Genomic DNA, 144,179 nt, shown 5'->3' on the forward strand with positions numbered 1-144,179 from the left:
GAGAGAAGCATAATGCGGTATTGCGTTAAAGCGAGCGAAAGCTTCGCGTCCGAGTAGTGCTTGATAACCACTTTGGAATAGAGCGATGTGGAACGTTAAATTTTCGCTGCGGAAGTTATCGGGAAAGCCGAATATAACCTCTAGTAGTAGGGAGCACGTGCAATGGGCCTCTGGGCCTGGCGTTACTCCTTTAAAGGTAGTATTGCTGCGGCTAATTTTTGTTGGATCTATCCCCATTTTGCGGACTGTGTCCTGATATATCAGGTTTAAATTGCTGCCGCCGTCCACCAGGACTCGTGTGAAGTGGTATCCGTCAATTATTGGGTCTAATACCAAGGCAGCCCATCCTGCACGCCGGATACTTGCCGAGTAATCCCGATGGTCAAAGGTGATCGGTTGGGACGACCAGTGGTGGAACTCCGCGGTGATAGGCCCTGGGGCATGTGTCTCTAGGAGTGCCGCTTTGTTTCTCCCCTTTGTCACGTGCAACACGTTTACTGTTTTGACTTCTGGTGGGAATTTTTTCTGTTCCCCAGTGCTTTGCTTGCGAGGCTCGTCCTCGTCTTCGCTTGGTGTATCCTGCCCCTTATGTTCGGCGTTGAGCTTGCCGGACTGCTTGAAGACCCAACATTCTCTATGGGTATGATTTGCAGGTTTATCGAGGGTGCTGTGAATCTGACATATTTTATCCAGAATCTTGTTTAGGCTGGACAGTTCGTCTCGGTTGCCTTTGGAGGGCAGCTTTTGTTGACCTGGTCGAGAGCTTCTAAATCCGGTGTTTACCGCCATGCTCTTCGGGCTGTCTTCTTTATTCTGGCGCTTATTTTTGCTGCGTCGTGGTTTCCCGTTTCCGTCCCTGACTTTGGATGTACTTGGGTCGCTGGTGCTGCATCGGGCTAACCAGCTGTACTCGCCTGCGCAAAAGCGGGTCATGAGGCTTGTTAATGCTGCCATTGTTCTTGGCTTTTCTTGGCCGAGGTGTCTAGCAAGCCATTCATCTCGAACGTTGTGCTTAAAAGCTGCTAAGGCTTCGGCGTCCGGGCAGTCGACTATTTGGTTCTTTTTAGTGAGAAACATGTTCCAAAGCTTTCGGGCTGACTCTCCGGGCTGTTGAGTTATATGACTCAAATCGTCTGCGGTGGTCGGACATAGGTCCCTTGAAAATTTGCCCGAAAAGCGTCTTTGAGCTCTTCCCAGCTTCCAATAGAGTTTTTGGGGAGGCTTTTAAGCCAGTGCCGAGCTGACCCTTTGAGCTTGAGGGGTAAGTACTTGATGGCGTGGAGATCGTCTCCTCGAGCCATATGGATATGGAGGATGTAGTCCTCAATCCAGACCCCAGGGTATGTCGTTCCGTCGTACGCCTCTATGTTTACGGGTTTGAATCCCTCTGGAAATTCATGGTCCAGCACCTCATCGGTGAAACATAGGGGGTGTGCGGCACCCCTGTATTTGGGTGTACCGTGGTATTGGGATGTTTGTTGTGTTGCATTGAGTGCTGGAGCGCGCTTGCGTGGCCCATAGATAGATCTGGTTGCACCGTCCTTTTGATGCGAGCCCTCACGTGGATCGCGTACTGGCTTATGTGCGGCGTCGTTTGCCGCTCTATGTTGGCCTCGAGGTCGTCTATCCGACCGGATGGCCGTTTTGTTTTTTGATTGCGGGGGATCTAAGGCCTCCTCATTGAATTCAGGTAGCAACTTTCGCTTCGGGTAGCTCTTGGTGTGGCGATTACCGCCGTACTTCACTGCATTGTTGAGTACTTCACTCCATCTGATTCTGAGTGTGTCTTGTGCAGCCCTGAGCCTTTGCTTCTGCTTTTTCAGACTCCTCGTAGTGGCAACAAGCCTTTGATGGGTATTCTGTTGCTCCGGGTGCCTGTCCGGTGTGATGTCATCCGAACTGTTATCTTCGACGGAGTCGGGTTGTTCGGTTTGATTCTCCGTGTTGCCATGGTCGGATGATGGTTCAATGTCGTGTTTGTCGTCCGCTGGCCCACCTTGCTCTATCGCTGGGTCTATATGATCGCTATTTCTGCCGAGGCGGGATTTGGAGCAGCGCTTACGCCGCCGCTTTGACTGCTTCTCGAGGGAACAACCCTTCGCTGTGTCCTTCCGTTCTTCGTCGTCGTTTTCTTTGGGTGCGTCCACCATGTATACATCATATGAAGAAGTGGGCGTCCAGTGCCCTGTTGTTGGGGAACGTGGTAATTTCAAAAAATTTCCTACGCACACGCAAGATCATGGTGATGCATAGCAACGAGAGGGGAGAGTGTGATCTACGTACCCTTGTAGACCGACAGCGGAAGCGTTAGCACAACGCGGTTGATGTAGTCGTACGTCTTCATGGCCCGACCGATCAAGCACCGAAACTACGGCACCTCCGAGTTCTAGCACACGTTCAGCTCGATGATGATCCCCGGACTCCGATCCAGCAAAGTGTCGGGGAAGAGTTCCGTCAGCACGACGGCGTGGTGACGATCTTGATGTACTACCGTCGCAGGGCTTCGCCTAAGCACCGCTACAAATATTATCGAGTACTATGGTGGAAGGGGGCACCGCACATGGTTAAGAATATGATCACCCGGATCAACTTGTGTGTCTAGGGGTGCCCCTTGCCCCCGTATATAAAGGATCAAAGGGGGGTGCGGCCGGCCAGGAGGAGGGCGCGCCAGGAGGAGTCCTACTCCCACCGAATAGGATTCGGGAAGGGGGAAAGAGGAGAGAGAGAAGGAAGGGGGGGCGCCGCCCCCCTCTCCTTGTCCTATTCGGACTAGGGGGGAGGGGCGCGCGGCCCAGCCCTGGCCACCTCTCCTCTCTTCCACTAAAGCCCACTAAGGCCCATATACCTCCCGGGGGGTTCCGGTAACCTCCCGGTACTCCGGTAAAATCCCGATTTCACCCAGAACACTTCCGATATCCAAATATAGGCTTCCAATATATCAATATTTATGTCTCGACCATTTCAAGACTCCTCGTCATGTCCGTGATCACATCCGGGACTCCGAACAAACTTTGGTACATCAAAATGCATAAACTCATAATATAACTGTCATTGAAACCTTAAGCATGCGGACCCTACGGGTTCGAGAACAATGTAGACATGACCGAGACATGTCTCCGGTCAATAACCAATAGCGGAACCTGGATGCTCATATTGGCTCCTACATATTCTACGAAGATCTTTTATCGGTCAGACCGCATCACAACATACGTTGTTCCCTTTGTCATCGGTATGTTACTTGCCCGAGATTCGACCATCGATATCTCAATTCCTAGTTCAATCTCGTTACCGGCAAGTCTCTTTACTCGTTCCGTAATACATCATCTCACAACTAACTCATTAGTTGCAATGCTTGCAAGGCTTATGTGATGTGCATTACCGAGAGGGCCCAGAGATACCTCTCCGACAATCGGAGTGACAAATCCTAATCTCGAAATACGCCAACCCAACATGTACCTTTGGAGACACCTGTAGAGCACCTTTATAATCACCCAGTTACGTTGTGACATTTGGTAGCACACAAAGTGTTCCTCCGGCAAACGGGAGTTGCATAATCTCATAGTCATAGGAACATGTATAAGTCATGAAGAAAGCAATAGCAACATACTAAACGATCGGGTGCTAAGCTAATGGAATGGGTCATGTCAATCAGATCATTCATCTAATGATGTGATCCCGTTAATCAAATAACAACTCTTTGTCCATGGTTAGGAAACATAATCATCTTTGATTAACGAGCTAGTCAAGTAGAGGCATACTAGTGACACTCTGTTTGTCTATGTATTCACACATGTATTATGTTTCCTGTTAATACAATTCTAGCATGAATAATAAACATTTATCATGATATAAGGAAATAAATAATAACTTTATTATTGCCTCTAGGGCATATTTCCTTCAGTCTCCCACTTGCACTAGAGTCAATAATCTAGATTACACAGTAATGATTCTAACACCCATGGAGCCTTGGTGCTGATCATGTTTTGCTTGTGGAAGAGGCTTAGTCAACGGGTCTGCTACATTCAGATCCGTATGTATCTTGCAAATCTCTATGTCTCCCACCTGGACTAGATCCCGGATGGAATTGAAGCGTCTCTTGATGTACTTGGTTCTCTTGTGAAATATGGATTCCTTTGCCAAGGCAATTGCACCAGTATTGTCACAAAAGATTTTCATTGGACCCGATGCACTAGGTATGACACCTAGATCGGATATGAACTCCTTCATCCAGACTCCTTCATTTGCTGCTTCCGAAGTAGCTATGTATTCCGCTTCACACGTAGATCCCGCCACGACACTTTGTTTAGAATTGCACCAACTGACAGCTCCACCATTTAATGTAAACACATATCCGGTTTGCGATTTAGAATTGTCCGGATCAGTGTCAAAGCTCGCATCAACGTAACCATTTACGATGAGCTCTTTGTCACCTCCATAACTGAGAAACATATCCTTAGTCCTTTTCGGGTATTTCAGGATGTTCTTGACTGCTCTCCAATGATCCACCCCTGGATTACATTGGTACCTCCCTGCTAGACTTATAGCAAGGCACATATCAGGTCTGGTACACAGCATTGCATACATGATAGAGCCTATGGCTGAAGCATAGGGAACATCTTTCATTTTCTCTCTATCTTCTGCAGTGGCCGGGCATTGAGTCTTACTCAACTTCACACCTTGTAACATAGGCAAGAACCCTTTCTTTGCTTGATCCATTTTGAACTTCTTCAAAACTTTGTCAAGGTATGTGCTTTGTGAAAGTCCAATTAAGCGTCTTGTTCTATCTCTATAGATCTTAATGCCTAATATGTAAGCAGCTTCACCGAGGTCTTTCATTGAAAAACTCTTATTCAAGTATCCCTTTATGCTATCCAGAAATTCTATATCATTTCCAATTAGTAATATGTCATCCACATATAATATCAGAAATGCTACAGAGCTCCCACTCACTTTCTTGTAAATACAGGCTTCTCCAAAAGTCTGTATCAAACCAAATGCTTTGATCACACTATCAAAGTGTTTATTCCAACTCCGAGAGGCTTGCACCAGTCCATAAATGGATCGTGGAGCTTGCACACTTTGTTAGCTCCCTTTGGATCGACAAAACCTTCTGGTTGCATCATATATAACTCTTCTTCCAGAAATCCATTCAGGAATGCAGTTTTGACATCCATCTGCCAAATTTCATAATCATAAAATGCGGCAATTGCTAACATGATTCGGACAGACTTAAGCACCGCTACGGGTGAGAAGGTCTCATCGTAGTCAATCCCTTGAACTTGCCGAAAACCTTTTGCGACAAGTCGAGCTTTGTAGACAGTAATATTACCGTCAGCGTCAGTCTTCTTCTTGAAGATCCATTTATTCTCAATTGCTTGCCGATCATTGGGCAAGTCAACCAAAGTCCATACTTTGTTCTCATACATGGATCCCATCTCAGATTTCATGGCTTCAAGCCATTTTGCGGAATCTGGGCTCACCATCGCTTCTTCATAGTTCGTAGGTTCATCATGATCTAGTAGCATGATTTCCATAACAGGATTACCGTACCACTTTGGCGCGGATCTCATTCTGGTTGATCTACGAGGTTCAGTAGTATCTTGTTCTGAAGTTTCATGATCATTATCATTAGCTTCCTCACTAATTGGTGTAGGTGTCGCAGAAACAGGTTTCTGTGATGTACTACTTTCCAATAAGGGAGTAGGTACAGTTACCTCGTCAAGTTCTACTTTCCTCCCACTCACTTCTTTCGAGAGAAACTCCTTCTCCAGAAAGTTTCCGAATTTAGCAACAAAAGTCTTGCCTTTGGATCTGTGATAGAAGGTGTATCCAATAGTTTCCTTTGGATATCCTATGAAGACACATTTCTTCGATTTGGGTTCGAGCTTATCAGGTTGAAGCTTTTTCACATAAGCATCGCAACCCCAAACTTTCAGAAACGACAACTTTGGTTTCTTGCCAAACCACAGTTCATAAGACGTCGTCTCAACGGATTTTGATGGTGCCCTATTTAACGTGAATGCGGCCGTCTCTAGAGCGTATCCCCAAAACGAAAGCGGTAAATCAGTAAGAGACATCATAGATCGCACCATATCTAGTAAAGTACGATTACGACGTTCGGACACACCATTACGCTGTGGTGTTTCGTGTGGCGTGAGTTGCGAAACTATTCCACATTGTTTCAAATGTACACCAAACTTGTAACTCAAATATTCTCCTCCACGATCAGATCGTAGGAATTTTATTTTCTTGTTACGATGATTTTCAACTTCACTCTGAAATTCTTTGAACTTTTCAAACGTTTCAAACTTGTGTTTCATTAAGTAGATATACCCATATCTGCTTAAGTCATCTGTGAAGGTGAGAAAATAACGATATCCGCCACAAGCCTCAATATTCATCGGACCACATACATCTGTATGTATGATTTCCAACAAATCTGTTGCTCTCTCCATAGAACCGGAGAACGGTGTTTTTGTCATCTTACCCATAAGGCACGGTTCGCAAGTACCAAGTGATTCATAATCAAGTGGTTCCAAAAGCCCATCAGTATGGAGTTTCTTCATGCGCTTTATACCGATATGACCCAAACGGCAGTGCCACAAATAAGTTGCACTATCATTATCAACTCTGCATCTTTTGGCTTCAACACTATGAATATGTGTGTCACTACTATCGAGATTTAATAAGAATAGACCACTCCTTAAGGGTGAATGACCATAAAAGATATTACTCATGTAAATAGAACAACCATTATTCTCTGATTTAAATGAATAACCGTCTCGCATCAAACAAGATCCAGATATAATGTTCATGCTTAACGCTGGCACCAAATAACAATTATTTAGGTCTAATACTAATCCCGAAGGTAGATGTAGAGGTAGCGTGCTGACCGCGATCACATCGACTTTGGAACCGTTTCCCACACGCATCGTTACCTCGTCCTTAGCCAATCTTCGCTTAATCCGTAGTCCCTGTTTCGAGTTGCAAATATTAGCAACAGAACCAGTATCAAATACCCAGGTGCTACTGCGAGCATTAGTAAGGTACACATCAATAACATGTATATCACATATACCTTTGTTCACCTTGACACCCTTCTTATCCGCCAAATACTTGGGGCAGTTCCGCTTCCAGTGACCAGTCTGCTTGCAGTAGAAGCACTCAGTTTCAGGCTTAGGTCCAGGTTTGGGTTTCTTCTCTTGAGTAGCAACTTGCTTGCTGTTCCTTTTGAAGTTCCCCTTCTTCTTCCCTTTGCCCTTTTTCTTGAAACTAGTGGTCTTGTTGACCATCAACACTTGATGCTCCTTCTTGATTTCTACCTCCGCAGCTTTCAGCATTGCGAAGAGCTCGGGAATAGTCTTATTCATCCCTTGCATATTATAGTTCATCACGAAGCTCTTGTAGCTTGGTGGCAGTGATTGGAGAATTCTGTCGATGACGCAATCATCTGGAAGATTAACTCCCAATTGAAACAAGTGATTATTATACCCAGACATTTTGAGTATATGCTCACTGACAGAACTGTTCTCCTCCATCTTGCAGCTATAGAATTTATTGGAGACTTCATATCTCTCAATCCGGGCATTTGCTTGAAATATTAACTTCAACTCCTGGAACATCTCATATGCTCCATGACGTTCAAAACATCGTTGAAGTCCCGATTCTAAGCCGTAAAGCATGGCACACTGAACTATCGAGTAGTCATCAGCTTTGCTCTGCCAGACGTTCATAACATCTGGTGTTGCTCCAGCAGCAGGCCTGGCACCCAGCGGTGCTCCCAGGACGTAATTCTTCTATGCAGCAATGAGGATAATCCTCAAGTTACGGACCCAGTCCGTGTAATTGCTACCATCATCTTTCAACTTTGCTTTCTCAAGGAATGCATTAAAATTCAACGGAACAACAGCACGGGCCATCTATCTACAATCAAACATACATAAGCAAGATACTATCAGGTACTAAGTTCATGATAAATTTAGGTTCAATTAATCATATTACTTAAAGAACTCCCACTTAGATAGACATCCCTCTAATCCTCTAAGTGATTACGTGATCCAAATCAACTAAACCATGCCCGATCATCACGTGAGATGGAGTAGTTTCATTGGTGAACATCACTATGTTGATCATATCTACTATATGATTCACGCTCGACCTTTCGGTCTCCGTGTTCTGAGGCCATATCTGTATATGCTTGGCTTGTCAAGTATAACCTGAGTATTCTGCGTGTGCAACTGTTTTGCACCCGTTGTATTTGAACATAGAGCCTATCACACCCGATCATCACGTGGTGTCTCAGCACGAAGAACTTTCACAACGGTGCATACTCAGGGAGAACACTTCTTGATAATTAGTGAGAGATCATCTTATAATGCTACCGTTAATCAAAGCAAGATAAGATGCATAAAAGATAAACATCACATGCAATCAATATAAGTGATATGATATGGCCATCATCATCTTGTGCTTGTGATCTCCATCTTCGAAGCACCGTCGTGATTACCATCGTCACAGGCGCGACACCTTGATCTCCATCGTAGCATCGTTGTCGTCTCGCCAATCTTATGCTTCCACGACTATCTCTACCGCTTAGTGATAAAGTAAAGCATTACAGCGCGATTGCATTGCATACAATAAAGCGACAACCATATGGCTCCTGCCAGTTGCCGATAATTCGGTTACAAAACATGATCATCTCATACAATAAAATTTAGCATCATGTCTTGACCATATCACATCACAACATGCCCTGCAAAAACAAGTTAGACGTCCTCTACTTTGTTGTTGCAAGTTTTACGTGGCTGCTACGGGCTTAAGCAAGAACCAATCTTACCTACGCATCAAAACCACAACATAGTTTGTCAAGTTGGTGTTGTTTTAACCTTCGCAAGGATCGGGCGTAGCCACACTTGGTTCAACTAAAGTTGGAGAAACTGTCACCCGCTAGCCACTTTTGTGCAAAGCACGTCGGGAGAACCGGTCTCGCGTAAGCGTACGCGTAATGTCGGTCCGGGCCGCTTCGTCCAACAATACTGCCGAACCAAAGTATGACATGCTGGTAAGCAGTATGACTTATATCGCCCACAACTCACTTGTGTTCTACTCGTGCATATAACATCAACACATAAAACCTAGGCTCGGATGCCACTGTTGGGGAACGTGGTAATTTCAAAAAAATTCCTACGCACACACAAGATCATGGTGATGCATAGCAACGAGAGGGGAGAGTGTGATCTACATACCCTTGTAGACCGACAGCGGAAGCGTTAGCACAACGCAGTTGATGTAGTCGTACGTCTTCACGGCCCGACCGATCAAGCATCGAAACTACGGCACCTCCAAGTTCTAGCACACGTTCAGCTCGATAACGATCCCCGGACTCCGATCCAGCAAAGTGTCGGGGAAGAGTTCCGTCAGCACGACGGCGTGGTGACGATCTTGATGTACTACCGTCGCAGGGCTTCGCCTAAGCACCGCTACAATATTATCGAGTACTATGGTGGAGGGGGCACCGCACACGGTTAAGAATATGATCACCCGGATCAACTTGTGTGTCCAGGGGTGCCCCTTGCCACCGTATATAAAGGATCAAAGGGGGGGTGCGGCCGGCCAGGAGGAGGGCGCGCCAGGAGGAGTCCTACTCCCACCGGGAGTAGGATTCCCCCCCTTTCCTAGTTGGAATAGGATTCGGGAAAGGGGAAAGAGGAGAGAGAGAAGGAAGGGGGGCGCCGCCCCCCTCTCCTTGTCCTATTCGGACTAGGGGGGAGGGGCGCGCGGCCCAGCCCTGGCCACCTCTCCTCTCTTCCACTAAAGCCCACTAAGGCCCATATACCTCCCGGGGGGGTTCCGGTAACCTCCCGGTACTCCGGTAAAATCCCGATTTCACCTGGAACACTTCCGATATCCAAATATAGGCTTCCAATATATCAATCTTTATGTATCGACCATTTAGAGACTCCTCGTCATGTCCGTGATCACATCCGGGACTCTGAACAAACTTCGGTACATCAAAATGCATAAACTCATAATATAACTGTCATCGAAACCTTAAGCGTGCGGACCCTACGGGTTCGAGAACAATGTAGACATGACCGAGACATGTCTCCGGTCAATAACCAATAGCGGAACCTGGATGCTCATATTGGCTCCTACATATTCTACGAAGATCTTTTATCGGTCAGACCGCATAACAACATACGTTGTTCCCTTTGTCATCGGTATGTTACTTGCCCGAGATTCAATCGTCGGTATCTCAATACCTAGTTCAATCTTTTTACCGGCAAGTCTCTTTACTCGTTCCGTAATACATCATCTCACAACTAAATCATTAGTTGCAATGCTTGCAAGGCTTATGTGATGTGCATTATCGAGAGGGCCCAGAGATACCTCTCCGACAATCGGAGTGACAAATCCTAATCTCGAAATACGCCAACCCAACATGTACCTTTGGAGACACCTGTAGAGCACCTTTATAATCACCCAGTTACGTTGTGACGTTTGGTAGCACACAAAGTGTTCCTCCAGCAAACGGGAGTTGCATAATCTCATAGTCATAGGAACATGTATAAGTCATGAAGAAAGCAATAGCAACATACTAAACGATCGGGTGCTAAGCTAATGGAATGGGTCATGTCAATCAGATCATTCATCTAATGATGTGATCCCGTTAATCAAATAACAACTCTTTGTCCATGGTTAGGAAACATGACCATCTTTGATTAACGAGGTAGTCAAGTAGAGGCATACTAGTGACATTCTGCTCGATCAAATAACAACTCTTTGTCCATCAAATAACAACTCTTTGTCCATGTATTCACACATGTATTATGTTTCCGGTTAATACAATTCTAGCATGAATAATAAACATTTATCATGATATAAGGAAATAAATAATAACTTTATTATTGCCTCTAGGGCATATTTCCTTCACCTGTGTGCAGTGGTTCCTGTTCGTCTCCTGCATTGTCGTCCATGCCGTCGATGTCTTCAGAGTTGAAGTCGAGCCTGTCGGTCAAATCGTCGACAGTGGCTACTAAGTGGGTGGTGGGTGGCGGCGAATTTCTTCGTCATCCGCACCCCAATTCTGTCGAACATGGTTCGGCCAGGGCTCTCCTGACAGAGAGAGAGAGACCTTAATGAGTTCAGTAAGTCGCCGAAGGGAGAGTGCTGAAAGATATCCGCGGAGGTGAACTCCATGATCGGCGCCCAGTCGGATTCGATAGGAACGGGCGCAGGCGGTTCGGAGTCCGTGGCCGGGGAAGAATCCGGCAGTTTGGCATCACAGCTCTCGTGAAGGGTAGGGTAGATACTCGGCTCGATCGCCGCTGAGAGTGCGGCCTCCGCGGCGGGGTCTATCCACCCGTCACTGGTTGGCGCAATTGGCTCCGATTTGAGAGTCGGAGCGGTTGCCGGTGCGATCTCCCGAACACTGTCCGATGGTAGAGCTAAGTTATGCTCATCGTGACCGTGTGGCGCACTCGGCAAGGGCCCGAATCCGTCGAAGATCAAGTCTCCGTGGATGTCGGCTGTGTAGTTCAAGTTTCCAAATCTGACCTGATAGCCAGGGGCGTAGCTCTCGATCTGCTCCAGATGGCCAAGCGAGTTGGCCCGCAGTGCAGAGCCACCGAATACAAAGATCTGTCCGGGGAGAAAAGTCTCACCATGGACCGCATCGCTATCAATGATCAAAGGAACCATCAAGCCTAATGATGACGACACAGAGGAACTCTCAATGAAAGCACCAATGTCGGTGTCAAAACCGGTGGATCTCGGGTAGGGGGTCCCGAACTGTGCGTCTAAGGCGGATGGTAACAGGAGGCAGGGGACATGATGTTTTACCCAGGTTCGGGCCCTCTTGATGGAGGTAAAACCCTACGTCCTGCTTGATTATTCTTGATAATATGAGTAGTACAAGAGTTGATCTACCACGAGATCAGAGAGGCTAAACCCTAGAAGCTAGCCTATGGTATGATTGTCTGTTGTCCTACGGACTAAAACCCTCTGGTTTATATAGACACGGGAGGGGGCTAGGGTTACACAGAGTCGGTTACAAGGAAGGAGATCTACATATCCGTATTGCCAAGCTTGCCTTCCACGCCAAGGAGAGTCCCATCCGGACACGGGACGAAGTCTTTAATCTTGTATCTTCATAGTCCAACAGTACGGCGAAATGATATAATCCGGCTGTCCGGATACCCCCTAATCCAGGACTCCCTCAGTGGACACAGGATCTCAAATCAATATCTAACAGGATCCTTGGATCCCATCCAATGTCTCTTTTAAAGTTGTTACGCCTAGGGGATCTATCATGCTATCTCATGTTCAAAAGCTGTTAAACTCCTATACATGTGCATGGGATTATACTTGACGTATTATTTCGGCGGATGTTGAACGAATACAACAGATCCCTCGGAATGTCCAAGAGATCGATGAATTTGTGGCAGGGAAATACACTAGGCCAGGTACATTCTCTGCTCGATCGGCTTACCGAAAGGAATGGGAGCATGAATAAAGCCACCGACAGTCTTGTGCAGATCGATGGGGAGCGGATTTGTAGGATCGAAAGTATGTCTAGAGGGGGGGGGGTGATTAGACTACTTGACCAAATAAAAATCTAGCCTTTTCCTGATTTTAAGTCTTGGTAAATTTTAGCAACTTATTACAAGTCAAGCAATCAACCTACACATGCAAATCTAAGAGTATAGCAGTGGAATGTAAATCATTGCATATGAAGTAAAGGGGATGAGTTTGGAGGGAGCAAACGCAATTTAGACACAGAGATTTTTGGCGTGGTTCCGATAGGTGGTGCTATCGTACATCCACGTTGATGGAGACTTCAACCCACAAAGGGTAACGGTTGCGCGAGTCCACGGAGGGCTCCACTTGCGAAGGGTCCATGAAGAAGCAACCTTGTCTATCCCACCATGGCCATCGCCCACGAAGGACTTGCCTCACTTGGGTAGATCTTCACAAAGTAGGCGATCTCCTTCCCTTACAAACTCCTTGGTTGAACTCCACAATCTTGACGGAGACTCCCAAGTGACACCTAACCAATCTAGGAGACACCACTATCCAAAAGGTAATAGATGGTGTGTTGATGATGAACTCCTTGCTCTTGTGCTTCAAATGATAGTCTCCCCAACACTCAACTCTCTCTCTCACACACAGATTTGGATTTGGTGGAAAGATGATTTGAGTGGAAAGCAACTTGGGGAAGGCTAGAGATCAAGATTCTTGTGGTTGGATTGGAATATCTTTGTCTCAACACATGAGTAGGTGGTTCTCTCTCAGAAAATGAATGTTGGAAGTGTATGCACGTTCTGATGGCTCTCTCCACGAATGTTGGAAGGGGTATATATAGCCTGCACACAAAATCTAACCGTTACACATAATTTACCAAACTCGGTGGGACCGAATAGTTAAACTCGGTCAGACCGATTTAGTTCAAAATATGAACGTTAGGATTTTCGGTGGGACCGACATGTCAACTCGGTGTGACCGATTTCATTAGGGTTAGGGTATAACGTAATCTCGGTGAGACCGATCACATGAACTCGGTGAGACCGATTTCTGCAATAGACAAATAGAGAGTTGGTCAGGCAAACTCGGTGGGACCGATCGCTCATTTCGGTGAGACCGAAACGTTACGAAAAGGAAATAGAGAGTTTGCATTGGGAACTCGGTGGGACTGATCGCTCATCCCGGTTAGACCAAAATGTTACGAAGGGAAACAGAGAGTTTGCAATCCCATCTGGGTGAGACCGAACCGATTAGGGTTTCTAGCAGTGGCTATGTCAAATGAACTCGGTGGCGCCAGATAGATGAAACCGGTGGTGCCGAGTTTGACTTTTGGTTAGGGACATATGTGGATATGAGAAAGTGGTTGAGGGCTTTTGAAGCATATCACTAAGCATTTTGAGCAAGCAAGCCATTAAGCAACACCTCATCCCCTTTTAATAGTATTAGCTTTTCCTATGGACTGAATGTGATATTGGATCACTAAAATGAAAATGTAGAGTCTTGAGCTTGAGCCAATATGTGTCCTTAGCATTTTGAGGGATCCACATCTATAGTGCATGCCATGCTAATCATTGAACTTTCTGAAATGATTATCTTGAAAGAGTATTAGTTCAATGAGCTATATGTTGCTAAGAATTACCAAAAATCACCCAGGAATTAGTTGCACTTTCAGGATTCCTAGCCCTTTGGCATCTTCGAGTTCCAGGAAAACTTAAGCACTTTGTTTGGAAGGTACTCCATGGCACGCTTCATTGCCTTGGTGCACTTGCTGGTAGGCATGTCTCACCAACAAGTTAGTGCCAAGTCTGCCTAATAAGAGTCGAAGACATCCAACATTGCCTTTTTTCGTGCCCATGTGTAAAGAACATTTGCAAGGAAATTAGCTTACATGGAGATATACCTCAAGCCATCGGTCAATTCAAACCCAAGGCTATGCCCGAGCTTAGGGAGATGATGATCATATTTTTCTCTGGTGAAGATACATGGCTGCAGAGAAAGCAGGAAATCACGACGCAACTATAGGAAGAAGCATCGGAACAACAACAATAACGAAGATGGCGAGGTCAACGTCGGATTCAACAATCAGCGCCAAGGTAGCGGTGGCAAAAGGAAGAAGTTCCAAGGCAAGAAGGGCGGGGACCAGCTCGCCGCTTATAAGTTCCTAGACCGGCTTTGTGCCATCCACCCTGGCGATGGAGATCGTCCAGCTACCCACACTAACCAGAATTGTTGGGTCCACAAGAAAGTCTTGCAGATCGGAAGCAGCAATGCGGACAAGGCGAACCCTCATAACAATAACGACGAGGATGAGCCCGACAAAGGGAACGACGGGCAAACGCATTGCCCGCTACAAATAAAGGACGTGAATATGATATATGCATCTCACACCTTCAAGAAGGATTGGAAAGTGCGCCCTCCACGAGGTATATGATGTGAAGCCCGCAGAAGAAAAATACAATCCCTGGCCAGAAATCCTGATCACTTTTGATCAATGTGAGCATCCGATCAGCGTCTGCCATGGCAGAACAACTGCGCTCGTCCTGGACTCGATAGTTGACGGTTTCCACCTCATTGAGGTCATGATGGATGATGACAGCAGGTTAAACCTCATCTACGCTGAGATGCTAAAAAAGATGCACTTCGACGAGTCTCGCATCGAGCCAACTAAGGGCGTGTTCGGTAAACCCTCTACAGCCTCAAACTCCTCAGCCAACATCCAGCAGCCAGCTTCTCGTTGAAAATCTGGGAGCTAACCATCTGTTCGGCACATCAAATTCTAGTTTGGCAAGCACAGGTGTCATACACATTAGCACAAACCACCTCAATAAACAAAACAAGATTACAATCAGACCCCCTGGTCATCCTGCATCGCTCGTCAACATGACTGAAGGATGGAGGTGAGGACTAGCATGCCTGCACCACCCTATCACCGTGGACGGCCACACGGAAGCCAAAGTTGCCGCAGATGGACGATGAGCGACTGATGGGGAGAGGAGCTCAGGGATGGGAGCGCCGGCCGTCGCTCCCGCGTCCTCGGCAGCTCATGCGGATTGAAACGGCGGCAGTGGAGGACGATAGAGATGGCGGGTTGGGTGGCCAGCGGGGCAGACGACGAGCTAGGAGGGCGGCGGCCGGCTACGTGGGCCGATGGGCTCGACGACTGTGTGAGAGGAACGAGAAAAGGAGATCGTGGGGATAGAGCGGTCGTGTGGGATGGGATTGAATCGGTACGCACGACGTTCACTTGGCGGTGGCAGTTGCTAGTAATTTCACTCAAACTCCCGCTCCTTCGATTCCTGGGAGCTCGCCTTTTCCAACTCCACAACTCCTTCAATTTTACACTACACAAATAGCCAACTTCTTACTCTCATAACCAAGATTTAAACCGTTTGGCTGAACTTCTGGTTTGGAGTTGAGGAGTTAAGAAGCTGGAGGGTTACCGAACACGCCCTAAAATTAAAATCCAAGCATATTATCTCAGGCATGAAGGCCGAGTACCTTGAACAACTATCATCTGGAACCTTTAAGCTTTGACATAATGCCTTTCAGAAGGGGCTATCACGCCCTCCTCGTTTCGAACCGCATTTGCCCAAGCTCAAGATGTCGGGCAAGTCTGAACATTTTTTTTCGAGGGGTACAAGTCTGAATAGTTGCGTGCCCCCCTCCTGAACGATGGAGTCGACAGGCCGCATCAACGAATCCAATACGCGTCCAAGCTTTTAAAAAAGCTAGCCACTATAAATAAATTCCTCCGGCCCACCGCGTGGTCCGTGTCCATCCCGGCTCAACTCGAACAACGCGCAATTCCCCCTTCCCTCCCCGCACGCACCCAAACCCAGCAAGCCCACCGATCCGGCCCGGTCGCCGGCGATGGAATCGGCGGGGAACGACCGGAGGGACGCGGCGCTGGGGAGCCTGGCGGTCCTCCCCGACGAGCTGCTCTGCGCCATCGTCGACCTCCTCGAGCCCACCGACATCGGCCGCCTCGCATGCGTCAGCAGGTCGCCGCGTCTTTCTCTCTCTCTCTCTCGCCCTTCTGTTCTTTTCTCCTCTGCTTTGCAGTTACCTCCATGTGTTAGCTAAGAATGTGGATTCTGAGGTTTGCCCTTTGATTTTAATGGTGACCACTCCCAACCCAAGTGGACCAGCTAGCCATGCGTGATTCTGAATTTTGTTTGGTTATGGTCGCTTGGGCCAAATGGCACATATGGCGGCGGTATGATGGTATGAGCTACTGGGAAGAACGGAGGTTTGTTGTGTCATATATGGTCCTATGAGCTACCGCTACAGAAAAGATCATCCATGGGGAAGTAAATAGAGAGAATTCCTTATTTAACACCGTGTCTAAAATTTATGCTCTATTTGACATTGACAAATAATTTGTTCCCTATCTAACAAGGAGTCTAAATTTTATGCCTTTTATAACACTTATGTCCATTTTAAGCCTAAATGACACCTGAAATGACCATTTTGCCCTCATGTGGTATGTTTGTGTGCGCTTGCCTGTGATGTTGCGTCTGTTTGTGTGCGCGTATGTATGTGCTACTGCTGCATATGGGTGTGTGTGTGTGTGTGTGTGTGTGTGCACGCGCGCGTGTGCTGCTGTGTGTGAGTTTGCTACTGCGTGTGTACGTGCATGCTGTTGTGTGCATGTGTGGTGCGTGCAGTGGCGGAGGCAGGAATATTTTTCTGGTGTGGCGGAGTTTATGAAGGAGAAAATCATGTATGATATAATTTTGAAAGAACTTACTACAATACTGGATGTATATTACTTCGCTGTGTGTGTTGCTGCTTGTGTGTGTGTTGTTGATGCGTGCGTGTGTGCTGCTACCTGTGAGTGTGTTGCGTGTGTGTGTGTGTGTGCTGCGTGTGTGCGTGCTGCTGTGTGTGTGTTGTGTGTGCTACTGCCCTCGCGCTGATGTTGCGTGCGTGTGTTCTTGTCCCGCACACACACATACCACATGAGGGGCAAAAGGATCTTTTCAGTTGTCATTTAGGCTCAAAATAGACGAAAGTGTTATAAAAGGCATAAAATTTAGACTCGTTGTTACATAAGGAAGAAAAAGGTTTTCAGTGTCAAATAAGGAAACGAAATTTAAGATAGTGTTAAGTAAGGAATTGTTTCAAGTAAATATGGCGGCCAGATTTTTCTTTAAAGTGACAGAAGGTTTTATAATGCACATAAATGAGACCCAGCGATATGTTTCCTGAGGATTTAAATGAAACTTACATGTGGAACATTTGGATCAGCTCAATGGTCAAAACTCAAAACCGCCCGTGTTCATTTCTGTATGTCGGACTCTCTTTACTAATATGTTTCTTTTATAAACTCAAGAAAAATATTTCCTCAATCTATGAATTAAGATTTAGGACGAAGAGAGTTGCCTAGCTGCCAAGACCGAAGACATATTTGATCTGTTCTTCATGTTTATCCTCTAGAATTAGACTGCTCCATGGCATATTTGTAACTAAGCCAAGCCTGCATATTTAGGGCCGATCCTTTCGTGTGTTTGGTATTATAACTCTCTAAGTAAAATATAACAATCAATTTGTTCCAGAGAATTAAAAGACATGGAAACTGACGTTACTATCAGAGTATTGTCTCCGATCCGAAATAGATGTTAGCGAGTTGTTTTGCTTCTCAATGCTTTTTTTTCTTATGCAACAATCCACGAAATGCTTATTGGTATTAGTAGTCGTACTAGACTAGTACGTAGTAGAAGTAAAAACATAATAACTATACAGCTAAATAGAGAAAAATCATGAAGCACTAGTTTCTTTCATGTTCTGTGTGCACCGCAATAAAAAATCACCTATTTTGGGCTGGACAGGTATAAAAGCATACTCCCCCAGTCCTGTAAAAGCTGTCATTTTAGACAAAGGGAGAGCCAATTTTTTGAAATTTTGACTACCAGTATTATCTTTACGATCATTTATATTAGATACCTGAAAATCAGTGAATTTGTCTCGAGAAGTATTTCCATAATATACAATTCTTTTAGATTTTATGGATGATTTTAAAGAAACTAGTGGTCCACATTGTATTTTGAAGGCCATGTATGTGTCCTAAACGGCAGGTTTTAGAGTATCAGAGGAAGTGGTTCCTGATTTATGACATTGTCATTATCTAGAGATCATGAGCTAAGACCATCTGTCATGTTTGTGTTTCTACCTTAAAATGGTGGTAGGATGAAGCAGTACCTTAAATCTTTTTCACTTTGCAGTGTCATGTACATACTTTGCAACGAGGAACCTCTCTGGATGAGTAAATATCTTTCTGTTGGTGGTCATCTTGAGTACAAAGGTTCTTGGAAGAAAACAACATTGTCTAGGTATATGACCATTCTATATTGTCTTGTTACATTCTGTATTTGAAAATAATCCTAAACTGACTGAAAAGGTTAGACACTGATTCTTTCGTTTTCAGGCTTAGTCTTTGCTCCGGAAATAGTGAGCTTGAGCAGAAGGCTCGTCATTTTGATGGTATGGTACATCTACTTTATGTTTGTTCTATCTGCCTTGTTTATCTCCCTATTCATACTTATTTTCATGCAGGATTCAATTCCTTGTTCTTATACAGGAGATGGTATAGATGTTTTACTACTTTGACTAATTATTCCTTTGACAATGGACATGTGGAAAGAAAGGATGACCTTTCTTTGGATCATTTCCATTCTCAGTATGATGGAAAAGGCCCAGTAAGAATTGAATTATCTTTTGCTTTTAATTCAGATTTACAACATGTGGATTTTCTACATTATTGTTTTGCAATGATGTTTTTCTGAAATCATACTGATGGTATTGCACAACTAGGTTTTGCTTGGTAAGCTGGCTGAAACCTGGCCAGCAAGGACTAAATGGGCAATTCAGCAGCTGGTGCATGATTATGGTGAAGTTACATTTAGGATATCACAAAGAAGCCCTAAGAAGATAATAATGAAACTGAAAGACTATGTTTCTTACATGGAACTCCAGCATGATGAAGATCCTCTTTATATATTTGATGATAAGGTAATCATCACTTCATTCCATTTACTACTAAAGTTATGAAAAGAAAAAGAAACTTATTTCAGGAAATTGTTACAGTTTGGAGAAACAACACCAGCACTATTGGAAGATTACAGAGTACCTCATTTATTTCAAGAAGATCTTTTTGGTGTCTTGGATTATGAACAAAGACCTGCTTTCAGATGGCTTATTATTGGACCAGAAAGATCAGGTGCCTCTTGGCATGTTGACCCAGGGTTAACCAGTGCGTGGAATACTCTTCTTTGTGGCCGAAAAAGGTTGGATCATGTGTTATATATATGTGTGTGTGCGTATTTACTCGATAGTGTACTCAAGCTGTGGTATTCACCATGTGATTGTAAATTTGAAAGCTACTAGTAGCAGTTAAATAACCCAAATGATAAGTGCCACACGTCAGGTGCGTGGCACTCCGGCCCTGATGTTTTTCGATGGCAATTACAGTCACGCAAGGATGGCAAATTCCAGTGACACACGGCATGTTTCTGTCAAAAAATAAACTGAAGCACGAAAGTTGCCATCCCCGCGTCACTAAACTTCCCATCAAAAACGTTCGGAGTTGCCATGTGCTCGTACCTGACATGTGGCACTTATCAGGATCCTTAAATAAATGTTCACAGATCTTGTGCAAAATTTCTTGCCTATTGGTTCTTTAAGGTCATTGCAGTGCTTCTATTTTGATGCAGTTTGTGGTCGCTGTTCTGTGTGTTGCTTATTTTATAATCTGATGTGAAAAAACAGTTGTGTAGAAATAATCAGCCAATTGGGTGTGTTGAATTGACGATAGACAAATTTAGTCAGGATGTCCATAGTTAATGTCTTGGGAGTGAGAGAGAATCAAGCGAGAATCCTACGCATATTCATATATGTTGAACAGAGACAGAAGATAGCCGTGGGCAGTAGAAAGATGTGATTCAACTTGAGTGCATGCTTTTGTATTTTAATTGAAACTTAAAAATCGTAACCCTATACTGTGAACGGTGCGAGGATATGCTATACCTAAACTTGTACTCCTCTTGACCTGTTAAAGCTGATTGTCCCATGTTGTACAATGCTGAAAATTTGGAAGGGGCAAGAATTTGTGTTTCCATTAATGATATCCACCTTTTTTCATAGATGGGCACTGTACCCTCCAGGAAGAGTGCCTGGTGGTGTCACGGTACATGTAAGTGATGAGGATGGTGATGTTGACATTGAGACTCCAGCGTCTTTGCAGGTAATAACTTGTTACTGTTTTTGCTTTTCTCCAAACTTTGCCCCCATATCATTTCATATTATTTTGATCGTTTGCAGTGGTGGCTTGATATCTATCCTCATCTTGCTGAACACGAGAAACCACTGGAATGCACACAATTACCAGGAGAGACCATATTTGTTCCTAGTGGATGGTGGCATTGTGTTCTAAACCTTGAGACTACTGTCGCAGTTACACAAAACTTTGTCAATCAATTAAATTTTGAGCATGTATGTCTAGACATGGCACCTGGTCACTGTCACAAAGGAGTTTGTCGTGCTGGCTTACTTGCTGTTCCAGGAAAATCTATTAGAGATATTGAAAATCATCCGCCTGGAACAATGAGTGCATGGAACCACAATGACATGACTCGTGCAGAAAAAAGACTGAAAGGTTCAGGGTCCGGAAGAGCTTCAAACAGTGCAAATCAGTGTGCTTCATTTGAGTTCTCAGATGTCCATGAAAGTTTGGAGAACCAAGTTTTCTCGTATGATATAGGTTTCTTATCCCAATTTCTTGAGAAGGAAAAAGATCACTATACTTCTGTCTGGAGTCCTACTAATCCAATTGGCCAGAGAGAAGCAAGAGAATGGCTGCGAAGGCTATGGGTTCTTAAGCCTGAACTGAGAGGACTAATATGGAAGGTGATCTTTGTTCCATCATTTACATAAATTTTACTTTGTCAATTTTTATATGAAATACCATGTGGTTTATATATCTGTTTCTTGATAATGTTTTGTTCCTTGTGCCAACATATATGTCTGTTCCTGTAGGGTGCATGCCTAGCAATAAGTGTGGACAAATGGTATGCATGCTTAGAGGAAATAAGTGCATGCCATAGTTTACCACCACCGTCAGAGGATGAGAAGCTTCCTGTTGGCACAGGTAGCAACCCAGTAAGTATACAATTACTTTTACTTGCTGTCTCAGATTTACAACTGTCAATAAATAATTCTGTCGTGTTAGTATCATGTAATTCGTGTTGGTTTGAAATACTTACTCAACATGTTAGGGTTATTTCTCACAGAAATTGATTCGTGTAGAATATCCTGGTTTACTTGTTACTGCATCTGTGGTTTCTGCCTTGCAAGGTTGGTTCCGACTTTAGAAGATTTATAGATATACATACTTGCTCACTGCTATGCGCCAATGCCAAGACATTAAACATATCTGAGATTCTAAGATACTCCTATGATGCCAGTTAGTATCATATTGCGCTGCATATACACTCATTGTTGCATGGTATGTGAATATAACCTGTACCACAATTTTTCAGGTCTTCATTGTTTCTGACAATGTGATTAAAATCTATGCTGAAGGAGGCCTGGGTTATTCTGCCCATGGTTTAGGCACAGAGGTAATGTTGCATTGGTTCTGCAACTTAATAAAATTAAATGCAACACTCACGATATTGATCACTTTCCTGATGCAGCTTGAGTTCTATAATCTTCTGCGAAAAGTTGGCTCGCCTTTGATCAACCACGTCCCTGAGATCATTGCAAGTGGATTTCTTGTGTACGAAGATGGCGTCTACAGAACAGTCCCATGGGATGGAAAAGGAATGCCAGATGTTTTGGCTAAATACTATCCTCTGGAGCTTTCTTACACAAACAGCTGTTTTCCTCTTGGATTATGGAGCAAACAGCAGTTTGGAATGGATAGTTCCACTGAATGTTCAAACAAACCTATTTGGCCTTACATGGTTACGAGAAAATGCAAAGGGGATATCTTTGCTCGTGTGTAAGTTTTATTCATTTCTCAAGTGAAAATGGGAGTAATTACTTAATTAATTATGTAAATACGTGCTTACTGTTCTCTTCATTTTTCTTAGCCGTGATACATTGTCCAAGGCTGACCTTTTGAATCTGGCATCATCCTTGGGAGTTCAAATGCGAAATATCCATTTATTACCCCTTCCACATGGGGAACCATTACCCAAACCTGAAGACAATAATGTGAGAGACAGTGATCCACCTGAATGGAAACAAGTAATTTCTACTTTAAACGGAAGAAGGAATAATATAAAGAAGCACCTAGCTAACTGGTAAGTGAAAAACTTCTAAAGCAGGTTTATTTGGCTAGTTTTAATGAGTTTTACTAAAACAGGACATTTTGTTGCTCAGTTTTATTTTATCCAATAACTGTGGGTCTGCAAGTCAATTTTGTGTCCACAGACCACAGTCAGATGTAAAGTGATTAAGAAGATATTGTCAAATTATAGAATGGTTCACTTGCAACTTAAAATCCTCTACTAGGGTTACAAAAAAATTGTAGAGGCAGGCATCCAATAAATAACCATTACATTATTTATTGTTTTAATATTTCTTTTTTTACGGAATTTCTTTAAAATGATTCTTTGACGAAATTATTTTAACATTTCAACATTAGCAATATATAAGTAGCAATGACTATGCATTGATTTGGTATTGAGTTGTTTTAGCCAAAATGCTACAAGCCTACCATAAATCCATAATATTATATTTATATAGAATTCCATACGCTGCTTTATACCTCAACATTGTTTACATATCTGTGAAGGGGGGGTACTGTCCCAACAGTTTTAATTGAGAAGGCTGAAGAATATCTCCCTGCTGATATGAGCTCTCTAATCAAGTTTGTTAAGGTACTTTTTCAATTTCATCTTCTTCATATGCATCTGTGGTCAAACTTTGTGTTTAATGGTATGATTGGACAATCAGGATGACGATGGTGACTCAGTGTACACATTCCCTTGTTGGATACATTCAGATATTATGGACGATAACATTCTTACTCAGAGGTCCCTCACTGATGCCAAAAGCACTTGTGAGAGAGATCTGGAGAAACTGGATGCAATTAATATAATTGACTTCAGTGATCTGTCCATCGGTAAGCGGCCAGTTCACTTTGTTCCCTGGAAATCTGACATTGCTTTATTTGAACATTTAACAAAATAGTTTGCGTAATACTGGCATCTGAAACCGAAGATGGGATAACTATATATCTGTAAAAATGCTTAAATTGAGCTGCTCATATCTACCAGTCTGCACTGTGAAAACTTCTGTTAGATTGTAAATCAAAGTTTATATTTATTTGATCTTAATTTGATTGCGACCAAAAACTGTTTGTCGTAACAGGGGATCCTCTATGTGACTTGATTCCGCTGCACCTGGATGTTTTCCGTGGGGATATTGATCTTCTCAGGGAGTACCTAAGAAGCTACCAGCTTCCTTTCCTGAGAGGGAAATCAAACAATGATATCTACAAGTCGGTGCGGAATTCGAAGTTCAGCACTGCGTCATATCGCGCGATGTAAGTGCATACATGCATAAATAAATCAGAGCAGCCCACATTATCCGTGTTTTATCCTTCCCTGCGCTCTATCTCGGAATGATCAGTGATCCTTGTTGGTTTGTCAGTCGGTCGGTCTCCCAAGGGAGGGAGAAACATGTTTGGCTCTGATGCACGGTGCTCTTACATTGCAGGTGCTACTGCATGCTGCACGAGGACAACGTGCTGGCAGCTATATTTGGGCTGTGGAAAGAGCTGCGAGCTGCAACGTCGTGGGAGGAGGTCGAGCACTTGGTCTGGGATGACCTTAACCGATACCAGCAATCGTCGCCTACACTCTCTAGCTAGCAGACTCGTCACGACTAACGCTCAGAAGAAATAATGCGTACTGCTCCGCTACTCCCTTCGACATGTTGCCCAGCTTCCGTTCGTTTAAGAGCAAAGAAACAATAAGGGGCAAAAAAATTTGTTTACTCGTGTGTGTAGCAGCTTTTTTCTTCTTTCATTTTCCTTTCTTTTGGGAGAGAGCAGCTTTGCCGTTGAATGGATCATGAAGCGTGCAGTTGTACCGCATAGTAGTGTGACACGTTGGGTATTTGTAAGGAATGCCACATTTTTTGTACACACCCAACACACAGCATAACTTGTTTGCATGAACTTTTTTATCTCCCAAGAGTCACATGAAACATGCTTATTTGTTGAACCGAGAATGTATCTGGTGAAACGAGCGAACTGGTGCGCCGAGTGCACCAGCGACATATGGGCCATTGGATGCAAAAGACAGGGACCAGATCGGTTAGAAGATGGGCCTGCTGGTACGTTTTCAAAACAGTCCTTGCAGCATAGGTAAATCAAGTAAATTGACCTCCGCCTGCACTCAAGGTCGTCTCTCTCTCCTTCCATCTCCTGTACCAGCACAGCCACCGCCGCGAGCTAGGGTTACGGCCCAGCGAGCTCAAGAACCAATCTCCCTCCCTCAAGATCTTCACTGAATCCAATCGCCGCTCTCTCCCTCTTTTGTACCAATGCGCCAGCCGCCAGGCGATTTTGGGTTAGTAAATTTCACTCAATCTCTCTCGATCCTGTACCAATCGAGCGACGTCTCACTCAAATATCTGCGTTTTTGAAATTTCTAGCAGCAGCCTACCACCGGAACATCTAAAGAGTGCCCCGATTTCGCCTTTGGCAGTGGTCGGTCGTTGTGAGCGCATCGGCGACTCAACCTACCACCGCCACCGCCGTCAGCAGCACTGACCATCTGCAGCAGCTCAAGGATCTTGGTATGTTTGCTTCTTCCTTTATCCATTTGTTAAGGGTATTTTTGCTATTACAATTTCATCCACGCCTTTCCCCCATTCTGCTTAAACCAGTGGCAGAGAGATAAGCATGAGCAATGTTATTCTAGTTGACTGAAAAGGCATACTTTTGTTGATTCAGAATTGGAATAGTGTGTTGTGGGTACCAAATTAACATACGAGCAGTATATTTGTACAATCTTCATGTCAATTACAAGGGATGTACTCCCTATTTTCATGCAGGTTAGTAACCCATGGCTTGCAGAATGTCGGTGTTCCTTATAATATATCTGCAAAACCTCATAGATTAAACGTTCCTATAATTGGTCACTAGCTATAAGTAGTAGCTGCCATTTTGTTTCTTGTATTGTACGACTGACTGATGGTTGTTCTAAAAGGACTGATCAACATTGCACGTTCAGTACTTAACAAAAACTTCTTTAGCTGACTACCGCCGAGCCAAAACAAATATGTATCCCCAATGTTGCATCACTTTTTCTCTAGTAGTGAACTGTCCTTTATATTCTAAAAATCTGATACTTTGGAATCCGTGTTTTATATGTAGCAACCCCTTTATAGAGGATAATCCATCGTTATTTTCTATATCATGGTTTTATGGTTGTTCCAGAGCAGACTATTCGCTACTATTCAGATTCAGGGCCATCTTGCCCACTCCAACAATATTTTTGCCTTTGATAAGCATGGAAAAAATGCAAGCATCGCCTTCCTTCGCATCTTCACCTGGCTTCAAACCGATTAGCTGGAGGCATGAACTAGGAGGTCAAAGAATCAGCCCATGCTGATGAATTATGGTTGGGTAATCTTCATAGGAGTCATCTTCATGTCTCCCAAGATGACAGATGATGAAACTGATAATTTCACCTCTTGTGCTAGTCCCGATCTGGTTATCCAGGCTTTGTTTTCTTTGGCACCATGTAATCAGCGAGAATGTACATTTGTTAGAAAAAATATGGCAAGCTTTTTGTACTTTAGATGTGTGGTTGTCATACAATTTATGTGGATGCTTGTGATGCATGGAAGAATCTAAAGAAAATATGTTCAGAGATCTCTTGATAGCTATTGTTCTTGCATGAAAGACGTGATGAAAAGTAATTCCCAAGATGGTCAGCAAAATTATATAATTAGACTAGATGATGGTATACTTCCAGAAAATACACCTTGTAGCTTTTAGAGATGAACTAATCTGATCCTAGGCAGGCTTCTCCAGAATCACCACAGGAAGCTCAAAATCACTCGAATTCCGTAAAAAATGCTGCAAAATAAAATCTCTTTGGTTCACTTACGAAACAACTCAACAGAAACAATTATTTATAAAGTTGCTTCAACTTTCTTATTGTACAAAGAAAATATTACATGGAAATTTTAGATTGTTTTCCAAAGTCAGCAATGAGCAATCACGCAACAGTTACATAAGCTACTACAACCGCACATCTACCAATTTTATCAGGTGCTATGCACAATTTAAAACAAAAGCTCGGTCAAATAAATATATAAATGAAGATGAGACATGCCTTCATGTACAATCTACAACAGATTAACGCTGCTACTTGGAAAGCAGTACAGCTTTTTATACATCTAGAATGTTACATATTCTACTGAATTGCACATTTTGAGATTTCTCAAACTTTAGGCCTGGTGTCAGAGTTTTGATCAATTCATTGTTGTAGAACCGTCATCCAGAAATATTCCTGAAAATAAGACATGGTATTATCGACCATATCTTGTATAATTATGGCAAAAAGTAGGCGTTCCATGCCAAAACAGGTAATCTCAGTCAACTTTTGCAAATTGCATCTCCATTTTTGCATCGCATCACCAAACATAAATTGTACACTTATACACAGATCATGGTAACGGGTACCATAATAGGATTACATAACTTGTTGCATATATTTGGCATGGCAAATTCACTTCTTACATACGGCCATTTTGCACTGGAACAATCAAAGTGTGTAAATGACAGAGAAGCACAGACTTGAATGGATTGATTTCCACTATACCAAGTCTACACAAAATGACTAAAAATAATTATTCCAACATCGCATCAGTGAGACCACCACAACTACTTATTTTTGTGATGCTCTTTGGCCCTGTAAAGAGTAACAAAACCATCTTAGTACAACTTCAGAAAGGGCATGAACAAAATTTTCATGGTTTGTCACTTTACCTCTTTTTCTTTTGGGTCACGGTCTGCTCCGAGCCCCTTTTCAATCTCTTACCACTCCCTTTTGTTTTTGCTACATCTGGTGGGTGAATGTTGATCACAGTTGGGAATGATGTTCCAATGAAGGATTCAAATTCTTGAACTTTACTTTGCTCACTAACTGTTCCCTCCTGCCCCAATTGTGTGTAGGCATCACCAATAGCCTTGTGAAGATATCTCATCTTCTCCTCACTATGTTTTGCGACATGAAGTGCCAGGCTGAAATTTGAACATGTTTCCGCGTACAACTTCTTTATGACAGGTGGAAGACATGTAGATGACCCTTGTAGCTCATGGTCGTTGGCATCATAGGCAAGGTGTCGCGCAGCCATTTTAGTCCACCTATGTAGCACATATTGACTAGGAATTTCATTACAGCCCTCATTCTTTAGGACAACAATGATGTGACGGCAAATGATACCCAAGGATTCAAACATCCTACAAGAACAGTGTGTTTCCTTAGTGCTAGTGTTGAAACTAACTTGTCTAACCTTGCCACTGTTGCTGCTAATGCTGATGGTGCGGAGCTCACCAATCTGCGTGATTGTTTTGATATGACAATAATCCCTCGCTGCTAGCACCTGACTCTGAAATTCAGCAAAATCCTCATGAGTATACACTTCTCTACCATGACTCTCGATACTCCAACAAGTCTTGAGTATAGGCAGTGTATGAAGGCTGGCATTATCTTCTTGTAATTCTTTTTGCCGTTGTTCCTCCAAAGCTGTTTCAAATCTGACCCAAAATTCAATCAAGGCAAGGTTCCGGTTAGTAAAGTGTCTGAAGAATGTATTCTCACTCTCAGATCTTGATGTGGTACGCAAGATTCCGCCAAGGTGGAAATCAGTAAAATATGCCGGAATCCATGATCGTCGTAACTCATACTTCTCCTGCAACCATGTATTATCATCTAGCCCGAAATCATTAATTATTGAACACCATTTTGACTCGAACTCGTTTGGTGTCTCTGATCCCCAAACACATGACATAAACTGTTCATGGAAATCTGGACTATTTTTTAGGGTCGCACCAACTTTTTCCGTAAGCTTCATGAGGATGTGCCACATGCAAAGTCTATGTATAGTGTTCGGGAAAACATGTTCTATCCCTATTCTCATGCTTTGATCTTCATCGGTAATGATTAGCTTAGGTGCAACCCCACACATTGCTTTTAAGAAAGTCTTGAACAACCATATATAAGATTCTTGCTTCTCATTCCATAAAAAAGCAGCACCAAATGTAACACAAGATTTGTGGTTGTTAACTCCAGTGAAAGGGGCAAACACCAAGTCATACCTATTAAAGCGGTATGTGGAGTCGAAAGACACCACTTCACCAAACAATGAGTAGTTTTTCTGCATATACTATCGGCCCAGAAAATATTTGTAAGTTTATCATTCTCATCGAGTTGGTAATCAAAGTAGAAGGCTGGATTGGCAGCTTGCTTATTCTTCATGATATCTACTATTATCTGTCCATCTGCTCCCTTAATTGCTCTTTTAAAATCACGGTGGCAGTTTTGTAAATCACGCTTTGTGCAACCTACATTTGCTTGGCCCCCTTCTCTACACTAAGCAAGCGATATGCTGCAGATGTGCCAACCAATGCCTTATGACATGTAAGTAATTTTGTCCTCAACTCACTACTTACTTCTCTCTTTGACTTAATGAGATGTCTCTTACTTGGCGAAATAAGTTGGTGCGTGTGCGATTGGACAAATCGGGCGACCTCATATTTGCCGTCATCTTGCCTCTTGAATCCGATCATAGCCTCACAACCACACCTGCTTAACTTGAAGTTCCGTTTAGGCTTTATCCTTTCCTCATCTGTGGCCACCTTTCGCCAACCTTCCCTTGCACAAACAAACCTATTCCACACTGGTACACCCTGATCATCTTTGTGTGTTGTCCATGTGCGGACCGAGAACCCAACCTCATGAGCATACATTTTGTATAGTGCCATGCCCTCTTCCCAGGTGTCAAACTTCATGCCAATTACGGGCTTTAAGTTATCATCACACTCAGGCTCATATGTTGACCCCTTAAAATGCAATATAACAGCGGTTTAGTTCATGAACTAAAGCTCGTGCAATCGACGTGAAAAAAACACTTACACAAAACGGAAGACTGGTAGTTCTTTTTGGCGTGTTGTAGGTATTTTCATCATTTCCCACCAACCGGATCATGCCCTACCAATTTGAGGTAAAAAATCAATCAAGTCACAAAATAGTGTGCCATACATAACCAATGCAACACGTTAATTACCACGGCAGAGCTGCTGGCATCATCTTCAACTCCCATTGCCGTAGTTGACCCAATACTTAGAGCAGTACTTGCCATTGACTCCATGGTTACCTGTTTTCATGCAAAAAAATGACAAAACATCACATACATGTCCAAAAGTACAGAACTGGAGTAACCTACAAGAAAGCAGCACTTATCAATATTTTAAGTCAGAGAAAAGCAACAATGTGATTGCGGAAAGACAAATTGGGGAGCACTTTTAAGTAGTAATGCCAGAGAAGGTTCAATCAAACATTGTTAAGGCCTTTCCATTTAACATGAAAAAATTTAAATGGATACCAAGAACATCTTTAGTCGCTTCAGAACAGATCCCCTCGTTGATTTCGTGAAATACATGTCTAGAACATCACATGAGCAACTAGTAATTAATACAATCTTGCCATGTATGAAGGCTCCCAGGTAATAGTTTGATCACATATCAAGTCTCTTCATCCACAAATCTTTTTATAAAATTAGCAAGCGTACATGAAAATTATACACAAACCAGAACGGGTCCCTTCATCTATTTTTCCACTGTCGGGTTTAATTAGTGGCATTTTTTCCCCATTATAACTACACGTCAGACATCAATTTAGTGCTCATAATATTCAGTTTCCCAAATGCCACTAGATTCAAACAAATCGGTGAAGCTTGAGGATTGAAAAAATAGACAGCATGTGCATAACAGAAGAACAACATTTGGTGCTCATACCGTGGATCCTTTAGCAATAAAAAGACGATGGCTGGCTCCTGATCAACCGCGGCGTTGATATCCCCGAAGCTGCAGCGCCGTGTCGCTAGGTAGCCGCAATCGCGGCGAGCCGCCGACGGACCGTGTGATTTGGGGCGCTCGCGCTTGATGTCAGAGAGAGAGGGGGGAGGGAGAGAGGGAGGCAACTCGCACAAATTTGTCTCAAGGGAGGGAGATTGGTTCTTGAGCTCGCTGGGCCATAACCCTAGCTCGCGGCGGCGGCGGCTGTGCTGGTACAGGAGATGGAAGGGGAGGGAGACGACCTTGAGTGCGGGCGGAGGTCAATTTGCTTGATTTACCTATGCTGTAAGGACTGTTTTGAAAATGTACCAGCAGGCCCATCTTCTAACCGATCCTGTCCCTGTCTTTTGCATCCAATGGCCCATATGTCGCTGGTGCACTCGGCGCACCAGTTCGCTCGTTTCACCAGATACATTCTCTTGTTGAACCATCCTCACCGCCATTGGCTCTTTATCTTCTGGTGAAAACAAAATATGAGCTATTACTATATTGTATGTATATGTGCCATGGCAGAGAAACATACTCCCTCCGTCTCATATTATAAGATGTTATTACAAGGAAAATACAGAGGAGCTCTTGGTGCTCCACTCCCCTATATGAATATTAATTTCAAAAAAATATCACTAAATTTCAAAAAACTTGGAAATTGGGGATATCAAACATGGGTGTCTGATCTACTTCTGTGTGAAGTTTCGTGAAAAAATACCAGAAAATGTATCCATGATGAAGAAAATATAGTCTGACCTACGATACATCCAAACAGTTCTTTTTTCTACACATGATTTTTTTGTCTTTTTACTGAGAATGCGCTTCCTGGTATTTTTTACGAAACTTCACACATGAGTAATTGGGCATCCATGTTTGATATCCCCAAATTCCCTTTTTAAAAAAAATTCCCCGATTTGTTTTTCGGATTTAATACTCATATAGGGGTGGTGCACCTGAGAATCATCTCCCGTTATTACAACCAATATGTGAATATACCGGTTGTAATAACATCTTATATTATGAGAGTAATAAATTCTGCAATGCACGTATAGGTGATATAGGAATAATTTTGTTCTCAAAAAAACTAAGTACATTTCTTTTTGTAATTGTCGTGTGTGCTTTGAGAAGAAATTTTACAAACATTTCAAAATTTTATTGCATGGTAGTTTTTTGGTTGCTCTCATGGTAACTTTTTATGATGGCAAGTTCACATGTGTTCCCATATCAAATTTGCCATGATTTTTTATTAGGAAAACAACAAAATTTTGCTATATTGCCATGTGTCCAGTACAAATTATTCTACAATTTCTATTATCACAATAGCATTTTTTTCTTAATTTACAATGTGACCATGCTTCAATTTTTTTAAGTTGCCACATGACCTATTTTTGTACAAATATATATACTTGCCATGTTCAATGAGATATTCTTTTCTAGCTTTAATTTCTAAGCCATGACAAATTTGCATTGCAGAAGCAAGGCTAGTTTTACATCCATGGCAAATTACTTTCCTGGCCCATCGATAGTTTTACATCCATTGCAAATTTCAGCTCCATGGTAAAAAAAATTAGAGACATGTCAGTTTGTTTGCTGCTCACACAACAATTTTTTAAAAGCAATGGCAAATTTAAACAATACGACAAACTCTCTTGTTTTTTCTAACTATGCATGCATGTACATATGAAACCATGGATATGTGGCAATTTATTACTTAGAAGCATGGCAACTTTTGTTTGTTACATTTGTGTCCGTTTTTAATCCTATAGGCATGTTAACTGCCTATATATGTGAATTGTCCTGAATTTTTTTTTGAATCCATGGCTATGTTGTGGTAGTTTTTTTAAAGGATGGCGGCCTTTGTATGTTTTTAGCTAAATAACTCGGGTGTAAAATATTATTCCCTTCGGTCCATATTAGTTGTCGCTCAAAATGATGTATCTAGCACTAAAATATGTTTAAATACATCTATTTGAGCAACAAGTAATATGAATTGGGAGGAAGTAGTTTTTTTAAAAGCCCGGTATCTTATGGTGCTCAAATTAAACTTTTTGGACATTTTTAAACACTTCTTTGGGGCCATTTCGTTTTACTTGGCACATCCTATTATTTACTCTCTCTGTCCCTGTCTAGATACATTTGTATCTAGATAAATCTAAGACAAGTAATTTGAGACTAAGGCAATATTAGCCGGTAGATTTTGTCGTGAGATTATCCCATCTTGCTCCCATCTCCCCCGACCTAACCCTCCCGCACCGCCACCCACGAGGTGGCCGGGGAGGGCTCACCGATCTCCTTTGCTAGGCCCCCTTCTCCTCCCTACTCCTCCCTCGCCGCTGCCAGAAGGTGCACCCGGGGCGAAGCCCAGCCGTTACCAGCAGCAGTGGGGCCTCGGGGTTCTCTCGCCTGCTAGGGGTCGGCACGGCCGACGCTTCGAGCCAGGGCGTGGCGCGGGCTGGGCGCTATGGTGGAGGTGCAAGAGGATGCAACGTCGCTGCTCCTCTGCAGCTGGTGGCATGCACCTAGACGCCAGGGACGGCGACGGACGGCACGACCAGATCTGGCCGCAGGCGGCGAGGGCCAAGGGCGGCGTGAGCTGCGGGCGTCCCCCTGGTGTGGCTGTTGGTGATGGTGGCGCAGTAGCGGCTGTTGGAGTCCGGTTATCCAGTGGATGGTCGGTGGGTGTGCTTGGCTGGAAAAGAGGTGGTTGGCCTTGCTGTTCCTCAAGCTCCAAAACATCAATCTGGACACCGATGGGTTCCAGTCTTCCCCTCGGAGATCTCAGCTTTTGGCGCTTGGCGCCACTGGATATCTAGATTGGAATTGATCCGGTCAGGCGTGCCCTCATCTTCGGCCAGAGAGGCTACATGAGGGCGTGGCGCATAGCTTTGCTGCCTTGTCAGTGCCATGGGACATGTCTAAGTATAGATTTCCATGGTGTTGGTAGTGGTGAATAAAGTCATGGTGGCTGCGATCGGAATCTAGTAATGTCGGAGGGCAGTTTTGGTTGCGATGAAGAATGGCAACACATGTTTTTCATGTATGTCGGGTGTTGAGGGCTTGTAGCGGCAGCCTTGGCAGTAGGGGCGACAACACACGTGGACAACATTTTCTAGTGGTGCTTCTCGAGTGCCAGCCGCGATTTCCAGAGTGAAAACTCATGGTGGCCTTCATTGGTTGTGCCTGCTAATGGCCTTGCTGAAGGCATTGCTTTTGGGATCTTAGACTTTCTCCGGGGTGAAAACTCATATCCTTGATCGGAAGATGGAACGCTTGTACATTATTTCTTTTTTTGGAGGTGTCACTTTTGGAGAACCTCTTTTGCGGTCCGGGTATTGTCTTTGGTGGTGGTTAGAGTGCTGCTATTGTGAGTGTTTCGTCACTGCGACTGGTCTTTGTTTTTATACTTCTCTCTTTTTTATTTCGTTCTTAGTTGTGTGCATCCTTAATGCCTTTCGATATCTTATCAGTGTAGAGGTTGGGTGTAATTGGTATCTTCACGATATTAATATACTCCTTTTATAAAAAAAATGTCATGCAGGGACTATCGTGGTTCTAAGACTGACAGTAGAATGGGGGATAGGTATGAGGAGGCAAGATCCTAGCTATGGAGTAGTTGTACACACGAGTTTTACGAGTTCAGGCCTTTCTCGAAAGAAGTAACAACCCTACGTCTCGGTGCCCGGAGGCGGTCGACTGAATTATATGTGTGTGTGTGTTTACAAAAGATGCGAACCCTTGTGCCTGTGGAGGGGGTGGCTTATATAGAGTGCGCCAGGACCCCAGCCGGCCCACGTTACAAAGGGTTTAAGGTACATTAAAGGGGAGACGTTACTGGTAATGCTAGTAAATAAAGAGACATAATAACCATTAAAGCTATGAGGCGATGTCCGACCGTTGTGGTCTGGAGTGACCTTAGATCTTCTGGTGGTCGAGTGACAGTCCCTGCGGTCGAGTGACTTCAAGTCTTCCGAGTGGAAGTCCTCATGGTCGAGTGGATGATGACTCCTCTTCGAATGCTTCTGGTTTTAAGGTAACGTCCTAGGGGAGAGTGTCTAGATCAGGCCTACGACCCTATCCTAGGTATACAACCCATTAACAGTCGCCACAAGAGCGCCTCCTCGCGCGTGCCACGTGGAACGAACAGATTGGGCAGGGAAATAAAAAGGATAAAAGGAACAGCAAAATAGTGTAGAAGAGGTCGAACGAAACCCTCCGTCCACCTCGAGCGCCTCCTCCTCCCTCTCCATCGCCGCCACCCCTCCTCCCTCTGTCGCCGCCGCCGCCTCGCCCCTCCCCTGCGCTCGTGCCCTCTCCTTCTCCCACCCCGGGCTCCATCTTCTCCGGCCCCTTCCTGCGCTCCATCCCTTCCTCCTCGTTGTAGCAGGCATCGCCGCTGCTGCGGAGGGCTCCTCAACGCCGCCGCATCCGAGACAGCCCTAGATGTGGCAGGCGGCTCCATCACCGGTCGCGTGCGGCGGAGGCCAGCCCAGATCCGCCTCCTCCAGCCCATCCTCTTTGTCACGCACAACGGGAAAGGTTGGGTTTGAGCTCCGCCACCCCATCCCATGCCGTTGTTCGTCGGTAGCAGACCGAGCTCCGCCTCCACACCCACCGTCCTTCCTTGTCGGCCCTTTTGTGTGTCGGGAACGGACCTCGGCGGCGTTTGCCTGGACAGGACCTCAACGGCGACCTGCAGGTCCCCATTGAGATGCCTGGATACTTATCTAAATATAAGGTGCCTGACATTATTGATTCCTTTGGATAATTCATAAGCTGATTATTAGCAGGTGTACGTGCTGATGATAAAAGGAGCACTACTCGACCAAATGGTTTGATTTTTTGAGTCTAATGAAACACGGTTAGTTCACTTTCTTAAACTTGTTTAAAAATGGTTAGTACCTCGAGTTCCAGGAGTTCAAATTATCACACATATTAGAAGAGAAGTCGTCACCTTTCAGCTGTTTTCTTGAATCTAAATGTGTTTCTATACTAATCCCTAGGAAACAATTCATACCATATTAGTAATTTCAGAATCGCTGAGTCTTCTTCATTCTCTGATCTAGAAAGTTTATGTTGTAAATTTTGCATTAGGACTATACAGCTAATGATTTGTGGATGGTAAGGTGCCATTATAACAGTCATTTCACTTTTATTTGTACCGCTTCGACTTCTGTAAATTCGTAGACTACTAATTGTTATAATGAAAGAAAATGATTTAGTTCAAATATGAGAGCTATTTAGTGATGTGGTCTTTGGATTTTTCCATTCAGATGTTAGAGCTCCTGTGGTACTCAGATATCGATGCATCATGGGGCTGGAGAAGGTCCTTTTATGTGTGATGTCATTTTAATACCGGTTTCAAATTTGCTTTATCTTGTTTTCCCTCATTCATTAAATTATAGGATTGTATTTATTTGTATGACTAAATGCAGATATGAAATTGTTCTTGACAGATGATTGTAACTAAGGTCATGTTCTAGGTATAAAAAATGATCTGCTGGATCATGCTCTTGCAATAACTGATTTCGCTATCAAGTCTACAATCCAATGTTGATCTAGAAGGTAGACTCTTTAAACTTCATTGATGCTTTCTTGGCCGTTTTGATCTAATATCTCTCTGATGTGGTTAGTATAAACATATGGTGGTATAATTAGTTTTTGCTTTTTTTGTGGGATGATAATGTTGCAGATAGATGATGTCGGGTGGTAGGTGCGACATATGCCAACGGGTGGCTTATCATTGTGGGAGCCAGTAAGACATCGCCGGTGCCTGGAAACAGGATAAGGCGAAGACATGCATGCCGGCGGATCTTACCCAGCTTCGGGGCTCTCCGTGGAGATAACACCCCTACTGCTGCTCTGCGGGGTCTCCGCATGATCACTAGATGAACAAGTAGCTACACAATGCTCCTTGAGATGTTTGGTGGGAGGAGGAAGAAGGGCACGGCTAGCCTGCTTCTTCTCCTTGTGGGGTGTCTAGGACTAGCAGGGGGTCGAACCCTTTGCATGGGTGCCCCGGAGGGTTTATATAGGCCCATCCCCCGGGGGTACAATGGTAATCCGACTGGGCGCGGGGCCCAGCCGTCTGTGACTGCGCTCGCCGGCTCCTGCGCCGGCTGCTGGGGCCCACCGACTGGTGGGTCCCGCCGGCTGCCGGCCCCTTGGTCGACAGGCAGGCCCCACTGTCCAGGGCCTGGTCGGCGGCGGGTTACTGTGGCTCCATCTTGGTGACGTGGGCTTCGTCGTGGTAGGCGCGGCTACAGTGCCACCGCCCGTCGGGCGATCGCTGTAGCCTCACCGCGTCTTGTCTCCTTAATGGGGCGTCTCCTTCGAGGGAGGCGGCAAGCCGGCTGCGGGGAGCCGGCTCTGTCTTGGGCCGACTGGTTGGAGGCGTGACCGCCTCCGGGCGTCTCTCTGCCCGAAGGGGCCCACCGTCTGTGGGCCACGCTGGCGGCCCGTCGTGGGTGACGTCAGGGTCAACATGGCAATAGTGCCGCGCCGGACGGGTCATGGCTACTCCGTACGGCGCACTGTGCCATGCGTGCTCCGGGATACGGGGGTGGCAAGCTTCACTGTAGCCACGCCCCGTCGCACCGCCGTTAGGTGGGTGCAAACTTTGAGGGTACGGTCTCGACCGCTTTATGGGAGCCAGCTTCTTGGAGTCGGCCTTCTTGCGGCCGGCTTCTCGAAGTCGGCCCTCCCATGGCTTTCTTCATGAGGGCTAAAGTCGGACCGCCTTCTGAAAGCCGGCCTGGGTGGCAGCCAGCAAGGGGAAGGCGGCTCCATGTCTTGGATTCTTGAGAGCTGGACGGGTTCGTAATTTTTTCAGAAGGGCCAGGGGAAGCCGGCCAGGCTACCCATGGCTATTTACTCCGACAATAGTCCCCGAAGCTAATCGAGCTCCGAGGCGGACAAAGGGACGAGAAGCTTGGTCAGCTTCCCATCCTGAAGAGCCGACTTTGTGGGGTGTATGCCGACTTCAGAGAGCTCCGCGTCTTGTAGGCGGGAAAGGGGTCGACCTGCGTGCTGACCGCGGGCCATCCCGCGGCCACGTGGCAGTGAGATCCTGCCAGCGCACGCGCGCGACGGGACGCCGCCGCAGGCCCGGGCCCGCCACTCGCAGGCCTTGGTCCGAGCGCGGATCTTCTGTGGCCCACATGAGCCGCTCGCCTTCCCGCGACGGTTTTATTTCGTCGTTAAGGCACAATAAGCGCGGGATGTGGGGGAGTGGGCACGATCGATCCCCACGTTTCCCCACGCCGCGCCTCCTCGGCTCCGCCACGTGAGCCTATAAGTAGGGGGAGGAGGGGGAGCGACAGAGGTTCGCACGCTCTCTCTCTCGCTCCGCCCCTTCTCGTCCTCGTTTCTTCCTCTCGTTGCCGCCGCAGCCTCCCGTCTCAGCGCCGCCGTGCCTCCACATCGTCTCGCTCCCATGGCACTGTCAAGCTCGTGGGACGGCTCCAACGTCCATGAGGACCATGTTGAATTCCTCTGCCAGACTCGGCGCCTGCCCGATGCCAACCTCGTGCGGGTCCGCCTGGCGCCAGAGACGGAGGTCTCGCCGGCGCCGGAGGAGGGCGAGCGGGTCGTCTTCCGCTCGCACTTCCTGCGCGGCTTCGGCCTTCCGGCAAGCGGATTTCTGCGCTCCTTCCTCGAGTTCTACAACCTTCAGCCGCATCACCTCACGCCTAATGCGGTAATGCTACTGTCGGCCTTTGTCTCCCTCTGCGAAGGTTTCTTGGGGCTGCTCCCCACGCTGTAGCTCTGGGGGGAGTTCTTCCAGAGCAAACTCGGCACCGTCGTCGCAGGCGTGCCCGCCCCCTGCGGGGCCTTCATCGCCATGAGGAGGGCGGGCGAGAACAACCCGTTCCCGCCCATCCCCCTGATCCAGTCGGTGAAGATCTGGCAGAAGTCATACTTCTACGTGAAGAACGTCGCCGAGCAAGGGGACCACGTCAACCTGCCGGCTTACGTAGCTGGCCCGCCGGCTGGGAGGCAGCCCTCATGGAGTTTCCGGTCCCGGTCACTGTCTCAGGCCGGGAACGCCGCCGTCTCCCGGCTTCGGGTGATGATCCAGTCGGAAGGCCTAAGTGGGGCCGACTTGGTGGCCGCCTTCGTGGAGCGCCGGGTATCTCCTCTCCAAAGACGGCCCCACATGATGTGCCAGATGAGCGGCCGCTTCGACCCAAGCCAGCTGAGCACCAGGGAGATGCCTCACGCGGAGGTATCGTATATGGTAAACTATATCTCCAACTGCAAGCTCGCCGAGGACTGGCGATACGGCAAGGCGCCGTATTCTCGCTCCAACCCTCCGCCCATGGTAAGCTTTATTTTCTTTCTTCTTTTCGTTGGTAGCCGGCTTTATGATGGCCGGCTTATGATCAGTCGGTTCTTCTTAGCAGAACCCCCTTCTCCCGCCGACGACCGGAGCAGCGGGGATAGAACGCCAGTATGCCCCCAACCGCACGGCAGACGACGTCGACGACCCGGACTTGGGGGCGGCCGCCATGGAAGACGCCGTCGTGGGGGACGACGCCGAGCCCGGGGGCTCAAGGCTCACCGCGAGCTTCGAGGACTGGCCGGACGATGCTGAAGCCGAAGTCCCCCCGCGTCGCCAGCCGGCGGCCGACCATCAGGGCGCGGGCTCGTCCATCGCGCCGGCTGCCGGTGGTGGTGCACAGAAGCGCCGGGCCGCTTCAGGCCTCTTCGGCAGTCGGCCGAAGAAGTCCAAAGCCTCCACCGCAGCGACCAAGCGAGACGAGGCGGCCGCGAAAGCGGCCCGCTTCCGCAAGGCGGTGAAGCAGCCTCAGGCGTCTCAGCGTAAGTCGTCAATTGCCTTGTCGCATGCTCTTCATCATTCTCTTCTTGTTCGAGCATTCTTCTTAATTTCTTTCGTTTGCTGGACAGGGCGCCGCTTTCCCTTGAGTGTGGTCCGGGCGGCTCCGTAGTTGGGCCGGCTGGAGGTTCTTCAAGCTCCCGCCGCGTGGACCCCCGCGCCGACCTCAGGGAGGCCACAGAGCGGAACGCCCGTGAAGCGCGGGAGGAGCGCGAGGCGGCGGAGAAAGCGGCCGCCCAGGCGGCGAGGGAGCAGGCCGACGCGGCAGCCAAGGCCCAGACGGAGGCAGCGACCGCGGAGCCGGAGGCGGAGGGTTCGCGCAACCAGCCTCCGCTGCTCGCCATTCCCCTCCGAGCCGTGGCCCCCAACACCCTTTTGCCCTTGGCGGAGGAGATCGTCCAAGACCCGCCGCTGATGGAGAGGGGGAGGACCCCGTGGCATTTGCGCGGAGAGCGCCGCCAGCAGCGCCAACCGGAGCGGGCCAAGGCGGCCAATCGTCAGCGGCGCCGGGGGGGGCCGACCGAGGGTGAGCCGGAGGACAGAGCCGGCCTTGAGATGCAGCCGGTGACGGGCCGGCACGCAGGGGGAGGCGCCGCTCCGCCGGAGTTGCGCCGAGTCACGGGCGCAGGCCAGTCGGCGGAAGATCTGGAGGCGGCCAGCACTGCCACGTCCGAGTGGACTCCCAGCGGGGGGACTGGCGAGCTGAATGTGGCGGCTCAAGGGGTCCGGAGCCGGCTGCAAGCTCAGGCCGCCCTGCTGCAACAGTTCACCCAGGAGTTCCTGTCGACGCGAGCCGCCATCCGGGTGAGTCCTTCGTTCTTGGCCGCTTTTGATTTCTTGATTTCTTCCGTGGGGGCGCGTCAGCGCACCCACTGGGTGTAGTCCCCGAGATTTGGGCCGACTGCTGCGCAGTCGGGTCGGATCTTTCTCGACGGCTACCTTACTTTGCTTCTTGTCTGAACTTTCAGGAATATCACAACTCCCGTGCTGCCGCCTTCAACTCCCAGGCTCGGGAGTTGAGCCGGAGGACCGACGACCTGGCCGACAGCCGATGTAAGTACTCGATCTTGTCTGTCTCCTGTGGGAGCGCGTCAGCGCACCCACTGGGTGTAGTCCCCGAGATTCGGGCCGACTGCTGAGCAGTCGGGTCGGATCTTTCTTGACGACTCTTTCCTTATTGGTTTTTCTTTTTCTCTGTCTTCAGGGGCCAACGCCGACTTGAGGAAGGAGCTCGGCGAAGTGAAGGCCGCCCTTCATACCAAGGACGCCGAGTACGCTGCCTTGGTCCAGGAACGTGATCGCCTGGCCAAGAAGCTGGCCGACCAAGAGAAGAGCCACAAGGCGGCCCTGCAGGAGGCACAGGATAGCGAGGCCGCCCTGAAGGCAGAGTATGAGACCGAGGCGGCGAGCTGGGCTGAGACCCGGCGAGCACTGGATGAAGGCTTCGGCCGGATCAAGGACTTGATCGATGGTAAGCCACCTTCCTCGCCCCTCTCCTGCCCCTTGCCGCCTGGGTTTTGGCTTAACTTGTGCTGCTGCTTATTATTTGGTGCAGACTACTTCCCCGGCTACTCCGCCTTCGCCGCCCAAAGCATTGAGGCCCATCGCGAGGCGCGCCGTCAGGCGGGGGCCAACATCGCGCCGGATGCGAACCGGACGCTTGAGGAGCAGCTCTTGGCTGTCCAGGCGCGGTTGCAGCCGGCTCATCGGATGCTTCGCCGGCTCCAACGTGCCGGGGCGCAAGTGTTGGCCGCCCTCTGGCCCCGCGAGATGATCCCCCGCACCCCAAGCCAGACTGCCGACTGGCTGGAGGTCGCAGTCGGTCGCTTTGAGGCTTGGAAGGCGTCGGTGGCCCGCCTCGGAGCCGGGCGGGCGTTGGAGTTCGTTCGGGCTTGGTACCCAGGGCTGAGCCTGGACCAGCTGCGCACTTGGTGGATGGAGGCCGACGCGGAGCTGGAGGAGGTGAGGCCGGCCATCGCCCAGCGGGCTTCGACGATCGCCGAGTGCACTGACATCAGCGTTTTCGCACCCGAAATCAATGATGACGGTGTTGCTCAGCCGGAGGAGTGGTTCGGGCTGAACCCGGCGGTGGGCGAGGACTCGGCGGAGGAGATTGCCTCCAGCGACGAGGGCGAGGATGATGAAGAGGAGGACGACGAAGACGTCGAGCCGGCTGGTGGAACAACTGGCCGACCTCAGGCCGACCGTGCCTCCAGCAACGAGGCGCGTGGAAGCGCGCCCTCTGCGGGAGGCGGTGACCAAGCCGAAGTTCGCCAGCCGGCCGCTCCTTCAGCCGGCACGACCGTCTCCGCCAACCAGCCCGGCTCGTCGGTCGCTCCGCCAGCTTGACCTGCCGTCTTTATCTTTCCTGCTTGTTGTCTTTTGAACAATCTTCATTAAGTTTTCGCAGTTCCACCCACTGGGGGTGTATCCAAACTATGTTGAATGCTGGCCTCTCGGAGGTCTTTTATGTAAATATTGTTATGTGCATGTTCGGTTTCCATTCGCGTATGCTTTTTATCCTTAGGCCTTTTCCTTTGCCGCCTTCCCTCTTTGGGGAAGAGGCAAGTACTTGAGCTTTCTTGGATTGAAGTGAAGTGAATGGAAACCGGTCGGCCGGCTACTCTGGTAGCCAGTCGGTGGTGGGAGAAAAACCGGCTTTTGTTATATTAGTCCGTTAGTCCCTAGCTGTTTTTCGTGTGGGCGCCCGTTTCTGCCTTTAACTCTTGCCAGCCGGACAGTCGGTTCTTCGAACTGCGACTTTTGGCAAGAGAAGGCTTGGGAGCCGGCACACTACTTGTCTGACTGCGGGTAGGACTTCTAATATAACTCCAGTAGGCTAGTCCCCGAGCCGGCTAGTCGAACCCGGTGCCGGACGGAACAAGTAAATGAAATGACAAGGTCATAAGCATGATACTTTTCATTCAAAAATAAGGGATGGCAGTCCCCGAGCCCTCCTCGGGGGGCCTATTGTCTCGTACTTAATACAAAAGTTAGCGTGATACATACTGCATTTCAACTGTAAAATCTTCGAAGGAGGTTGGCGTTCCATGGTCGTTCCGACTCCTTGCCGGAGTCGTCTCTCTTGCGTGCCTTCGGCTTCTGTGCATCGATCAGGTAGTAGGAGTCGTTGCCTAGAGCTCTGCTGATGACGAAGGGGCCTTCCCAAGGGGCCGAGAGTTTGTGCTGGCCGGCTGTTCGCTGGATCAGCCGGAGCACAAGATCGCCCTCTTGGAAAGATCTTGGCCTGACCTTCCGGCTGTGGTAGCGGCGCAAACCCTGCTGGTAGATGGCCGAACGGCTAAGGGCTAACAGCCGGCTTTCTTCCAGCAGGTCGACGCCGTCTTCTCGTGCTTCCTTGGCCTCCGCTTCCGTGTACATGGTTACTCGAGGCGAGTCGAACTCGATGTCAGTTGGGATGACCGCCTCGGCACCATACACAAGGAAGAAAGGGGTGAAGCCGGTTGACTTGTTTGGTGTAGTGCGCAGACTCCAGAGGACAGCCGGCAGCTCATCGAGCCAACAGCCGGCTGAGCGCTCTAGAGGTACGATCAGTCGGGGCTTGATGCCGGAGAGGATGAGGCCGTTGGCTCGCTCGACCTGGCCGTTTGACTGCGGGTGGGCGACGGATGCTAAGTCCAGCCGGATACCTTGGGCTGCGCAGAAACGTGCCAAGGCTCCTTTGGCAAAATTCGTGCCATTGTCGGTGATGATGCTGTGTGGCACGCCGTACCGAGTTGTTATGTTTGTGCGGCTCGACGTTGGACTTGTCTTGCTTCTGTTTCGCCAGCCGGCAGATCTTGGTTTACTAGGAAGTTGAGGATAGACTGAGCCCATGACGGAGCCGCGACTTCTTCTACTGCCAATGTGGCTACTGCCACCAGGGTGGGCGGGCTGGGTGGTGAGATGCTGGAGTCGGCCGCCGGCTGTTGTGCTGGTGCAGTCCCCGGGCTGGCTACCGCAGTCCCCGAACCGGGTGTGGCAGTCCCCGAGCCGGTTGCCGAAGTCCCCGGGCCGGCTGCGGGAGTCTCGGGGTCGCCTGCTAGGTTCTTCGAGCCGGACCCGGCCGCATCGGGGTCAGGCGGCACGAAGATGGAGTCGGACTCTGGAGACGGCTTGATAGATGGCTTGAGGAGGCGTTGTAGAGCGACGCCGGTTGGTATTGCTTGCCGAGTAGAGCCTATTCAAGCCAGGGCATCGGCTGGCTCGTTGTCGGCTCGCGGTACGTGGACGAACTCGTATCCTTCAAAGTATCCGCTGAGTTGTTGGACCAGGAAGCGGTAGCTCGCCATATTTGCGTCCTTGGCGTCCCAGTCGCCGGATGATTGCTGGACCACCAGGTCCGAGTCGCCATAACATAGGATCCGGCGAATGCCAAGTTCTTTGGCAAGCCGGAGCCCGTGTATGAGCGCCTCGTAGTCGGCCACGTTGTTGGAGGCAGCAAAGTGAATCTGCAGCGTATATCTGAGCTTGTCGCCTTTAGGAGAGGTAAGGACGATGCCGGCTCCCAAGCCGGTGCGCATCTTGGACCCGTCAAAGTGCATGCGCCAATGGGTGGAGTCGGGAGCCGGCGGCAGGTACTGGGTCTCGGCCCAGTCGACGAGGAAGTCGGCCAGTGCTTGAGACTTGATGGCGATGCGGGGCTGGTAGAAGATTGTGTAAGGGGCCAGCTCGATGGCCCATTTCGCCACCCGGCCGGATGCGTCCCGGCTGCCTATGATCTCGGCCAGCGGGGCGGTGCATACGACCGTGACGGGATGCTCTTGAAAGTAGGGCTTCGGCTTCTTGGCGGTGAAGTACATGCCGTAACACATCTTCTGGTAGTGCGGGTAGTTCTGCTTTGAGGCGGATAGCACCTCGCTCAAATAATACACCGACCTTTGGACCGGCTGGGCTCGGCCTTCTTCTGGGCGTTGGACTACGATGACGGTGCTGACCACCCGGCTGGTTGCGGCGATGTAAAGGAGCATGGGCTCTTTCTCAGTCGGCGCCGCGAGGACAGGCGGCGTGGCCAGCATCTTCTTCAGCTCGTGAAAAGCTTGGTCGGCCTAGTCGTTCCACTCGAAGTGAGTGCTCTTCTTCATGAGGCGGTAGAGGGGGAGAGTTTTCTCTCCGAGCCGGCTAATGAAGCCAAGCACCCGGTGAACTTTTGAATGTCTCGAAGCTTGGTGGGGATCGCCATTCTCTCGATGGCCTTGATCTTCATCGGGTTGCATTCGATGCCATGTTCGGAGACCAGGAAGCCTAGGAGCTGGCCAGCTGGCACTCCGAACACGCATTTCTCGGGGTTGAGCTTGATTTGGAACCGGCGTAAGTTCTCAAACGTTTCCTTGAGGTCTCCCAGCAAGGTGCCGCGCTTCTCCGTCTTCACCACGATGTCGTCCACGTAAACGTGAGCGTTTCTGCCGAGTTGCTTGAGGAGGCACTTCTGCATGCAACGCTGAAAAGTGGCACCGGCATTTCTCAAGCCGAATGTCATAGTCAGGTAGCAGAAGGCTCCAAATGGCGTGATGAAGGCGGTCGTCCGGATCCAGCTTTATCTGGTGATATCCGGAGTAAGCATCCAAGAAACTCAACAGCTCGCATCCGGCTGTGGAGTCTATCACTTGGTCAATCCTTGGCAGGGCAAAGCGATCTTTGGGGCAGGCCTTGTTGAGGCTTGTGTAGTCTATGCACATGCGCCACTTGTTGTTCTTCTTCAGCACGAGGACCGGGTTGGCGAGCCACTCTGGAAAGAAAACTTCCATAATGAAGCCGGCTGCCAAAAGCCGGGCTATCTCCTCCCCTACAATCCTGCGTTTCTCCTCTGACAGTCGGCGAAGGGGTTGTTTGACTGGCTTTGCGTCTTCTCGAACGTGTAGTTTGTGCTCGGCGAATTTCCTCGGAACACCCGGCATGTCCTTGGGGGACCATGCGAAGATGTCCCGATTCTCACGGAGGAAATCGGTGAGCTCGCCTTCCTATTTGCTGTTCAGGTTTGCCCCGATGACGGCAAACCTCTCTGGATGCTCGGGGTCAAGAGGTATCTTCTTCGTCTCCTTGGCCGGCTGGAAAGATCCTTGAGCATCATGCTCCTTGGGGTCGGGGGACACGGCCGACGGCTTGCCGGCTATGGCCACGACTCGGTCCAGCATCTTCTTTTCTTCGGCAATCACAAGGGACTCGGCCAGCCGGCTGCTGGCTGCTGCGCACTCAGAGGACTTCTTGTAATCGCCGGCTATGGTGATGACGCCTTTGGTGCTTGGTATCTTCATCTTCAGGTATGCATAGTGGGGAACTGCCATGAATTTGGCCAAGGCAGGTCGGCCAAGCAATGCATGGTAAGGGCTCTCCAGGTCCACCACTTCAAACCAGATCGCTTCCTGACGGAAATGCTCCTTGTCCCCAAAAAGTACATCAATCTTGATCTTGCCAATGGGGGCGCAGGACAGGCCGGGTATGATGCCATGAAACACTGTCCGAGTAGGCATGAGCTGCTTCGTCTTGACGTTTAGCTTCTCCAGGGTGTCACGGTACAGGATGTTGATGCTGCTCCCGCCGTCTATCAACACACGGGAGAAGTGGGCAGCGCATCTGTCCGTCACGAGGGTGGCTTCCAGGACCAACGCATAAGAGCCGGGAGACGGCATCACCTCTGGATGGTCGGCCCGGCTCCAGCTGATGGGCTTTTCTGACCAATGCATGTGTCCGGCGGGGTTGGCAGCGACCACGCTGACTTCCTGGTGCTCTCGGCGTTTGTTGCGCCGGTCTTCGGGCTGGCTTGTAAAGACGATGTAGGTTGCTTGCTCGTCGGGGAACTCGTCATGCACAGCTCCGACTGCGGGCCGAGCGGCCGGAGGCGGCGGGCCGGCAGGCGGAGGCGGCACGAGCCCCTCGCCTTTAGAGATTCGGGTGAGCCAATGGCACTTCCGGGTTGTGTGGTTGGACGGCTTCGCGCCGCTGTGGAACTTGCACGGGGCGTCGAGAGTTTGCTCGTAGGAGAAGGGCGGCTACCAAGCCGGCCTGCCGCCCTTGGGCTTCTTGGGCGCGGGTCGCCCTTCAGGCGGCACGTCTTCAACTGTGGCCACCTGCCGACTGGCGGGAGGCGGTGCGGGGCCCTTGCGCTTGTGGTTGTTCGAGTGTGGGCGTCGGCCGGAATCCCCAGCCGGCGTCTTGGGCGCCGGGTTAAGTACTTTCCCGGACGCGTCTACCCGAAGCTCGGTCTTCATCGAGGAGTCGGCGGTGGCGTACTTGTCGGCTATGTCCAGAAGCTCGTCGAGGATAGTCGGCTCGTCGTAGAGGAGCTTGTGCTTGAGGAGGGTGCCTTCTCGGCATCCGGCTGTGAAGTATTCTATGACTTGCACCTCGTGCACCCCTTCGCAAGAGTTGCGGAGCTCGGCCCAACGCGTGAGGTAGTCGCGAGTGGACTCGGCGGGGCCTTGTACGCACAAGGAGAGCTGTCTGGGCTTGGGAGCCCGCTTGTAGGTGCTGGTGAAGTTGCGGATGAAGGCTTCTGTGAAGTCCAGCCAGCTGTTGATGCTGCGCGGCTTGAGGCTGTTGAGCCAGGTCCACGCCGTGCCTTGCAGCATGAGGGGCACGTACTTCACGGCAACGCGTCGGTTGCCGTTGGCTATGCTAACCGCCGTGGAGTAGTCGATCAACCAATCTTCCGGCTTCACGGAGCCGTTGTATTTGGGCGTGTCTCTTGGGAGCGAGAACCCTTTGGGGAAGGGCTCGTCGCGGATGCGGGGGCCGAAACAAGGCGGGCCGACATCGTCTTCTTCTTCCAACGCCAGGGATCGCGCCAGGCGGTCGATCCGATGGCGGGCGTCGTTCTCGTCGACTCCTTCGCGGCGGCCTAGCCGGCCGCTGAGAGTCGGGTGCGCCACTGGCGGCGGGGCGGGATATCTCTCTCCACGGGGTGGAGGCGGAGGCGGGTTGCCTCGCCATTCCATGGCTCAGGGATGGCCGTCCGCGTCTCGCTCGATGGAGATTCGGGTCCGGCTGCAGCTGGCAGCCGGCTCTTTCTCACGCCGCGCACGGGTGTTGCTCGTAGTCGGTGTCCGGGACGTCGCGCCGTGATCTCGGCGCGGGGGAGGGCTTTCCGCGCGGGCGTCGGCTTCATGTCGTTGCGCGGCTGCGTCAGTCAGTTCCTGGATGCGCCGGGTCATGTGGGGGAGGTCTTCGGCCTTCAAGCCGTCCAACTCGTCTACGGCCGCCTGGGCGGCACGCAAGTTCTCGAGCGGAGTGGCATAGACCGGGCGGTCAACTCCCAGCGTGTCGGCGATGACGGCGCCGCGTTGCTTGACAAGGCCGGCCCGGCTTGGCCCGCCCGGGGCCGGCGTGCCGAAGGCGGCGCGGTCAGCTTCGCGCTGGTAGGCCTCAGTGAGGCGTCTTACGGAAGCCAGCCTCCGGCCCTCTGCGAGGAGGGCGAGGCGGCGTGCCTCCAGTGCTTCGTCGTCGGCATTAGCCAGGAGGGGGGTGGACAAGTCGTGGGCCGCCGCGTGCGGGGCGTCGTGGTCGCTCTCGTCGGCCGGGCCGCCGTGGCCGACAACCATCACTTCAGTGGTGACAGCGCCGCAGCCACCGGCTCGGGGAAGCGGGTCGTTGTAGATCGCGACGTTGGTGGGGAAGGCGTCGTAGGAGGTCGTGTCGGAGTCGACAAGCATCGGGTCAGTGGAGCCAACCGACTCCAGATCCACAGCAGGCTCGCTGGAGACATGGAGCTGGCCGAGGAGGTTGGCGAGGTGGTCGGTGCCCGCGTCGGAGGCGAGCTCGTCGGAGATGAGGGTTTCGTCGAGGAGATCGGCGGGGCTGCTCACCGCACAGATGCTGGCGACGCCTTGCAGCGCGTCGTGGCAAGCGCCATCGGGCGTGCCGGGCTGGCTACGCTCGCGGGGGAGGAAGAAGGTTCCCGTCCAGAACAGGTCTCCGGACGACGGTGCACCTGGCCCCACGGTGGGCGCCAAATGTCGGGTGGTAGGTGCGACATATGCCAACGGGTGGCTTATCATTGTGGGAGCTAGTAAGACATCGCCGGTGCCTGGAAACGGGATAAGGCGAAGACATGCACGCCGGCGGATCTTACCCAGCTTCGGGGCTCTCCGTGGAGATAACACCCCTACTGCTGCTCTGCGGGGTCTCCGCATGATCACTAGATGAACAAGTAGCTACACAATGCTCCTTGAGCTGTTTGGTGGGAGGAGGAAGAAGGGCACAGCTAGCCTGCTTCTTCTCCTTGTGGGGTGTCTAGGACTAGCAGGGGGTCGAACCCTTTGCATGGGTGCCCCGGGGGGTTTATATAGGCCCACCCCCGGGGGTACAATGGTAATTCGACTGGGCGCGGGGCCCAGCCGTCTGTGACTGCGCTCGCCGGCTCCTGCGCCGGCTGCCGGCCCCTTGGTCGGCAGGCAGGCCCCACTGTCCAGGGCCTGGTCGGCGACGGGTTACTGTGGCTCCATCTTGGTGACGTGGGCTTCATCGTGGTAGGCGCGACTACAGTGCCGCCGCCCGTCGGGCGATCACTATAGCCTCACCGCGTCTTGTCTCCTTAATGGGGCGTCTCCTTCGAGGGAGGCGGCAAGCCGGCTGCGGGGAGCCGGCTCTGTCTTGGGCCGACTGGTTGGAGGCGTGGCCGCCTTCGGACGTCTCTCTGCCCGAAGGGGCCCATCGTCCGTGGGCCGCGCTGGCGGCCCGTCGTGGGTGACGTCAGGGTCAACATGGCAACAGTGCCGCGCCGGACGGGTCATGGCTACTCCGTACGGCACACTGTGCCAGGCGTGCTCCGGGATACGGAGGTGGCAGGCTTCACTGTAGCCACGCCCCGTCGCACCGCCGTTAGGAGGGTACGGTCTCGACCGCTTTATGGGAGCCGGCTTCTTGGAGTCGGCCTTCTCGCGGCCGGCTTCTCGAAGTCGGCCCTCCCATGGCTTTCTTCATGAGGGCTAAAGTCGGACCGCCTTCCAAAAACCGGCCTGGGTGGCAGCCAGCAAGGGGAAGGCGGTCCATGTCTTGGATTCTTGAGAGCTGGACGGGTTCGTAATTTTTTCAGAAGGGCCAGGGAAAGCCGGCCAGGCTACCCATGACTATTTACTCCGACAGATGAAGACTGAATTAGTTCACAGTTGATCTTGGTTCTATACGATCTTGTATATTTGGGTCTCGTAGGTCTGTCTCCCAAGAGCAACGAGAAGAAATCTGTTAACACATTACTGCATTATATGTAACATATGTCCATTTTCACGGAATGAAGGGTGAGTGCTAATTACCTGTGCTGAACCATTATGGGGCCCCAAACTTTCTGACCATTCGAGTTATACTCCAGAGTCTTGATGTTGACTGAATTGAAAATTTGGAGCTGTCGAGACTCGAGCTTCGTTTTTCGTGGATTAGTGGTTATTGAATTTTTATGCCTTTAGCCCATGCTTGCAGGAACACAATTATTGAGTGGAACAATGGGTGTAAAAGAGTATGTGCAGAGTAAATTTGATAATGTAGAAGCTCAGATTAGAAGCACAAATACGGTCCTTTTTTCCAATTTTTGGAAGCAACAGTTTTACTGTTGCTCCTCCGATGACCGAGGGTAGGCTGCAACTCTAGATACAGAGAAAGCGAGTACATATATATAATCTTTCGATTCTTCTTTTTGTTTGTGATGCTGCTGCATTTTTCTTAAGCAGGGCTTGCCACTTTGTTGCAGTTGTGAGTTCTTTTAGTTTCCTTTTTATGGGCAACCTGGAGCTCAATTCTTAAATTCCAAGGCCATCGAGCAGGACATGGATCATATACTAGGAGTTGTAGTTATGTATGCATCTAATGTGGGCAAACGCATGGGCACATTCTTTTATTTGGCTGGTGCAAAACCTATGAAGTTTTCCCTGTCAGCTAATTTAATGTGCTTACCTCTGCATTAGACAGCTAGCTATTATGATTATACACTACGTTTCCTATGTTATGTGCTTGGTTTTCCTCTTTTGCTCACTCCTTCCATTGTTGGTGAAGGACCGGTCAGTCCATAGTTCATCGTTTGGCTTGCTTCTCACTAAGCTCTTTCTTCCTTGTCTCCTGTTCGGTAAAATGTCTGAGAGCTGACACAGTTTTGTTTCTCGTTTCCTTGCCTGTCCAGGTTCTTTGTTGGTTCGTTGGCAGTTCCTAATTTTTTTCCTGTAGCCGGTTGAGGTTTGTCTCTGACCATTCCTCTAAGATTTAATTTTTGTTTGGCATTTTTTTGTGAAAAGAGAGAGGTGGGAAAGGTACTACCATACTTGTTCCAATGGTTGAGAGATTAGAGGACAGAAGTCAAGAGATTTAGGCGACGTTCAATGTGTATGCGGCTGAAAAGTCAAAGAGAGTAGAACCGGAAGTTTTGCTAGCTATGCTAGCCCAGTATGAGTGCTGCTGCTACTTCTACTAATTTTTTGTTTCTGTTGAGACATATTTTGCTCCCTATTAGAATTGGCCGCCCTATGGGATTCTTATCATATTTGCTTGATCTGGGATGATTTTGTGTCTTGTGACTGATGCATGCCTTGTGCTGGTTCTGCAGGGATTCCACCATTAGCATAAAGATCAAGGCGGCGAGCGGCCACAATTGGCTACATCGTCTCAAGGAGAAGAATTCTTACATGATCCCTGTAACTGCTCGTTTTGTTAATGTCTTCGCCCTATGGGTCCAGGTTCTCAACTTCAGTCCTTCACAATGCAATGTGTCCAGGATCTAAGAATAGACATATAACACTTCTTATAATTCAGACCATGCTTGCCAATAAAGTTGAATGTGCTGGAGCAATAGTTCTAAAACTTCATTAAGTCAAAGTAGGCAACATTTTTTCTTAGTGGCCTTCTTTCTCCGTCGTATCTCAAATGCAAGCAAGCATGCCTTTGCTAAGGGCTAGAAGAAGCCAATGAGTATGTCTAGGATCTCTTTTATATTACTAAGGAATACCTCTTTATTTTTTCTAAATGCACATGATAGACTGTCTGATACTGAAAAAGTATATTGCAACTTCAGAAATTTATGCAAATGATGGCTCTAAGGGTTAGAAGAAGCCAAGGAGTATGTGATAGGCTTTTTTGATAGTTTATCAGAAGAAAGTGTAGAAGAAAATGGAGAGGATGATGAAGTGACTCAAATAGAAGTACGAAATATCTGCATCAGCAAGCTAGGTATGTTCGAGGAAATAATACTATGCAACATATTTTGTAACCCTTGTTTATATGCTTGTGTAGACTGACCAGCTAAGTTTATCCATGAAGGCCTTCGTAGATAGACATCATACATGATAACAATGTGTGGGTAACATCTCAACAAGGGTGTATTTATCTGAACTATCAGCTGCAATTCTTTTGGTTCCCAATTCTTCCAGTTGTCCAGATTAGCTGATTGTCCAAAAGCTTATTAGTGAATCTGATGGGTCATCTCATGCTTGCAAGCTTAATCTTTTCACATTGGATTTTCTTGTGCTTAGTTTTGTTCTGACCAGACTTATTTCTTAGTGCTCCTCCGTGTTCCTCTGCATAACTGGATGTGGGGAAGCACCTTACGTGATTATGTGATGATTCTTACAATCCTGCCAATTGTGTCACATATGGATAAGAGGATATATATTCTAGAATATCACAAAAACACACATTTTTACTCAGGTTGTCATTGGTTGGTTGATTCAACAACATTTTGGTGCCTTGCAATATGATTTTCACAATCGTATCAATGCAAGCTCATAGGTACCATCTGTATAAATTTCAGATTAACTATCTCAGTCTCGAAGTTTATAGATTTGGTGGTTCGTTTGCAAGTACGTGAACAACAAGTTAAGCAATAAGTACAAGGCGGCGAGGAGAGTTGCAAATCGATGACCGGCACTTCACATTGCAAAATTTTCATTCTTTTTTTTTCCTGGCTCATGTTCGTATTTTGTTTCGGAGACAAAGAATAATCGAGTTTTGATTGGGACCCTGTTGTGGGAGAAACGGCTATATTTGAAGGGTACAAAAACTATTTTGAGCAGCTAACTACACTTTTTTTATAACAGCAGCTAACTACACTTGGAATGAGTAGTTGCTTCTGCTTGAGGACGCCATGGACAAGTTACTCTGGCCCTGGCGCCGCAGCCATGGATATACATGTCTAATTGTTGCTCTTATGTAATTTGGTTGCTTTTGAGTAGTTGGTCTCAAAGAATTTCATAGTTGCCTGGATGTTGTATTAGTTAAGCTATTTCTAGATCTGCCACAGGCTGAGTATTATAACTGTGATTTGGTCGTATTGGTAGCCTCCCGAGCTAATCTTTTGTAGATTTTCTTAGCTTGTTTTTATGAATAGGATTTGGTTTAGTTCTCAATTGTAGTTTGTTGTTAATGGTTGTTCGGATGGGTGTGGCCTCTTTGAAGTCGTGGTTATGTTTTCATTTGCACTAGGCTGGTCGTGTTGGTAGCCTCGCGTGTAGTCTTGATTTGATACGTCCAATTATGATTTAGACTTTATTTTGCACATCTTATTGCTTGTACTTCATAAGTTGACAAAGCTGCTCACATAAGGTCATTTTCTTTTTATGGTTTCTCAGTTTGTATAGTTTACTTGAATGTTGATATGCTTCTCTGCAGAATGCTTTTGCAGTTTCCTGTTCATGGGGTACTCTTAATTAGTGAGTAATTTTTTCTTTGAATGGTTAAGCAATCCACGATTCACTATGAATGAAGTGGGAGGTCTAAGGTAGTGCTTCACTCTTATGTTATTCTGTGTTCACTGTGTGTTCTGTGTGATATTTAACAGTACTTATGTTCTGCAGGGAACAACTAAGGTTACATTGCAAGGTGTGATGATGCCCGCCTTTTGTTCAACTTTTATAGACCTATTAGCTTGCTATGCTTGACGACTAAACGCTTGCTGCTGCACTTCTGTTATTTATATTCTTTTTTGAACAACTAGCGCTCGTCTGTGTTGTGTATGAGTGAACACTGCAATGATCTATTTCAGTTAAGTGCACTTGTTTTTAACATATGGTGCTCATCTGGGCTGCAAAAGCACATGCATACGTACATCCACATGATTTCTGGGCACAGGACGGCAGAGGAGGCGCGCCAAGGGCACGCCCCAGCCACTAGTCTATCTTCATCAGGGACCGCGTTGGGGGTATTCCTTCCGGCCAACGAAATCATTCGCCTGATTACGCAATGATCGTTCGTTGGACCATCCCTTATCAAATGTTTCCCTCCCCCGTTTACACAAATACAATGTTTTAAATATTTTAATATACACCCCTAACAAAATATTTTTAATATAGATTGTATAGAGACAAGAATAAATATACAAACCTACTAAAATGTGCCTATATACATTTAGTTCAAGAAAAAGTTAAATGTCTTATATTTGTGAACATAGAGAGTATATGAATGAACCATTCAACTCAGAAAAAGAAGAACTAATAGATTGGCTATAAATGGCGTAGCAATTAAGCCAACTTTTTTACCTTTCTCTCGCAAGTGCTTGTGGTCTTTGGGTCATAAGGACATCTTCAACGCGGACCCTGAAACCTCCAAGCGTCTGGACCCAGTTGTTCAGACACTGTTTGTCATCCAACGTCGTCCTGCATCAGTCCGTGGACCAGTCTGGATGTTCGTTTTCCCGTAAACCAAGGGGATTTGCGGGAGTCCGGACCTCCTTCACGTAGGAATTCAACACCCCACGGCCCACCCAAAATTCCACCCGGACCCCACGTCTCCATCCTTCTATCTTTCTTTGCATTGGCTTCCTCACTCGTCGCCGCTGCCGCTCTACAACCCCTGCCGCCCTCCAAGCCCTTCTCGGACCTCCACGACCTCCACCGCTACACCCGGTCGCGCCACTGCTTGTCCTCCACCACCGGTCCACACCTCTCGTTCGTCCACCGCCAGGTACTATCCGCCCTTATGTGGTCACCATCCTTATTAAAAATTTTGTCCCTTCTTTGTAGCAAAGGATCTGGACATGGAGTACATACTTGAGAGAACCAACTGTCGCAAACACCAAGAGGCTCTTGAGAAGTGTTTTGGACCTCAGTACTTGAGGGAACCAGCTATCGTAGACACCCATAGGCTCTTGGCAATGTTTGTAGTAAGAGGGTGGCCAAGTTTGCTCAGATCTCTTTGCACTAGAGATGGAAAAACTGTCCAAATGCTCTACAAGGGCAATATCAGGGCCATGCTAAGAAACTCACCATCATTCTTGAAGCAGTTGCATCACAGGACCACTGAATTTGGCATATTTTCTTTGATATGTGCGTGTCTCGTAATGGCATCAATGTCTTGCATCGGTCTCCATTGTTTGCTAGGCTGACTGAAGGGCAAGCCCCTCCTTGCAACTATACTGTTAATGGGCTACTATCTGGTTGATGGTATCTATCCTCCATGGAGTACATTCATTAAGAATGAGCTAGAAAGGAGGAGCTTGCCCTTTAGGGCGTGGTTAGAAAAGTCCCACTTTACCCAAAGACAAGAAGGAACTAGAAAGGATGTTGAGAGATCATTTCGAGCGCTCCAGGCCCGTCTTGCAGTTATTTGTGGACCTACTAAATAATGGGACTGAAAGACCTTGTGGAAGGTGATGACATGTTGTGTGATTATGCACACCATGATTGTTGAGGATGAGAGTGAAGATGATGTGTAGGTCTGGAATTTGAGAACATGGGTAATCATATTCAACTTTTGTATCAGAATCCGGCCATATTTGATGAGTTTGTTCCAATGCATAAACAAATTTGGCATCGAGCAACTCAAATAAGATTTGATTGAGCATCTATTGGCGGTTAAAGGGGATAACTAGAATATATATGTGCTTGATTTTTTTGCGAGGAAACATATGTGCTAGTTGAATTCAAGCTTGAACTAATTTAATTTGTAAACTTAGTTGTATTGTAATATTACCTCCGTCCCAAATTCTAGATGGAGGGAATATTTAAATTAGAACTATTGTTGCATTTCAATATTTTCAATCATCTAAATTTGATATGCTATTATTTTGAGCTTGCAGACATAAAAAAAATAGGCGGGAATTTTAGAGAACAGGGTTGGATGGCCGACTCTTACACCATTATCCGCAGACTGGGCCAAACCAGCCCGCGAATGGATATCATGTCCATTTTGAGATTTAGCATTGGAGATGCCCTGAGACTGTCTACGGTGGGAGTAATTTCAACAGTAACATAGGACCCAACTCAATAAATTTGCTTACGCGGCAATGACTTCACGAGGAAAGAGACGAATTAAGTAACATAGCTAGTTACTCATACCATGGTTAACATCACTCATACCAAGATAAGATGAATCTGTAATCTACTTCCTCTATCCCATAATATAAGAGCGTTTTTGACATTATTGTCAAAAACGCTCTTATATTACAGGACGAAGGGAGTAATAAATAAAGTGTTGTATCATGACACCATATACGTTACTTTCCGCATGTGGTAACATGGACCGGTAACATTTCATCACGAGTAGTCTAAATTTAGACTATTTATTATTCCCACGTTTTTCATACTACATCGAGACACGTCAACTAAACTTACCCCAAATGCGCCCGTTTACTTGGCCCCTTTTGTCCTACACGCAACAAGCAATCAGTGAATGCGATGCGATGCACACATGCCGACATGCTGTCTAGGTACATCGCCGCGCCCCGCTATCCCGTCCGGCTACATCAACGGGCGGTCGACCGCAGAGAATAACCATCGCTTGAGTAGGACCGTCCGATCGCCCCTCCCGAATCCGGTCGTCGATACCGCGGAGAAGCGTACAGCCACTCCCCGCTTGCTCCCCACATCCTCGTCGGCTCGTCGCGCGTCCCCACCGGCCTCCGCCTCCGCTTCGGCTCCTCCTGCTCCTCTCCCGCCGGACTCCGGCAGCGGCGCCTTCCCCGATCCAGCTCCCAGCCTCAGCTGCCCAGCCATTTCCACCGCGTGCCGCGCAACCGTGGTCTCCCACCTGCCACCTGCCTTCGCAGCTGTGGCCACTGGCCGATGTTCGCCTGATTTGCCCCGCGCAGCGGTGAGCTACTCAGCTCAAAATCGCTACCATTGATTCCCTTGTGTCCATGTCTCTATGATTGTTCTGAAGGATCAACTGATCAATTGTAAGGTATCCTCGAATCCAATGGAGAAGTCGTCGTTCGCGTCGGCGAGCTCGGGCGAGCTCACCGCCGCCGTTTACGGAGCAGGGAGGCCGGTGAGGGTGATACCGCTGCGCCACCCACTGGATGCGGCTGTGCGGGAGGCGGCCGCCTCCTCCTCCCCGTCACCGTTGTCGGCGGCGATGGAGAGGGCGCGGGCGATGGGGCCGTGGGAGTGGGCGGAGGCGGCTCTCCCGTGCTTGGCGTGGATGCGGAGCTACAGATGGAAGGAGGACTTCCAGGCCGACCTCGCCGCCGGCATCACTGTCGGCGTCATGCTTGTGCCTCAGGTACCCTGTTACTCTGACCATTTGTGGTAGTAGATCTGTATTTCTTTGACAGTATCGACTAGTATTATTCAGAAAATGCTTCAGTGACCAAGTCAGTTGAGATTATATTACTTAAAAAATTCCTTTGGCCCCCGATCGAGCTTATTGACGCATTGGTTGTTTGAGTTCAGGAAAAAAAACCTATTGGTTGCTCTCTTGCTTGCCTTGAAATATGCTTGGTGACAGTTCATGCAAAAACTATTACTACATTTTTTCTCCTTCTAAAATGCTACTGTATTCTGTTGAAGCTTGGTTACTGTTCATTCAGAGATCTGAAGTTGTAAATACGGCTTAATTGAGCACAAGGGAGTGTTACTATAAGCAATTTGTAGATTTCATATATGAGTTGTTTTCAAACAACACTGTTACTCAATGGAGTTGTAATCTGTAATGCATTCAGTGAGATGGGGAGGTTAACCACTATGGAGCTTACTTAAATTGCTAGTTGCTCACACCCATTGTGCTAGAACATTACAGAGTTTTCATTTGTGTAACTTGGTTGGACTGGCTAGTCACCTACACCCACTGTTAGCACGTTGCAGAATTGTATTTGGAGCAATTAGGTTGATTTGCCTGCTAGAGAACACAGTATTTTCACGTCCTCTTTCGCGCGCGATCCTTCATGAAAGTTTGGCTTGTTAAGTTGGGACGAATGAGATCATAGCAGCCTGTGCATGGGGAAAATATTAGGCAGTCACTCCCGTGTTCATGATTTTCCAGTGTACCAGGGAAAAAGTGCTATAATTTTATTTGATGTGTTCTCTGCAAATTTTGATTTGTATTTGGTAAGTATCTGTATATTTTATTTGAACTGATCTATTAAAAAAATGGTGGTATGTTGCAGAGATTTCTAGATTAGCTGAACCTACTGGTTCTCCATACTAATTTTCATAGAACAAGTGAGCACGTCATCTCAACTTATTCACATAGCTTGTTGTTTTCCCTAGTTTCTTACAAATTAGCAACAAAAATCCTGTAGACATGTGAACTGTTTTCGAGTTCGTACCCTCCGCCTGCTTTGCTTATTTGTCTTAAATTAGAGCATAATCAACTTTGTACTGTGTTGTAGGCAATGTCATATGCAAAGCTCGCTGGGCTTCACCCAATTTATGGGCTCTGTAAGTGTTTACGTCTAACAGTGCCCCTCTGTTTTCCCTTTTTTTCTTTTCAAATGAGCGGCTAGTTAATCCAAATCATCTCTTTTTATTTGCATTGTGATGAACAGACACAGGCTTTGTCCCACTATTTGTCTACGCGATTTTTGGGTCCTCACGACAATTAGCAGTAGGCCCAGTGGCACTTGTTTCTCTGCTAGTGTCCAATGTTCTTGGGGGTATAGTTAATTCATCTAGTGAGCTCTACACGGAGTTAGCCATATTATTGGCATTCATGGTTGGAATATTGGAATGCTTGATGGGATTGCTAAGGTAATTCTGTTTACTGAGAAAAGTTGGTGTTCCTGTTTATCAATTTAGGAGAAATTGAAATATTGAAGCATTAAACATCCTCCTGTAGAGAAGAAAATATGCAAACATGTATACAGATTTTCTGTTATACTCTTCCTTATTGTATTAGTAACATAACAATGTGCATAGCTCAAACGTTAACCTGCTAGCTGCATTATCTTTGTCTTCTGAACTATATCTTTTGGCAGTGTTTTTACCTAAGCGCTAAGTCTATGTTTGGATGGTGGTGAAAGTTTAGCCTACCAATTTTTGGTCATGGCCAAAATTTTGGTGTTTGTTTGGATAGTTACCAATGTCCCTTTGCCGACTCTAGTTTATTTTTCTTGCCAATGTTGACCCAACTCATGGGCAAGCAAAAGCTTGGCCAAAATTTTGCATGGAAATCTTGGGCTAAAAGCAAACACACCCTAGGTTTATATCCCTTATATTGTCTTTTTGGCACAAGTCCACATGAAGTCATGTCATTTTGCAAAAAGGGACATATCAATCCCTGTACCGAAAAAGGCTTTCGCCCCGCTTTATATTATAAAGCAACTGCCCAAGCCAAACATCCAACAAGGTTCAAACATACAAACACACGAAGGTCTAGCACAGACAGGTAGTCAAAGGGTTAATGCTGAGGGCACAGCTCAACAAGCCCTGAAAAAACAAAAAAGCTATCAATCCCCGTACAAAAGCAAGCAAAGCAACATGTTCTTATACTAACGTCAGTACACGGTATAAAAACAGACAAGTGCTGCATCATGGACTATTCACATGTAGTGCTCACTTTTACTAGTTTTATGGAAAAACACTAAAACAGACAATCAGACCTTCAGAGATTGAACTTGTTTTGTATCTTTTTGGGATAGTGCATGGGTTGTATCAGATTCCCACTTATTTTGTTAAGACTTACGAAAGTACCCAACCAGTGATCTAAGTGTGTATTCTTCTAGTAGTTCTGTACAGAGACATAATCCTTTTAATAGAAAGGGAACACATCCTGGTTTTGGTAGAAGAAGCCTAAATTGCTCATTCTGCACAATGGTCACTTAAGTCCTACTTTTATCAGACTAAAATGCTCCTTTTCTCAAAGTAGATGGACTAACTGCATGTTTGCCTGTCTCTTCAGGCTTAACTATCTTCCTGATTCTGGGGAGATCTCAGCGGCATAAGCCTGATTCTCATTGATGTTGTGTAACCTGTTCATTATTTTCTTCTTTACAGACTCGGCTGGCTTATTCGTTTCATTAGCCATTCTGTAATATCTGGATTCACTACAGCTTCGGCCATCGTAATTGGTTTGTCCCAAATCAAGTATTTCTTGGGTTATAGCGTTACAAGAAGCAGCAAAATTATACCACTTGTTGAGAGTATAATTGCTGGAATAGATCAGGTGGAATTTCTTTGTCCGTGTAAACTTATTTGTTACCTCCTTGTCAACCTTCTTTTTCCTGCCTTCCTTTAGATGCACACTGCTTAGACAAAGCATGTTAAATTGGCAGGTGTTATAATACGCAGATGGCTAGATAATCGTTTGATAGCCTGGGTGTTCATGTGTGAGCATCAGTTAGTTAGATAATGTTGATGGTGAAGCGAAGATAGACATACAATTTTATTTGCTTGTGATTTGTACAACTTTGGCATAATATTCGCGTCTTGTTCTGTAAAGTATCTAGCTTTTCTCCTACCTGACCACATCAAAACTTGGATCTGTTTCTGTATGTAACACTATCTATCTGCTGCTATGTTGACTGTAAACTGGGTCACTGAGATGAAATCATGGATAGTTAGAAGTTTATAACTTCCTACAAGCACCTTCATACAGTTATCACGTCTCATTTTTTTATGTTTCACTATTCTTGCTTGACCTATCTTCCTATTAAACCTCTAATTACCGACTTAATAACGGAAACCAGATTCTTTGAACATTTAAAATAAGATCGCTTTCTTTTTTACTAGTGAACATTAAGTTTCAAGGTCTGCCATTCATACAGATTAGGCTCCATAAATCAACCTCTATTAGGCACACTACATAGTGCATACATTAAAGCTGTTTGTATTTCTCTTTCAGATAACGAATTTCTGGTATTTTATGCTTACATGGTCATTATATTAATAAAGCAGTGCTGCTTTGCAGTTCTCCTGGCCTCCATTTGTAATGGGATCAGCGTTTCTTGTTATTCTTCTAATAATGAAAAAACTAGTAAGTTTATATTTCTATATTGATTACATTTATTCATTTGCAAAATGTTTCTTAGGTTTATTGTTTTTAATGGCATCTTAAATTCTTGCAGGGAAAAACGAATAAAAAATTACGTTTCCTGAGAGCTTCTGGTCCACTAACAGCTGTTGTTCTTGGAACATTGTTTGTGAAAATATTCCGTCCACCTGCCATATCAGTGGTGAGTAAGCTCCTTCTATTGTGTTGTCCTGAATTATATGATGTTATGCATAAACAGTAAAATAGCTGTGAAACCTGTACCTTGGTATGCAATTTTTTTCATTTGACATTTGTTCTGATGACTCGTATGTGTCCTTTGAGGCTTTGGAGAGTTTTTGTGTGCATGTGTGTATCATTAAATGTTATGATTATGGATGACTCTTCAGATATTTTTGCAATACAAGGTTTTCTGTGTAAGTCCATGAAAATAGTATATGAGGTGCGTTATTTCTGTTTTTTTTTTTCATTTTGTAATTCAAATGTGCGCCTACGATAAATGTTTTTTTTTTCATTCATTATAAGTTCTCATCGAGTCACTGGTGACAGACTGCCACAATCAACCCTTATGTTGATTACCTGATTGTCACTTTGGCAAAGCACACATCTGGTAGATACACCCTCCGTCCGAAAATACCTGTCATCAAAATGAACAAAAAGGGATGTATCTAGAACTAAAATACATCTAGATACATCCTCTTTTATTCATTTTGATGACAAGTATTTCCGGACGGAGGGAGTATTTTTATTTTATCAAGTTAAATTTACTTTTATAACACATTATGATGGAAAACTACATCACAAGTTATCCTCTGTTTCTTGAGTGCCTAGGTAGGTGAAATACCGCAAGGCCTTCCCAGTTTCTCCATTCCTCGAGGATTTGAACATCTGATGTCCCTAATGCCAACAGCAATACTTATCACTGGTGTTGCCATTTTGGTAAAGCATGTTCTATAATTTTTTTTTTACTTTTGTTAGTGACCACTAAATATGCAGTATATAATTTTAGGAGTCTGTTGGGATCGCTAAAGCGTTAGCTGCGAAGAATGGTTATGAGTTGGACTCCAATAAAGAGGTATATATGCTGCCATAAACCACTGACTAATAATTAGTTTTTGTTGGTACAAGCTGTTCACATTTGTTCGTCAAATGCAGTCCTATTTTTTTTGTCATCTTGTGTAATTAAATAATGGGTTCCATGCACAACATCTCTGTACATGTAATATATTTGCTCATAGAAACTAGTTGGTGATGATATTTTATTCTGTAAGATTGTGAATATTGCGTAATGGAGGGTGTATTGAGCCTCAAGGGCAAGTATAAACAGAGGTGTGAGACTTGAGGGCCTAGAGATCGGCAAGACGAGATAACAAATCATATCCTACCAATTATAGAGATATTGTAATAATATAAGATGTTCACCTTGGGGTCACACCAACCATCTGATCTGCTGCCACCTCTAAACTGTGATGGGATTATGCACCACCAGATCACCTACCAAACTCTGTCTTGCCAAAAAAAAATCTTAACATGAATTTTGCAGATACAAGGAGCAGCACCTCAATTCAATGAAGCAAATAATCTTGTCCTTGCTAGTAGTAGACTGTAATTCTTTTGCATGCATAGCTAAAGCCTATAAGTATTTTTTTTGGAAGCTCCTACTTATCATAAAATTTTAGTGATGATGTCATTTGCGAAGAATCAAACAAGATGATTTAGGTCCCTTTCTTCCTAGTTTCTATTCCAGTTACCTCACACTTTCAAATTGGGATTTTTTCTCTCTCAAAAACGCAGGAGAGGTGCGCTTCATTTCATTTAGAGAGAAAAAAAGGAAGGGGCAAAAAACACCCCCCTACCACTAAACACACACCACCACACACGCCCCCGCTAAATGATAATGTTCCGTGGTGATCAAGATGCCTGTTCTAGATGGTAACACTGGGAGTTTTAACTAGTGATTATTGTTTCCAGAGGATGGATGTCTCGGTCAGTTATTAAACAACTCTGAAGTGATGTGGGAATGATACACCACGGTTTGATTTTTCATCACAAGCCTAATGGTACAATTTCTACCTAACAAAATTAGTTGTCAAATATGGAAAAGTTGACTGCATATTTTTCTAGGACCTCATGTATCTTGGAATGTACTCCCTCTGTAAACAAATATAAGACCGTTTGGATCACTAGTGTAGCATCGTTGCAGAACATTTTTTGTTTACAGGAATATACAAAATAATTTATGCATTGCATGTAGCAGTTTTCATTATTTCTAACTAATACTCTCATTGTTAAAAATCAACTCTTCTGATGAAGTTTTCCTTTGTTACAGTTATTTGGCCTTGGCCTATCAAATATATGCGGTTCATTCTTCTCTGCATATCCTGCTACAGGTAGAATATTAATCATATTTAATGGAAAATATCTGTGCTACTTCATTTATCTTCATTTCTACTCTATTCTTTACGTGAAAATCACGATGCTTAGTTACTCGCTAGGCTTTAGAAAGCTGATGATTATCAATGGATGTCCATGCAGGCTCCTTTTCTAGGTCTGCTGTGAATCATGAAAGTGGGGCAAAGACTGGATTGTCAGGAATCATAATGGGCATAATAATTTGCAGTGCTCTCTTGTTTATGACACCATTATTTACTGATATACCTCAGGCAAGATTACCAGTGTGTTGTTTGTTTGGTAGCACTCCTTCAGTTTATTTTGGCATGATAATACTCACTAAGTAACTATTGTTGGATTGCTCAATGGAGTTCTCCATCTGGGCACCTTCTTTGCATGTTGCTGTTCTGTACGCCTTTCTTCCATTGATGATATACATCAGTATAGATTAAATGTGATGCATAATTTCACTATATCTTAAGGCCCTTGCTAACTGTATCTTGTAGAACCTATTTAATGGTAAATTTTTCTAAAATTTCCTGCTGGAATCAAACTGTTATTGTAAATTTAGGCAAAATTAAGCTTTCGCAATACAAGCCTTATATCGGTGGTGTATATTTATTTCACAATTTGAGTTCCAAGTGTGAATTTCCTCGCAAAAACAAGAGTCATGTTTGAGTTTAACATTTGCATTTTTTTGTTTTTAAACTATTAATGATATGAACAATATAGATTAGATATGATCCATCATATCACTAATCACTATACCTAAAGGCCCTTGATTAGTATACCTTTAGAACCTATTTGGAATGCTCATATTTTCCAAAATTTCCTGCTGGAAATGAACTGTTCTTGTAAAATTCTGGTAGAATTAAGCATGCATCATAAGCCTTGTATCTGTGGTGTATATTATTTCACAGTTTTACTTTTCTTGCAAAAAAGAAGAGATCAAGTTTAAGGCATTTGCAGATTTACTAGATCAAATTTATATACATCAGGTGTATAAAAAGGTTACAAACAAATATTTGCAATTTATCATGTTTAAGTTGAAACTCTTAAGAGACAAATTAATTGCACAATCTTGTTTGTTAGAATGTACCACTATGCAGAAATAGAATTTGTTAAGGTCCACTTTTTTAAAATGGACTAACAAAGTTTATTGGCAAACATGTCTTCGATTTCTTTCCAAATAAAATGTATATCTGCGTCATAGTATACCTGTGCTTAACGAGATCTAAGTGCTATATGCTTACTTACGTTTTCATCTCATTTTTCCCAGTGTGCATTGGCTGCCATTGTGATTTCTGCTGTCACTGGCCTGGTAAGGACATCTAAATACTCATATTTGTACATACTGTGAACCACTGTTTTTAATTATTTGTACTACATTGTCAGCAGGCAATCATTAACTTCTGGTTGCCTGCTGCGCTGGCAATGTAGTACCTTTTCCCAATAAATAAAGCTATGTTTATTTCTTTCCAAATTACAGCGTACGGTTTCTGCTCTAATTTGCCATCTCAGTTCTTTATTGAGCTCTCTTTCTTCTAACGGTTCATTTTTGTATTGATTTAAATCATTTCGCACCTAATTTCTCATGGATATTGGGACTGTATTTAGGTAGATTATGAAGAGGCCATCTTCCTGTGGGGTATTGATAAGAAGGATTTCTTTCTGTGGGCGATGACGTTTGTTACAACCTTAACTTTTGGCATTGAGATTGGTGTCCTTGTTGGGGTAAGTACATGGAAAATTTTCAGATTTAGTATGGAGAAGAATCATTTATTTGATGGTAGCACTTTCCTTTGTAGGTCGGGTTCTCGCTGGCATTTGTAATCCATGAATCGGCAAATCCGCATATAGGTAAGTAATTGTACTAAACTAGACATGATGAGCACTTACAATCTGCTTGATAACAACACATCATTATTTCTCAAAGTCAGCAACCACCCTTGTGTCTCACCATGCTCTTCTATTGGACCTTTGATCTACTAGTATTTCTTCACTGGAGAGTTTGAATGATCTTTGCCATTGTTTTCAATTGTTTTTTTGTCAAGGGTTTTTATTGCTTGGTTTGACTTTGAGTCTGGTCTGCAGTATATATTTAATAGGTTTTATGGCCCATCTACAGCTGTTTTGGGCCGTTTGCCTGGCACCACTGTGTACAGGAATACATTGCAATACCCTGAGGCTTATACATACAACGGGATTGTTGTTGTCCGTGTTGATGCGCCAATCTACTTTGCTAATATAAGTTACATAAAAGACAGGTCAATCTCTTCATCTGTTTAAGCAGTTTGTCTCATTAAGATTCTTTGTTAGCCTGTTGCCAGTTTAACCTTTCCAAAAAAAAAAGATGCAAGTTTAACCAAAATCCTTTATCAGGTTGCGTGAGTATGAGCTCAAACTCCCAAATTCAAACCGGGGACCTGATGTTGGAAGGGTGTATTTTGTGATCCTCGAAATGTCTCGTAAGCCCTTTATTTTCTGTTGCAATGTTTACATGGCGCAGACAACACTGCTGCCTGCAACTAATTATCTCATAAAAAGAATCTCAATTGTACTTGTCAAACTACCTAGATGAATGGACTAAAATGATGGAATTTTATTGGCATGCAGCTGTTACGTACATCGACTCGAGCGCTGTTCAAGCTCTCAAGGACCTGCACCAAGAATACAAAGCACGCGACATCCAGGTTCTTACTCTCAGCAGTTCTTCTATTCGCTAGTTCAGTACTCCATGAAAAGAAATAGTAAAGATGCCTGTGTGGAGCTAGCATTTCAAACCCTTGGAGGCTTTTTGATTGATTGCAGATTGCTATAGCGAACCCTAACCGGCAGGTGCATCTACTGCTGTCAAGAGCGGGCATCATCGACATGATTGGCGCAGGGTGGTGTTTCGTCCGAGTGCACGACGCGGTGCAAGTATGCCTCCAGCATGTGCAGAGCTCATCGTCGAATGCCATCAAGTTATCCCCACAGGCGTCTGGGAACTTGACTGAGTCTCCCAAGGCGCAGCAGCGGTATGGCTTCCTGAGGAACCTCTGGCAAGCACAAGACGGGAATGGGAGCGCCGGTGACGAGGCCCAGTCGTTGCTGCGCCAAAACCTTGTGTAGCCAATTGTATTTGTGTTGTTGTATATGCATATAGACTGTTCAGGAAAAAAAATTAAGGATGTAATTAGTCAGTTCTCCCTTGTTTTGTTGTTAATAGAGTGGGAATTTAGGACTGTGTTGTAAAAATACAGTGTAGATACGTCAGTAGCATCTCTTGTCGAGTCACCAGTTATCTGTATAATAACAATGTAATCTGTATCACAACTCCACGGGGTAGCGATCTGGCTACCGTGAAAATTTGAGATTCTTGCAAGAGAAAAAAATGATGAATGTATATGCTGCTGCTGTTTCAGTTCTGTGGTCGATTCCTGTCCATATCCCCTCCATATCCCTCGCAGGTTTGGGATTCCTAAGGCCGCGCTTGGCATGAGAGTATTTTTATACATCTGTATTTATTTTACAGGTGTATAATACCGGTCACACTTGATTTTGAGTTCGAAAGAAAAATGACCGACGAAGGTCTGTATAATTTACAGGGGTATTGCGCCGTGAAACGCCAATCCAATCAGGGTCTAAGGGTGTGTTTGGTAGCAGTTCCTACAATAGCATTGTTGTTCACCTTTGAGACATACTAACTGTAGACATGTTGAGTATATGCATTTGTTGTTATTTGGTAGTGATGTATGTGCTGAGATATTCAGGTGAGACTTTATTTGGTAGCTTGCATGTATTTAGACCCCGATTTTTCAAAAATTCAAACAAATTTTAAAATTCTGAACATTTTTCTGAAATTTAAACAAAATTTTAAAATATGAACATTTTTAAAAAAATCTAAAACATTTTGGAATTCCTTTTTTGAAAATTTATACAAAATTTGATACTTTGAACATTTTTTAAGAATTTAAAATTTATTTTAATTTTTTAGCCTTTTTTGAAAATTTAAACAATATTTGAAATTCTAAACATTTTTTTACAAATTTAAACAAAATTTGAAAATCCAAACTTTTTTAAGAATTATTTTTTGAAAATGTAAACTGATTTTAAAATTCTGGACATTTTTTGAGAATTGAAACAAAATTTGAAATTCCGAACATTTTTTGAGGGTTGGGGCGAGCATGGCTACCTCCATGCACCCTATCTGGGCGTGCTCGACTCAGCATGGTCGAGAGGCATTTTTGCATGAGATGGCATAGTCAAGGTGAGCCATACACCCTGCCAAACAGTCAAAAGTGGGTTCTATAGGGAACGTTTGAGCTCATGCACCCTACCAAACACACTCTAACTGAACAATCAGAGTACGCTGGAGCTCGTGAAATAAAGTTAACCTTTGTTTTATGTTGAGAAGAGATAGATAACTTGGGCAGCTGATGTCGGAGCATGTTTTACAATTAAGAAAAATTCACCCATGGTCCCCAAACTTGAGCTAGAGCTCACTTTTAGTACCCGTACTTCAAAATACCCGAAATACGGTGCCTCAATTCATCAAAGAGGTTCACCTACAGTCCCAAATATGGTTTTGTGTACATATCTACTAATTTGGCATTGGTCCACTAGATCCACTTGGGCGCTGACTGGCCACGTCGTCGCAACAGCTGGAATACGCGGGGAGCCGAGGTTTTTTTTTGCAAAATCGTGAGAACTAAAACCCCACCCACCCCTGGTTGGACCAGACCACATCCCCTCGCTCCCCCCCACTCTCCTCTCCACCAACCCTAGTTCCCAAATCCGTCGCCGTAGCTAGGCACTGCCGCCACAACGATTGTCGCCGCATGCAGCCACTCCCGCCGCCGGCGACATCATCCTCATGTCATCTTCGAGCTCCATCCGCTCTAGACTGTTTGGCCGCTTAGTTTCCGTGCCTTTGACCGATTTCCCCGATTGTGGCGACGCCGTGAAATTCTACCGCTCTAGCACCGATGAGCACGATGGTTGGGTTTTCTACAAGTGCAGCAAGCACTCTGTAAGTGTGGCATGGTCATTTTGTTTGCCATTCTATTTGGTTTGTAGGTGTGTCCTGGTTGACGATGATGTGTGCTTGATTTGTTCGCTCCGATGATGACCATGCCTAGTATAGTTTCAATCACATATGGTTCTAGCTACTGCTTGCTATGATTCATGCCCTGTTAAGTTGTTCAGTAGTTTAATTTTGGCCTATTTAACAAGACATGGCCTTGCTTTGGCCGATCTGTTTGCTCTATAAAGTAAAGATGCATTTTTTTCATTCCTAGGTCACATGTGATGTCTGGCGCTGGGAGCTAGAATATGTGGAGCATCTGGTTGCAACTAGGGTTCTTATTGGTGATGCTGCTATTGATGCAATAGGTGCAGCAGAGGACAGGGGGGAGAACTTGAGAGGAAGAGGAGTGAATCAATGGAAGGAAGAAGCATAAGTGGAAGAGGCATAGCTGGAAGAGGCATTGCAAGCAGAGTTAATTTTGGCAGCCCTAGTGAGCAGAACGTTTCTACCAAGCAGCAAGCTACTGTGCTGCTTGGATTGGGTAGAGAGATCCTTCTAGTGCTGAAGCTGGTGATGGCTAGTGTTATGGTGCTTTATGTGCCGTGTTTCATCTTAATTATGAACAACTGAAGTGTTGATAGATGAATAGGTGTTTTAGGTGAAGTAGCCCTTAGTTAAGCAGACCAAAAGCCTTTGTTTGGTAAGGTTGTAATGGCTTTATTTTGGTTTGGCTGCATGATCAAGTGGCATAGTTGCTCCTGTTAGTATGGTTGTAATGAATTTATTTTGTTATGGTTGTAATGGATGATCTATCAAGTAATATGAAGACTATAGTATCATTGCTTCTTCTGCCAACATTTTGCCATTTGAAATTATTATCTTCAAAGCATAGATTGTTCTTGTCATCAGAAAAACAATCCATCTTATAGATTGTTTACTGAGACACTACATTAAATATCTTTAGTAGATAGCAATCTTGTTTTGATACTTCCTTATTTGGGTAGAAATGGAAGTAGCAAACGTTGCTTGTTCCAAATCTAGAAGTAGCAATGTTCCAAATCTGGATGATGCACATGAGACAAAATAATGACTGACAAACTTCAGATAGGCAGACAACATAACTTCAGCAGTTCACTTAACTTAAGATAGGATAATTTGACTCACTAACATCTAAAAGCTTACTTAGCCCTAAATTAATTTAAACCAACACTGGTACGCGTCGGTGCTATATAAACGGTTTTTAACCCTTTTCCGCGATGGCATTTGGAACCGTCGCCTAGTGAGTGATGGTGATAGGGGGTCCTTCCCACACGACCCAGAAACCGTCAGGGATATGCCCTCCTGGCACACACGCTTGGCAAAATGAGTTCGTGTGCGACCGACGAGCGCTCAAATACGGAAATATGTAAAGTAGAGCTAAAAAAATACAATTATACAGGCGAAATTGTTTCCGGTCGCAAGTACATCCCACACAGTCAGTCCCCGCTAAACGTTTTCGTTCGTATGTACATCCCACACAGTCGCTGCAAGGAAAATATTTCCGTTCATAGGTATATCACACACAATTTTCCCCGTTAAATTGTGATAGCGTTGCCATTGCACACGATATTAACAATTTTATCGTTTGCGTTATTGAATATATCACACACGGTGCGTAGAAGAAATTGTGTGGCAAAGACTGTCCATCGCACACAGTTTTTATGTGGTAAACGTTTGCGCAAGGTGGCCTAACGCAAACAGTTTTCAAGAGAAGGTCGTGTGCGATTTTTCATTGATCCAACACGGTTTATTCCTAGAAACTGTGTGCGTTGTCTGAGATCATTGCCCATGGTATTTTCTGAATAACCGTTTGCAATAGCAAAACCCAATTAGCAGGCTAATTCGCCATTAGCAGGCTAATTTCCCTATTATTAATAATCTATTTATTAATCTAACTGACATTCATATTGAGCACATAATATATTTCATTTCCATATTAAGGAAGCATGATTTCATAATTTAAATACATCTAAGTACAACATGATATAGTTTCAGCACTCAGCTACCCCATTACACAACTGCACCAACACCAAGTTTCACATGGAACATGTAGAACCTTTTGAAATTAGCATCATAGACGGTATATAGACAGATGCATCTCATCTGGAAAACTGCTGAAGCAGAAGGCAGATATTGAGCCTTCATTCATGTTTAAGGTCTTTACAACTTTAGGCCAGTGCCTGTGGATGATTGACCGTCCGTCCTTCATCCTCTTCAGGAATATTTCAATATTGAACCGTGGGTGTTGTATGAAAACCTTCCTCGCCTCCTGACCATAGAGGTGGTTTGAGAGGTAATCATCAGTGAACTACTTTGGAAAGGCCTGGAAACAAGGATGTGCATAAACATCTTCTCTATATTGGAAATGGGGCAAAGGAATAAAAAAAGGCAAGGCATAATAGTTAGTACCATCTTGTAGTGAACTGATGTCTTCTTCATTGTGCAGACAAAAATCTTGTTGTTTTTTGCCGCTAATTTCTTTATCCTAACAATCTTTCTGAGTTTCTTGACTTGATTGATATTCATGGACAACTCATTTCCTAATATGCAAAAAGGGTCAAACAGTGGGTCAAAACCTCTGATAGCAGGACCTACATGTGCAAGACCAAATTGTTAAATGCCTAAATATTAGAATGGTTCCTGCAATTGCACAATAATGTGCCGTTAGACAATGGACCATGCACGTGCTAACCTCGATTGTAAACCTCAGTGCTTCCCATTGTTTCCCTGCAACACATATAAGATAGTTAGTCATCAGGTTAAGTAAGGGTTCACATGCTATTAGTAAAATATGTTGATGAAAAATAAGCACATTGCAGATTCATCAGATTAATTCAAGCCACATGGAAAATCCATTTATCCGAACCAAGCATAACTAAGAATTAGAAAATATAACACTTGTATATGTTTCTCATGTATTAAGTGCAGCCAAATTCAATTTATTCATCACATGCACAACAATACAAGATTCTACCCACGACAATTGGACATCGCATTGCAGAATTGAACCAAGCAGTTAACTAAACACCACAACAAGTGAACCAAACATTAACTGAGCACCACATTGCACAATATAACATACTCCTAATAGAAGATCAGATAGTTAACCAGACCAAGCATGCTTAACAACTTGGAAATATAGCAATTGTATTTGTTTCTCATGTATTTACTACAACCAAATTTAATTTATTCCTCACATGATATACAATAATAGAATGCACCCACAACTATTGAATATCGCATTGCGGAATTGAACCAAACAGTTAACTAAACACCACAACACAAATGAATCAAACGTTAACTGAGCAGCACATTACACAATGTATAACCAAACCAAACATGCTTAACAACTTGGGAATATAGCAATTGTATTCGTTTCTCATGTATTTTGTAAAGATAAATTCGATTTATTTCTCACATGGAAGACAATACAAAATTGCTGCCTGAAGAATTGAACATCACGTTTGCAGAATTGAACCAAACAGTTAACTTAAGATGACAAATAATTAACAAAATAGTTAATAAGTGAGCACCACACTACACGACATATAGAACATATACATTAGAGCAACAGATTGCATGGTAAAATTAGATAGCACAATTCACTATAATTTGTGAAGGAAAGGCAGGAGCAGCACACACAACGGGTAAACCGAGCATGCTTAACCGACGTAGTTAGCAAATGGCAAGGTGCTCTTCCAAGATCTGGGGGTCGACACAAATGGCAGCCATCGCGACCTCATCCGCGCGTGCGGCCGTAATTTGCTTCTCCGCTGCCAAATGCTCCTTGAGATCATGCCTATACTACGCGCACCATGGCTTAGGGCGGCGATTATTTGGTGGAGGCGTCGGTGATTTGGATGGAAGGTGTCGCGCCGACGGTCGGGGCATGTGGGATGTGGAAGGAGGAGGATGATGGGGGTTGGGTGTGGATTACCTGCCTGGATAGACGAGGCCGAGCAGCGTGGAGGAGGGTCGTCGGTGAGGAGGCGGCGCTGCAAGCAAGGAGTTAAGGTTTCAACTTGAAAAGGAAGGTGGAAAAGGGAAAATGTGGCTTTTGGTAAGGGGGAGGGGCAGGGAGGTAGATATTTCTGCGGAAGCCGAAAATTTGGAATCGCTTCAGCGAAAAAACTAGCGTGCAAAGTGTCATCAGACACGGTCCCTTATTTAAAACTATGTACGATATGTGAACATCGCAAACGATTCAGATAGCTTAACCCGTGTGTGATGAGTTTGAACGTCAAAAATTTTGGTTTGAATTTCCCTGGTTACAGTGGTCATCCACACATTGCATAATTTGGGTACACAAAGGAGACTATAGCACACTCATACTTCTTAGTCAAGCAAGTTCATCAATTAAACAGAGCTAGCTGACCTAAACATTACTCTAACAAATTAAAGACCAACACTCTTAATTAAAAAAACAAAGAGTACTACTACGGCTGGTGCTCGTCGATCTCCGCCGCCACCTCCATGTCCAGCTCGCGCCCAACAGTCTCCTAGGGAAGGGGCTCCATGGCCTCAATTGCACCATACTTGACAAGCATCTCGCCATCCGCATCCACCATATCTTTGGAATAGGACGCCACGAGCTGGGCGTGGGCGGCCGCGATCTAGGCTTTGGCGGGCTCCGTCGTGGCAAGTTATGCCGCGCAGGAATGGACAATTGCTCGAACTCTCTCGGCAATTGCCAACTCCTCGGTCGTGGGTTGCCGACCGTTGTCGGAGAAGCTTCGTTCAATTTGTGCGGTGACCGCCATGAGCTGGGCGTGAACGGCCTCGACATGGTAGTGGGCGGCCTCCATCAGGGCTAAGGCCACCGCTGTGGAACGGACAGTTGCTGTGCTGCTCTCGCCAGTTGCTATCCCCGAGGCAGATGCTGCCGCCGCCGCCTGAGAAGCAACAACGGCCGTTTGGGCTGCCTTGTCCGCCCGGACGCAGACTGCGGTCGCCCTCACGAAGCTTGTTAGCATGCGCCTGGCGGCCGCGGTCGCGCTCTCGCCGGAATGGGCCGCCGAAGTTGCCCACACGACGCGGGTCCACGTCCCCATCTTTCATCGGCGACGAATGAACAGTGAAATGATATTTGGAGAGTGAGCTAGTGTGCTTGACACGCCGGCTGTGGACTATAGCCGACGCACCTTCTCGCGTAAGCCATAGGCGTACTATACACCGACGATGCTCCATGATATTTTGTATTGCATCTCACGGTTGGTGATAATAAATTGTGTGCGATCTACTTGATTTATCGTCTTGATTTGAATTACGTAATGAGGTCACAACCGCAAAGGATGGTGTTTGAATTTCTAGAACTTTTATCTGCAGTGAACATGCAACTATAGGTGTGTCGTCAAAAAAATTGGAATTATTCAGGGTTCGTTTGGACGTTTTTATACATTAACTTGGTTTTGTAGGCATTTCAGGTGCATAATTCAAATTTGAACTACATGCACATGCTCCAGTGCATATAAACGGGTTGAAAAATCAAATATGTGTCCTTAGTTGCATGCTTAGGTCCCATTCAAGAAATGAGAATGAATGTCAAACACCCTGCCACCGTCACTCGGCCGCAAACATTGAGATACCTGGTTTTTAAATTTTAGTAAATCCAAAAATTGTCTAAAATTCATGAAACTTGACATGCTATCATGGAGCGGCATCAACATGTCGTGGTAGAAATTTTGTCCCATTTGGGACAGGTTTGGGTATAAGCTTCTCACAAACCAGAGCTTCTCACAACAAACGTGATGGTTTCGGTAGGGAACATGCCACCTTTGGGGACGAAACGATATCTGTTGCCTCTTATTGCTTTCAAAAAATTTCGAGTGTCAACATAGAACAACAGGAGTGTTGTGTTTAATTTTGAAATTTTTCGAGGTTCGTTTGGACATTTTTATACATTAACTGGGTTTTCCACACATTTTATGTGCATAATTCAAATTTGAACTACATACACATTCTCCAGTGCATATAAACTGGTTGAAAAATCAAATCTGTGTCTTTGCTTGCATGCTTAGGTCCCATGCAAGAAATGGAAATGAATTCAAACGCGCTACCACCGTCACTCGACCGCAAACATTGAGATACCTGGTTTTTAAATTCTAGTGAATCCAAAACTCGTCTGAAATTCATGAAACTTGGCATGCTGTCATGGAGCGGCATCAACATGCTATGGTAAAATTTGTGTCCCATTTGGGGCATGTTTGGATATAAACTTCTCGCAAACCAGAGCTTCTCACAACAAGCGTGATGGTTTCGGTAGGGAACGTGCCACCTTTGGGGATGAAACGATATCTGTTGCCTCTTATTGCTTTAAATTTTTTTCGAGTGTCAACATAGAACAACAGGAGTGTTGTCTTTAATTTTGGAATTTTTCAGGGTTCGTTTGGACATTTTTGTACATTAAATGGGTTTTCCAGGCATTTTATGTACATAATTCAAATTTGAACTACATGCACATGCTCCAATGCATATAAACTAGTTGAAAAATCAAATCCGTGTCCTTGGTTGCATGCTTAGGTCCCATGCAAGAATTGAGAATGAATTTCAAACACCCTGCCACCGTCACTCGGCCGCAAACATTGAGATACCTGGTTTTTAAATTCTAGTAAATTCAAAACTCGTCTGAAATTCATGAAACTTGGCATGCTATCATGGAGAGGCATCAACATGCCATGGTAATTTTTTCCCATTTGGGGCAGGTTTGGGTATAAGCTTCTCACAAACCAGAGCTTCTCACAACAAGCGCGATGGTTTCGGTAGGGAACGTGCCACCTTTGGGGACAAAACGATATCCATTGCCTCTTATTGCTTTCAAAAAATTTCGAGTGTCAACATAGAACAACAGGAGTGTTGTGTTTAATTTTGAAATTTTTCAAGGTTCGTTTGACATTTTTATACATTAACTCGGTTTTCCAGGCATTTTATGTGCATAATTCAAATTTGAACTACATGCACATTCTCCAGTGCATATAAACTGGTTGAAAAATCAAATCTGTGTCCTTGGTTGCATGCTTAGGTCCCATGCAAGAAATGGAAATGAATTTCAAACACTCTACCACCATCACTCGACCGCAAACATTGAGATACCTGGTTTTTAAATTCTAGTGAATCCAAAACTCGTCTGAAATTCATAAACTTGGCATGCTATCATGGAGCGGCATCAACATGCTGTGGTAAATTTTTTGTCCCATTTGGGGCAGGTTTGGATATAAGCTTCTCGCAAACGAGAGGTTCTCACAACAAGCGTGATGGTTTCGGTAGGGAACGTGCCACCTTTGGGGACGAAACGATATCTGTTGCCTCTTATTGCTTTATTTTTTTCGAGTGTCAACATAGAACAACAGGAGTGTTGTCTTTAATTTTGGAATTTTTGGGGTTCGTTTGGACATTTTTGTACATTAACTGGGTTTTCCAGGTATTTTATGTACATAATTCAAATTTGAACTACATGCACATGCTCCAATGCATATAAACTAGTTGAAAAATCAAATCTGTGTCCTTGGTTGCATGCTTAGGTCCCATGCAAGAATTTAGAATGAATTTCAAACACCCCGCCACCGTCACTCGGCTGCAAATATTGAGATACCTGGTTTTTAAATTCTAGTAAATCCAAAACTCATCTGAAATTCATGAAACTCGGCATGCTATCATGGAGCGGCATCAACATGCCATGGTAATTTTTTCCCATTTGGGGCAGGTTGGGTATAAGCTTCTCACAAACCAGAGCTTCTGACAACAAGCGTGATGGTTTCGGTAGGGAACATGCCACCTTTGGGACGAAACCATATCCGTTGCCTCTTATTGCTTTCAAAAAAATTCGAGTGTCAAGATAGAACAACAGGAGTGTTGTGTTTAATTTCGGAATTTCTTGGGGTTCGTTTGGACATTTTTATACATTAACTAGGTTTTCCAGGCATTTTATGTGCATAATTCAAATTTGAACAACATGCACATGCTCCAGTGAATATAAATTGGTTGAAAAATCAAATTTGTGTCCTTCGGTGCATGCTTAGGTCCCATGCAAGAAATGATAATGAATTTCAAACACCCTGCCACCGTCATTCGACTGCAAACTTTGAGGTACTTGGTTTTTAAATTCTAGTAAATCCAAAACTCGTCTGAAATTCATGAAACTTGGCATGCTATCATGGAGCGGCATCAACATGTCGTGGTAAAAAATTTGTCCCATTTGGGGCAGGTTTGGGTATAAGCTTCTCACAAACCAGAGCTTCTCACAACAAGCTTGATGGTTTCGATAGGGAATGTGCCACCTTTGGGGACGAAACGATATCTGTTGCCTCTTATTGCTTTCAAAAAATTTCGAGTGTCAACATAGAACAACATGAGTGTAGTGTTTAATTTTGGAATTTCTCGGGGTTCATTTGGACATTTTTATACATTAACTGGGTTTTCCAGGCATTTTATGTGCATAATTCAAATTTGAACTACATGCACATTCTCAAGTGCATATAAACTGGTTGAAAAATCAAATCTGTGTCCTTGGTTGCATGCTTAGGTCCCATGCAAGAAATGGGAATGAATTTCAAACGCCCTACCACCTTCACTCGACCGCAAACATTGAGATACCTGGTTTTTAAATTCTAGTAAATCCAAAACTCGTCTGAAATTCATGAAACTTGGCATGCTATCATGGAGCGGCATCAACATGTTGTGGTACAAATTTTGTCCCATTTGGGGCAGGTTTGGGTATAAGCTTCTCACAAACTAGAGCTTCTCACAACAAGTGTGATCGTTTCGGTAGGGAACATGCCACCTTTGGGGACGAAACGATATCTGTCGCCTCTTATTGCTTTCAAAATTTTTCGAGTGTCAACATAGAACAACAAGAGTGTTGCATTTACTTTTGGAATTTTTCGGGGTTCTTTTGGACATTTTTGTACATTAATTGGGTTTTCCGGGCATTTTATATGCATAATTCAAATTTGAACTACATGCACATTCTCCAATGCATATAAACTAGTTGAAAAATCAAATCTGTGTCCTTGGTTGCATGCTTAGGTCCCATGCAAGAATTGAGAATGAATTTCAAACACCTTGGCACCGTCACTCGGCCGCAAACATTGAGATACCTGGTTTTTAAATTCTAGTAAATCCAAAACTCGTCTGAAATTCATGAAACTTGGCATGCTATCATGGAGCGGCATCAACATGCCATGGTATTCTTTTCCCATTTGGGGCAGGTTTGGGTATAAGCTTCTCACAACAAGCGTGATGGTTTCAGTAGGGAACATGCCACCTTTGGGGACAAAACGATATTTGTTGCCTCTTATTGCTTTCAAAAAATTTCGAGTGTCAACATAGAATAACAGGAGTGTTGTGTTTAATTTTGGAATTTGTCGGGGTTTGTTTGGACATTTTTATACATTAACTGGGTTTTCCAGGCATTTTATGTGCATAATTCAAATTTGAACTACATGCACATGCTCCAGTGCATATAAAAAAAGAAATGTGTGTCCTTCGGTGCATGCTTAGGTCCCATGCAAGAAATGTGAATGAATATCAAACACCCTGCCACCATCATTCGGCCGCAAACATTGAGATACTTGGTTTTTAATTCTAGTAAATCCAAAACTCGTCTGAAATTCATAAAACTTGGCATGCTATCATGGAGCAGCATCAACATGCCGTGGTAAAATTTTTGTCCCATTTGGGGCAGGTTTGGGTATAAGCTTCTCACACACCAGAGCTTCTCACAACAAACGTGATGGTTTCGGTAGGGAACATGCCACCTTTGGGGACGAAACGATATCTGTTGCCTCTTATTGCTTTCAAAAAATTTCGAGTGTCAACATAGAACAACAGGAGTGTTGTGTTTAATTTTGAAATTTTTCGAGGTTCGTTTGGACATTTTTATACATTAACTGGGTTTTCCACGCATTTTATGTGCATAATTCAAATTTGAACTACATACACATTCTCCAGTGCATATAAACTGGTTGAAAAATCAAATCTGTGTCCTTGCTTGCATGCTTAGGTCCCATGCAAGAAATGGAAATGAATTCAAACGCGCTACCACCGTCACTCGACCGCAAACATTGAGATACCTGGTTTTTAAATTCTAGTGAATCCAAAACTCGTCTGAAATTCATGAAACTTGGCATGCTGTCATGGAGCGGCATCAACATGCTGTGGTAAAATTTGTGTCCCATTTGGGGCATGTTTGGATATAAGCTTCTCGCAAACCAGAGCTTCTCACAACAAGCATGATGGTTTCGGTAGGGAACGTGCCACCTTTGGGGATGAAACGATATCTGTTGCCTCTTATTGCTTTAAATTTTTTTCGAGTGTCAACATAGAACAACAGGAGTGTTGTCTTTAATTTTGGAATTTTTCAGGGTTCGTTTGGACATTTTTGTACATTAAATGGGTTTTCCAGGCATTTTATGTACATAATTCAAATTTGAACTACATGCACATGCTCCAATGCATATAAACTAGTTGAAAAATCAAATCCGTGTCCTTGGTTGCATGCTTAGGTCCCATGCAAGAATTGAGAATGAATTTCAAACACCCTGGCACCGTCACTCGGCCGCAAACATTGAGATACCTGATTTTTAAATTCTAGTAAATCCAAAACTCGTCTGAAATTCATGAAACTTGGCATGCTATCATGGAGAGGCATCAACATGCCATGGTAAAAAAATTCCCATTTGGGGCTGGTTTGGGTATAAGCTTCTCACAACAAGCGTGATGGTTTCGGTAGGGAACATGCCACCTTTGGGGACAAAACGATATCCGTTGCCTCTTATTGCTTTCAAAAAAATTCGAGTGTCAACATAGAATAACAGGAGTGTTGTGTTTAATTTTGGAATTTCTTGGGGTTTGTTTGGACATTTTTATACATTAACTGGGTTTTCCAGGCATTTTATGTGCATAATTCAAATTTGAACTACATGCACATGCTCCAGTGCATATAAATTGGTTGAAAAATCAAATATGTGTCCTTCGGTGCATGCTTAGGTCCCATGCAAGAAATGAGAATGAATTTCAAACACCCTGCCACCGTCATTCGGCCGCAAACATTGAGATACTTGGTTTTTAAATTCTAGTAAATCCAAAACTCGTGTGAAATTCATAAAACTTGGCATGCTATCATGGAGCAGCATCAACATGCCGTGGTAAAATTTTTGTCCCATTTGGGGCAGGTTTGGGTATAAGCTTCTCAGAAACCAGATCTTCTCATAACAAGTGTGATGGTTTCGGTGGGGAACGTGCCACCTTTGGGGACGAAACAATATCCGTTGCCCATTTATTGATTTCGAAAAATTTCTAGTGTCAACATAGAACAACAGGAGTGTTGTCTTTAATTTTGGAATTTTTCGGGGTTCGTTTGGACATTTTTATACATTAACTTAGTTTTGTAGGCATTTTATGTGCGTAATTCAAATTTGAACTACATGGACATGCTCCAGTGCATATAAATTGGTTGAAAAATCAAATATGTGTCCTTGGTTGCATGCTTAGGTCCCATGCAAGAAATGAGAATGAATTTCAAATACCCTGCCACCGTCACTCAGCCGCAAACATTAACATACTTGGTTTTTTAAATTCTAGTAAATCCAAAACTCGTCTGAAATTCATGAAACTTTGCATGCTATCATGGAGCAGCATCAACATGCCGTGGTAAAAAAATTATCCCATTTGGGGCAGGTTTGGGTATAAGTTGCTCACAAACCAGAGCTTCTCACAACAAGCATGATGGTTTCGGTAGGGAACATGCCACCTTTGGGGATGAAACGATATCTGTTGCCTCTTATTGCTTTCAAAAATTTTCTAGTGTCAATATAGAACAACAGGAGTGTTGTGTTCAATTTTGGAATTTTTCGGGGTTCGTTTGGAAATTTTTATACATTAATTGGGTTTTCTAGGCATTTTATATGCATAATTCAAATTTGAACTACATGCACGTGCTCCAGTGCATATAAATTTGTAGAAAAATCAAATCTTTGTCCTTCGGTGCATGCTTAGGTCCCATGCAAGAAATGGGAATGAATTTCAAACACCACGGCATTGTTGATTGCCGGCAAAACATTGAGTTACTTTGCTTTTAAATTCTAGTAAATCCAAAACTCGTTTGAAATTCATGAAACTTGGAATGCTATAATGGAATGGCACCCGACATGCTGTGGTATTTTTGGTGTCCATTTTGAGAGAAGGCGCACTCGAGTAATAGCCAACAAAGGCATTTTGAAACAAATAGCTGCCACTGTAACATCTCAAACGTTTTGTATAATTTGAATTGTGTGCTTTCTGGTAACCATTCACGTGACGCCATGCCTCACTCTTTTAATGGCTAGGAGGTGCCGTGCTGACATGTGCTTGAGTGCTTGACTAAACGGGAGGCATGCGAGCTGTACTCCAATACGGAGGCTCACCGGGAAGCATGCAAGTTGTACGCCGCGCAGGCTCACCGGGAAGCGAGCCCTTTGTCTTCCATGGCCGCCCGCCTTGCTCGCATCCTCTACATTAGTGGCGCCCAAGCCGCAGTTTAATACAGTTTTTAAATATAAAACACTCATCGCAAACATTTTAGTTAGAACACCCGTATGCAAAACCGATAACTTCCCCAAGAAACCAAGGGAAAATGTGCCTAGCAGGATTTGTGCAGCTCTTGATCGCAAACGTTTTAGTTAGAACACCCGTATACAAATCGACAGCTTCCCAACCACGTACAAACAATTTGGTAAGATTTGCATCTGTCATATTGGGTATGTTGCCATTTGTCAAACTGGAAATATTGACATTTGTTGATCTAGTAACATTGCCATTTGTCAATCCTTGTAACACTACGATTTGTCAACATATGCAGCTAGAAATCACTAGCACTATCTAATTTTTGCAACTAAGTTTCAGTAATTAAGCATATATTTCATTCATAGATTAAGTAGTCATTCTTAATTTATACAAACAGTTCAACTCGACAGCTGAACCGATCAAACTTTTCCCCAACTGTTGCCAACCACGTACTGAAATAGCTTATTCAACTATATATACTAGCTAATTTTAAGTATGTTGTACAGTTCCACCACACATCTATAGTCAGATGAACTGAACAAAATAGCCCCTAAATACTACTACTACGGAGGGGCTTTGTGCTACTTCCGGCAGCATCTCCTCTGCCGAGCGCGCTCAGTAAGAGGCAGAGGAGGAGGAGGCCGACGAGCTGTACAAATGCAATACGGTGCCTGCCGCTGCTGCACGTTCAGTGACGCTCGCTAGCTCGAACGCACACTGCCGCTACAGATGACCCCTCTCGAAGCGGCCGGACTGCTCGTAGATCTCCCGATTCTTCGCCTCCGCATCGGCGTGTGCTGTGGCCACGGCTGCAGTAAGGCTCTTTGCATACTCGACGAGGCACTCCTCCTCCTCCCATAGGAACTCGATGTAGCACGCAAGGTCGCTAACGCAGGTGCGGGCCTCCACCTCCACCTTCCTCCTTCGGGCAGTGGTGGCGGAGCAGGTGATGATCCCGGCGGTCGACGGTGGGCTGGCTGCCACGACGACCACATCCCGCCTTCGGGCCGCGGTGGCGGAGCGGGTGATGGACGGCAGTGGGGTGGCGGCCACGACGGCCACCTCCCGCCTATGGTCCGCGGCGGCGGAGCGGGCGATGGCCCTGGCTTTCGACGGTGGTGTGGCGGCAACGGCGGCCGGCAACAGCTACCGACGGGCAGCGGCGGCAGAGCGTGTGGTGGGTGTTTTGCGCACACCCAACAGGGACGCCACGCGCACTACACTACGCCGAGGACTGAACCCCCGCCACGGTGTAGACTCCTAGCTGGAGCTATCCTCTGATGACGGTGGAGTGGTTGAGCGATGACGACGGACCGGTGCCATTGGCGATTGTGGGAGAAGCAAACGAGATAAGCTACAAGGAGGGAGGGGGAAATGCGACGCAGGACTCACCGGCCATGAGGGTTTATATAGCAGGCCGGTAAGCATTGGGATTTTGGGGGATTTCACCAAGTCGGGCGGGAATCTTGCGCGGGAACCTGCGAGGTTGCGCGGAACGGGCTCACCGACAATTCATTGGACCGTTTGGCCAAAAGAATGCCCCCTCACGCTGCGCAAGCTTGCGCTGTAAGCCATCTGCGGCAGCGGGGTAACAAGACGTGCGAGAGGAGGATGAAAGGACACATACACATACAATTAATACAAAAAACGTTTTCGATTTAATTACCTACTATACCCCGTCCCGGTTTATATGTAGGATTTAACTAATAAAATACGAATGCATGTCGCCAAAGATTATATCGTTGGATTCGTATTTGAACATAGTTTCCAGTTATACAATTTTCGTAACATGCATTAACACTTTTTGGTTAAATTTAAGGTTATATACCAGCAAGCGTTTGCCCGCAACACACACGGATTATTGTAGGATCGAGAAGAGGTGTCTAGAGGGGGGTGATTAGACCCTTAACAAAGAAAAGTAGCATTTTTTAATTTCTTTAAGTTAAGGTGGAGTTTTAGCACAAGTTTAAACATTCACGATACATTTCAAGCAAGCATGGCAAGAGTATATGAGCAGTGGAAAGTAAAGCATGCAACTTGCAAGAAAGTAAGGGGATGGGATTGGAGTGTGCAAACACAATTGGAGACACATGGATTTTTGGCGTGGTTCCGATAGGTGGGGCTATTGTACGTCCACATTGATGGAGACTTCAACCCACGAAGGGTAACGGTTGCACGAGTCCACGGAGGGCTCCACCCACGAAGGGTCCATGAAGAAGCAACCTTGTCTATCCCACCATGGCCATCGCCTACAAAGGACTTGCCTCACTTGGGTAGATCTTCACGAAGTAGGCGATCTCCTTGCCCTTACAAATTCCTTAGTTCAACTCCACAATCTTGACGGAGGCTCCCAAGTGACACCTAACCAATCTAGGAGACACCACTCTCCAAAAGGTAATAGATGGTGTGTTGATGATGAACTCCTTGCTCCTGTGCTTCAAATGATAGTCTTCCCAACACTCAACTCTCTCTCATAGATTTGGATTTGGTGGAAAGATGATTTGAGTGGAAAGCAACTTGGGGAAGGCTAGAGATCAAGATTCTTGTGGTTGGATTGGAATATCTTGGTCTCAACACAAGAGTAGGTAGTTCTCTCACAGAAAATGAATGGTGGAAGTGTAGGCACGTTCTGATGGCTCTCTCCACGAATGGAGGATGGGTGGAGGGGTATATATAGCCTCCACACAAAAACTAGCCGTTACACACAATTCACCAAACTCGGTGGGACTAAATCGAGAAACTCGGTCAGACCGGTATGGTTCAAAATGTGAACGTTAGAGTTTTCGGTGGGACTGATATGATCAACTCAGTGGGACCGATGTGCTAGGGTTAGGGTAAAACCTCAACTCGGTTTGACCGGTTACACAAACTCGGTGGGACCGATTTTGGTAATAAGCAAAACAGAGAGTTGGTCAAGCAAACTCAGTGGGACCAATTGCATATCTCGGTGAGACCAAAATAATTGCAACAAGCAACAAAGAGTTTGAAAGCCCATCTCGGTAAGACTGAGATCCCATCGGTGAGACCGAACTGATTAGGGTTTCTGGCAGTGGCTATGTCAAGTGAACTCGGTGGTGCTGAATAGATCAAATTAGTGGGGCCGAGTTTGACTTTTGGTTTGGAACATATGTGGAAATGAGAAAGTGGTTGAGGGCTTTGGAGCATATCACTAAGCACTTTGAGCAAGCAAGCCATTAAGCAACACCTCACCCCCTTTTAATAGTATTGGCTTTTCTTATGGACTCAATGTGATCTTGGATCACTAAAATGAAAATGAAGAGTCTTGAGCTTTTGCCAGTCTTTGTCCTTAGCTTCTTGAAAGGGTTCCACATCCTCTTGTCCATGCCACTCCACTGTTGAACTCATCTGAAATATACTAGGTAGAAGTATTAGTCCAACAAGAGATATGTTGACATTAATTACCAAAATCACCCAGGGAGCACTTGTGCTTTCACTTATTCCATCACAAACAGCTGGGATGGATCAACTGTATGCCACGTATCACACATGCAACTCTAATCTGATTCATGCTTGATGTCTCCGACATCGCTCGCATAGTTCGTCTTATTTTCCACATATCACTGTGTCGGCCTCTGCTCACGTCCCTCGGCAAGCTCTGCTCGCCGTTAGGCGCCGCAGAGCGCTGTGCTCACTGTTAGGTGCCGTGGCGTGCTCTGCTTGCGTCCGTTGGCGCGCTCTGCTCGCGTCCGTCGGTGCGCTCAGCTTGTGGACAGCTTTTCCTTGCGTGTTCAATTTATATATGCATATATATATGGTTGCTCGCCGTTGAGGCAACAGCGGAGCGCTCTGCTCGCGTCCCTCTACGTGCACTCTGCCAGCGGTTGGGCGTGCGCACGATCACGTTGGGGGCCCCATATGCATGCGGTTGCGCCGCGTGCATTGCCACACGATGCAGTTACATGCGGCACGATGGAATTACGCGCTGCAAATTAGAACTACCATCAGGGCCTACCGATATTCCTGGCCGCCCGGCTTCCCCTTTAATTACCGCAGCCATTATAACCTTAGTCTCTTCAACCTTTCGATCGCGCCCCACAACACAACAAGCACACCCATGATGACACATAGAGAGGGGGTGTCTAGCGGCGCTCCAATGGAGTTCGGAGAGCATAGAGTGGAGACCCACGCGAGGGAGATAGATCTCTCAATGGTGTACACCATCGACCCGGCCGTGGTGGACGATTACTTCAACAACGTTGAACAGTTGCTTGCTCGAGACAAGTACAAGGTGGTCGACATCGACCTCCAGTACACCGTCGGTCGTCCTGGCATAGATCATAAGGTTGCCATCGCCCAGTTGTGCGTGCGCCATCATGTCCTCATCTACCACTACTGCATTGGCCACAGAGCCTTGCGACCATTTCAACAGGTTTGTCAACAGCACCGACTACAAGTTCGCCACGGTGGAAACCACCGATGATGTAAAAGCGCTCAGTGTTACGGGCTTGGCCTGCAAGAACCTTGTCGAAATCCATGACCACTACAAGGTCTGGGGCACCATGAAGAAGGACTCCCTGGTCAAACTCGCCTCGGCCATCATCGACCCCTACTACGAGAAGATGAAGCAGGATGCCCAGAGAACAAGTCCCCTATCCTGGCACAGGGCCTGGATGTGGCAACTGGATGAACCTCACGTCAGGTTCGCGGCCAAGAGCGTGTACACATGCTACGAGATTCACAGGCGGATCGTTGACATGAGGAAGTGCCTCGTTACCCAAATCGACGAGCCCGGATCGAGCCACAAGCAGAGCAAGCGTCACAAGAAGTAGATGATGACCAGATGATCGTTTATGCTAGTTAATCATGCATGTAATATATAGTTTACTTAATTGGTGTGTGTGGAAATGTCATGTGTGTAGTAGCTACCTATGTAATTATGCATGTAATAGTTTACTTTGGTGTGTGCAAATGCCATGGTTGTAGTAGCCAGCTATGTAAGTGGATGTTTAATTTGGTTATGCAACCATGTCCTTATAAGTGTGTATATAATATATGTGTTTTTGTTCTGTATGCAATCCCATCGCACAACACACACGTCTTATTAGCAGCAACCGTCTGTGTTCTTATCGGTCTTCGCACACATTTCTGATTACAGACCTGTTTGCCGCGTATCACACACATCTTGTTATATTGAACCATTTCTGTTCTCTTATCTCAACACAAATAGTTCATCCGAGTGAACCGCATGCCGTATATCACACACACCTTGATCCGGCTGACCGTTTCTTTTGTGTTGCCTAATCACAAACAGTTCATCCGAGTGAACCGTATGTTGTATATCACACACACCTCCATCTAGCTGCCCGTTTCTTTTGTTCCTCCTCGTCGCAAACAGTTAATTGAACTGAACCGTATGCCCTGCATTGCACACGCTATTGGTGTCAAAACTGGCGGATCTCGGGTAGGGGGTCCCAAACTGTGCGTCTAAGGCCGATGGTAACAGGAGACGGGGGATACAATGTTTACCCAGGTTTGGGCCCTCTCTATGGAGGTAATACCCTACTTCCTGCTTGATTGATCTTGATGAATATGAGTGTTACAAGAGTTGATCTACCACGAGATCATAATGGCTAAACCCTAAAAGTCTAGCCTGACTATGATTATGAGGATATGTCTATGGAGCTAGCCCTTCAGTTTATATAGACACAGGAGGGATCTAGGGTTACATAAGGTCAGTTACAGATAAAGGAATCTTCATATTTGATCGCCAAGCTTGCCTTCCACGCTAAGGAGAGTCCCATCCGGACACGGCAGAGTCTTCAGCCTTTGTATCTTCATGACCCATCAGTCCGGCCCATATCCAATAGATCGTACGTCCAAGGACCCCTTAGTCCAGGACTCCTTCAGTAGCCCCTGAACCAGACTTCAATGATGAGGTATCCGGTGCGCAAATTGTCTTTGGCATTGCAAGGCGGGTTCCCCTTTCCTAATACTTCAAGATAGTCTTCGGATGAAACGAACGTGTTCGGATCTGCAACACAAGTACCACACATACAGCTGTAGACAATATAATATTTCACGAGTCCCATCTACTGACAACTTTTTGCAAGATGACATCATGTCTGTCCGATCATTATATCGAACCGTTTTTGTCTGCCATTCCGCGTTTCGAGATGCCGTTTCCATTGGCACGTCTTGTCAAAGCAGAGATCGTGTCCCCTTATCGCGGGATTCTCATCAATATGGGCGTGGGTAATCCAACCGTGCCGTTTGCACATCCCTTGGGAATAGGTGAGTTTTAGGGCGAGTAGGGAGGTGTTCGATATTCACTGCCTTTATAAGGAGATAAGGACTCCCTTTCTTCACCCACGCCTTCTATCTTCCTATGCCCTTCCATTCGTGAGCTTCAGCGCCCAAGTTCTCATCTTCCCCCACTCGAGAACTCCCTTTCTTCACCCACGCCTTCTATCTTCCTATGCCCTTCCATTCGTGAGCTCCAGCGCCCAAGTTCTCATCTTCCCCCACTCGAGCAAGCTCTCAACCATGTCCGGATCCGGAGGTCAAGGCAAGTGGATGGCCTCCTCCGTCAAGGAGAAGGATATTACTGAGCTTCGGGCGGCCGGGTATCTGGCGAAGGAAATCGCCCACCGTCTTCTAGCCAAGGGGCAAGTCGTCCCTACACCGAAGCCCAACGAGAGGGTGGTATTCATCCCTCATTTCATCCGCGGGCTAGGGTTTCCACTCCACCCTTTCGTCCGCGGGCTGATGTTCTATTACAGGCTAGACTTCCATGATCTAGCCCTGAAATCTTTCCTCAACATCTCGGCATTCAATGTCATGTGTGAGGCCTTCCTCCGCATCCAGCCCCACTTCGGGCTGTGGCTCAAGGTCTTCAGCGTGAAGCCGAAGGTGGTGTATGGCTAGCACGCGGAGTGCAGAGGCGCCATGGTGAGCAAGCTGACCAACGTCTCCTGGCCAAAAGGTACTTTCGTGGAGACTGTAAAGGAGTGGTAGAAACTGTGGTTCTACATCACAGAACCCCGCGGTGCCACCTGGGCCGCGGCTGCCGAATTCAACTCTGGAGCTCCAATGCGGCTCAGCTCCTGGATTGAGAAGAGTCCGAATTGGTCTTCGTCATACGAGATGATAGTGCTGCAAACGCGCATTCAAAGCATGGTGGATAAAAACATCAAGCTCGTCGACGTAATCCAAGTGATGCTAGTTCACGGGATCCTCCCATGCCAAAGCCGAAGCTGCCCTTTATGGGAATTCAATTCGAAGAAGCACCAAACTCTGGAAAGGCTCTTCGGAACCACCCACGAAGATGCCTGGAAGTTGCTCTTCAAAGGCAACGAGATGCTGCCAGCCATAGATTCGGACCGCGGGCACGACATTACCCACCCCGCCAACGAGGTAATCCTTTAACACATCCTCTACTTGCTTATTTCAAGGAGGATATATGAACTTTTATTATCATTGCTTTTTCAAGAATGGACGGAGAGGGCGAAGCGGATTCGGTGTCCGGCTCCGCTACTCGAGGAACCAATCATCCCGCGCCTGGCGAATATGCTGGTACCGGCGCCCTATACGGCGTCGGAGAAGAAGGCCAAGAAGAAGGCCAAGGGGGTCTGGAGCGGCCCCCGCCGCAAGGGCACTTCGGACGTGACGTTCGAAGACAAGACCCGCTCCTCCGCCACCGAAGACGACGAGGAGGAGGAGGAGGAGCAGGAGGAGGAGGAGAGCGACTCTCCCCCTGATGGGGGGAGGAAGAAGAGGGCGGCCTCCATAAATCTGGAGGCAGAGGCGCCCAAGAGGGGGAAAGCCCCCCTTGTGGATAACTCCGCATGGGACGTCGACAGCATCCCAGAGCGAAGCCCCCGGACCAAGCCCCTGACCGCATCGTGAGTACTAAGATCCCGCACTTGTCTATTTATCCGGCCTCTCCACTTTATGGTATTAATATGGTTAATCATGTTATCGCAGTCCGGCACACGACAGCTCCCAACAATCCTCGTCAAGAGGCTCGTTGGATTCAAAGGCAATGGCCAGCAAGACACCGCGGGCCGCTTACTCTCCCAAGGCCAAGGGAGACGACGAGGTGCTGTCCCAAAGGACCTTCCCAGGCCAGGGAGAGGTTCAGGAGGCTGTCATGGTGGCACCGGAGGGCGAAACCTCAGCCGCCGGACACATGGGGGAATAGACCCCCATGGAGACTGACGATGGGGCCATGCTTAATTCGGCCCCCATCCGAGCACGGATCCGGAGACCCATACGGCCTCAGAGTCCTACAAGCAGCCTCCTTCAAGAGAAGGAGGCGTGCCCATCCCACCGGTGACCTCTGTCCAACCAAAGGCGCCGGATAATCTATTGGAAGCGCTATGAGGCGCTTCCATTGTGGAAGAACACCGTATCCTTATGGGTACGGTGATTGAGAAGGTTCAGTCCATCAAGAGCGGACTGACTGAAGCCTGCAGCGGCCTGCTGACAGGTTTTGAGGTAAGCGGTGTAATAGGGAAAATCCCAATATAGACAATAGCCCCTAAGATACTGTCCGGTGTTCGGAAAGAAAATATGGATAGGGGAGCAATTAAACTTCGCAGGAAACTAACTAAAATGTGTCTGATGTGAATAAGCAGGCGTCGTTGCTGGCCGCAACCTCACATACTGCCGAAGTCTCTGGACTGAAGCAGAGACTGGAGCGGGCCGAGGAGGAGCTCGACCAAGCGAGGAAGCAGCTGGAAGACCAGCAAGGTATGTAATGACTCGCTATATATTCTGAAAGAAGAAATGACGTACATTGACCATAGTGTCATGATATGTGTAGGAGTGACGACCAAGGTCGAGGCCCTTAAAAAGGCCCTGGCCGAGGCCGAGGGGAGAGCTGTCAAGGAGCAGGCCATTCGTAAGAAGCTTAAGGCCCGGCTGAACAAGGTCCAGCAAGAGCTCCAGGACGCTGTGAAGAAGTATGAGACCTTGGAGGGCGATGTTTCGGCTCGAGAGGCCGAACTCGCAAAGGCTCGTCAAAGCACGGAAGCGGCCCGGGTTGAGGCCCAGGGTGCCCTCCAGGAGATCCGGGAGGCCAAGAAGATCGCGGCGGGTAAGGCGTTTAGTATGCAAAGCAAGTATGTGAAGAAGAAGTATTTCTTACTAACCTGGATTCGGAGTTCTCCAGGGGCGTTTGCAGATCTGCCACGCAGTGTGTCCGACGCTGCGGAGTTCTCCTGAGCCGAAGAAGGGAGCTCAACGGAGAAACTGTTCTGGTCGCAATACCTTGCCCCAGAGCATCCAGTGCCCTTCACCGATCAGCTGAAACAGCTGGTCGAGCTGCATAGGGTGGCCGAACTGGCCATGAAGGATTTGATAATCCAGCTGTGGCCTGTCAAAGCTATGCCCGGCAGCTACTTCGGGCTCGTGAAGCGGCTGGTGAACGCCTGTCCTCGGCTGGACATCGTCAAGCGATCGGCCTGCATTGAAGGTGCGCGCATGGCCTTCGCCCGCGTCAAGGTGTGGTGGGCGAAGATGGACGTTGTGAAGCTGACGACCGAGGGGCCGCCAGAGGGCAAGGAGCACCGCATGCCCGAGCGGTATTTTGCAGATGTCCTAGAGGGGTCTCGCATTGTAGCAACGCAATGTGCGCAAGACGTTATTTTCGAATGAATACATTCATGTTGTCTTTGCCTTGTATTATGAAACAAAATAGTTATGTAATATAATGTTTTGCTATTTAAAGAATTTCTCCTCCTGTGCGGCCGTGTTATGTGAAAGCTGAGAGTTGGCCAGTCATCGGCTTCTGCCCCCACGTAGGAAATACGGGGGTGTTCGGGATGTAATCTAAACACTCTTTATCCAATTGTTTGGTCCTTGAAGGAGGTGTTTAGCGCGATGAACCAGGCAATCGGACTATGCGGCGTTAGCACCCTCACTTAGCCATAGGAGTTTGACAATAGAAATATAGGCGCAGCCCCTAGTATCCAAACTAGGATGCTGTAAACACTTATCGGGTAAGTACCAATCCCTCTCGTGATGCGGAAAAAATCTCTAAGGATTTGAGACCTCCGAAGAGCTGACCGGCTCTCGCCGCATCATGACAGTCAGTTTTCGGCTTTCTCTACTGAGGTGCTCATCCGGGTAAACCAGGGCACAATCACAGTAGTTCTCCCTTTACTACCCTAGCTAATACAGCGGAACGTAAGGTAGTAAGCACAGGAGCCGGGCAACCCAACTATTGACCAAAGACATGATTTGGAGCCAATGCATATAGTGCTAAATTCGGGGTGCTGAACTATACTGCAGAAGTGTTCGGACTTTTGTTGCCGTGTTGTGGGGTGCTATGAAGCCCCTGGAAAATTGAAACGTACCAGAGTGTACGGGTGCTATTTGATAAAGTTATCAAAAATAAAAAAGGAGAAAAGGTAGTAAGCTAGAGCCGTAAAATTTTGGTCGCAAACTGTTTCCATTATAATTTCATTAGTGCGTTGAAGCGCATTTATACAAGTAGTGCAATAAGCAGAAGGCTATGTACTATGTCTTAACCAAGGGAGAGCTGTGTGTGGGTCCTGAAAACATGTAAAGGGATCATTAAAGAAACAACCTAAAAATTCCCCAGTACGTCCATGCTTCTTGTCGTCTTGGTGTTTTTATCCTTGGAAAAGAATCAATGGTCGAGCCGTCGGGAAAGGCCTGTGAAAAAGAAACCTGAAAAAAGGGAAAAAGGAAACAGTGAAAGTGTGTGTGTCCGGGGCGGTCGAGCCGTATTGCAGATCACAAGCTGGTTATGCCTCCATCCGTGCCCATGGTATTTTTAGTGCGTAGTTATGTACGCGCGGTACAATTGCCGCCACTTGGTCAGGACTGGGATGGAGGCCGAATTGCTAGTGGAGCTCTTGACGAGCCGAGCTGTCCTACTGCAGAATGGTCCGGACTCTCTTGACAGTGTCTAGGGAATTGGCCGCAGAATTAAGGTTCTGGTTAAAAAGGCCGCTCTGTACTTCTGCCGCTAAGGCAGCGGTGTGCTTCTCAGTACGGAGGGAGCGTTCCGTGTTTCCATTAACTGTTATGACGCCTCGTGGTCCGGGCATCTTGAGCTTAAGATAAGCGTAGTGTGGCACCGCATTGAATCGAGCAAATGCGGTTCGTCCGAGCAGTGCATGGTAGCCACTGCGAAAGGGGACGATATCGAAGATTAACTCCTCACTTCGGAAATTTCCCGGAGATCCGAAGATAACCACCAGTGTGATTGAGCCCGTACAGCGGGCCTCTATGCCTGGTATGACTCCTTTAAAGGTAGTTTTTGTGGGCTTGATCCGTGATGGATTGATGCCCATTTTGCGCACTGTATCCTGATAAAGCAAGTTGAGGCTGCTGCCACCGTCCATCAGGACTCGCATTAGGTGGAACCCGTCGATTATTGGGTCCAAGTACATTGCAGCTGAACCGCCGTGACGGATACTGGTCGGATGATCCCGGCGATCGAAAGTGATCGGGCATGACGACCATGGATTAAATTTTGGGGCGACTGGCTCTATCGCGTAGATGTCCCTGAGCGCGCGCTTGCGCTCCCTCTTGGGGATGTGGGTAGCATATATCATGTTCACCGTTTTGACCTGAGGGGGAAACTTCTTCTGTCCCCCTGTGTTCGGTAGTCGGGGCTCTTCGTCGTCGTCTTCGCTTTGCGATCCCTGCTCCTTGCTTTTGGCGTTTAACTTGCTGGCCTATTTAAAAACCCAACAATCTCTGTTGGTATGATTGGGTGGTTTGTCTGGGGTGCCATGAATCTGGCACGGACGATCGAGTATGCGGTCCAAGCTAGATGAGCCCAAATTGTTCTTTTTGAATGGCTTCTTCCGCTGACCGAGCTTAGATCCACTGAATCCGGCATTGACCGCCGTGTTATCGGTGCTGTCATTGTTGTTTCAACGCTTGTATCTGTTGCATCGAGACTTGTCGTTGCTATTTTTGGCCTCAGGGGTGCCGGCGTCGTTTGTATTGTTTTTGCTACAGGCCAGCCAACTATCCTCACCCGCACAAAAGCGGGTCATGAGTGCCGTGAGGGCTGCCATGGACTTTAGCTTCTCTTGGCCGAGGTGGCGAGCGAGCCATTCGTTGCGGATGCTGTGTTTGAAGGCCACTAGGGCTTCGGCATCCGATAGTCGACAATCTTGTTCTTTTTAGTTAAGAACCTAGTCCAGAATTTTCTAGCAGACTCTCCGGGCTATTGAACTATATGGCTTAAGTCATCCGCGTCCAGAGGTCGAACATATGTGCCTTGGAAGTTGTCAAGGAAGGCTTCTTCCAAGTCCTCCCAGCTCCTGATGGAATTTTGGGGCAGGCTGTTCAGCAGTGTCGGGCTGGCCCTTTGAGTTTTAGGGGGAGGTATTTAATGGCGTGAAGGTCATCGCCGCGGGCCATATGAATATGGGGAATGAAGTCTTCGATCCATACTGCAGGGTCTGTGGTTCCATCGTATGATTCCATATTTACGGGTTTGAACCCTTCTGGGAACTCATGTTCCATGACTTCGTCAGTGAATCAAAGAGGGTGTGCGGCGCCTCTATATCAGGCCGCATCACGACGTAGCTCTGATGGAGTCTGTCTACGACTTTCGGCCTGCGCATGACTAGGTCTGTCACGTCCGGATAGATGGCCGTCATCATGTGTCGAGGCACGTCCTCGCGATCCGTAGATCAATCTGGTATGTCCTGCTCTATTGTTCAGGTCCTGCCTAAGGTCATATGTATGATCGCGAGCTGTTGTACCTCTGCCTTTGCAATGAGGTGAGGTGGGCTGGTGTTCGGCTTGAGTTGCCGTTTTATCCCGACCACGTGGTGTTCGGTCAGCCGCATTGCGTGATGGGGGTATGTGCTTCGGCGCATCCTCGTCGAACTAAGGTAGCAATTTGCGCTTTGCGTAGCTTTTGGCTGGGCACTTAAGGCCGTATTCTTCGGCTGCTAGGACATCGGTCCATTTATCATTGAGCAGATCTTGGTCAGCTTGAAGCTGCTGTTGCTTCTTTTTTAGGCTCCTTGCAGTGACTATTAGCTGGCGCTTGAAGCGCTCCTGCTCAAGAGGTTCCTCAGGCACGATAAAATCCTCAGTGCCGAGGCTCGCCTCGTCCTCGGAGAGCGGAAGATAATTACTGTCCTCCGAGTATTCGTGCGTGGCCTGTTTACCAAGTCTAATTTGCCCATCCTCCCATTCATCCTGTTCGGCAGTTTTATCAACGGGGTCTTTGTTGTCTTCGGCGCCTTCCGAAGTGTTATCTTCTCTTGTGCCGGTGTTGCTGTCTTTGCTGTAGCGTGACTTGGAGCGGTGATACATCCATTTTGCATCATGCTTTTATATCGATATTTATTGCATTATGGGTTGTTATTACACATTATGTCACAATATTTATGCCTATTCTCTCTTATTTTACAAGGTTTACATAAAGAGGGAGAATGCCGACAGCTCGGATTCTGAGCTGGAAAAGGAGCAAATATTAGAGACCTATTCTGCACAGCTCCAAAAGTCCTGAAACTTCACGGAAGTCAATCTCAGAATATATAAAAAATACTGAGCACAAGAAGTTCACCAGGGGGCCACACCCTGCCCACGAGGGTGGGGGCGCGCCCTACCCCCTGGGCGTGCCCCTACCTCGTGGCCCCCCTGGTGGCCCTCCGGTGGCCATCTTATGATATATGGAGTCTTTCGATGAGGAAAAAATCAGAAGCCATCTCCTCGGACGAAACTCCGCCGCCACGAGGCAGAACCTTGGTGGAACCAATCTAGGGCTCCGGCAAAGCTGTTCTGCCGGGAAAACTTCCCTCCGGGAGGGGGAAATCATCGCCATCGTCATCACCAACGTTCCTCTCATCGGGAGAGGGCAATCTCCATCAACATCTTCACCAGCACCATCTCCTCTCAAAACCCTAGTTCATCTCTTGTATCCAATTCTTGTCTCCAAGTCCGAGATTGGTACTAGTAGGTTGCTAGTAGTGTTAATTACTCCTTGTAGTTGATGCTAGTTGGTTTATTTGGTGGAAGATCATATGTTCAGATCCTATATGCATATTAATACCCCTCTGATTATGAACATGATTATGCTTTGTGAGTAGTTACGTTTGTTCCTGAGGACATGGCAGAAGTCTTGCTATTAGTAGTCATGTGAATTTTGTATTCGTTCGATATTTTGATGAGATGTATGTTGTCTCTCCTCCAGTGGTGTTATGTGAACGTCGACTACATAACACTTCACCATTATTTGGGCCTATAGGAAGGCATTGGGAAGTAATAAGTAGATGATGGGTTGCTAGAGTGACAGAAGCTTAAACCCTAGTTTATGCATTGCTTCGTAAGGGGCTGATTTGGATCCATATGTTTCATGCTATGGTTAGGTTTACCTTAATACTTTTGTTGTAGTTGCGGATGCTTGCAATAGAGGTTAATCATAAGTGGGATGCTTGTACAAGTAAGGACAGTACCCAAGCACCGGTCCACCCACATACCAAATTATCAAAGTACCGAACGCGAATCATATGAATGTGATGAAAACTAGCTTGACGATATTCCCACGTGTCCTCGGGAGAATTTTCTCTATATAAGAGTTTGTCCAGGCTTGTCCTTTGCTACAAAAAGGATTGGGCCACCTTGCTGCACTTTATTTACTTTTGTTACTTGTTTCTCGTTACAAATTATCCTATCACAAAACTATCTTTTACCACTTATTTCAGTACTTGCAGAGAATACCTTGCTGGAAACCGCTTATCATTTCCTTCTGCTCCTCATTGGGTTCGACACTCTTACTTATCGAAAGGACTACGATAGATCCCCTATACTTGTGGGTCATCAAGACTCTTTTCTGGCACCATTGCCGGGGAGTGAAGCGCCTTTGGTAGGTGGAATTTGGTAAGGAAAAATTTATATAGTGTGCTGAAATTTACTGTCACTTGTTACTATGGAAAGTAATCCTCTAAGGGGGTTGTTCGGGGTATCTTCACCCTGACCAGTAGAGCAAAGAGTTGCTCCTCAACCTACTGAACCTACTGAAAATGAAAATGAAAATGTCTGCTTTGAAATTCCTTCGGGTATGATAGAAAAACTGCTAGCTAATCCTTTTGCAGGAGATGGAACAATGCATCCTGATGAGCACCTAATATATGTGGATGAAGTTTGTGGATTATTTAAGCTTGCAGGTGTACCCAGAGATGTTATTAAGAAGAAGGTCTTCCCTTTATCTTTGAAGGAAGATGCATTGACATGGTATAGGCTATGTGATGATACGGGGTCATGGAACTACAAACGATTGAAATTGGAATTTCATCAGAAGTTTTATCCTATGCATCTTGTTCATCGCGATCGCAATTATATATATAATTTTTGGCCTCATGAAGGAGAAAGCATCGCTCAAGCTTGGGGGAGGCTTAAGTCAATGTTATATTCATGCCCCAATCATGAGCTCTCAAGAGAGATGATTATTCAAAATTTATATGCTCGGCTTTCTGATAACAATCGCACCATGCTCGATACTTCTTGTGCTGGCTCTTTTATGACGAAGACTATTGAATTCAAATGGGATTTATTGGAAAGAATTAAACGCAAGTCTGAAGATTGGGACCTAGACAAAGGTAAGGAGTCAGGTATGACACCTAAGTTTGATTGTGTTATATCTTTTATGGATACCAATGTTTTCCGTAAATTTAGCACTGAATATGGACTTGACTCTGAGATAGTAGCTTCTTTCTGTGAATCTTTTGCTACTTATGTTGATCTCCCCAAGGAGAAGTGGTTTAAATATCATCCTCCCATAGAAGTAAAAGTAGCTGCACCTATTAAAGTTGAAGAAAAGACTATCACTTATGATGATCCTATTGTTCCTACTTCTTATGTTGAGAAACCACCTTTCCCTGTTAGGGTAAAGGATCATGCTAAAGTTTCAACTGTGGTTCGTAAAAGAAATATTAAAACTTATACACCTCCTGAGCAAATTAAAGTTGAACCTGATATTGCTATTGTTAAAGATCTCTTGTCTGATAATATTGATGGGCATGTTATTCATTTCCTTGATGAGACTGCTAGAATTGCTAAACCTTGTGTTAAAGATAAAAACAGACCTATGGTAGGCATGCCTGTTATTTCTGTTAAAATAGGAGGTCATTGTTATCATGGCTTATGTGATATGGGTGCTAGTGCTAGTGCAATACCTTACGACTTATACAAAGAAATTATGCATGCTATTGCACCTGCTGAGATAGAAGATATTGATGTCACAATTAAACTTGCCAATAGAGATACTATTTCACCAATGGGAATTGTTAGAGATGTTGAAGTCTTGTGTGGGAAAACTAAATATCCTGCTGATTTTCTTGTTCTTGGTTCCCCACAAGATAGCTTTTGTCCCATTATATTTGGTAGACCCTTCTTAAACATTGTTAATGCTAAGATAGATTGCAAAAAGGATGTTGTTACTATCGGTTTAGATGATATGTCTCATGAATTTAATTTCTATAAATTTAGTAGACAACACCGTGAAGAAGAATTACCTAGTAAGGATGAAATTATTGGTCTTGCTTCTATTGCCGTACCTCCTAGTGATCCTTTAGAACAATATTTGCTAGACCATGAAAATGATATGTTTATGAATGAAAGAAGGGAAATAGATGAAGTATTCTTTAAACAGGAACCTATTCTGAAACACAATTTGCATGTTGAAATCCTAGGGGATCCTCCTCCACCCAAGGGTGATCCCGTGTTTGAGCTTAAACTGTTGCCTAATACTCTTAAATATGCTTATCTTGTTGAGAAAAAGATATATCCTGTTATTATTAGTGCTAACCTTTCAGAGCATGAGGAAGAGAGATTATTAAAAACTCTGAAGAAGCACCGTGCTGCTATTGGGTATACTCTTGATGATCTTAAGGGCATTAGTCCCACTCTATGTCAACATAAAATAAATTTGGAAGAAGATTCTAAACCAGTTCGTGATCATCAATGACGGCTGAATCCTAAAATGAAAGAAGTGGTAAGAAAGGAAATACTAAAGCTCCTTGAGGCAGGTATAATCTATCCCGTTGCTGATAGTCAGTGGGTAAGTCCTGTCCATTGTGTCCCTAAGAAGGGAGGTATTATTGTCGTTCCTAATGATAAAGATGAATTGATTCCTCAAAGAATTATTACAGGTTATAGGATGGTAATTGATTTCTGCAAATTAAATAAGGCCACTAAAAAGGATCATTACCCCTTACCTTTTATCGATCAAATGCTAGAAAGATTATCCAAACATACACATTTTTGCTTTCTAGATGGTTATTCTGGTTTCTCTCAAATACCCGTGTCAGCCAAGGATCAATCAAAGACTACTTTTACTTGCCCTTTTGGTACTTTTGCTTATAGACGTATGCCTTTTGGTCTATGTAATGCACCTGCTACCTTTCAAAGATGCATGATGGCTATATTCTCTGACTTTTGTGAAAAGATTTGTGAGGTTTTCATGGTCAATTTCTCCGTCTATGGATCTTCTTTTCATGATTGCTTGAGCAACCTTGATCGAGTTTTGCAGAGATGTGAAGAAACTAATCTTGTCTTGAATTGGGAAAAGTGCCACTTTATGGTTAATGAAGGTATTGTCTTGGGGCATAAAGTTTCTGAAAGAGGTATTGAAGTTGATAAAGCCAAGGTTGATGCTATTGAAAAGATGCCATGCCCCAAGGACATCAAAGGTACAAGAAGTTTACTTGGTCACGTAGGATTTTATAGGAGGTTCATTAAGGACATCTCAAAAATTTCTCGGCCTCTGACTAATTTATTACAAAAAGATATACCATTTGTCTTTCATGATGATTATGTAGAAGCATTTGAAATACTTAAGAAAGCATTGATCTCTGCACCTATTGTTCAGCCACCTGATTGGAGTTTACCCTTTGAAATTATGTGTGATGCTAGTGATTATGCTGTAGGTGCTGTTCTAGGGCAAAGAGTTGATAAGAAATTAAACGTTATTCAATATGCTAGTAAAACCCTAGACAATGCTCAAAGAAATTATGCTACTACTGAAAAAGAATTCTTAGCAGTTGTATTTGCTTGTGATAAGTTGAGGCCTTATATTGTTGATTCTAAAGAAACTATTCACATTGATCATGCTGCTATTAAATATCTTATGGAAAAGAAAGATGCTAAACCTAGACTTATTAGATGGGTTCTCTTGCTACAAGAATTTGATATACATATTGTTGATAAAAAGGGAGCTGAGAACCCCGTTGCAGACAACTTGTCTAGGTTAGAAAATGTGCTTGATGACCCACTACCTATTGACGATAGCTTTCCTGATGAGCAATTAAATGTCATAAATGCTTCTCATACTGCTCAATGGTATGCTGATTATGCTAATTACATTGTTGCCAAATTCATACCACCTAGTTTCACATACCAACAAAAGAAAAAGTTCTTCTATGATTTGAGACATTACTTTTGGGATGACCCACATCTTTATAAAGAAGGAGTAGATGGTGTTATTAGACGTTGTGTACCTGAGCATGAACATGAACAGATCCTACGCAAGTGTCACTCCGAAGCTTATGGAGGACACCATGCTGGAGATAGAACTACACATAAGGTATTGCAATCTGGTTTTTATTGGCCTACTCTCTTCAAAGATCCCTGTAAGTTTGTATTATCTTGTGATGAATGTCAAAGAATTGGTAATATTAGTAGACGTCAAGAAATGCCTATGAACTATTCACTTGTTATTGAACCATTTGATGTTTGGGGCTTTGACTATATGGGACCTTTTCCTGCCTCTAATGGATATACACATATTTTAGTTGCTGTTGATTACGTTACTAAGTGGGTAGAAGCTATTCCAACTAGTAGTTCTGATCATAACACTTCTATTAAAATGCTTAAAGAAGTTATTTTTCCAAGATTTGGAGTCCCTAGATATTTAATGACTGATGGTGGTTCACATTTTATTCATGGTGCTTTCCGTAAAATGCTTGCTAAGTATGATGTTAATCATAGAATTGCATCCCCTTATCACCCTTAGTCTAGTGGTCAAGTAGAATTGAGTAATAGAGAGCTCAAATTAATTTTGCAAAAGACTGTCAATAGGTCTAGAAAGAATTGGTCCAAGAAACTTGATGATGCATTATGGGCCTATAGAACTGCATATAAAAATCCTATGGGTATGTCTCCGTATAAAATGGTTTATGGAAAAGCATGTCACTTACCTCTCGAACTAGAACACAAGGCATATTAGGCTATTAAAGAGCTCAATTATGATTTTAAACTTGCCGGTGAGAAGAGGTTATTTGATATTAGCTCACTCAATGAATGGAGAACCCAAGCCTACGAAAATGCCAAGTTGTTTAAAGAAAAAGTTAAAAGATGGCATGATAAAAGGATACAAAAGCGTGAGTTTAATGTAGGTGATTATGTATTGCTATACAACTCTCGTTTAAGATTTTTTGCAGGAAAACTTCTCTCTAAATGGGAAGGTCCTTAAGTTATCGAGGAGGTCTATCGTTCCGGTGCCATAAAAATCAACAACTTCGAAGGCACAAATCCGAAGGTGGTGAACGGTCAAAGAATCAAACATTATATCTCAGGTAATCCCATAAATGTTGAAACCAATGTTATTGAAACCGTAACCCCGGAGGAATACATAAGGGACACTTTCCGGAACGTTTCAAACTCCAAAAAGGAATAGGTATGTGGTAAGGTAAGTAAACCGACTCCAAAACAGTTTTTAAGGCAATATTTCTCCGTTTTGGAATATTTAGAAAAATAGAAAAATAGGAAGCCGTCCGGGAAGAACACAAGGGGTCCACGAGGGTGGAGGGCGCGCCCCCTACCTCGTGGGCACCTCGTGTGCTTTCCGGACTCTGTTTTCTTACACGACATGTATTTTGGTCAGTAAAAATTCATTATATAATGTCTCGGAGGTTTTGACTCCCGTATCACGCAAAAATCTCCTGTCTTTGTTTCGAGCTGTTTTTCTGACTGATCCAGGACGTCATGTCATCTTCAAGTGCCCCAAGGACCAGTTCTTCGATAAGGTCATCAACCCCTACCTCGCGGAGGTGCTGCAGCACCCTCAAATCATTGAGATGCGTGAGGGGTTGTTGCACATCCGCGATGTTGAGGGACCAAGGAAGACCGGAAGCACGGAGGCAAGGTTCGAGGCATTGGAGCAAGAAGTTTTCAAGTGTCAGGAGATGGTGGAGCGTGGACTCGATTCCAATCACATTATGATCACGGAGTTCACCAACAACCACAAGCTTGACGTCAAGGACATTGGGGAGGCCATCTTCAAGCTTCATGAGAAAATCGAGCACCTCCAAGCCCAGATCTATGACCTGCAAAATTAAAACTATGAGTATGAATATAGATTCAAGAGGATGAGTTTGGCTGCAGATTTGAGGTTTCAGGAGACTCGATCATCCTTCTATGATGGTGAGCCTATGCCTTGGAAGAAGGACGACAAGCCTACGCCATCAACAAAACCATCACCTTCTCCACCAACAAAGAAGAATTGAGTATCTGGTATGGGCACTCCCCTTGGGAACTGCCAAGCTTGGGGGAGTGCCCCGGTATCGTATCACCATCACTTTTATCTTTACCATTTTTCTTAGTTCGATCCTTTTGGTAATATCTTGATCTAGTAGAATAAAAGTTCTTAGTATGATCTAGTTGTGAGTTTTGCTTTATGATCCTTCTATGTAATCGAGTCCATGAGCTATATATAATAAAGATTAGTGTTTAGTCAAGGGCTTGATTATTTTGCCATGATCCTAAGCGAATAAAAGAAAAGAGAAAGAATAAAAAAGGAAACAAAGAGATCATATGGATCTTATGGAGAGTAATGAGCTCACATAGAAAAAGTACGATGAAAAAAAAGTTGTTGAGAGTTGACAAACATAGTTTTGGTCATCGTTGCAATTAATAGGAAGTAATAAAGAAAGAGAGGATTTCACATATAAATATACTATCTTGGACATCTTTTATGATTGTGAGCACTCATTAAAATATGACATGCTAAAGAGTTGACGTTGGACAAGGAAGACAACGTAATGGGTTATGTTTTCTTACATCTGAGATAAATTATATTGTCATGGATCATCCAACATGGTTGAGCTTGCCTTTCTCCCTCATGCTAGCCAAATTCATCGCACCAAGTAGAGATACTACTTGTGCTTCCAAATACCCTTAAACCAGTTTTGCCATGAGAGTCCACCATACCTACCTATGGATTGAGTAAGATGTCAAGCAATAAAAATTGCTCTCTAAATATGTATGATTGATTGGTGTGGAGGAAATAAGCTTTATACGATCGTGTGATATGGAAGAAATAAAAGCGACATACTGCATAATAAAGGTCCATATCACAAGTGGCAATATAAAGTGACGTTATTTCGCATTAAGATTTTGTGCATCCAACCATAAAAGCGCATGACAACCCCTGCTTCCCTCTGCGAAGGGCCTATCTTTTACTTTTATCTCCTACCTTGCATAAGAGTCATGGTGATCTTCACCCTTCCTTTTTACATTTTATCCTTTGGCAAGCACAGTATGTTGGAAAGATCCTGGTATATATGGCTAATTGGATGTGAGTTTTCATGAACTATTATTGTTGACATTACCCTTGAGGTAAAACGTTGGGAGGCAAAACTATAAGCGCCTATCTTTCTCTGTGTCCGATTAAAACTCCATACCCATAAGTATTGCGTGACTGTCAGCAATTGTGAAAGACTATATGATAGTTGAGTATGTGGACTTGCTGAAAAGCTCTTATATATCGACTCTTTCCTATGTTATGATAAATTGCAATTGCTCCAATGACTGAGATTATAGTTTGTTAGTTTTCAATGAAGTTTATGATTCATATTTGAAATTGTGATTGAATTATTACTCTAGCATAAGAAATCATATGACAAGAATTATGTAAGTTGTTGTTCTAAGAATGATCATGATGCCCTCATGTCCGTATTTTACTTTTATCGACACATCTATCTCCAAACATGTGGACATATTTTTCGATTTCGGCTTCCACTTGAGGACAAGCGAGGTCTAAGCTTGGGGGAGTTGATACATCCATTTTGCATCATGCTTTTATATCGATATTTATTGCATTATGGACTGTTATTACACATTATGTCACAATACTTATGCCTATTCTCTCTTATTTTACAAGGTTTACATAAAGAGGGAGAATGCCGACAGCTGGGATTCTAGGCTGGAAAAGGAGCAAACATTAGAGACCTATGCTGCATAGATCCAAAAGTCCTGAAACTTCATGGAAGTCAATCTCAGAATATATAAAAAATACTGAGCGCAAGAAGTTCACCAGGGGGGCCACACCCTGCCCACAAGGGTGGGGGGCGCGCCCTACCCCCTGGGCGCGCCCCCTACCTCGTGGGCCCCCTGGTGGCCCTCCGGTGGCCATATTATGATATACGGAGTCTTTTGATCAGGAAAAAAAAATCATAAGCCATCTCCTCAGATGAAACTCCGCCGCCACTAGGTGGAACCTTGGCGGAACCAATCTAGGGCTCTGGCAGAGCTGTTCTGCCAGGGAAACTTCCCTCCGGGAGGGGGAAATCATCACCATCGTCATGACCAACGCTCCTCTCATCGGGAGAGGGCAATCTCCATCAACATCTTCACCAGCACCATCTCCTCTCAAAACCCTAGTTCATCTCTTGTATCCAATTCTTGTCTCCAAGTCCGGGATTGGTACTAGTAGGTTGCTAGTAGTGTTAATTACTCCTTGTAGTTGATGCTAGTTGGTTTATTTGGTGGAACATCATATGTTCAGATCCTATATGCATATTAATACCCCTCTGATTATGAACATGATTATGCTTTGTGAGTAGTTACGTTTGTTCCTGAGGACATGGGAGAAGTCTTGCTATTAGTAGTCATGTGAATTTGGTATTCGTTCGATATTTTGATGAGATGTATGTTGTCTCTCCTCTAGTGGTGTTATGTGAACGTCGACTACATAACACTTCACCATTATTTGGGCCTAGAGGAAGGCATTGGGAAGTAATAAGTAGATGATGGGTTGCTAGAGTGACAGAAGCTTAAACCCTAGTTTATGCGTTGCTTCGTAAGGGGCTGATTTGGATCCATATGTTTCATGCTATGGTTAGGTTTACCTTAATACTTTTGTGGTAGTTGCCGATGCTTGCAATATAGGTTAATCATAAGTGGGATGCTTGTCCAAGTAAGGACATTACCCAAGCACCGGTCGACCCACATACCAAATTATCAAAGTACTGAACACGAATCATATGAACATGATGAAAACTAGCTTGACGATATTCCCATGTGTCCTCGGGAGCGCTTTTCTCTATATAAGAGTTTGTCCAGGCTTGTCCTTTGCTACAAAAAGGATTGGGCCACCTTGCTGCACTTTATTTACTTTTGTTACTTGTTGTTCGTTACAAATTATCCTATCACAAAACTATTTGTTACCACTTATTTCAGTACTTGCAGAGAATACCTTGCTGGAAACCGCTTATCATTTCCTTCTGCTCCTCGGTGGGTTCGACACTCTTACTTATCGAAAGGACTACGATAGATCCCCTATACTTGTGGGTCATCAAGCGGCGCCGCTAACACCGACGCTTTGATTGTATCTCGGGAGGTTTATCCTCAACTAGATCCTCTTTGTCATCGCCGCTATTCTCTTTTGGTGCATCTACCATGTATACATCATACGAGGAAGTGGCTATCCAGCGTCCGGTAAACGGCGGGTTCTGGGCCTCTTCTTCTTATTCTTCTTCTTCGGCATCATCGTCCATACCGCTGATGTCGTCGGAGCCATAATCGAGCGTGTTAGTTAAGTCTTCCAAAGTGGCTATGAAGTGGGCGGTGGGTGGGAAGCGAAATTCTCCGTCATCAGCCTCCGGTTCGAACCGGATACAATTCGGCTGTGAGCCCCCCGCTAAAAATAGTGCTCTTAACGAGCTTAGCACGTCGCCCAAAGGCGAGTGTCGGAAGATGTCCGCGGAGCTGAATTCGATGATCGATGACCGATCAAGCTCGTCGTATGCAGACGCACAAGGTTTGGAGCCTGTAGCCCGAGACAAGTCCGTGGTTCCGGGGACATAGATGTCACTTTAAGTTAAGTCTGTGTGCGGCTCCAACGCTGCTGAGTCTGCGGCTTCCGTGACGGGGTTGAGCTTCCCGTCTTCGGATGGCGCGAGATGCTCCGGATCTAGGGCCTGAGCCGCTATAGGTGCTATCTCCTGCGTATGGACCGATGATAGATTGGTGTCATGTTCATCGTGGTGGCAGGGAGCGGCTGTCGTGGTCTCGAATCCATCGAAGATCAAGTCTCCACGAATATCCACGACGTAGTTCAAGCTTCCAAATCTGACCTTTTGGCCAGGGGCGTAGCTTTCAATCTGCTCCAGATGGCCAAGCGAGTTGGCCCGCAGTGCGAAGCCGCCGAACACAAAGATCTGCCCGAGGAGGAAGACTTCCCCTTGAACAGCGTCGGTGTAGATGATTGAAGGAGCCATCAAACCTCTTGACAACGGCACAGTGGAACTATCAATGAAATCACCAATGTCGGTGTCAAAACCGGCGGATCTCGGGTAGGGGGTCCTGAACTGTGCGTCTAAGGCCGATGGTAACAGGAGAAGGGGGACACAATGTTTACTCAGGTTCGGGCCCTCTCTATGGAGGTAATACCCTACTTCCTGCTTGATTGATCTTGATGAATATGAGTGTTACAAGAGTTGATCTACAACGAGATCGTAATGGCTAAACCCTAAAAGTCTAGCCTGACTATGATTATGAGGATTTGTCTACGGACCTAGCCCTTCGGTTTATATAGACATAGGAGGGATCTAGGGTTACATAAGGTCGGTTACAGATAAAGGAATCTTCATATTTGATTGCCAAGCTTGCCTTCCACGCTAAGGAGAGTCCCATCCGGACACGGGCAGAGTCCTCGGCCTTTGTATCTTCACAGCCCATCAGTCCGCCCCACATCCAATAGATCGGACGTCCGAGGACCCCTTAGTCCAGGACTCCTTCACACGCAACTAAAATCTGAACCGTGTTTGATGCATCCTCCATCGCAAACGTTTTGCACCTTTTTTGACAGCTTTTAGTTTTTACACCACCGTTTGCGATTATTGCATCACACATAGTTTCCTCGAAGGGTCTTTGATCATAGTGTCGCGTTAGCAGCATCCTGCAATAGTGCAAGCAATCCATCTAACATAACTTAAGAAATCTGGAGAACTGCTGGTTCAGATAACTACCTGCAAAAGACATTGCATCTTCAGAGATCTTTTGAAACCTGAAACTTCAAACAAACTAAATCTTCAGACAAACTGCTTCTTCAGTTCCCCCGTGCAGCATGCAGAGCCTTCAGGCGCTCAGAGGGGAGCGGCGGGGAGGCACAGCAGGTCCACCACTTACACGTGTTGCGCGTGCCTTGTCCCTACCACTGGCACTAGAGCAAGCAGGGTATGTCGTCATCGACTTGAAGCAGGCCTAGTTCAGCGCCACCACCTCATACGCCTCGTCCGCTGATGTCCACTATGCAACTTTATTCTTGTAGACACGTGTTGGGCCTCCAAGCGCAGATTGTAGGACAGTAGCAATTTTCCCTCAAGTGGATGACCTAAGGTTTACCAATCCATGAGAGGTGTAGGATGAAGATGGTCTCTCTCAAACGACCCTGCAACCAAATACAAGAAATCTCTTGTGTGCCCAACATACCCAATACAATGGCAAATTGTATAGGTGCAGTAGTTCGGCGAAGAGATGGTGATAAAAGTCTAATATTGATGGTAGAAATATATTTTTATAATCTGAATAAATAAAAACGGCAAGGTAGAAAATAGTAAACATGCACAAAACAGTATTGCAATGCTTAAAAATGATGCCTAGGGTCCATACTTTCGCTAGTGGAATCTCTCAACAATGCTAACTTAGTTGGATCATATAATTATCCCTCAAAGTGCAACAAAGAATCACTCCCGAGTTCCTCTTAGCAGAGAACAAACGATAGAAATTGTTTGTAGGGTACGAGACCACCTCAAAGCTATTCTTTCCACTCGATCTATTCAAGAGTTAGTACTAAAATAACGCGAAGCTATTTTTTTCGTTCGATCTATAGTAGAGTTCGTACTACGATAACACCAAAGCATATTCATATTCATAATACTCAATCCACACAAAGAACTACAAAGAGACCCCAAAGTTTCTATCGGAGAAAAGATAATAAAAATGTGCATAAACCCCTATGCATAGATTACCCCAATGTCACCGCGGGAATTCGCAAGTTGAGTGCCATAACGTATATCAAGTGAATCAATATGATACCCCATTGTCACCTCAAGTATTCATACCGCAAGACATAAATCATGTGTTCTCAACTCTGAACATTCAATCCGACATGACAAAACTTCAAAGGGTAAAGATTCAATTCATCACAACTATAGTATAGAGGGGATAAACATCGTATGATCCATCTATATTAACAAAGCCCGTGATATAGATCACAAGAGAGAGAGAGAGATTAAACGCATAGTTACTGGTACAAATCCTCAGCCCCGAGGGTGGACTACTCCCTCCTCGTCGTGGTGGCCGCCGGGATGATGAAGATGGCCACCGGAGATGATTCCCCCCTCCAGCAGGGTGCCAGAACGGGTCTAAATTGGTTTTAGGTGGCTACAGAGCCTTGTGGTGGCGGAACTTCTGATCTAGGTTAACCCCGAGGGGTTTCGGAATATTTGGGAATTTATAGTGCAAAGAAGGGGTACGGGAGGCCATCGAGGTGGGCACAACCCAGGTGCTTCTCTGGCCCATCGGGAGTCTTATGATCCATAAAAAATCCAAAAAAAGTTTCACGGTGTTTGGACCCTGTTTGATATTGACTTTCTATGATGTAAAAAACAAGCAAAAAAACAGCAACTGGCACTGGGCACTGGGTCAATAGGTTAGTCCCAAAAATGATATAAAGTTGCTATAAAATGATTGTAAAACATCCAAGAATGATAATATATTGGCATGAATACTTCATAAATTATAGATACGTTGGAGACGCATCAGCATCCCCAAGCTTAATTCCTACTCGTCCTCGAGTAGGTAAATGATAAAATAAATAATTTATGAAGTGTGAATGCTAGCAAAGTGCACAAGTTTGATCAATGATAATTTCAATCACTTTTCCTAGCATCATAACATCAATTCTTTCTTATAAAACTTTTCATGTTATAGTGGCAACCCATTCACATGTTAAGGTTCAAACAATGAATTCTCTTGAAACCCAACAACCTATGTTCTCAGTCACCAAGCAATTGCAATTCAACTTATTCAACAGAGTTTAAGTAAGAGCTCCACATACTCAACCATCATATAGTCTTCTATGATTGCTAGCACTCACCTTGTACACATGAGCAAAACATTTCAACCGGACACATAAAAAGATAGGGGCTTATAATTTTGCCTCCCAACGTATTCACCTCAAGGGTGATGTCAACAATAATAACTCATGCTACCCATATCCAACTGGATATATGTGTCTAGAACTTTCCTCACCACATGATGCTTGCCAAAAGAGAAAAATAAAAAGGAATAGAGAGAAGAACTTTGACTCTTGCATAAAAGTAAATACATAAAAGTAAAAGATAGGCCCTTCACAGAGGGAAGCAGAGGTTTCCATGCGCTTATTTGTTTGTATGCTCAATCCCTTAGTGCAAAAGAAAGTCGCGTTACATTGCCCCCTGTGATAGCAACCTTTATTATGTAGCCTGTCGCTTTTATTCTTCACCATCACAAGTTCGTGCAACACTCAATTTTCTCTTACACTAAATTATCTCACAATTTTAAAAGCAATTTTTATTGCCTTTTTGCACCGATGACAACTTACTTGAAGGATCTTGCTCAATCCTTAGGTAGGTATGGTGGACTCTTGAAAATAAGATTTGGGTTTAAGAGTTTTTGGATGCACAAGTAGTATCTCTACTTGGTGCGGAATTTTTGGCTAGCAAAGATGGGGGCAAGCACCACATGTCGAAGGATCTATGACAATATAACTTCTATGTGAATATGAACAAACATAAACCATTATGTTGTCTTCCTTGTCCAACATCAACAATTTTGGCATATAATATTTTGATGGGGGCTCACAATCACAAAAGATTTCCATGATGGTGTATTTATATGTGAAAGTTCTCTTCCTTATACTAATTATTCGTGAATTGCTTGTATGACCAATATTGTGATTGTCAAGCCTCAAAAGATTTCACTTTCTAAACCCAATGTGAAGCTACCACTAGGCATGATATGATTTCAACTTCATGACATTCAATTTATTCAACAATTTACTCATAGGATATAAGTGAAGCACAAGAGTAAATGACAAGGAAAGAGCATCGTTGACGGGATGTGAATGCTGCTTACTTAGCCTCCTTGGCAACTATTTGAGGATTATATTTTATTTAAAACTTTTGGATCTAATTACTTTATTAAAACACCAAGCAAAACAAAATAAAATGACATTCCAAGGATAGCACAACTCATGTGAAGAAGCAAAAACTTAGGCTCAACTGATACTAACTGATAATTGTTGGAGAAGAAAGGTGGGATGCCTACCGTGGCATCCCCAAGTTTATATGCTTGAGACTTCTTGAAATATTATCTTGGGATGCCTTGGGCATCCCCAAGCTTGAGCTTTTGTGTCTCCTTAATTCTTCTCATATCACAGTTTTCCTATATCTCAAAAGCTTCATCCACACAAAACTCAACAAGAACTCGTGAGATAAGTTAGTATAAACCAATGCAAAAACCTTATCATTATCTACTGTAGCAAATCACTAAAATTATTATTCAACATTGCATACTAAATGCCTCTGCATATTTAATACTCCTATCCTCAAATAGAATCATTAAACAAGAAAACATATGCAAACATAACAATAATCTGCCAAAATAGTATAGTCTGTAAAGAATGCAAGAGTATCAATACTTACCTAACTCCAAAAGTTATGAAATTTACCACACTGTAGAAAATTTATCAAACCTCATTTTGCGAAAAGTTTCAACATTTTATCACATTCTGACTTTTCTAGGGATTTTTTGCAACATCGATAAACTTTCTGTTTTGAAACAGCAACATGTAGACTTGCAAAATAAGCATAGTAAAGGCTATACATTCCACTTTTATTGAAATAAAAGATGAAAAACATTATTCTAAATAACAGCAAGAAAATCCTAACAAAATAAATTGAGGCTCCAAGTAAAACACATATCATGTGATGAATGAAAACATAGCTCCAAGTGAGGTTACCGATAATGTTGGAGACGAAAGAGGGGATGCCTTCCGGGGCATCCCAAGCTTAGTTGCTTGGATATTCCTTGAATATCACCTTGGGGTGCCTTGGGCATCCCCAAGCTTAGGGTCTTGTCACCCCTTATTCTCCTCATATCGACATCTCGCCCAAAACTTGAAAACTTCAATCACTCAAAACTTAACGGAACTTTGTGAGATAGGTTAGTATGATAAAGAGCAAACCATTTCACTTTTGGTACTCTCAAAGATAAGATTCATAATTGTTCTCACACAATTCCTATTGTAGCATATCATTTACACAATTTATATTGAGCAATATAAGTCATGGAAACTAGAAAACAAGCAAACTATGCATTGAAAACATAATCTGTCAAAAACAGAACAGTCTGTAGTAATCTGTACTCCAACCATACGTATACTACTCCAAAAATTCTGAAAAATTAGGAAAGCCCGGAAAATTTGTCTATTAATCTGTTGAAAAAGAATCAGTATTTTATCATGCTTCTGTTAAAAATGAGAATTATTTGCCTAAGGGAAAAAGTTTCTGTTTTTCAGCAAGATCAAATCAACTAACATCGTAAGCCATCCCAAAGGTCTTACTTGGCACTTTATTGAAACAAAAGCAATAAAACATGATTACTACAGTAGACTAATCATGTGAACACACAAAAACAGTAGGTAAAAGTGTTGGGTTGTCTCCCAACAAGCGCTTTTTTAATGCCATTTAGCTAGGGATGATGATTTCAATGATGCTCGCGTAAAAGATAAGAATTGAAACATAACAAGAACATCATAAAACACATGGCAATCACGTTTAAGCCTAGCCCACTTCCTATGCATAGGGATTTTGTGAGCAAACAACTTATGGGAACAAGAATCAACTAGCATAGGAAGGCAAAACAAGAAAAACTTCAAGATTTTCAACACATGGAGAGGAAACTCGGTATTATTGAAATATATATGAGCATATCCTCCCCTCTCATAATAATTTTCAGTAGCATCATGAGTGATTCAACAATATAACTATCACATAAAGCACTCTTTTCATGATGCATAAGCATAATTTTTTTATTACTCTCCACATAAGCAAATTTGTTCTCATGAATAGTAGTGGGAGCAAACTCAACAAAATAACTATCATGTGATTGAAAATTAAAATCATGATGACAAGTTTCATGGTTATCATTATTCTTTATAGCATACATGTCATCACCATAATCATCATAAATAGCAACTTTGTTCTCATAATCAATTGGAACCTCTTCCGAAATAGTGGATTCATCACTAAATAAAGTCATGACCTCTCCAAATCCACTTTCATAATTATCACAATAAGATTCAACACCCTCCAAAATAGTGGGATCATTACTTCCTAAAGTTGAAACTCTTCCAAATCCACTTTCATCAATATAATCATCATAAATAGGAGGCATGCTTTCATCATAACAAATTTGCACATCAGAACTTGGGGGACAAAAAATATCATCTTCATCAAACATAGCATCCCCAAGCTTGTAGCTTTGCATATCATTAGCATCATGGATATTCAAAGAATTCATACTACCAACATTGCAATCATGCTCATCATTCAAATATTTTGTGCCAAACATTTTATTGACTTCTTCTTCTAACAATTGAGCACAATTTTCTGAACCATCATTTTCAAGAAAGATATTATGAAGATGATCAATAATATGATGCAAACTCAATTCCATTTTTTGTAGTTTTCTTTTATAAACCAAACTAGTGATAAAAAAAAACTAAAAGATTCAATTGCAAGATCTAAAGATATACCTTCAAGCACTCACCTCCCCGGCAACGGCGCCAGAAAAGAGCTTGATATCTACTACGCAACTTTATTCTTGTAGACACGTGTTGGGCCTCCAAGCGTAGAGTTTTGTAGGACAGTAGCAATTTTCCCTCAAGTGGATGACCTAAGATTTATCAATACGTGAGATGTGTAGGATGAAGATGGTATCTCTCAAATGACCCTGCAGCCAAATAAAAGAAATCTCTTGTGTCCCCAACACACCCAATAAAATGGCAAATTGTATAGGTGCACTAGTTCGATGAAGAGATGGTGATAAAAGTGTAATATTGATGGTAGAGATATATATTTTTAATCTGAATAAATAAAAATAGCAAGGTAGCAAATAGTAAACAGGCACAAAAACGGTATTGCAATGCTTAAAAATGAGGCCTAGGGTCCATACTTTCGCTACTGCAATCTCTCAAGAGTGCTAACATAGTTGGATCATATAATTATCCCTCAAAGTGCAACAAAGAATCACTCCCGAGTTCCTATTAGTGGAGAACAAAAGATAGAAATTTTTTGTAGGGTATGAGACCACCACAAAGCTATTCTTTCCGCTCGATCTATTCAAGAGTTTGTACTAAAATAACGCAAAGCTATTTTTTCCGTTCGATCTATCCGGGAGTTCGTACTAGAATAACATCAAAGTATATTCATATTCATAATACTCAATCCACACAAAGAACTACAAAGAGAACCCAAAGTTTATATCGGAGAAAAGATAATAAAAACATGCATCAACCCCTATGCATAGATTACCCCAATATCATCGCGGGAATCCGCAAGTTGAGTGCCATAACATATATCAAGTGAATCAATATGATACCCCATTGTCACCTCAAGTATTCATACCGCAAGACATACATCATGTGTTCTCAAATCTGAACATTCAATCTGACATGACAAAACTTCAAAAGGTAAAGATTCAATTCATCACAACAAGAGTATAGAGGGGAGAAACATCATATGATCCATCTATATTAACAAAGCCCGTAATATAGATCACGAGAGAGAGAGAGAGATTAAAACATAGCTACTAGTACAAACCCTCAGCCCCGAGGGTGGACTACTCCCTCCTCATCGTGGTGGCTGCCGGGATGATGAAAATGGCCACCGGAGATGATTTCCCCCTCCGGCAGGGTGCCAGAACGGGTCTAGATTGGTTTTCGGTGGCTACGGAGCCTTGTGGCGGAGGAACTTCTGATCTAGGTTAACCCCGAGGGGTTTCAGAATATTTGGGAATTTATAGTGCAAAGAAGGGGTACGGGAGGCCACCGAGGTGGGCACAACCCAGGTGCTGCTCTGGCCCATCGGGAGTCTTCTGGTCCATAAAAAATCCACAAAAAGTTTCGCAGTGTTTGGACTCCGTTTGACATTGATTTTCTGCGATGTAAAAAACAAGAAAAAAATAGCAACTGGCACTGGGTCAATAGGTTAGTCCCAAAAATGATATAAAGTTGCTATAAAATGATTGTAAAACATCCAAGAATGATAATATATTGGCATGAATACTTCATAAATTATAGATACATTGGAGATGTATCATCCGCCTCATCCATGGCCCAGAGGACGATCTCCATCATGTGCTTAGGCACGTCGTCGATCAAAAAGAGCCTCATATCTTCCTCCTCTGTGGTTGAATCCACTATAGCCTGCACCTCCATCTTCATCTCCTCCTTGTTCTTGAACCAAGAGCGGATCTTGCGGATCCCTGCAAGCTTGCGTGCATTGCCCCCTGCAAAGTACCTGAGTTAGTCGCCGCTGACGTAGGGTGCCATCACCAACGTGCTCACCTTGTGGTTTTTGGATGAAGGGGAGAGAATGCGAGTAGGCGCTGGTCAGGGGCGAAATTGGGCTTGGGGCAACTGGGGCTGTAGCCCCAGGCGTAGCCCAACTGGCACCTGTACGTTAGAATTTTTTTTGAGAATTTGAGATGGATAGATGATTAGCCCCATGCTTCATGTATAAGGCTTCAGCCCATTAGCCCAACTCAAGTCGATCGATCGAACGGAAAATCAATCGCGCAGCAGGTCGAGGCTTCGATCTGTCGTTCGTTCGCCAAAGAAAAAAAATCCCCTCTCCTGAAACCCTCGCCTAGTCGCCGCCGCCCTCGCCAGTCGTCAACCGCGTTTCCCCGCCGGCCGCCCGGTCCGGCGTCCTGGCCACCTACCTCTTCTTCTTCTTCTGATCTTCTCGAAGTGTTCCTAAATTACAGTGCACGCACACACTATCGTAAAGCGGCACAGGTAATACACATTGCTCAATTAATTAGAAATCCTTCTATATCATCAGCCATTCCAGCAATTAATTTTTTCTAACTCTGTATCATCTAATTAATTCAATATCTTCAACAATACTCAACTCTATATCATCTAATTATTTTCCCTAGTTCCTTTTATATCATGCAAACTCCATGAATTGGTGGTGTTAAATCATACTCTATTACTTAGTCAGTTTTATTTCATTGTCATCGGGAGATTATAAGTCCAAGATCAAGAGGACCCGTACAATTGAATATTTTGTCCAATCAGATTAGCGTGATGTACTTGCAAGCATTGATGATATTAATATTATATAGTGCTATCAAAAAAATATGAGGAAATGCATGGGGCTACTACATCGTGGACTTTGTGTAAATGGTATAATATGTTCTTTTTTTTTGCAAAATTTCATATGAATAATTGATTTAGTTTGTGTCCAATGTCTTGATTTTAAATACTTGATTTTATGTTTGCAGATCCAGGTCCTTCTACTATTCCTGGTGAAGAAACGATGGCCTTGAATTAAGGAAGTCTTCGGTAATTTGGTACCAAACCATGTTTGCAATGATGCACTTTGTTAAACTATTTGTTTTTATGGAATTTCCTCTCGTGATAGTAATGAATTTATATTTCATTTTGAATGTTATTTTGTACCATACTTATAACACACGTTGTTGTGCATGGTATTTGACGATATATTTAGTCAGTTAGTTTTAGCCCCAGACTTTGAGAAATTCTGGCTCCGCCTCTGGCGCTGGTGGAGGGGGAGTGGTTATATGGAGGAAGAGGGAATGCGAGTAGGCAGTGAATGCCTTTGGAAACTAAAGCGGGAACACAAAAAAATCCATTCAAAATTTGAATACTGAAGTTGAGCTAAACCACTGAACTTAACTATAGTGAAAAAACTTCAGAAACTTATCTCAGAACCACTGAACTTAACTAAGCTGGAAAAAGTTTAGATAACCCTGTACTTAACTAAACTTACATGAACTTAACTGAACCTCACTGAACTTCAATGAACTTAACTAAACTGAAAATGCACCCAGGAACTTGCAGGGAATCAACACCTAGGAAACACTTCTTCTCTTGGCCTCTTTTTGCTGTTTCTTTTTGCCTCTACCTGTATTTGCATCTGTTGTGCTGCAATAGCTCTCTTATCTTATTTCTCTTCTATTCTCTTCAGTCTTTCCTTAGCTTTAGCTAGAATTTCTTCAAGCGCTCTAACCTCCTTATCTTGTTGTAATGCAACTTTTCTTGCTGCTGTAGCTTCCTGCTTTGCTGATGTTTTTTCCTCAACCATCTTCTCTTTTGATGCTCTTCTCTTGCTACCCGTTCTGCTTTCCTCTGAGCAATTTCTTGCCTTTTTTCCTTCTGCCTCCTCTGTTCTCCTCTCTACCACCTCATTCATGGCGTCCAATGCTGCATCTCTTCTGGTTGCCATATTTCTTTCTTGCTTGCTTGTTTTTCATCTTTAGCAACTTCATGGCTAGGTTGGCATCATTTGCAACTGTTGTTGTATGTGCAGAAGCTTGAGAGTTGGTTGCCGAGGAGATGAATGTTGAATCAAGAACAGTGCCTTCAGTCTCATCTCTAGGATCTGGTCTAAACTGTTGCTTCCTATGAAGCATTGTAAGTTGATACGTCTCCAACGTATCTATAATTTTTGATTGTTCCATGCTATTATATTATCTGTTTTGGATGTTTAATGGGCTTTATTATGCACTTTTATATTATTTTTCGGACTAACCTATTAACCGAAGGCCCAGTGCAAATCGCTGTTTTTTTTGCCTATTTCAGTGTTTCACAGAAAAGGAATATCAAACAGAATCCAAACGGAATGAAACCTTCGCGAGGATCTTTTTTTGGAACAAACGTGATCCAGGAGACTTGGACTGGACGTCAAGGAAGCAGCGAGGTGGCCACGAGGTAGGAGGGCGCGCCCCCACCCTCATGGCCCCCTCACAGCTCCACCGACCTACTTCTTTCGCATATATATACCCATATACCCTGAAAATATCTAGGAGCACCACGAAACCCTATTTCCACCGCCGCAAACTTCTGTACCCATGAGATCCAATCTTGGGGCCTTTTCTGGCGCTCCGCCGGAGGGGGAATCGATCACGGAGGGCTTCTACATCAACACCATAGCCTCTCCGATGATGTGTGAGTAGTTTACCACAGACCTTCGGGTCCATAGTTATTAGCTAGATGGCTTCTTCTCTCTCTTTGGATCTCAATACAATGTTCTCCTCGATTCTCTTGGAGATCTATTCGATGTAATTCCTTTTGTGGTGTGTTTGTCGAGATCCGATGAATTGTGGGTTTATGATCAAGACTATCTATGAACAATATTTGGTTCTTCTATGAATTCTTATATGCATGATTTAAATATCTTTGCAAGTCTCTTTGAATTATCAGTTTGGTTTGGCCTACTAGATTGATCTTTCTTGCAATAGGAGAAGTGCTTAGCTTTGGGTTCAATCTTGCGGTGTCCTTTCCTAGTGACAGCAGGGGCAGCAAGGCACGTATTGTATTGTTGCCATCGAGGATAAAAAGATGGGGTTTATATCATGTTTCTTGAGTTTATCCCTCTACATCATGTCATCTTGCTTAATGCGTTACTCTGTTCTTATGAACTTAATACTCTAGATGCATGCTGGATAGCGGTCGATGTGTGGAGTAATAGTAGTAGATGCAGAATCGTTTCGATCTACTTGACACAGACATGATGCCTATATTCATAATCATTGCCTAGATATTCTCATAACTATTTGCTTTTCTATCAATTGCTCGGCAGTAGCCAAACTAAACCGATAAATCGAAGAGACTTGCAAAGATATCAAATCATGCATATAAGAATTCACAGAAGAACCAAATAATGTTCATAGATAATCTTGTTCATAAACCCACAATTCATCGGATCTCGGCAAACACACCGCAAAAGAATATGACATCGAATAGATCTCCAAGAACATCGAGGAGAACTTTGTATTGAGAATCAAACAGAGAGAATAAGCCATCTAGCTAATAACTATGGACCCGAAGGTCTGTGGTAAACTACTTACGCTTCATCGAAGAGGCTATGGTTTTGATGTAGAAGCCCTCCGTGATTGATTCCCCCTCTGGCAGATCGCCGAAAGAGGCCCCAAGATGGGATCTCACGGGTACAGAAGGTTGCGGTGGTGGAAAAGTGGTTTCGTGGCTCTCTGCGATCGATCTAGGGTATAAGGGTATATATAGGCGAAAGAAGTACGTCGGTGGAGCTTCATGGGGCCCAGGAGGGTGGGGGCGTGCCTACCCCCTGGGCGCGCCCTCCTGCCTCGTGGCCGCCTCACAGAGTTCCAGACTTCCACTCCAAGTCTCCTGGTTTGCTTTCGGTCCAAGAAAGATCATCACGAAGGTTTCATTCCGTTTTTTATACCTTTTCTACGAAACTCTAAAATAGAAAAAAACATAAACTAGCACTAGGCCTCCGGTTAATAGGTTAGTCCCCAAAATAATATAAAAGATCATATCAAGCCCATTAAACATCCAAAACAGATAATATAATAGCATGGAACAATCAAAAATTATAGATACGTTGGAGACGTATCAAGCATCCCCAAGCTTAAGTCCTGCTCGTCCTCGAGTAGATAAATGAAAAAAAACAGAATTTTTGATGTGGAATGCTACCTAACATAATTATCAATGTAATTCTCTTTATTGTGGCATGAATGTTCAGATCCGAAAGATTCAAGACAAAAGTTTAATATTGACATAAAAATAATAATGCTTCAAGCATAATAATAAAGTAATCATTTCTTCTCAAAATAACATGGCCAAAGAAAGCTATCCCTACAAAATCATATAGTCTCGCTATGCTCTGTCTTCATCACACAAAATATTTAAATCATGCACAACCCCGATGACAAGCCAAGCAATTGTTTCATACGTTTGATGTTCTCAAACTTTTTCAATCTTCACGCAATACATGAGCGTTAGCCATGGATATAGCACTATAGGTGGAATAGAATGGTGGTTGTGGAGAAGACAAAAAGGAGAAGATAGTCTCACATCAACTAGGTGTATGAATGGACTATGGAGATGCCCATCAATAGATATCAATGTGAGTGAGTAGGGATTGCCATGCAACGGATGCACTAGAGCTATAAGTGTATGAAAGCTCAAAAAATAAACTAAGTGGGTGTGCATCCAACTTGCTTGCTCACGAAGACCTAGGGAATTTTGAGGAAGCCCGTCAGTGGAATATACAAGCCAAGTTCTATAATGAAAAATTCCCACTAGTATATGAAAGTGACAAAATAGGAGACTCTCTACCATGAAGATGACGGTGCTACTTTGAAGCACAAGTGTGGAAAAAGGATAGTAGCATTGCCCCTTCTCTCTTTTTCTCTCATTTTTTTATTTGGGCCTTTGCTCATTTTTTTCTTTTTTATGGCCTCTTTTTTCTCTTTTTTTATTTTTTGTCCGGAGTCTCATCCCGACTTGTGGGGGAATCATAGTCTCCATCATCCTTTCCTCACTGGGATAATGCTCTAATAATGATGATCATCACACTTTTATTTACTTACAACTCAAGAATTACAACTCGATACTTAGAACAAAATACGACTCTATGTGAATGCCTCCGGCGGTGTACCGGGATGTGCAATGAATCAAGAGTGACATGTATGAAAGATTATGAGCAGTGGCTTTGTCACAAATACAATGTCAACTACATGATCATGCAAAGCAATATGACAATGATGGAGCATGTCATAATAAACGGAACGGTGGAAAGTTGCATGGCAATATATCTCGGAATGACTATGGAAATGCCATAATAGGTAGGTATGGTGGCTGTTTTGAGGAAGGTAAATGGTGGGTTTATGGTACCGGCGAAAGTTGCGCGGTACTAGAGAGGCTAGCAATGGTGGAAGGGTGAGAGTGCGTATAATCCATGGACTCAACATTAGTCATAAAGAACTCACATACTTATTACAAAAATCTATTAGTTATCGAAACAAAGTATTACGCGCATGCTCCTAGGGGGATAGATTGGTAGGAAAAGACCATCGCTCGTCCCCGACCGCCACTCATAAGGAAGACAATCAATAAATAAATCATGCTCCGACTTCATCACATAACGGTTCACCATACGTGCATGCTACGGGAATCACAAACTTCAACACAAGTATTCTTTAAGTTCACAACTACTCAACTAGCATGACTTTAATATTATCACCTCCATATCTCAAAACAATTATCATGCTTCAATCTTTTCTTAGTATTGAACACACTCAAAATAAAGTTTCACAAATCTTGAATACTAAGCATATTATTATTAGGCAAATTACCATGCTATTAAGAGACTCCCAAATTAATTTAAGTGAAGCATGAGAGATCAATAGTTTCTTTAGAACGAATCCACCACCGTGCTCTAAAAGATCTAAGTGAAGCACATAGAGCAAAATTATCTAGCTCAAAAGATATAAGTGAAGCACATAGAGCAAAACTATCTAGCTCAAAAGATATAAGTGAAGCACATAGAGTATTCTATCAAATCATGCCCCGACATCATCGCATAACGGTTCACCATACGTGCATGGTACGGGAATCACAAACTTTAACACAAGTATATCTCAGATTCACATATACTCAACTAGCATGACTCTAATATCACCATCTTCATATCTCAAAACAATCATAAGGAATCAAACTTCTCATAGTATTCAATGCACTTTATATGAAAGTTTTTATTATACCCATCTTGGATGCCTATCATATTAGGACTAATTTTATAGCCAAAGAAAAATACCATGCTGTTCTAAAGGACTCTCAAAATAATATAAATGAAGCATGAGAGATCAATAATTTCTATAAAATAAAACCACCACCGTGCTCTAAAAAGATATAAGTGAAGCACTAGAGCAAAATTATCTAGCTCAAAAGATATAAGTGAAGCACATAGAGTATTCTAATAAATTCCGATTCATGCGTGTCTCTCCCAAAAGGTGTGTACAGAAAGGATGATTGTGGTAAACTAAAAATTAAAGACTCAAATCATACAAGACGCTCCAAGCAAAACACATATCATGTGGTGAATAAAAATATAGGCTCAAGTAAAGTTACCGGTAGACAAAGATGAAAGAGGGGATGCCTTCCGGGGCATCCCCAAGCTTAGGCTTTTGGTTGTCCTTGAATTTTACCTTGGACATCCCCAAGCTTAGGCTCTTGCCACTCCTTATTCCAAAATCCATCAAATCTTTACCCAAAAACTTGAAAACTTCACAACACAAAACTCAACAGAAAATCTCATGAGCACCGTTAGTATTAGAAAATAAACCACCACTTTAAGGTAATGTAATGAACTCATTATTTATTTATATTGGTGTTAAACCTACTGCATTACAACTTCTCTATGGCTCATACCCCCCCCGATACTAGCCATAGATGCATCAAAATAAGCAAACAACACACGAAAAATAGAATCTGTCAAAAACAGAACATTCTGTAGCAATCTGTAGGTTTCGAATACTTCTGTACCTCCAAAAATTCTGAAAATTTTGGAAGACCAGGACAATTTGTATATTGATATACTGCAGTTGGAATTGATATTTTGTCGCTCTCTGGTAAAAAACAAAAAATATTTTCGTGAGTGCATACTTTCTATTTTTATCAGCAAGATCAAACAACAATCACCTAAGAAGATCCTAAAGGCTTTACTTGGCACAAACACTAATTAAAACATTAAAAACACAATCATAACAGAGGCTAGATGAATTATTTATTACTAAACAGGAACAAAAAGTAAAGAACAAAAAAATTGGGTTGCCTCCCAACAAGCGCTATCGTTTAACGCCCCTAGCTAGGCATAAAAACAAGAATAGATCTAAGTATTGTCATCTTTGGTATGCAATCCATAAGTGGCTCTCAGAATAGATTCATAAGGCAATTTAATTTTCTTCCTAGGAAAGTGTTCCATGCCTTTCCTTAACCGAAATTGGAATCTAATATTTCCTTCTTTCATGTCAATAATTGCACCAATCGTTCTAAGGAAAGGTCTACCAAGAATAATAGGACATGTAGGATTGCAATCTATATCAAGAACAATAAAATCTACGGGCACATAATTCCTATTTGCAACAATAAGAACATCATTAATCCTTCCCATAGGTTTCTTAATGGTTGTCGGATGTGGGGTTCCGGCTAACCCTTAAGGTTCGAACACTGGGTGCGCGCGAAGTCTTTCCCTCCTACCAATCTACGCTCTAACTCGCTAGGATCTTGCGGACGAACTCAACGAACTCGCAACACAGAAAGACACAGGGTTTATACTGGTTCGGACCACCGTTGTGGTGTAATACCCTACTCCAGTGTGGTGGTGGTGGATTGCCTCTTGGGCTGATGATGAACAGTACAAGGGAAGATCTGCCTCCTGAGGTTGAGGTGTTCTTGTGCGTATGAACTTGTGTGTCTCCCCTCTCTCCTTTCTACTATGGTGGCTAGTCCTATTAATAGAGGCCCTGGTCCTCCTCCCAAATATCGAGCGGGAAGGGAGCCAACAATGGCGGGCTAATTTGAAGGGGGGCAGCTAGTATGAGCTATCCTGACAAAAGTAGTCTTTGCCTGCACAAAGCTCTGGTGGTGACGCCGTCTTGGGCTCCACAATGACATATGTCTTGCAGTCCATGGTCTTGGTCTCGTTGCACCGAAATGGCAACCTTTGCCTGAGGCCTCGGTACCCCGCAGCTGCGCTTGCCCCCTTTGCACCAAAGAGGAAACAAGGACACTGCGCGCGCTGGCGCCCGACTGGTGTCGATCATCATGGCTCACGTCACGAGAGCCTCGCGAGGTTTGCCCTGCCTTGATATCTCCGCTCCTCGTGAGCCTGCCTGGCTAGGCCGCTCCAGCGGAGGTCTTGCGTCGTCCGCCTCGTGAGGCTTGACCCCTCACGAGGGTCTTGGGTGCCTCGTTGGTGAAGGTGGGCCATACGGCCTGCTGGCTTAGCCACGCCATGGGCCGCAGGCAGGCAAGTCTGGGGACCCCGTTCCCAGAACACCGACAGTAGCCCCCGGGCCCAAGGTGCGCGCGGGCTTGGCTTCGCGGCGAAGCCAAGGGTCAAGTTCGGAGCACCGCGGGCCCCCAAAGCCTACGGCCTTGGTTGATGCGTGGCGGTTGATTGGACGTGGGCGTCTCCGCTTCCCCATGCTGCCTCGGCGACTGCACAACTTGTCAAGTCCCTGCGACATGCAAGGGAATCCATCATTACATGCGATCGTGGGAGGTGCCGGTTGGCCTTCTTCCGCTATAAATGGAGAGGGGGCGGGCCCCCGTCGCCCATATCCTCCACGCTCACTTGCTTCTTCCTCCTTGCTCTACTGCTTGCTTCCAATGGCGCCTATCCGAAGGTTCTCCGCCGAAGAGAAGGGGAAAGCTCCTCGGGATGTCCCGGAGCTCCTCCCACCGAAGAAGAGGTCGATCCATCACCGTGATGAAGCGGCAATGCAAGTGGTGGTGAGGCCTAGGTGTGAGCGGCCTCCACCGGGGTATCGCTACCCCTGTACGCCCAATCCAAGAGCTCGGGAGGACGAAGCAATGAGTAGCGCCGCCCGCGCCGCATTCAGGGTCGCCGTGCCATGGCGACGCGCGGTGTGCATGCCGAGGACTCCTCGCGCGAGTTGGTGCTGTGGGCGCTGATGCCTCCGAGCTCCTGGATCTGCTTCCCGCGGTTCTTCTCCGACATGATGCCGCCGAGGGGGCCTCTCGAGCTCCGGCTGCAGCACGCCGACTGCAGCGCCCCGGCAGTCGGAGCGGAGATCGAAGCGGTCCCTACTGGCAAGATCTTCATGACCAGCGGCTGGGGGGAGATCGCTCGGATCTGTCGTGCGAGAGGCGCCCTTGCGATCCACTTAGAATACGATGGCGCCTCCACGCTCTTCTTCAAGGTCTTTGACGCCGAGGGCCATCGCCTGGAATGCTGCTCCGGAGAAGAGCGCGAGGCTGATGCGCGCTTCGCTCGCGACCACTCCAGCAGCAGCAGCCCTTGGGAGTCCAGCAGTTCTCCTGAGCTCTACGAGACTCCGGAGACGAGCGACGACAGCTACGTCCCCCCGAGCTCCCGCCGCGCTCGGAGCAGGGCTGCGGTGTCCGGCCGCCGCCGCCGCTGATCTGGATGGGGTTGGAGCCGGCCTCCCATGGCCCACTGTTGACGGTGGAGTCCGCCACGGAAGGATGCAGATAGGATCCCCCTTAGCATCAGCTTTTGTTTCCTGCGAAGAATCATGAATTACCCTGTGGGGGCATGTAGGATCTGCAATGCCTTTGTACCTATCTTCCTTGTTATGAAGATTTGATGAACGCGTGCCCCGTTAAGGCTCGGTCCCCCCTTTCTTTCCTCGCGATAGCCTGTTGCTCTACGCTGATGGGTCCTGGTCCCAAGGCGGCTATAGCCGTTGCTGGTATGCCAGGTTGCGATGCCATGGTCAATGCCAGGAGGTGCGCGGCCTGAGGTCCAGTAAGAGCCCCTGAGGCGCGATGCTCAGGAGGTCCCCCTTAGCGCCCAAGCGGCCATGGTAAGGAAAGAAAGGAAGATGACCTGGCCGCAACGGGGTTGTAGCATGGTGTGAGCGACTACTAAGCCCAAATATTTAGCCGATCCGAGGGCGAGACTTATCTTGCTGACTTCGCGGTGACTCCTGATGTTGTGCTAGGGCTGCGCGCCAACTTACGCGACATAGCTAGGCTGGTCCGTACGAGTTTTCCTTCTCCCAAGCTCTTCTTAGTGCTCTACATCGTCAGGTCCTGGCCCTCGAGCGAGCTCAGCCACCGCTGGTATGCCAGGTCGCGATGCCATGGTCAAGGCCAGGGGGTGAGGGCTGGAGAGCCAGTAAGAGCTCCTGAGTCGCGATGCTCAGGATCCCCCCTTTAACACGCAAGCAAATCGCACGAGAGAAAAGGAGACTCGCGGTGCCGCCTGCTATACTCCCCCCGGGGTCCCTGTGAACAGACACAAGAAGAAACATGGTTTGCCGTTATTGCCACTGATAACCCACAAGTATAGGGGATCGCAACAGTTTTCGAGGGTAGAGTATTCAACCCAAATTTATTGATTCGACACAAGGGGAGCCAAAGAATATTCTCAAGTATTAGCAGCTGAGTTGTCAATTCAACCACACCTGGAAACTTAATATCTGCAGCAAAGTATTTAGTAGCAAAGTAATATGATAGTAGTGGTAACAGTAGAAAAAGGTAACAGTAGCAAAAGTAATGTTTTTGGTATATTGTAGTGATGATAGCAATAGCAACGGAAAAGTAAATAAGCGAAGAACAATATGTGGAAAGCTCGTAGGCAATGGATAAGTGATGGAGAATTATGCCGGATGCGGTTCATCATGTAACAATCATAAACTAGGGTGACACAGAACTAGCTCCAGTTCATTGATATAATGTAGGCATGTATTCCGAATATAGTCATACATGCTTATGGAAAAGAACTTGCATGAAATCTTTTGTCCTACCCTCCCGTGGCAGCGGGGTCCTTACGGAAACTAAGGGATATTAAGGCCTCCTTTTAATAGAGTACCAGAACAAAGCATTAACACATAGTGAATACACGAACTCCTCAAATTAGGGTCATCACCGGTAAGTATCCCGATTATTGTCACTTCGGGGTTAACGGATCATAACACATAATAGGTGACTATAGAATTGCAAGATATGATTAAGAACTCCCATATATTGATGAAAACATAATAGGTTCAGATCTGAAATCATGGCAGTCGGGCCCTAGTGACAAGCATTAAGCATAGCAACATCAATCTCAGAACATAGTAGACACTAGGGATCAAACCCTAACAAAACTAACTCGATTACATGATAGATCCCATCCAATCCATCATCGTCCAGCAAGCCTACGATGGAATTACTCACGCACGGCGGTGAGCATCATGAAATTGGTGATGGAGGATGGTTGATGATGACGATGGCGACGGATTCCCCTCTTCGGAGCCCCAAACAGACTCCAGATCAGCCCTCCCGAGAGGTTTTAGGGCTTGGCGGCGGCTCCGTATCGTAAAATGCGATGAATTCTTCTCTCTGATTTTTTTCTCCCCGAAACACAATATATAGAGTTGGAGTTGGAGTCGGAGGAGCTCTAGGGGGTCCACGAGGTAGGGGGCGCGCCCTAGGGGGGCATGCGCACCCCCCACCCTCGTGGACAGGTGGTGGGCCCCCTGGCCTTCATATTTTGTAGGTATTTTTTATATTTTCCAAAAAAATTCTCCGTGAAGTTTCAGGTCATTCCGAGAACTTTTGTTTCTGCACATAAATAACACCATGGTAATTCTGCTGAAAACAACGTCAGTCCGGGTTAGTTCCATTCAAATCATGCAAGTTAGAGTCCAAAACAAGGGCAAAAGTGTTTGGAAAAGTAGATACGACGGAGACGTATCAACTCCCCCAAGATTAAACCTTTGCTTGTCCTCAAGCAATTCAGTTGACAAACTGAAAGTGATAAAGAAAAACTTTTACAAACTCTGTTTGCTCTTGTTGTTGTAAATATGTAAAGCTAGCATTCAAGTTTTCAGCAAAGATTATAACTAACCATATTCGCAATAACGCTCAGGTCTCAAGTTTACTCATACCAATGGCATAATCAACTAGCGAGCAATAATAATAAATCTCGGATGACAACACTTTCTCAAAACAATCATAATATGATATAACAAGATGATATCTCGCTAGCCCTTTCTGAGACCGCAAAACGTAAATGCAGAGCACCTTTAAAGATCAAGGACTGACTAGAAATTGTAATTCATGGTAAAAGAGATCCAGTCAAGTCATACCCAATGTAAACTAACAATAATGAATGCAAATGACAGCAGTGCTCTCCAACTGGTGCTTTTTAATAAGAGGATGATGACTCAACATGAAAGTAAATAGATAGGCCCTTCGCAAAGGGAAGCAGGGATTTGTAGAGGTGCCAGAGCTCGGTTTTGAAATAGAGGTGAATAATATTTTGAGCGGTATACTTTCATTGTCAACATAACAACCAAGAGATGGCAATATCTTCCATGCTACACACATTATAGGCGGTTCCCAAACAGAATGGTAAAGTTTATACTCCCCCTTACACCAACAAGCATCAATCCATGGCTTGCTCGAAACAACGAGTGCCTCCAACTAACAAGAGTCCCAGGGGGAGTTTTGTTTGCAATTATTTTGATTTAGTTTGCATAAAGCATGGGACTGTGCATCCTGGTGACCAGCCATTCTCTCGTGAGTGAGGAGCGGAGTCCACTCCTCTTGAGAATAACCCACCTAACATGGAAGATACAGACAGCCCTAGTTGATACATGAGCTATTCGAGCATACAAAATAGGATATTTATTTGAAGGTTTAGAGTTTGGCACATACAAATTTACTTGGAACGGCAGGTAGATACCGTATATAGGTAGGTATGGTGGACTCATATGGAATAACTTTGGGGTTTAAGGGATTGGATGCACAAGCAGTATTCCCGCTTAGTACAGGTGAAGGCTAGCAAAAGACTGGAAAGCGACCAGCTAGAGAGCGACAACAGTCATGAACATGCATTAAAATTAATCAACACCGGATGCAAGCATGAGTAGGATATAATCCACCATGAACATAAATATCGTGAAGGCTATGTTGATTTTGTTTCAACTACATGCGTGAACATGTGCCAAGTCAAGTCACTTAAATCATTCAGAGGGGGATACCACCCTATCATACCACATCATAACCATTTCAATAGCATGTTGCCACGCAAGGTAAACCATTATAACTCATAGCTAATCAAGCATGGCACAAGTACTATGATCTCTAGTTGTCATTGCAAACATGTTTATTCATAATAGGCCGAATCAGGAATGATGAACTAATCATATTTACAAAAACAAAAGAGGTCGAGTTCATACCAGCCTTTCTCATCTCAGTCAGTCCATCATATATCGTCATTATTGCCTTTCACTTGCACGACCGAACGATGTGAATCATAACAATTGTGCACGTGCATTGGACTAAGTTGGAATCTGCAAGCATTCAATAAACAGGAGAAGACAAGGCAATATGGGCTCTTTTGTCAGATCAACAATTATGCAAATAAGAGCCTCCTCAACAATTTAATCATGGTCTTCTCCCATCGACCCCCAAAGAAAAGAAAAGAAATAAAACTATTTACACGGGAAAGCTCCCTACAAGCAAAAGAAGAACAGGAAATATTTTTGGGTTTTCTTTTTAGTTACTACTACAAGCATGGAAATTAAAACTAGCTAAAAGCTACGACTAATTTTTTTGGTTTTTCTTAAGGTTTATTAAGCACAAAAGAAGAAAGCATAAAAAGGAAATAAACTAGCATGGATGATACAATGAAAAAGTGTGAGCACCGACATCTAGCAATGAATGTGTAAACATAAATGTAATGTCGGTGGGAAATACGTACTCCCCCAAGCTTAGGCTTTTGGCCTAAGTTGGTTTATGGCCACGGCTGGCCTGGCGGGTATCCATAATAGTAGTTGGGGTTGTACTGAGATGCAGCGGCTATCGCCTCCTGCGCTGCAGCGTGGCGACGAGCAGCCTCCGCTCTCCTCTCGTACACATCTGCCTCCTCTCTGGTAATAACATATCTTCCTTTTGCATGATGATCAAAGAAGGCAGGGGCAGGGAGAGTAATATGGATAGCACGGCGTCTGTCAAAGATTAGTCGGTACTGGGGAGGTGATTCATTCCTCTCGACAAACTGGTGGTGAACCATAGCATTAAAGTCTAGGTAAGCAGGGGGTAATTCAATATCATCTTCGCGTATGGCTATACCAAGAAAATTAGCTATGCAGGTTGCATAAATTCCTCCAAAGAAATCTCCATTAAATATATTAAGATGCAACCTACGTGCAACAATGGCTCCCAAATTATAAGATTTGTCTCCTAACACAGCACTCCTAAGAATACTGAGGTCAGGAACACACATATGACATGCTTCATCTTTACCATTTATGCATCTACCTATGAAGAGAGCAAAATAATGTGTAGCAGGAAAGTGAATGCTCCCTATAGTGGCTTGTGTTATATCTCTAGATTCTCCCACAGTTATACTAGCAAGAAAATCTCTAAATTCAGATTTGCGAGGATCCCTGATACTACCCCATTGTGGAAGTTTGCAAGCAGTGGTAAAATCCTCTAAGTCCATAGTGTAAGAATTTTCATAAAGATCAAATAGGACAGTTGGAGAATTACGTGAAGATGAAAATTCAAACCTCCTCACAAAGGAACTAGTGAGCTGGTGATACTGGCTGCACTTCTCTTCCTCGAAGCTCACAAGATCAGCGTTACGCAAATATGCATTAAATTATTCCTTAATTCCCGCTCGATCCATAAAGTTCTCAGAAGGCCATTCACAAGGACGCACTGGAGCGTCTCTTGGTGGCTCATCATCAGCATCACGCATTGCAAGCCTAGGTCCTTGCTTCCTTGAAGAACCACCCTGGAACATTTTCCTAAGCATATTTCTTCCTCTGAAAAATTCTGAAATTTTTTAGTAACTTCAAAATAAAAGCAAACCAAACTCAATAATATTGATAGCAACTACTCCTACAAGTGCCTAGAGCCTATATCATGCATCAAAACTACTTGGAACCATATAAATTTGACATGCAAGCTCAAGAACATGGTCACCTAGGCATTTGCAATGAATAAAGCACTAGAACAAAAACTAATTGGACCAATGGAGGAGTCACATACCAAGGAACAATCTCCCCAAGCAGTTTTGTGAGAGGTGCTTTGAGCAAGGAGATCGAAAATGGCAGCAAAACGAGCTTGGACTCGGGTTTGAGCTGGTTGTTCATGTTTGTGGGAGGAAGAAGGAGTCTGTGGGTGAAAGGATAAGTGGAGGAGGGCCACCGTGGGCCCACGAGGCAGGGGCGAGCCCAGGGGGGTAGGGCTCGCCCTCCACCCTCATGGCCAGGTGGATGACCCCCCTGCTGTGTTCTCAATGCCAAATATTCTCAAATATTCTAGAAAAAATCATATTTAAATTTCAGGGCATTTGGAGAACTTTTATTTTCGGGGTATTTTTATATTGCACGGATAATCAGATAACAGACAGAAAAATATTTATTTTTATTTTATTTAATATAAATAACAGAAAGTAAAAGGAGGGTACAGAAGGTTGTGATTTCTAGTTTCATCCATCTCATGCTCATCAAAAGGAATCCACTAACAAGGTTGATCAAGTCTTGTTAAAGAACTCATTCCGAATAACATGGAACCGGAGAAATTTCGAATAACACTATGTTACCTCAATGGGGATATGCACATCCCCAATAACAAGAATATCATATTTCTTCTTGACTGTAGGCAGAGGAAATTCAAAACCTCCAAATATAATCGATGGAATTTTTCCAGTAGAGTTGATACTATGAACTTGAGGTTGTTTCCTTGGAAAGTGTACCGTATGCTCATTACCATTAACATGAAAAGTGACATTGCCTTTAGTGCAATCAATAACAGCCCCTGCAGTGTTCAAGAAGGGTCTTCCAAGAATAATAGACATACTAGCGTCCTCAGGAATATCGAGAATAACAAAGTCCGTTAAAATAGTAACGTTTGCAACTACAACAGGCACATCCTCACAAATACCGACAGGTATAGCAGTTGATTTATCAGCCATTTGCAAAGATATTTCAGTAGGTGTCAACTTATTCAAATCAAGTCTATGATATAAAGAGAGAGGCATAACACTAACACCGGCTCCAAGATCACATAAAGCAGTTTTAACATAATATCTTTTAATAGAGCATGGTATAGTGGGTACTCCTGGATCTCCAAGTTTCTTTGGTATTCCACCCTTAAAAGTATAATTAGCAAGCATGGTGGAAATTTCAGCTTCCGGTATCTTTCTTTTATTAGTAACAATTTCTTTCATGTATTTAGCATAAGGATTCATTTTGAGCATATCAGTTAATCGCATACACCAAAAGATAGGTCTAATCATTTCAGCAAAGTGCTCAAAATCCTCATCATCCTTTTCTTGGATGGTTTGGGAGGAAAAGGCATGGGTTTCTGAACCCAAGGATCTCTTTCTTTACCATGTTTCCTAGCAACAAAGTCTTTCTTATCATAACATTGATTCTTTGATTATGGGTTATCAAGATCAACAACAGGTTCAATTTCTATATCATTATTATTACTAGGTTGAGCATCATCATGAGCATTATCACTAGTTTCAGGTTCATTACCAGATTGTGTTTGAGCATCAGAAATAGAAATATCATTTGGATTCTCAGGGGTTTCAGTGATAGGTTTACTAGAAGCATGCAAAGTCCTATCATTTTTCTTTTTCTTCCTATTAGAAGGACTAGGTGCATCTACATTGTTTCTCTGAGAATCTTGCTCAATTCTCTTAGGTTGGCCTTTAGGATACAAAGGTTCCTGAGTCATTTTACCACCTCTAGTCATAACTCTAACAGCATTATCATTATTCTTACTATTCAATCCATTGAGCAAATCATTTTGAGCTTTAAGTACTTGTTCTACTTGAGTGGTAACCATAGAAGCATGTTTACTAATAAGTTTAAGTTCACTTTTGACATTAGCCATATAATCACCCAAGTGTTCAAGCATATTTGAATTGTATTTCAATTGTCTACCAAAGTAAGCATTAAAATCTTCTTGCTTAGCCATAAATTTATCAAACTCATCTAAGCATGGGCTAGCAATTTTAGTAAATGGGATTTCAGCTTTATCATATCTATAGAGAGAATTTACCTTTACTACCTGTGTCGGGTTATCAAGACCATGAGTTTCTTCAATAGGTAATGGATTAGGATCATATGTTTCTCCAACAGGCGGTAAATTAAGACCATGTATTTCTTCAATAGGAGGTAAATTCTTAACATCTTCAGCTTTAATACCTTTTTCTTTCATAGATTTCTTTGCCTCTTGCACGTCTTCAGGATTGAGAAATAGAATACCTCTCTTCTTCGGAGTTGGTTTAGGAATAGGCTCAGGAATTGGCTCAGGAGGTGTCCAATTATTTTCATTTGTCAATATATTATGCAATAGGATTTTAGCTTCATCCGATGTTCTTTCCCTAAAAACAGAACCAACACAACTATCCAGGTAATCTCTGGAGGCATCGGTTAGTCCATTATAAAAGATATCAAGTATTTCATTTTTCTTAAGAGGATGATCAGGCAAAACATTAAGTAGTTGGAGAAGCCCCCCCAAGCTTGTGGGAGACTCTCTTCTTCAATTTGCACAAAATTATATATATCCTTTAAAGCAGCTTGTTTCTTATGAGCAGGGAAATATTTAGCAGAAAGTAATAAATCATATCCTGGGGACTACGTCCACAACCAGGATCAAGAGAATTAAACCATATCTTAGCATCACACTTTAATGAGAACGGAAATATTTTAAGGATATAAAAGTAGCGAGTTCTCTCATCATTAGTGAACAGGGTAGCTATATCATTTAATTTAGTAAGATGTGCCACAACAGTTTCAGATTCATAGCCATGAAAAGGATCAGATTCAACCAAAGTAATTATATCAGGATCAACAGAGAATTCATAATCCTTATCGGTAACACAGATTGGTGAAGTAGCAAAAGCAGGGTCAGGCTTCATTCTAGAATTTAGAGATTGCTGATTCCATTTAGCTAATAACCTCTTGAGTTCGTATCTATCTTTGCAAGCTAAAATAGCTAAAGAAGCTTCTTTATCAAAAACATAACCCTTAGGAATAATAGGCAAATCTTCATCATCACTTTCATCAGTATTATCAGATTCAATATTTTCATTCTCTCTAGCCCTAGCAAGTTGTTCATCAAGAAATTCACTAATTGGCACAGTAGTATCAAGCATAGAAGTAGTTTCATCATAAGTATCATGCATAGCAGAAGTGGCATCATCAATAACATGCGACATATCAGAACGAATAGCAGAAGCAGGTTTAGGTGTCGCAAGCTTACTCAAAACAGAAGGTGAATAAAGTGCAGAGCTAGATGGCAGTTCCTTACCTCCCCTCATAGTTGAGGGATAGATCTTGGTTTTAGGATCTCTCAAGTTCTTCATAATGATAAGCAGATATAAATCCCAAGTGACTCAAAGAATAGAGCTATGCTCTCCGGCAACGGTGCCAGAAAATAGTCTTGATAACCCACAAGTATAGGGGATCGCAACAGTTTTCAAGGGTAGAGTATTCAACCCAAGTTTATTGATTCGACACAAGGGGAGCCAAAGAATATTCTCAAGTATTAGCAGCTGAGTTGTCAATTCAACCACACCTGGAAAATTAATATCTACAGCAAAGTATTTAGTAGCAAAGTAATATGATAGTAGTGGTAACGGTAGCAAAAGGTAACAGTAGCAAAAGTAATGTTTTTGGTATTTTTTAGTGATGATAGCAATAGCAACGGAAAAGTAAATAAGCGAAGAACAATATGTGGAAAGCTCGTAGGCAATGGATCAGTGATGGATAATTATGCCGGATGCGGTTCATCATGTAACAATCATAAACTAGGGTGACACAGAACTAGCTCCAGTTCATTGATATAATGTAGGCATGTATTCCGAATATAGTCATACGTGCTTATGGAAAAGAACTTGCATGACATCTTTTGTCCTACCCTCCCGTGGCAGTGGGGTCCTTACGGAAACTAAGGGATATTAAGGCCTCCTTTTAATAGAGTACCAGAACAAATCATTAACACATAGTGAATACATGAACTCCACAAACTACGGTCATCACCGGTAAGTATCCCGATTATTGTCACTTCAGGGTTAACGGATCATAACACATAATAGGTGATTATAGACTTGCAAGATAGGATCAAGAACTCTCATATATTGATGAAAACATAATAGGTTCAGATCTGAAATCATGGCACTCGAGCCCTAGTGACAAGCATTAAGCATAGCAAAGTCATAACAACATCAATCTCAGAACATAGTGGATACTAGGGATCAAACCCTAACAAAACTAACTCGATTACATGATAGATCCCATCCAACCCATCACCGTCCAGCAAGCCTACGATGGAATTACTCATGCACGGCGGTGAGCTTCATGAAATTGGTGATGGAGGATGGTTGATGATGACGATGGCGACGGATTCCCCTCTCCGGAGCCCCGAACGGACTCCAGATCAGCCCTCCCGAGAGGTTTTAGGGCTTGGCGGCGGCTCCGTATCGTAAAACGCGATGAATTCTTCTCTCTGATGTTTTTCTCCCCGAAACACAATATATAGAGTTGGAGTTGGAGTCGGAGGAGCTCCAGGGAGCCCATGAGGTAGGGGGCGCGCCCCCACTCTCGTGGACAGGTGGTGGGTCCCCTGGCCTTCATCTTTTGCAGGTATTTTTTATATTTTCCAAAAAGTTGCTTCGTGAAGTTTCAGGTCATTCCGAGAATTTTTGTTTCTGCACATAAATAACACCATGGTAATTTTGCTGAAAACAACGTCAGTCCGGGTTAGTTCCATTCAAATCATGCAAGTTAGAGTCCAAAACAAGGGCAAAAGTGTTTGGAAAAGTAGATATGGCGGAGACGTATCAGCCACCTGCCTGCCGCTGGTTGGTCCGGATGAAGTGAAGGCACTGAGGGCCTGGTGATGTGACGTACGCGGCACGTGCCACGAGCTAGAGCTCGACCACTCAGATTTGTCGGTCGTGGCAGGGACGGACCCATGCACCAGCATCGTGCCTGTGTAGAGGCCCCGAGGGAGGCGATGATCGAGCAGGTGATAGCAGTTGGCAGGTTAAGCATGAAGAGCAGGTCGACTTGGATAAATGCAGGAAGATACATGCCACTGGGCCTGGCCCGAGCGGCGTGGGGATGATGCAGCCCGAGGGGCGCCCCCAACAAGGTAAGCCAAAGGCTTAGCAAAAGGGATACATGCCACAGGGACGGACCCACGTGGCCTAGGAATAATGCAGCCCGAGGGGCGCTCCCAGCTTAAATGAACTTGGAAGATGTCACCTGGTTCTGTAGACGGAGTAGAGTTGGTGCAGCCGAAGCCACGCGTTGAAGGAATTGCTCCTCATGAGCCACCGGGACCCTGAGCCTCGGGAGGCTCTGGGGGCCCGGGAGGTTCCCTGAAGACCGTCCTCATCTCCTCCGGAACGACGCGGAACCTGGCCTCCTGAGCCGTCAGGACTTGCCTCACGTTGTGCTGATAGGCCGACGCCACGCTCGGCAAGCCAAAGGGCATGCGAACGTAGCTGTGTGGTGGACCCTCACAGCGGCCTGCACGCGATGGCCAGAAGCGTTCCTGAGATGCGGCCCTATTGAGCCCTGGGATGTCGATGCAGGCGCGCAGCCCGGGATCCTCGCCTGGATGGGGGGCTGCGCCTTGTGAGCGGTCGTGGCCGCGCATGGCCCTTGCTTCTTGCAGTTCTTCGATGGTCTTGGTGATGAACTCCTGAGCGGTGGGCACTCCTTGCCCTGTGCTCTCCTGAGGAAAGTGTGCCATGAGGCATGCCTCCAAGTGGTGTCCAAGCGCCTCCCTCGTGAGGTTGGCAAGGTCTGAGGCTCTCCAGGAGAGAGCTCTCGAGCCCTGCCGGAGGAGGACGCTGGGCGCACTTTCCTATGCGGTGGAGGGAGGCGCCCCTGGAGCGGGCGCTGATCCTGGCGAGGCTCCTGACACGATGCCGTCTTCTTGGGGTCCTGCGCGGCGCGACAACTTCTTCTTGGGGATGGTCTCCGGAGGGCCTTCACTTCTGCTGTCAGGGTTGTCGGTTGCTGCAGCTTGGAAGGCGCGCCCAAGGGAGCACACCGCATCCCTTTCTTCACATGGGACTATGATGATTCCCCCGCTTCCTGGCATCTTGAGGACGTTGTAGCTATGGTGAGTGACTGCCATGAACTTGGCCAGGGCTGGGTACCCGAGGATGGCATTGTACGACAGGCGGATGTGCGCGACGTCGAAGTCGATGATCTCGGTGCGGTAGTTCTTGCACTCCCCGAAGGTGACAGGCAGGCGGACCTTCCCTATCGATATGGTGGAACCGTCGGTCACTCCTGAGAAAGGCTTGGTTGGCTGGAGCTGCTCATAGGGCACTTGGAGGTTGTTGAACGTGTTGACGGACAGGACGTTGAGCCCTGTGCCGCCATCGATGAGAGTCTTGGTGACTTGCACATTGCTGATGACTGGGGAGCATAGCATAGGCAGGGTGCCAGCGGTGGATGCGCACTTGAGCTGGTCTGCCGAGCTGAAGGTGATGGCGCACTGGGACCACCTGAGCGGGCGCGTGGCCTCGAGCTTGGGGAGCGTCGCGTTCACCTCGCAAGCGAACTGTTTGAAGATGCGCTAAGAGGCTGGGGCCTGAGCACCGCCTAAGATGCAAGCGATCGCACGCGGCTCCTGGAAGCCCCCAGCCCCATCGTCCTGGTGGTGGTCATCGTTCCTTCTCGGTGGCGGCAACGGGGGAAGACCGGCGTTGCCCTGGGGGCGATCCTCACGAGGCAGATCCCTCCAGGCGCCCTCGCGAGGTTGGTCCTGCCAGCGGTCCTCACGAGGCCGGTCGCGCCACTCCTAGCACGGGCCACGGTCGTCCCAGCATCCGCCTCCACGTCCTCCTCCACGGCCATAGCCCCGGTCGTTGCGCTCGAGGCGTCGACCGAAGCGTCCTTCCCGAATGGCTTTGAGCTCTTGACAGTCGCTGGTGTTGTGGGTGTTCAGGTTGTGGAAGGCGCAGAACAGGCGGCCGTTCTTGGATGACTCGGGCTGATCTCTGCCTCGCTTGGTGTTGGGCTCCGCTGCGAGCACTACTGCCTCTTTGCGCTTCACGTCGTTGGCCTTGGCCCTCTTCTCTCCTCCACTCCTGCAGCTGGCAGCTCAAGGAGAGAGAGGCGCCCCTCGTCAGCTCTTGCGCACTTGATCGCCAGGTTGAACTGCTCCTGAGATGTGCAAAGCTCCTTGTGGATAGCTAGTTCTACCTTCATCTTGACATCATAGACGCCGTCTGAGCACGCGGAGATGACGGCTTCGTCCGTGACCTTGGGGATCTTGAGGCGGGTGTTGTTGAAGCGTTGGATGTACTTCTGGAGGGTCTCTCCTGGCTGTTGCTTGATGCGGCGTAGATCGCCCGCGGCCAGTGGGCGGTCGCGAGTGCCCTGGAAGTTGGCGACGAAGCGGTCGCGCATCTCGTCCCAAGAGGAGATCGAGCCGTGCTGCAGGTTCAGGAGCCAGGAGCGGGCCCCATCCTTGAGAGCCATGGGAAACTAGTTCGCCATGACTTTTTCATCGCCGTTAGCTGCTTCGATGCTCAGCTCATAGAGCTGCAGGAACTCTGCGGGGTCGGCGGTGCCGTCGTATCGAGGAGGTAGATCTGGCTTGAACTTTCCTGGCCAGGCGACACTGTGCAGCTCGGGGGTGAAGGCACGACAGCCAGTCGTGGTCGCCGGGGCCCGCTTCTGAGGCAGAGCTTTGTCTTGGCGAGGTCCCCGGTGCGCCACTGTAGGCGGCATGTGGTCTTGACGAGGTGGCGCAGGGAGCGCCAGTGCAGCTTCTCGCGGCCGCGAGATTTCTTGGCAGCTCCTTTCTTCACGCGCGGGCGCCGGGCGCGGTGGATCACGCCGTGGAGGCACGCGCCTTGGTGCCAAGGCACCGTCTTGGGGACGAGGCGGCGGAGGCACGCCATGAGCCCCGTTGCCCGCGGCTGGTTGAGGGGGATGCAGAGAGTGGGACGGCATCGGAGAGCCCCCTACGACACGGACGAGCTCGGCGACGCGGTCGAGCCACTCCTCATAGAGGTCGTCGACGGGGCAGTAACGCAGGAGCTCGTTCACCGCGATGAGCACGGCCCGTGCTTCCCTGGGAGCGCGGTGCACGTGGGACGAAGGACCAGCAGGGGTGAGAGATGGAGTAGCGGTGCGGCCATCCTGCCGCACTGAAGGATGCAGCGAGGATGCCTGCTGCTCGTTCCCCACCGGGCCGGTGGCAGCGTTGGCGGCGGGGGACGAAGAACGACGAGGTGGCCCGCCGACGGGAGCCGTCTGAGCGACGCGGGCGGCGAGGGCGGCCCGACGCTCAGCTCGAGCACGGCGTGCATCCGACATGGAGACGACGGAGCGACGGACTGGCGGAAAGGAAGCTACGACGCACCCCTACCTGGCACGCCAAATCTCGGATGTGGGGTTCTGGCTAACCCTTAAGGTTCGAACACTGGGGTGCGTGTGAAGTCTTTCCCTCCTACCAATCTACGCTCGAACTCGCTAGGATCTTGCGGACGAACTCGACGAACTCGCAACACAGAAAGACACAGGGTTTATACTGGTTTGGGCCACCGTTGTGGTGTAATACCCTACTCTAGTGTGGTGGTGGTGGATAGCCCTTGGGCTGATGATGAATAGTACAAGGGAAGAATTGCCTCCTGAGGTTGAGGTGTTCTTGTGCGTATGAACTTGTGTGTCTCCCCTCTCTCCTTTCTACTATGGTGGCTAGTCCTATTAATAGAGGCCCTGGTCCTTCTCCCAAATATCGAGCAGGAAGGGAGCCAACAATGGCGGGCTAATTTGAAGGGGGACAACTAGTACGAGCTATCCTGACAAAAGTAGTCTTCGCCTACACAAAGCTCTGCTGGTGACGCCGTCTTGGGCTCCACAATGACCTCCATCTTACAGTCCATGGTCTTGGTCTCGTTGCACCGAAATGACAACCTTTTCCTGAGGCCTCGGTACCCCGTGGCTGCGCTTGCCCCCTTTGCACCAAAGAGGAAACAAGGACGCTACGTGCGCTGGCGCCCGCCTGGCGCCCGCCTGGTGTCGATCGTCATGGCTCACGTCATGAGAGCCTCGCGAGGTTTGCCCCGCCTTGATATCTCCGCTCCTCATGAGCCTTCCTGGCTAGGCCACTCCAGCGAAGGTCCTGCGTCGTCCGCCTCACGAGGGTTGGCCCCTCGCGAGGGTCTTGGGTGCCTCGTTGGTGAAGGTGGGCCGTACAGCCTGCTGGCTTAGCCACTCCATGGGCTGCAGGCAGGCAAGTATGGGGACCCCCATTCCCAGAACGCCGACAATGGTGGAATCCGCAAGATGCAAATTTAAAGAACAATCATCAAATCCACAGAAACCCAGCACATCACACAAAGTTTTTGGAATCGTGGAAACACTAGCACCCAAATCACATAAAGCATAGCATTCATAATCTTTAATCTTAATTTTAATAGTAGGTTCCCACTCATCATAAAGTTTTCTAGGGACAGAAACTTCTAGCTCAAGCTTTTCTTCATAGGATTGCATTAAAGCGTCAACAATATGTTTATTAAAAGATTTATTTTGATTGTAAGCATGAGGAGAATTTAACATGGATTGCAACAAGGAAATACAATCTATCAAAGAGCAATTATCATAATTAAATTCCTTGAAATCCAAAATAGTGGGTTCATTGATATGTAAAGGTTTTGACCTCTTCAATCCCACTTTTATTAATTTTTGCATCAAGATCTAAAAACTCTAAATCATTGGGACGCCTTTTAACTAAAGTTGACTCATCTCCAGTCCCATCTTCGTCAAGATTCATATTGGAAAACAAAGATTTAATAGGAGTCACATCAATCACTTTTACATCTTCATCATTATTATCATGCAAACTAGAAGAACACGCTTTTACAAAGCAATCCTTTTTAGCACGCATCCTAGTGGTTCTTTCTTTGCACTCATCAATGGAAATTCTCATGGCTTTGAGAGACTCATTGATATCATGTTTAGGTGGAATAGATCTAAGTTTCAAAGAATCAACATCAAGAGAAATTCTATCCACGTTCCTAGCCAATTCATCAATCTTAAGCAATTTTTCTTCAACCAAAGCATTGAAATTCTTTTGTGAACTCATAAATTCTTTAACACTAATCTCAAAATCAGAGGGCATCTTATTAAAATTTCCATAAGAGTTGTCATAGGAATTACCATAATTATTAGAGGAATTACTAGGAAACGGCCTAGAATTAAAATGTCCTCTATACGCGTTGTTACCAAAATTATTCGTACCAACAAAATTCACATCCATAGATTCATTATTATTCTCAGTCAAAGTGGACAAAGGCATATCATTAGGATCAGATGAAACACTTTTATTAGCAAACAATTTCATAAGGTCATCCATCTTTCCACTCAAAACATTAATCTCTTCAATCGCATGAACTTTTTTACTAGTGGATCTTTCGGTGTGCCGTTGAGAATAATTAACCATAATATTGTCTAGGAGTTTAGTAGATTCTCATAAAGTAATTTCCATAAAAGTGCCCCCCGCAGCTGAATCTAAAAGATTTCTAGAAGCAAAATTCAATCTGGCATAATTTTTTTTGTATAATTATCCACAAATTCAAACCATGTGTAGGGCAATTACGTATCATTAATTTCATCCTCTCCCAAGCTTGTGCAACATGCTCATGATCAAGTTGCTTAAAATTCATACTACCGTTCCTAAGAGAGATGATCTTCGTGGGAGGAAAATACTTAGAGATAAAAGCATCTTTGCACTTATTCCATGAATCAATACTATTTTTAGGCAAAGAAGAGAACCAAGTTTTAGCACGATCTCTAAGCGAAAACGGAACTAGCTTCAATTTAACAATATCATTATCCACATCTTTCTTGTTTTGCATATAACACAAATCAACAAAGTTGTTTAGATGGGTAGTGACATCTTCACTAGGAAGGCCAGAAAATTGATCTTTCATAACAAGATTCAACAAAGCATATTAATTTCACAAGATTCAACATCGGTAGTAGGATCAATCGGAGTGCTAATAAAATCATTGTTGTTGGTATTGGAAAAGTAACACAATTTGGTATTATCTTGAGCCATCATGCCAAACAATCAATCCAACACACAAGCACATAAGAAGCAAGCAAAAAGAGACGAACGGAAAAGGGGCGAATAAAAGGCAAAGGTTTTCGAAAATGTTTTAGAAGTGGGGGAGAGGAAAATGGGAGGTGGATGGCAAATAAAGTAATGTGAGGGAGAAGAGTTTATGATGGGTACTTGGTATGTCTTGACTTGGTGTAGATCTCCCCGGCAACGGTGCCAGAAATCCTTCTTACTACCTCTTGAGCATGTGTTGGTTTTCCCTTGAAGAGGAAAGGGTGATGCAGTAAAGTAGCATAAGTATTTCCCTCGGTTTTTGAGAACCAAGGTATCAATCCAGTAGGAGACAATGCACAAGTCACCTAGTACATGCACAAACAATCAAGAACCTTGCAACCAACGCGATAAAGGGGTTGTCAATCCCTTCACGGTCACTCGCAAAAGTGAGATCTGACAAAGATAGTAAGATAAATATTTTTTTATTTTTTTGTTGTATAAATTGGAAAGTAAAGATTGTAAAATAGTAAACGAGATGCGATGTAAATAAAAGAGATGCAATATAATAAGAAAGAGACCCGGGGGCCATAGGTTTCACCGATGTATTACGGTTGGTGAACAAATTACTCCAGAGCAATTGATAGAAAAGTGCATAGTTATGAGAATATCTAGGCAATGATTATGAATATAGGCATCACGTCCGTGTCAAGTAGATCGAAACGATTTTGCATCTACTACTATTACTCCACACATCGACCGCTATCCAACATGCATCTAGAGTATTAAGTTCATAAGAACAGAGTAACACATTAAGCAAGGTGAGATGATGTAGAGGGATAAACTCAAGCAATATGATATAAAACCCATCATTTTATCCTCGATGGCAACAATACAATACGTGCCTTACTGCCCCTACCGTCACTGGGAAAGGACACCGCAAGATTGAACCCAAAGCTAAGCACTTCTCCCATTGCAAGAAAGATCAATCTTGTAGGCCAAACTAAACCGATAATTCGAAGAGACTTGCAAAGATATCAAATCATGCATATAATAATTCAGGGAAGAACCAAATAATATTCATAGATAATCTTTTTCATAAACCCACAATTCATCAGATATCAGCAAACACACTGCAAAAGAATATTACATCAAATAGATCTCTGAGAATATCGAGAAGAACTTTGTATTGAGAATCAAAGAGAGAGAAGAAGCCATCTGTAGCGACCCGACCCGAATGGATCAAGTCTCTGTGCTTAGGTGTCATCCCTGGATCAGTATGCTGACACACACAGTACTCGAAGGATTTATAACAGAGGTAAATCACATGTATAAAGTAACGTAAATACTATTACCTCAATCCAAATAGTGGAAGCAACAAGGTTGTGGATTCCCATCAACACCAACGGCAAAGTTGAGTCTAGAAATCGTAACCCTAACGTATCACTTACTTGTCATAAGAAACCTGCAACATGAGACGTTGCAGCCCGAAACGGGTCAGTACATTGAATGTACTGGCAAATTCACACCATAGAGAATAATGAATAAAGACTATCACTATATGCATATTTGGCTGGTGGAAAGCTCTATGGTTATAAGGTTTTTGCGTAAAGCCAATTTTTCCCTACTGCAAAGGAATAAATTTATTTAACTATCATGGTGGTTGTGAAACATTGAGAATGGTTGACAGCATTCTCAATCCCAATTAAAAATAATTAAAACCCAACAACATTAATTAGAAGTAACATGTTGAGATTCACAGGATATTCAAGAACTAGATACTCAAGTTGTCCATAACCGGGGACACGGCTAATCATGATTAGTTTGTACACTCTGCAGAGGTTTGCGCACTTTTCCCCACAAGACTCGATCGCCTCCGTTTGGTTTCTCGCACTACATGGTGTTTGAGAAGACGGATGATCGAGACATAGTCTTTCAGAAGCGCTAGCACCTTACATGTGGGGTAGACCGTACCACCTACAACCCCTACATCTGCTAGTCCACCCCGTAAGAGTTCGCACAACTTAGTCAACTATGCCAGAGCCCATAGTAGCATGTGGCTGCACACGGAAGTTTCTAGCATGAAAGATCTTATGATCCCTTTGAGCCTGGGTGGCGGTCCAAAAAAACAGGCAAGTCCTGATAGACATCAGGTGCCTCAATCCACCCAGATGTGTGTTTAAGTTGCTACCTTAGATAAACCATTAATTAACAATCTCACATCTGTCATGGATATCACTCACCCAATCCACGTCTACTAGCATAGCATGGCATAAATAGCAAACGTAGAAGTAACTCCCAAAGGTTTCATAATAAATTGGTAATAGGTACTACCTCATCTACTTCCCATCCCACAATTTAATTAGGTCCTAATCATGCAATGTGTGAGGATTGATCTAATGCAATAAAACATGGGTTGTAGAAAAGGTATGATCAAAGTGTGAACTTGCCTGCAAGGTTGATGAAGATGATTCGCACTTAAAACTCTTGATAGATCTACTCGTCACACTCCAGTCAATCTATCGTAAGCAAACAATAGTAACCACACAATAAGTACTCATCTAATGCACAAGTAAAACTCGAACGAGAGAAACGAACCAGAAAGTTCAACTTAAGAACTCCGGTTTCAAAGAAAAAACGAACCGAACAAAGAAACGGAAAACAAACGGCGGAAGAAAACAACTCGGTTCTAGCAAGTTGAAACTAGGTCAATTTTTACCGGGGCAAAAACTTGTTTAAGTTGATTAGACGGAACGGCGGTTTCGAAACGAAACTCCAGGCGCTTGAATCACCTGATTCCGATAAACGAGCGAGAAGATAAACTAGAACGAAGATCGGATCTGAGATCGCGATCGCGGATTAAATCCGACGAAAAGAAAAAGAAGAACGGTTAAACGAACGGACGTCGTTAACCAGGAAAGAAACGGTGATCACGTTCGTTGAGACGAACGGTCCGAAAGAAGAACGAAAACCGATCTAGGGTTTTCGGAAAAGAAACCGAAAAAGAAAACGGAAAACCGATCTAGGGTTTCGGAAAAGAAACCGAAATGAAGAATCGGAGAGAAAAACCGGAAAAGAAAACCGGAACGGTTTCTTTTAAAAGAACCGAACCGCGGGGAAGAAAAAGAGAGGCGCGGGGCTACCTCCGGCGAGGCGGGGCGAACGGTGGCGACGGCGGCGTAGGGTGGCGGCGTGGGCAAGGTGCGGCGGCGGCGCTAGGGCGGCGGCGGCGGGTGAGGGGCGCGGCGGCGGGTGAGGGCAAGGTGCGGCGGCGGCGCGGGTGTGGTGGAGGCTTGGGGAGGAGAGGGGGTTTGGGTTTTTGGTGTGAGGAGAGGGGGGGGGGGTCTATGGGGGTATTTATATAGGAGAGGGGAAAGATTAGTTGGGGTAGGGGACAAGAAAATAGAGTAGGAATAGGAAATAGACTAAGAATAGGAAAGAATAAACGGAGTAGGACTAGGAATAACGAAACAAGGAAAAAGAGACAAGGGGGCGCCCTAGAATCCTAAAAGGATTCGGCAACAGGGAGAGGCGGCGGCGGCCTCCTGGCAGCCCTGGCGCTCGGCGCCTGGCGCCTGGGAGCGCAGGGGCGGCGGCTTGGCTTGGGCCTTTGGCCCAGCTGGCGCTGCTGATTTTTTTTTTACAGATTTTCGCGCGCAGAAAACAAAAGAAAAAGAAACTAAACGAACTCCAAAAATTCTAAAGTAAATTTTCCCCAACTCCTAAAAATGAGTCGAACAAAATGAACTTTTCTCCGAACCTAAAATGCAATTTTCAAAAACGCGCATTTTTCCCTATCCAAATAAAACGCAAACAAACACCGGAAAACAAAAATTTGATCTATTTATTAAATCTTCATTTTTCCTATATTTTGGGAAAGTCATATTATTCCCTCTCTCATATTTTGATACCGGAAAAATAATTGAAGATGAAATAAATAAATCAAATGATTCTCTTTTCAAATTTGAGAAAACTCTCAAATATGAAAATAACGAAATCTCCAACTCTCTCCGAGGGTCCTTGAGTTGCGTGAAATTTCTAGGATCAACCAAAATGCAAGAAAATAAGATATGCATGATGATCTAATGTATAATATTCCAAATTGAAAATAAATTCAAAAGAACTTTGAATTTAATTCTTTGAAACTCCCAACTCATATTTCATATAATTTGAAGAAGTCATTTTATCTTCTCTCGTGAAAATCATTGAGTCGCATAAAGTTTCAGAATTGGAATATTATCAAATGAAATCCAATTATTTTTCAAACACCCTTTTCATTTAATTTAAATGGAAGAAGTCATATTATCTTCGCTCAAAGGTTTTGTGTTTGAAAAGCATTTGAATTCATGGAGATCGGAAAGCAAATATGAAAGTTTGGGAAAGTCCTTTTATTCCCTCTCAGTTAACTTTCAAAAGTTTTCGAATTCACTCACTTTCAGACAATCAATCAAACAATCAGTCAAATCTATCTATTTATTATAACATTCCAAAATTTAGAATTTTGGGATGTTACAAA

General features: G+C 45.0%; 4 protein-coding genes and 1 long non-coding RNA gene across 27 annotated transcripts; 4 read left to right on the top strand and 1 right to left on the bottom strand.

The window, feature by feature from the left end:
- Positions 1–16,269: 16,269 nt before the first annotated feature.
- Positions 16,270–24,717, top strand: LOC125527816 (lysine-specific demethylase JMJ21). Of its 2 annotated transcripts, XM_048692324.2 has the most exons (16): positions 16,270–16,523; positions 18,747–18,854; positions 18,950–19,005; positions 19,078–19,220; positions 19,336–19,533; positions 19,609–19,808; positions 20,665–20,764; positions 20,842–21,426; positions 21,556–21,678; positions 22,059–22,139; positions 22,215–22,522; positions 22,614–22,826; positions 23,321–23,405; positions 23,482–23,650; positions 23,899–24,073; positions 24,247–24,717. In XM_048692324.2, the coding sequence occupies exons 1-16, from the start codon at positions 16,393–16,395 to the stop codon at positions 24,398–24,400; spliced, it is 2,829 nt and encodes a 942-aa protein (XP_048548281.2). In that variant the 5' UTR covers positions 16,270–16,392; the 3' UTR covers positions 24,401–24,717. The 2 variants fall into 2 exon arrangements, with proteins under 2 accessions (XP_048548281.2, XP_087382158.1); XM_087526032.1 differs by having other exon boundaries at positions 22,059–22,522.
- A 172-nt stretch (positions 24,718–24,889) lies between these two features.
- Positions 24,890–26,413, top strand: LOC147971359 (uncharacterized). Of its 2 annotated transcripts, none has more exons than XR_015604640.1 (3): positions 24,890–25,103; positions 25,189–25,332; positions 25,976–26,413. It is a non-coding gene; the product is annotated as an uncharacterized LOC147971359 (long non-coding RNA). The 2 variants fall into 2 exon arrangements; XR_015604639.1 differs by having other exon boundaries at positions 24,895–25,103; positions 25,192–25,332.
- A 1,572-nt stretch (positions 26,414–27,985) lies between these two features.
- Positions 27,986–30,898, bottom strand: LOC125508877 (protein FAR1-RELATED SEQUENCE 5-like). Its single transcript, XM_087526033.1, has 5 exons — positions 30,566–30,898; positions 29,836–29,925; positions 29,685–29,759; positions 29,254–29,611; positions 27,986–28,306 (listed from the first exon to the last, which is right to left on the bottom strand). The coding sequence occupies exons 2-5, from the start codon at positions 29,917–29,919 to the stop codon at positions 28,146–28,148; spliced, it is 678 nt and encodes a 225-aa protein (XP_087382159.1). The 5' UTR covers positions 29,920–29,925; positions 30,566–30,898; the 3' UTR covers positions 27,986–28,145.
- A 3,882-nt stretch (positions 30,899–34,780) lies between these two features.
- LOC125508878 (uncharacterized) lies at positions 34,781–53,019 on the top strand. 21 transcript variants are annotated; one of them, XM_087526042.1, is made up of 5 exons: positions 34,781–35,309; positions 35,401–35,471; positions 35,884–35,936; positions 36,067–38,933; positions 39,016–39,561. In XM_087526042.1, the coding sequence occupies exons 4-5, from the start codon at positions 38,454–38,456 to the stop codon at positions 39,559–39,561; spliced, it is 1,026 nt and encodes a 341-aa protein (XP_087382168.1). In that variant the 5' UTR covers positions 34,781–35,309; positions 35,401–35,471; positions 35,884–35,936; positions 36,067–38,453. The 21 variants fall into 21 exon arrangements, 15 of the variants coding, with proteins under 15 accessions (XP_087382168.1, XP_087382160.1, XP_087382161.1 ...); XM_087526034.1 differs by having other exon boundaries at positions 34,781–35,936; positions 36,067–36,175; positions 36,303–38,933; XM_087526035.1 differs by having other exon boundaries at positions 34,781–35,471.
- A 3,108-nt stretch (positions 53,020–56,127) lies between these two features.
- Positions 56,128–66,342, top strand: LOC125508880 (sulfate transporter 4.1, chloroplastic). The gene is made up of 18 exons (XM_048673677.2): positions 56,128–56,447; positions 56,538–56,858; positions 57,967–58,015; positions 58,123–58,324; positions 59,570–59,738; positions 60,483–60,548; positions 60,640–60,747; positions 61,395–61,502; positions 61,573–61,638; positions 62,893–62,953; positions 63,099–63,226; positions 64,234–64,275; positions 64,572–64,688; positions 64,763–64,814; positions 65,083–65,221; positions 65,337–65,422; positions 65,571–65,647; positions 65,766–66,342. Exons 2-18 carry the CDS (start codon positions 56,553–56,555, stop codon positions 66,066–66,068), a joined length of 2,079 nt encoding a protein of 692 aa, XP_048529634.2. The 5' UTR covers positions 56,128–56,447; positions 56,538–56,552; the 3' UTR covers positions 66,069–66,342.
- The last annotated feature ends 77,837 nt before the right edge of the window (positions 66,343–144,179 follow it).

This window comes from Triticum urartu, chromosome 5A (genome assembly GCF_056163025.1).
Source record: "Triticum urartu cultivar PI428250 chromosome 5A, HENAU_Tu73, whole genome shotgun sequence".
NCBI lineage: Eukaryota > Viridiplantae > Streptophyta > Magnoliopsida > Poales > Poaceae > Triticum > Triticum urartu.

Bases quoted from the DNA above. Each gene is read 5' to 3' on its own strand.
- LOC125527816 (XM_087526032.1), top strand. From the start codon at position 16,393: ATGGAATCGGCGGGGAACGACCGGAGGGACGCGGCGCTGGGGAGCCTG. The intron at 21,679-22,058 runs GTAAGTATACAA...ACAATTTTTCAG, and splicing joins TTGGCACAGGTAGCAACCCA to GTCTTCATTGTTTCTGACAA. The intron at 23,406-23,481 runs GTACTTTTTCAA...TTGGACAATCAG, and splicing joins CTCTAATCAAGTTTGTTAAG to GATGACGATGGTGACTCAGT.
- LOC125508877 (XM_087526033.1), bottom strand. From the start codon at position 29,919: ATGGAGTCAATGGCAAGTACTGCTCTAAGTATTGGGTCAACTACGGCA. The intron at 29,612-29,684 runs GTAAGTGTTTTT...TTGCATTTTAAG, and splicing joins CTACCAGTCTTCCGTTTTGT to GGGTCAACATATGAGCCTGA. The intron at 28,307-29,253 runs GTAAGAGACATC...ATTTTGGGTCAG, and splicing joins GCACCAACTTATTTCGCCAA to ATTTGAAACAGCTTTGGAGG.
- LOC125508878 (XM_087526034.1), top strand. From the start codon at position 38,454: ATGAGGAGGGCGGGCGAGAACAACCCGTTCCCGCCCATCCCCCTGATC. The intron at 38,934-39,015 runs GTAAGCTTTATT...TCTTCTTAGCAG, and splicing joins GCTCCAACCCTCCGCCCATG to AACCCCCTTCTCCCGCCGAC.
- LOC125508880 (XM_048673677.2), top strand. From the start codon at position 56,553: ATGGAGAAGTCGTCGTTCGCGTCGGCGAGCTCGGGCGAGCTCACCGCC. The intron at 60,549-60,639 runs GTAAGTTTATAT...AAATTCTTGCAG, and splicing joins TTCTAATAATGAAAAAACTA to GGAAAAACGAATAAAAAATT. The intron at 65,648-65,765 runs GTTCTTACTCTC...GATTGATTGCAG, and splicing joins ACAAAGCACGCGACATCCAG to ATTGCTATAGCGAACCCTAA.